The sequence below is a fragment of the Schistocerca serialis genome, chromosome 9, assembly GCF_023864345.2.
Source record: "Schistocerca serialis cubense isolate TAMUIC-IGC-003099 chromosome 9, iqSchSeri2.2, whole genome shotgun sequence".
Taxonomy (NCBI): Eukaryota; Metazoa; Arthropoda; class Insecta; order Orthoptera; family Acrididae; genus Schistocerca; species Schistocerca serialis.
In genome coordinates, this window is record NC_064646.1 from 145,768,624 (window position 1) to 145,890,519 (window position 121,896).

Consider the following 121,896-nt stretch of genomic DNA (forward strand, 5'->3'; position numbering starts at 1 on the left):
GTGTAGTCAACAACGATATGTGTGGGGCTCTATTCCCAGTGAGCGCTGAACTCTTCGTCATATTATTTCAGTTCGTCGTGTCATTTAATGTTCATACATATTCTCAACTAGCTGCTCGTGAATAACTTTAATTTTTAATGTCATTTTGTGTTAAATAGTTCAAATGGTTCAAATGGCTCTGAGCACTATGGGACTTAACTTCTAAAGTCATCAGTCCCCTAGAACTTAGAACTACTTAAATCTAACTAACCTAAGGACATCACTCACATCCATGCCCGAGGCAGGATTCGAACCTGCGACCGTAGCGGTCACGCGGTTCCAGACTGAAGCGCCTAGAACCGCACGGCCACACCGGCCGGCCCCCACCATCTGGTATCAATGCATTACCCTATCATCCATTATATATAATCATTTTCATAGTACACTTGATATTATAGATGAGTAGGACACAAGACAGGACATAGATAATGTCCGTTTGACGTCAACAGTGTGTAACATTTTACTTTTTTTGAATAGGACAATGTTCCTCTCCAATAATTTTTAGATTAGTTACAATAAGCTTACGCTGCAAGAGAATTCGCTAGTATTTTTCAATATGTGGTCTGTTGTCGGTTTGAAGGCCTTCCATAACATCGGCAACGTAGTGCAACTCCACCGAGGGCTGTCTGGAGTAGGGTGGAGATAGCAGTGTGAAAGTTGCGAGCTGTCGAAGACGATCTTCATATTCCTAATGCGATTAGGACATCGTATACTCTTGACGACGTTTAGCACCTGTGCAGTCAGTCACCCAATTTCAGAATTCATTTTGAGTAATCCTGCTAAATTCCCAAAATATTGTCTTTTTATATTGATGAGTAATATGGATAGTCGTCACGTTCATGTGCCGTCTACAACGCAAATTTAATGTTACTATCCTAGGAACTAACCTGTAATACGTTTTGTATTTCATAATCGGAACTATCTGCATTAACCGTCATCAGAGCAATGTCAGGGAACAGAATGCAGCAGTGCCTTGCTACCTACTTGAGGACCTGCTTGAGTCGTGTTCTAAGGAAAGGGTAGTTGCTGGTTCACATTATATTACACTAGCGAGAAGTACCGACTTTTCCTTTTCTCTGCAAACATCCAGAACTAAATTCAGTAACTAAATGCTAAGAATATATTTGCATTGTGCCAACTCAAAGATCAGTAGATATGGATATAGATATAGATTTTTATATTTAAAGCCATTCTCGTTCTGCGTTGGAATAAACATCATTCATTATTTGCTTGTTCTTGTTACGATTGTTATTGTCATTCTCTCACTCGCAAGAGTTTTCGCATTCTTATTTGGTATCGATGCACATGAAGAGTGGCTATGAAAGAAGGGAATACTGAATGTTACGTCATGCAGAATACACTCATTTACTTCGGCTCCTCGTGATCTACGCTACAGGAGAAGTGAGATACATAAAGTTGACAGTGTGAGGACAGACCTGGTAGCACAACTGTGCAACTACACAGTGTTACCAGATAAAATGGTGCTGCGGAATCGAAAGTGTAGTACGGACTTTGCCACAGTAGCAGACAGCTGGTAATTTAGGACCATGACCGTGGATTACACTTTGGTCCGTGCTGGTTAGAGTGCTGCAACTGTAAATGGAAGGCTTTGTTTGATAGTCTTATGCTGATGCTGTCTGAATAAATTATGCCATTGGATACAAAGCGGTTTAGTTTTGAGACCTAACCCACGAGGGGGGAAGGCACAGTGGTCTGCTTCAGGAATTCCAAGCAATAAAACACAAAAAAACAACCCAGGAAGGGAGACATGCATTTGGAATCTGTTCATCGTTACGGGGTCAAACAAGAGGGTAACATTACTGAAACAATGATCGGGCTACTTAGTATATAATAGAGCATACAGATTTCAAGGAGGAAACGTATGAAGACGCAGACTTCCTCGTTATCAATATGTGCGGCATATCTTTCGTGTTAACGAAAGTAAATTCCCGCTTTACCTCTTCTTACGTGTCAAATGAAATGAATGCCATGAGGAATAGAATATTTGTTGACTGCGTCTCTTCTTGCTTCTATCCTTACCAACATATTTCTTCATTCTCGTGGTAATCATGACATTCTATGTGTATGCTGCAAAAGATTGCAAGTGGACAAATTCGACATCGAGGTGCAAAGCGTTGTATTCAATTCGAATAAGCTTCCGGTGTATTTTTACTTCGTTTGTATTTTTAGATGATTATGAACGTTACGGAAAATTATCTCACATTCTTTATGTTGAATGAGAAACATTGAATGATCTTTTTGCTTTCCCTACGTTGAAATGATATAATGTCGGCGTCAACAACCTTCTTCCACGCCGGAAGCTGAAACTTGTATGATTCTGGATTAATGATAATTGAATGTCTCATATGTATACATAGCCCACAAGGCGACGTCAGAAACCATCAGGGGAGAACGCCGCATAAAAACCAAACGTGCGCGCGCGTCTCCACTCTGAAGAACCGTATCGGAGAATCACGGCAAGCATTTCGCTGAAGAGCTGCCTCGTCAGAGAGCCTAGAAATGGCAGCGTCGTAGCAAGTATTTGTCAACACTCTGATAGTGCATTTACTTCCGGGTGTAGGTCGGCGTTACCTGGCTAAATTCACTTGACATTCGTTTTCCACATCGAAGACTCGTACGATATAATCCACTGCAAGATGACACAATTAGAAAGTATATTTAATTTCTGGACTCCAAGAACGGCGTTCTTCACATAAGTAACACCTGTTTGTGTGTGCATTCGGGAGGACGACGGTGCAATCCCGCGCCCGGCCATCCTGATTTAGGTTTTCAGTGATTTCCCTAAATCGCTTCAGGCAAATGCCGGGATGGTTCCTTAGGAAGGGCACGGCCGATTTCCTTCCCCATCCTTCCCTAATCCGAGCTTGTGCTCCGTCTCTAATGACATCGTTGTCGACGGGACGTTAAAACAGTAATCTCCACCTCCTCTGTTCGTGTGTTTAAGGTTGCGTTTTGAGGCTCAGGCAACATCGCAGTGACTATAGCCCGCCTCTGGCAGCCAGTGTGTCGTTAGCTCAGAGGTTCCCTTGTGCGTTGCAGTGCTTGTACTATAAGACATAGCAGTTCGAATCACGGTAGAAGCCGCTGACTACAACCTTTTATTTTCCATTTTAATTAATGGAGTTGCAAACTGCTAGTAAAAATTTCTTATGCGAAATCTGAAGAATGCCTTTAAACATCAATCTTCCTCCGATTTCGACTTAGTAAATTAAGTTAATATCATGGATTTCTGCATTGCAAATTCCAAGGTGCTTCACTGTAAAATAGACCCTGAAAAGATTCAAACCGACTGTCAACGATAAAATTTTAGCTTTGTTCGTCATATAGGTCTAACATGTCAGAAGGTTGTTTATGAAGTGCACATGTTCATTAATATAGTTCCCTTCTTCTAAATTTTTGCAATAGCATTTAACTGTAGACGTTTTCTAACACCGGCGTTAGCAATTCCTTTCCGTTCTCTGAAACCTTCAAAACGACAAATTTTTCTGGTTTAAATCTGATGACCTTAACTATCACTTCCGATCAACAATAAATACTTCATGAACTCCAAATGTGCAGTGTTCCTGCACTGCTACAGAGCATGCATTGCAAGGTATTCACACAGTTTATCGCATAGACTTACCATAAGGAATGAAACAAGAACTGTAATACACTTTACACCACAGACGCTCACTCTGGCTTGACGAAAACATCCAAACATTGACCAAAAGTTGCACAAATAATTGAGTTTGAAAGGAAAAGAAACGAGGTATGAAGCATTTATAAATTCATCGAATGTAGTGAGGTGGTTTCATTTCGTCCCAGTCTATAAAATTAATTTCGGGCCATACTCAGCTCTTGCCGATTAATGTAATATAATACCCGCCTACTAATCAGGGCGTCTGTCTCCGTTGCTTTTGAGCGTGAATGGAAATTGTAGAAATTTTCTGTGGAGCAACATCTAATAATAAAGCGTTTTAAATCATCAAAAGCGATGAGCGGTAGCAGGCGCTTTCGATAAAGAACGGGGGAGTGCAGCGCCGCTGCTGTCGCCACGGCCGCTGCCAGTAGTCAGCAAATGGATCCCGGAGCTTTGCCGCATACGGCGTCCAGAGGAGGACAGTCTGCAGGAAATCTGCCGCAAAATCGTTACTGGATAAAATTTTGATATCGGTGTGTCACAAAGAGAAATAGATTGAATCTGCGCTACCATTACATTCACGTCTTCAGCATTCAGACAGAAGAGGCTATAAAAATATTTTATGCCAGCTGCTCTCGATCCACTGACATTATGAACAGAAACAACGCACGCTACCGCTAGACCACAGGCGTAATCAGCTTAGAGTTTCTCTATCATGGGACAAGTTTTCCTCCAGGAAGTGCCGCAGTCTACAGTGTTGCCAGATTGTGCAGATACCGGACTTAGAGAATTAGCGAGTTGGCCAGTTTTTTTGTCCCATGTCGCGATCGGCGCGGACTTAGCCTCTGAAGCGGCCGGCCGCCGGTCAAGTTTTATGTCAAAGAGTGTACATATAGTCTGCGGCCGCGAGCTCGCCTCCGGATATCCAGCTGAAATACACTGCCGAATAACTGGCACCACGCAGGGAAGCCGTACCGTACACTGCACGCAAACAAGCTCCACACATCCCCCACACAGTGAGATGATCTATGGCCGATCTCCCACTACTGTATAACGATCTTGATTGTTCCAGGAATGTAGCAGCTGCAGCAACTGAGACACATCGCCATCGCTTGTCACGGTAATGATGCATGATACCTATACTAACAAATCCAGCCTTGCATGAGCTATCGCAGCTAGTAAGCCACTACTGCTCTTACTACCCATCCCACTGTCGCAGAGGTTTTTTTCCCACGGCACGAGCCATGGCACTTTTTTCCCTCTGCTCTTCAAATCGCTACCCTCACTCGCGTTTCGGCCACTATCTATCACCTGTTGGACCGTGCTAATGCGTAGCCTTACCCAGACGCACGGACAACATCACAGCCCAGCATCCTGTGATCCACTTACTAGATAACTAACATGTTTACGGAGGTGACAGTAGAACTTTTGGTTTGGTCACCACGTTGGCGCGGGCGTGGAGGGGTCCCATCTCTATTTATTTAGCTCGGCTCCAGTTCACCACCGGCAATGGAGGGTGTAGCTTTGACAATGCCAGCCACTCGTGCTGGCGAAACGTCAGAAAAATCATTACATGAACGTCGGCCAAAGAACCCGAGACAGAAGCCAATAGGCAGTTTGTCGTCCAGTAATTCTTTGATTTAAAAATTACCGCACTTCCAGATGCCAGTGTGGCGGTGCCCATCCTGTTTGTAAATGAAGTCGTTCGAACCAGTCTCCAACTGTGAGAAAAGAAAGTTCTCAAGCATATCGAGATATTTGCTTCCTGTAACAGTGTTCTCTCCATACACATTTTCCCGTGAAACTGCACAAAGTACATTTAATTTTGGAGAGTCCCTCTCATGTTGTACAACTTCATGTGGTTGTTCCGTACCCCATATTCTCACGTTATGACGGTTCACCTTTCCATTTAAATCGGATGTTGCCTCGTAACTAACTAACTGGAGAAAAACTGTCATGCTCTTATCTTAACAGGAACGAAATTACAGAACTCCACACGTTGTTGTTTGTCACCTTCACGAAGAGCTTGCAGCAGCTGAATTGTGTATGGTTTCATGTGTAAAAGTCGACACAACACACGCCAGACGGACATCAGGGGCATGTTGAGCTGTCGAGCTGCACTGCGAACTGATTTCTGTGGACCGCTTGTGAAACTATGGCGGATGTGTTCAACGTCTGTGTCAGACTCTCGGAAAAGGCCCGGCGATTTGCCTTTACATAAACAACCTGTTTCTCGGAATTGTTCATGCCATCGTCTAATGCTCTGTTCTGTAGGAGGATCCACACCTAGCTAGTACGAAAGTCACGCTGAACAGTTATTATTGACCCGCACTGCGCAAAATGTAGAACGCAAAACGCTTTCTGTTGTCCCGACACAATTTTTACCAGAACTGAAATGGGCACACACTGATGCTACCTGGCGGGAACCATGTGAAACTCGAAAGTTTGCTCTTTCCAACAGTATATTGTTCACGCACGTATCTCAAATAACATAATAGTTATGATTGTTTTTAAAATCGGATGATTCTCTGTGATGCACCCTGTATTTCCGGACAAGGCTGCTGCCGTTCTGCAATACAACGGAGATCTGGCGACTACAAGGACAAACTGCTGTACAGACCAGATGGGGGCAAGACAAGCACGCTGCACGAACACGTAGCACCTTAAGTCACGAAACTCACAAGAGGGACATTGTGTCAGCAACGCTGTACTAATTCGTGTGCCATGTGTTTATTGCTCGTGTGAGTTAATGAGCACTGCGCTCTCATTTAAATATATGTGGCCGAAAGAGTCAGCCTACAGGAATTGTGAAACGAACCCTGTCGTCCAGGACCGCGTGCCACAAAGGGCGCAGATTCACCACGAGATGGGGAAACTCACAGGCGTCTATTGTCTATTAATGCCTAAGCGCTGTAGTGTGCGAGTGAGACAGATGAGAACCTATGTCATAGAGAAACCCAGTAGAAGGCGTTTGTGGCCAGGGAGACGTAGCAGTGTTAAATATGGAGGACCTAAGATCGGCCATAAACGGAAACATTTATGAAAACTATTTAATTCTGTAGTAATTGAGGGAATGAAGCCACAATAATTTTAAACTGCCATCCTCCATAAATATTCATGGTGATCCCAATAAAACTTGAATATTGATCGAATCTGTAATAGTTTAGGATATACTGTTAAAGTGAAATTAAAAAGTTTTGTAACAAAGACCTGAATGCTAAAATCTGAACGCTTTGCTCGATCTTAACGATCGACATTTCATATAGAAGCGCATCATTAAAATGACAAATGTTGTAAATATCGACTCAGTAAAAAAAAAAATGGTTCAAATGGCTATGAGCACTATGGGACTCAACATCTTAGGTCACAAGTCCCCTAGAACTTAGAACTACTTAAACCTAACTAACCTAAGGACATCACATACACCCATGCCCGAGGCAGGATTCGAACCTGCGACCGTAGCAGTCCCGCGGTTCCGGACTGCAGCGCCAGAACCGCTAGACCACTGCGGCCGGCTCGACTCAGTAACTATATTTGTTTAAAAGATATAGAAAATTTAAATTATCAGTGTTTTCAGTTAAGCATCTGACCATCATTTCCTCCACACTAAACACATTGAACGATGACAGCATGACACCTTATTGAATCATTAGGTAATAGAATATTTGTTGTAAAGTTTAGTGCGTATTAGTTACTTTTATTCTTTATTTATGTATCAGAAAGCACATTGGTGCAAGACTACTGACCGTGACATTCAAAGTTACGAAAGAAATTGTATTGGTTTTATGTAAAAGAATTTAACAAAGGATATCATTATTACTTTATTTAAAACGTGAAAGTGGTCAAGCTTTGATTATTTAAATATGTTAAAATGTAAAATACTGTAGAATAAGCTGTAGCCAATCAGCTGCACGGCTTCAGTAAAGGGAACTGCACTAGTCACTTGAGCGAGTATGTTCGGCGCGCGGGAAGCGCGGCCGGGGACGGGCAGAGGGACAGTTCGGCTGGAGACACCTAAGGGGACGGATCGGATTGAGACGCGAAAGCGGACAGTCGGTCTTTAGGCAGCTAGGAAGTGAAACGACTTAGAAAATTTCGCGTTTTGTGGTGTCGCGGGACTTAGTCTCTGAGCTGTGAGCAGCTGCGCGCCTGGTGTGAACTCCAACTTTTGGTGTAAATGACGAGGTCTGGTATCGGACTTGTGTTTCGCGATGAGATTGAGAATGATCGAACTGTGTCAAATGGATATTCGCTCGAGTTTAACAGTAACTCTAAATACGACCACTTTCGCTAGTAGTTTGCTTCCTGAATAAACATTATGCTAACCAAATCGCAACTGAGTGGCCTACATCATTTATGGGTCGTTAATTTACTTCCCGATATTATTATTACCGTTATTATATGTTATATTAACTTTGTATTTAGTAAACTTGCCATCAGCCAGACAATTTAACCAAAGGGTCGTAAGTTTCTAATTTAGGGCGTGTAATGCGACACGTACGGTTCAACCCCGAGACGAGTTAGAGCCAAGACATTTCGATTAAGGGGAACCGCATGTGAGCCCGAACATCTTTGGGATGTTAGCTCGCACTCGTTTCTGTTGATATTGTTACTAAAATACCACTGATCACTTTTCCATTTTCTACAACAACGTTACATTTCAAACCAATGCCAATTTAAAAAAAAATAAATACTAATCCTTTTCTTAAAGAAGTTTACTTAAAACCAAAAAAATTAGCAATTCTGCTATGGCTAATTGATATTTTAGATTTTTTTTACTTAGCTGTTCGTAAAAAGTGAAAACCACCTATTATAACGGAGACCAAACATGTACCGAAAAGTACCGGTTATTCAGAACTAAAATACCGGTATCGGTTTTTACCGGTCGGTTTTCCCCATCCCTCGTAACGACACTTAAGCCAGAGGAACTCTAACGCAGCGTTTGTAGAGTTTTGCTCTCGTGTCGTATTCCGTTCCCTCCCGTGCTAACGCTTGTTCCCTGGTACAAGTAGGGTGACCAGACGTCCGGATTAATCCGGACATGTCCTCCTTTTTAGCTCTTTGTCCCGGGTCCGGGCGGATTTTTACAGTGTCCGGCTTTTTCTCGAAGTTGAGCGTAATACAGTTAAATTTAGAATTCGTTCGGCGGCGTCAGGGATTTTCTCTGCCTCGTGATGACTGGGTGTTGTGTGATGTCCTTAGGTTAGTTAGGTTTAAGTAGTTCTAAGTTCTAGGGGACTGGTGATCATAGATGTTAAGTCCCATAGTGCTCAGAGCCATTTGAACCATTTTTAGAATTCGTCCCGTTCTATTGTTCTTTTCTTAAATGCTTCAACTATTGGCACAGCCTTCGTGATAAACACGCACGAAGGCGGTGTTAGTACGTGGTACCAGGGTTGTCGATGTTATCATTGATCTACCTATAAGCGAATGCAAATATCGATTATTTAAAATTTTCGTTTCATATCTTCGCTTTGTATTGGCTAGGCTTCCTGTAGTTCTCGTGTGATTTGTGAGTGTAATTTTTAACCAAGTGAGTTATGTAAAATATTTGGCTGTGCCTAAACGAAAGTGTACATTTTCTGATGTCCTTTCCTGCAAATATCCGGCTTTAAGAAAGGGACACATGAATCTGAAGCGGAATGTAAGCTATGTGGAGCTGGAACGTACGTCTCAGTGGCCAATAAAGGTAAGAAATAACTCGACAGATTAACTGTCATGGTTTTATTTCATTGTTTCATAGGCATTCAATTTATTTGTATTCGGAAGGTTAAAGTGCAGTTTACATGTCGTCAGCTGCTGCTTGAATTGTAGATTTTGGTAGCGGTGCGTCGAATGAAGGGAGGTGAATGATCTTACGTTTTTCACTTTGTAAACAATTCCGTGTTGTTGACATAACAAAACAATGGAGGCCACACTGTCACCACAATCAATGTTTTTAATTTTTTTTATATATTGCTCAGTTAACCACCACCTGACCATCAGTAACAATTAACTACTGGTTCCACCGGTAATTCCCGGCAATCACGTGACTTGTCCAAAGCTGACTGGTGGTATCCTCATCTGCAGTTGACCCGTCTCATGTGTCCTCTTTTGTCTTCCTTTGTCCTCCTTTTTGAAGCTGTTTGTCCTCCTTTTTAAACAACTGCATCTGGTCACCCTAGATCAGGCTCGTCCAAACTGTGCCCCTGGGGCGCTAGCGCCTGCGATCGCCCGCGGCCAGCGCCCCGGGCGAATTCGTGTGTTGTCGCAGTGGCCGAGCCGTACTGCTAAGCTGGCCGTGATGACCGCCCGAACGCCAGCCGATAGATATATTTGTTCGCCCGTTTTCCCTTCGGGCAGAGGACGTCTCAAAAGTGCTTCAACTAGAGGTGATTGACCTACAGTGCCATATCCGCCTGAAGGACCGCTTTCTTATGTGTAACTTCTTAAAACTAAGAACCGTTCATTCCTTGGCGATAAAAATTTAACCAATTCTTTGAGGTTAGCAGTCTCACGGAGTATTGTATCAAGCCTAGACAAAATCGTTTCCTCGAAAAAGAAAAACGTGTAAAATGTTAATTGTCTCCTCTAACAATGTTGACTGTAAGAATAAATTCTATATTAATAAGTTTTCAAACTTTGTCATTTAAAATTATTACGTACAAAACAGCAAACTAAGGATCCGATTTCTAAACTCTGAAAAGAGATACAAAAAATTGTAACACGAAGTATAACAAAAAATACTTACTTGTAACTATTAACAGTAAGAATGAGACTCTATACCCCTTACATAAAATTAATTCTAAAATAGAATATTTTGTTTACGTTAGGTCTGACCGCGGGACAGTCCAGCGCAGAGCAGTGCTGTGCTGTCTCACTCGCTCTGCAGCTCTCTCTCTCTCTCTCTCGCTCCTAGGCCGACACTAGCGACACACGGTCGCGGACGGGGCGCTGAACTACGCCCGCCGGGCGCAATTCTTGGATGAGCCTGCCCTAGATGCAAGCACGTGCTAATGAGTACTGGTTAGTTGTCTGCAAATGCGTGCTCGCTCGTGTCTACTCCCATTTGCGTCGGTGTGAACGAAGCTTTCAAATGACGGCCCTCTTTGCCGCTCACGAATGGAACGCCTTCCGGGAAGGGCATCTTGCCTTCCTCGGCTTCCTAATCGTTTTCGAGTGTCACTCCGCAGGAATTTCTGTCTCCCGGACTGGTTCCGAGCGCCAGCTGACGCACCGATTGTTGTCATCGAATTTCCCGGCGCGTTCGTCCGTGACGCGCATGCGCAGTACGCTGTGAGCGTGAGTTGGCGTCCGAGTCACCTTTCTCCTCTCCCGTCCGCGTTCTATTCTCCAGTCTGCGCTATGGCCCGCCACGCGCTTCACCTGTGCCTGCTGTGCCTCGCAGCCGTGATCTTCGGTCTCTCTTCTGCCGGTAAGCGTCACTTCTCCAGCGACCACTCTTCACACGGTGTTACCACGATATATACCAGTTACCGACAATGCGACTTATTTCTTTCATGTTCAGTTTACACTAAATACACGGTAGCATTAGTAGAGTTGGCATTTGTTATCAACAGTCTTCCTTTGCCAAATGCTGCCCGAGCATTTTTACGCACTATCAAGTGTCGAGCTTTGTGTGATTGTCCTGTGAAGAATACGGCATTTTCTGCATCACAGAACACCTTTCATCATTCTGTATTTATTTTTCAATATGATATACACAGCTGTCAATATACTTAATAGTATCGATTGCAGTACGATTTGCGATAGAGGTGTCTCATTTGCAAGCACACATTTCAAATTCTGTGGCACACATTAGCGATACTACAAGCGAACAATTTTACCGTGTGTCTTTTCGTCGGGGCAGAAACAACTACTACCGACGAAAGAAAATAATATTACTTCGGTTAGATCTACGTTTACGGATATTCGAACGGCTACATTATAAATTTATAATCCAGCAGCCAAATGAAGCAGTGTAGTTGGAAGAACGGCATTTTTCCATCAGACTGTGTACAACTTTCATTTTTGTTATTTTTCGCATCTCCAGTTTCGGGCATTGTCCATTCTCAAATGTAACACACGTGCCTACATCATTGTCACTGATACAAAAATTGCGTGCCATGCATAATTGTGCACGCGGTTTTTAAGTGCGGTTCTAGGCGCTGCAGTCTGGAACCGCGAGACCGCTACGGTCGCAGGTTCGAATCCTGCCTCGGGCATGGATGTGTGTGATGTCCTTAGGTTAGTTAGGTTTAACTAGTTCTAAGTTCTAGGGGACTAATGACCTCAGAATTTGAGTCCCATAGTGCTCAGAGCCATTTGAACCATTTTTGAACACAATGCCCGAAACTGGTAGCGCGAAAAAGTAAAATGTTCCACACTCAGTCAGGTGAAAAAATTTCCTTCTTCAAATTTATTGAGACTTAGAAAATGATTGAAGCAATACAAGTGACAGATTTGAGACGTTCCACATTTTTTTCTTTAATCGGTAATAGTTATGCTGCCATGAAATGGGATTCATTTGATTTCGCAATATCTTCAAATACATATGTCATATTTCCCGCAAAAAGCGGTACTTATTATGTTTCAAAAAACCTTATAACGCCCGTGGACTCTTATTTCATCAAAACATTGTATTCAAGTTTATTTTACGCTTCGACTCCAAAGGTTCAAACTTTTGCGATGATGAATTATGCCTAGTACTTACTGAGATACCAAAACCAACATACACCAAATTATTCAGTGATACACGGTGTACCTTTTTATGACATGAAGTACTGACTAACACTGTTCCGCACTTGAATTGCGCGTTCAAAACTAAAAATTGTATATGTATACTGAAGTCGAAATTGCCGTCTGATTTGTTTTCGATGGGCCCGTAATTTGTTTTACGCGATGCTCCTCATCCAGCCACGCTGCCCCAACACGTCGTTTAGTTACAAAATACCAGTCACCGTCCTACGAAACGACACTGTCATCTTAACCAGAATTTTAAAGTCGCTTAGTACGTTGCAGGAGACATTTGATTTATTTATATATTTGTATACTCCCTTATGTTTCCGTGCTTGTCTTTTGTAAGAGAAGTAGTAATAGCCCTGCCAACCACATACTTCACTCAGTGTGAGATGCTGTGTACAAACGCTTCGCAATGGTGTTAGTAGCATTTTCAGTCGGTGAGCTTTGGAAACAGTACGAGAACTCCTTAACTCTGTGCTGTGGAAGATACTAGTGTAGCTGCCTTTCCACTACCTTCCTCCAACCTGTTGTGACGTTGCTTATGTTTCTGTGCTATATGGATGGCTGTGATGGATAGAATAGTATTTGTGCTGCTAAGAGGAGAGTATGGAATGGCACGTAGGGACACAGTGAAACCCGTTGCTGTGAAACGCATCTGTTAAACTGAGCAAGTGCTCCTTGCCCTTGAGGTATGCATTTTAGTGCCCATGTTTACTAGACGATTTTCTCTTGATAAAAAACTTTGTATAGCCGAAATCGCATAAATTCTTCTTTAGTTTTGACAACCGGTTTCGACAGGTACAACTGTCGTCTTCTAGTCTTCAAAAATTATATGTTACAAAACGTGTTCATTGTGAATTAGAACACGTTTTGAAATAAATAGTTTTTTAAGACCAGACGATGACATTTATATCTGTCGAAACAAGTTGTCACAAATAAAGAAGAATGTATGTAATTTGACTATAGAAAAACTTTACAAAGTAAAATAGATCGCTCCTTCCAATTTCTATCTTGTTTTGGACCACACTACCACCTCCGAAAGTTGCATAATCTACAATCTTAGCAACGACAATGCAGGTACATGTATTCCACTGTCAGACAGAACGATTTTCGGTTATAACTTTCGACTCGGTAGTTTTGGGATCACGGTCCCTTGTCTTAGATTGATACATTTACCATTCCCCATCAGACCCTTAAGCCTGTATCATCTTCACGGAATCGCGCTGTATAAGGGGCTCAGTCGCAAATTCTGTGTGGGTTCTGCTACGGATTGTGTTGGGTCTACCTACCAAGAAAGTCTCAGTCCGCTCACAAATTTTTTTGATATTCTATATGATCGTATTTTCGTTACAAGCGTTGGTGCGGTATTGATTCTTTTCTATACAAAAAAATATTTGAGATTATTAGCTACTACGGATGAGAGAATCAGGTACTGAAGAGGAGGTATGAGATTACAAGAACGAGATTGGCAAGATAGGAGCTGGAAGCTGCGTAGTAAAAACCGATGATAACTGTAGAACGATCGCGGGATGATGATCGCAGTAAGTGTACATTGTGACACGCACGTCACAGCGATCTCCACAAAACAACGTAGGCGTTCTCAGACCTTCGCACTGCAGCTTGAGAGCTTCAAAGTCACTCAAGAGCTACTCTGAGACTACAGTGCAGGTATCCACTGCAGACAGGATTGTGTTCGCTTTCACCGAGCGCGGTCTGCGAAGGCCACAGAGCACACAGCTGCAGCGCTGTTGCATGATTCACAAGAAACGTAGCTGATCGGCATAGTTAAAGCGTGATAAAATCGAGGAAACAGAAACATTATTCAGATTACAATTACCTTTATGCCAACGGTTTAACTACGCTACAAATGGCTTTCATGTTTATGAGTCTTCCATGAAACAGCTTTAAATGCTTGATGATGCAGGTGTTCTTGAATTCATAATGCCATGAAGTCCCTTCTTGGTTTTGTGTCCTGCTTGTACATTATGAAAATTTCATGTTTGATAAAAATTGAGACTAACGTACACCTCGCCGCTTGAAAGAACAAACTGCGATGTGATATTACAGAAGATGACTACACAATTACTAAATACCTTATCACGAAAGAAACTGCGATGAATTCTTGTAGTGACTAGAACAAGCTTGCTCCAGAGAAGTTTTCTCATTTTCTTTAAACACCTACATCTACATTGATACTCCGCAAGGCACCCAACGATGTGTGGCGGAGGGCACTTTAAGTGCCACTGTCATTACCTCCCTTTCCTGTTCCAGTCGCGTATGGTTCGCGGGAAGAACGACTGTTTGAAAGCCTCCGTGCGCGCTCTAATCTCTCTAATTTTACATTCGTGATCTCCTCGGGAGGTATAAGTAGGGGGAAGCAATATATTCGATACCTCATCCAGAAACGCACCCTCTCGAAACCTGGCGAGCAAGCTACACCGCGATGCAGAGCGCCTCTCTTGCAGAGTCTGCCACTTGAGTTTATTAAACATCTCCGTAACGCTATCACGGTTACCAAATAACCCTGTGACGAAACGCGCCGCTCTTCTTTGGATCTTCTCTATCTCCTCCGTCAGACCGATCTGGTACGGATCCCACACTGATGAGCAATACTCAAGTATAGGTCGAACGAGTGTTCTGTAAGCCACCTCCTTTGTTGATGGACTACATTTTCTAAGCACTCTCCCAATGAATCCCAACCTGGTACCCGCCTTACCAACAACTAATCCCACATGATCATTCCACTTCAAATCGTTCCGCACGCATACTCCCAGATATTTTACAGAAGCAACTGCTACCAGTGTTTGTTCCGCTATCATATAATCATACAATAAAGGATCCTTCCTTCTATGTATTCGCAATACATTACACTTGTCTATGTTAAGGGTCAGTTGCCATTCCCTGCACCAAGTGCCTATCCGCTGCAGATCTTCCTGCATTTCGCTACAACTTTCTAATGCTGCAACCTCCCTGTATACTACAGCATCATCCGCGAAAAGCCGCATGGAACTTCCGACACTATTTACTAAGTCACTTATATATATTGTGAAAAGCAACGGTCCCATAACACTCCCCTGTGGCACGCCAGAGCTTACTTTAACGTAACAACGGTAGTATAGTCTGTTTATCAACCCTGTCGTCCATCTAATGAACATTCTGTTTGCTGTACAATGCAGAGCTTGCTGGACAGCTACTGGAGGCTAATCGAAATACTGATTGTTTCTCTGCTTGTTGACTGGTGATGTAGAGTACGGCAGCTACCCTATGGAAATAAATAGCTCTGTTTCGAAATGTGCTGCTTGCTACGTATATTGTTAGTTTAAAAGCAAGACAGTTTCAGAAGAAATATTTGTAAAGTTTATTACAAATCTCATAATGAACTTCGTACAAAAAAAATTTATGTCGCTAAGAGCTCATTCTGTCACAAGTAAAATAAATGCCGTAGAATGGGAACCAACCAGTGTGTAAACAGAGGTGAAAAAAACACTTTGATTTCCATCTCCTCCACTGGTGTTCACGATGGCATCTCGGAGTTATGCAGCCGCAATTCCTTTTATTATGTGAAATATGACAGGCTTCCTCAGGCTGCAATTCATTCATGTTGATACATTACTGATTTCGGAATTCATCGTCCATCATCAGCTATATCTGAGAAACCAATTACACCTATATGACGATTCAATAAAATATGTCCATGAATGGACAGCCGATATCCACTGGTGTCCTACCATATCATTTTACCACGCAGGTAAAACCATTTAAAACACTTAAAAACTTTTGTTTTATTTTGAAACTCAGAAGGAACCTAAATTGTCCATGGAGCACACAAACCAAAAATTCTAGAATGTGGACTCCGAAATCACGAATGTGTGTTGTATCAATACGTAACATTAATTAAGTGGTGCCCGAGAAATCTGTAATCTTTCACATAGTAAAACTGATTCCACTTTATGGTATGTTATTATGATGGAATGGAAAGACAATTTTAGATAAACGATATTTGATTTTCATTGACTTCGTTTCTCCGTGATACATTAAGGGGTATCAAGTCGCTTTCAGACATAGGCTGGACGTAAATCTAGAGCAGTAAACATTGTCTACGACATCACTAGGGCGTGAAAACTGCTTTTTACGTATGGAAAGTAGCTGAAGCCTTATGAAATACCTATGAAAAAATAAGTACATATTTTTAATAGATTATCGCCTCTGCCTGTCTACATTACGAAGTGCGCTAACGCACACTTATGTGATGGTATTCGACACTGAGGTATCCGATTGAGATTTTGGTACTGAAAGATAATTTCATCGTTAGTATTTAGCTGCCGACAGAAGGGGAAAGTGGAGGAGCGAAATTCTAGAGCACCAGAATGCGCGCAAACGTCCGCCTTTAAACCCCTAACATTTACCAAGTATCTCAAGGAGACAGAGCATGTGGCACTAGTTAAGGCATGTTGATAATTTTCACTATTGGATCGTCTAACTACAACTGAATGAAATACAATTTTCGTGCCATACGCGTTCCACCTTTAGTCTTTTCAAGGCATCTTCAGTGGCCTGGAATATCAACATATCGTAATATTACACGCAACTGAGGCCGACAGGACTACAAATGTTGAACAAGTGCCACTTGGTTTTTAGGGTGCTGATTTTAAGTTGTTAGATTATGTGCCAGCAACGGGTTTCACCGTATCCCTACGTGCCATTCCATACTCATCTCTAAGCAGCTACATGAACAACTGATCATAGCTCTTAAGGTAAGCATTTTAGAGTCGATGTTTACTACTGATTCTTGTTTTGGTCCTTACTACCAGCTGGAAAATCCTACCCTACAGTCCAAGCAACAACAGTATCGGTACATATATTCACTATCATAGGTATCAGAACGATTTTTGCTTATAACTTTCGGCACGGTCATTTCGGGAGCAGGATCCCTTACTAAAATTGATATGTTTACTCTTCTCCATCATCCCTGAAATTTCGCAACGTCATGGAATAACCCTGTACGACGGCGAAGTAACACAGAGCCCTCGAACAAAAAACTGTGTCCAATAGCTGGAAAAAAGAACAGTTCATACCAGTCTACCAGGATAGTAAAAGTGATCCGAAAATCTACCGTTCAGTCTTCCTCACGTGTATCCGCTGTAGAATCCTCGAACATCTTCTCATACTCACACACACCAGTTTATTCGCGACACGAGTTGTGTTACGTAAGATTTACATTCTGGGTCGTCAAGTGTAATGAAGTATCTTGAACAGAATGACCTCTTCAAGCTAGGTTCCCAAAACATCGGTCATGTAAAACCCAACTCGTGCTTTTCTCACATGACGTCCAGAAAGCAATAGATCAAGGCAATCAGACAGGTGCAGTATTTCCTGTCTACCGAAAATCACATCTTACACATGTTTGTTTCTATGTTCGTTACTGTAGAATTAGTGCAGACAGTTGCAATAACACTAATAGCGGTAGGTGGTGCAGACAACTGTAAAATTAGTAAAAAAGACGGAAATAACGAAAAGCTATGGCTCTTTTTCTGTCACAGAGAAGAAACATCCGACTGAGAGTGGAAAAAGATGCCATAGGAGAACTACATGTAGAGCTTATAAGTGGCCATCTAAAAGTTCGATCGATAGCTGAATAAACAGAGAGTATGATGGACCCTGTAAAGTTAGCTTGTTATTCAGAGCAAAAGTGATCCGAAAATCTACCGTTCAGTCTTCCTCACGTGCATCTGTTGTAGAATCCTCGAACATACTCTTATCATACACACACACACACACACACACACACACACACACACACACGCACGCGCGCGCGAGTTGTATTACGTATAATTTACATTCTGGGTAGTCAAGTGAAATGAGGTATCTTGAACAGAATGACCTCTTCACGCTAAGTTCCCAAACCATCGGTCATGTAAAAAATGGTTCAAATGGCTCTGAGCACTATGGGACTTAACTGCTGAGGTCATCAGTCCCATAGAACTTACAACTACTTAAACCCAACTAACCTAAGGACAGCACACACATCAATGCCCGAGGCAGGATTCGAACCTGCGAGCGTAGCGGTCTCGCGGTACCAGACTGTAGCGCCTAGAACCGCTCGGCCACCCCGGCCGGCGTTATGTAAAACCTAACTCGTGCTTTTCTCACATGACGTCCAGAAAGCAATGGATCAAGGCAATCAGATCGGTGCAGTATTTCCTGTCTACCAAAAATCACAGGTTTGCTTCTGTGTTCGTTTGTTACTGTAGAATTAGTGCATGCAGTTCCAATAGCACTAATAGCGGTAGGTGATACAGACAACTGTAAAATTAGTAAAAAAGATAGAAATAACGGAAAGCTATGGTTCTTTTTCCGTCACAGTGAAGAAACTCCCGACTGAGAGTGGAAAAAGATGCCATAGGATAACTACATGTAGAGCTTACAGATAGCCATCTAAATGTTCGATCGATAGCTGAATAAACAGAGAGAAGGAGAAAGTAGTATGATGGACACTGTAAAGTTAGCTTGATATTCAGATTACAAAAAAAGTAAAAGAAAATATATTATCATAAAGATTCACGTAAATGCAATTTAATATCGGAGTGATTCACGAAGATGTGCTCATATTTTAATATGTTATTCTACAAGTAAAGCTAAACAAAAAAGTTCATACAAAGATAGGTCTGCAAATTTTTAGTTACGGGGTTACGGCTAGTAAAATATTTTGCTGAAATTTAGCAACTTCACTAATATGAAGCCACCGCAAAACTGTATGAGGTTAAAGTAAAGCGCGATTTCCATTTATTTTATTGTTATTTTTCTGGTGAATCTAATAAAACATCTGCAGTTTTCTTCCAGAACATCCAAAGAAGCAAAGACGTAATTTCGTAAAATTAATTTAACTACTTGGCCCAATTTAATTTTTTAAATTCCAGACAATTGCACAAAGTTTTCAACAGAAGTTGTAGAGAATTTAATTTTGGAAAAATGATAGTAATAACGTTAACTGAAACTGTATCATTGTGTCAGATAATCTGCTTTTATTAATACCATAGCACATGTGAATTCATGTTAAACCGGAACAAAACATAGCTCAGTGTTAAGGAAATTGCAAAGTGCACATACAATTTCAAAATATATTCACAATAAATGTTCAAAAATGTCTACACCGAGTTCAATGTATTTAGCTGCATGCGTATGAACAGATTTTGTTGCTCGTTTCAGTTTCACAGGGATGTTCTTGATTTCGTCTATTGCATTCAGAATGCGAGCAAGTAATGCCTCACGTGTATTGACTTTGTCCTCATAAACTGAATAATAGAGAAAACTAATTCGTTCCAAGGTCAGGAAAGGACTGAAACAACTCACTAACGGTTGACAAAAATGACATAAATGTTTCTACATTCTTAATGAAAAAGTAAACGAATTTACTTGTGTAACAATCTTTGCTCCTCTGGATGTTCTGGAAAACTACTGCAGGTACACGTCTGGGACATATTTTATTAGATTCACCAGATCAATAACAAGAGAATAAATGGAAGTCGTGCTTTACTTTAACCTCAAACAGTTTTGCGATGGCTTCATATAAGCGAAGTTGCTAAATTTCAGGCAAAATCTTTTATTAGCTGTAACTCCGAAAGTTAACATTTGCGGAACTATGTTTACAAGAGCTTTTTTCTTTAGTTTCACTTGTAGAATAACATAACAAAATATTTGCATATCTTTACGAATAACCCTATATAATGGTTCATTTTAGTGATCAAGCAGGCGGACTTAAATGAATAAAAAAATAAAATCCGAAAAGGATTTGACTCAGAACCTCACCAACGCTTGTTAATGAAAGTATAGTCATACTGGATATCAAATGAAATTTGTAACTGGAGCGAGGATTTTTGTAGGAAGGATCCAAATTGTTTTGGACGAAGACTCATCAACCGATGTAGAAGTAACTGCAGCTGTGCCGCAGGGAAAGGTGTTGCGAACATTGCTGTCCATGCTATATATTGATGGCCTGGTGGAAGCTATCAACAGAAACGCCAGACTTTTTTGCAGATGACGCAGTTATCTGTAGTAATATTCTACCGGAAAAAAAGCTACGTCGCATAAAGTCAGATCTTGATAAGGTTTGAAAGCCATGGAGAGCTTGGGAACTTGGATCTTTGGAACTTAATTTAACTCGAAATATTAAAAATCAGATTTTTGAATTTTCTTTTCTTTTAATTAAATTATTAGACATAAATTGAGACAGAGCAGTGTGTTACATACATTAACTCAACACATATGGGGTGGTTTCAAATTGAGCCACTGAGCGTGGAATATCGTTGCTTTTGGTGGTCAGGTAAAGTGTAGTTACTTTCTGCAGATAGGCACAGAGCTGCTTGACAGAGAGCACACTTTCATCTGCTTCTGTGAGGTTCCTTCTTTGTCCTACAGTGCACAAAGTGCCTTGAGGTCCCATGTATTGGTAGATGCTTTGCTCCTGTAGTTTGTTTTTCAACGTTAACAACAGTTTTACGTCTTTTTTTTATAATGGTTCTGATGATGTACTTGGACGCCGTGGACTCTCTGGTTAGTCTAGAAGACTATTTGTTACAGCACCGAGATCACTGTTTTCAGCTAACGCATCATCTCCACTTTCACTGCTACTGTCAGTCTTTGAGTCGGTATCACAAGAAATCTCTTCCAAAAAGGCACGCCAGAATTTTCTCTTCCTCTGTTATGCAAGGGTACATCGTGTGAAACTGGAAATACAGAAACCTGTTACAGTTATTCGTATTGCCCTTTGAGCCTCTGTGATGTCAGAAGGAACCACCACATTAATTACAAAAATTACAAAAATTATGTATATATGTACCTTATCCATGGGCAAAACATGCCATATAGAGACAAATTCAATTACAATTTGAAAATAAAGACAGTCGTGCACAGCATACAAAAATGGCTTCTACGTTTGCTCGTCTAACTTCTAAGACTTGAAACGTAAGAAGAAGTTCAAGCTGCAGCTGCTAGAGGGTAGTACCTCCTGGAGACGTGGAGAGTGGCTACAGGTGTGGCTACTCGGAATATATCGCGAAATGAAAAAAAAAAAATCTAGGTGGCTCAAACGGAACCACATCGTCTGAAAGGGTTAAATATTCAGAAACGTAAAAATGCGTACTTCACATAATGCAAATCATTATGTCCAAGAGTAGGTCACATCTGGATTCAGTCATCTCACAAAATTACATGGGCGAAACAATTTTGTGGGCATATGAAAAGAAATGAAATGTCCCATAGGCTCAGTCATTGGTAAATCACGTTACAGACGTCGATTCATTGGCAGGACTGTAGGAAAGTCGAGTCAGTTCGAAGGTTGATTATAAAGAGATATTGAATGCATGCAAAGAGGAGCAGCAAGAATGGTCGCAGGTTTGTTTTACCTGCGGGATAATGTCACGAAAATGTCGAAATACACGAACTGGCACACCCTTGAAGACAGACGAAACCTATCGCACAAAAACCTCTTACAAAGTTTCAAGAATCAATACGATGTGAGAAACCGAGGAATATACTAAAACTCCCTGCGCATCCCTCCCGTAGATGCCACGGAGATAACATAAGGCTAATTACAGTGCATACAAAAGGATTTAAGGAGTAGTTCTTACCGCGCTCAATAGTCGAGTAGTATAGGAATTGGCTTATTGAAGATACTGGAGCGAACAGAGATGCGGGATTAAAATATTAACACAAAAGAGGAATTAGTTACTTATTTGTTCCATAGATAATATTCACGAAGTCAGTTAATGTTCGCAAAGTGTTAACTGTAAAAATCATTTCTTCAAAACAATAAATTTGTGAGACTGCGTGTTAGTCATTTACAATTTTCTAATAGCCTACTTATTTCTAGTTTAATCAACGATTTGTTGATTACTCACATTCCACTAAGTTAATCAAGTGGGGGGAAAACCAGCAATTTTGGTTCTTCTTTACGATTATCGACATACTCTCTTTCCTTGTGCCGTTGTCCCGCACTTTCGTAAGGTCGGCGTGATTATCTTTTTTTAATTGGCGAGGTTAATTTAAGGGGTGGCCGGATGTCCTTCCTGTCGCCACCCCGGTGGATGAGATGATGATGAAGACAACACAACACGATAACGAGGATGAGAACAACACAACACCCAGTTCCTGAGTGGAGAAAAATCTCCGACCCAGCCGGCAATCGAGCCCGGGCCCCTTTACGCGGCATTCCTTCGCGCTGACCACTCAGCTATCGGGGCGTACGATTATCGACATAATGACAAGGAAAAATCACCAACTTGACCTCATATTTTAAGGAGAAAAAAAAGCACACTTGCAGGACATCGGTCTAAGCAATCGATCTTGCGCGAAAATTTGGGCCATAAGTCTTATACTAAGCAGTACTTCTTAAAGTACAGGTTTTAATCTTCCGCGCGCACAGATTGTCGTTCGCTTCGCCGCACTGCAACCGCCTAATGGCTGAGCCCGAAGGACGGTAAGACGGAACGACGCACAGAGCTCTCCTATTCGCGGGATGTTGAAGGTGAAAGAAGAGCAGAGGGAAGTGGAGACATCCACCAAACGCGTTTTGAAATCTTGTTCGAGAAATATTATTCTTCCCGAAAAGCAGGAAGTAATATGAGTATGTGAGATGTTAGACTTCACATGTACGTTCAATATTATTTTAGTAGTATTCTCACGGTATATACTCCAGCTATGTACAGTATGATAGAGCTGCCCCTACTTAGGGGTTTTGTGCAACGCGCAACGTCTTCAAAACTTTGCGCGAGTTTTTCATATTCTTTCGCTCACTACGCACACACTATTAACCCTACAGAAAAAATGAACAGGAACTTTTTGAAGGAAATTTAATGTTGTTAAATTTTGTACTGGGATATTTTTCGCTGGAGGCCACGGTTTACGAGTTATTCAAGACAAACGCGTCTGGACTCTTATACGTTTTCCTTCAATAATTCGATAACTACGGCTTCTAACGAAAACGTATCCCAGTGCAAAATTTAACTACAGTAAATTTCCTACGCGACGGTCCTGTTCATTTTTCTCTGTAGGACTAAGCACGTCAGGTGGTTTTGAAGTCGTTGGGGGCTGCATAAAAGCCACAGGTAGGTGCAACTGAATCACTTTGTATGCGCTTCTAAGTCAAAATGAGTAAATGATAGCAACTGAATGATTATTAAGTAACGAAGTTAATGATTTTCCTTTTACAATTTAAACAGGCCAGTCACGATGAAGAACTCCGCATCCCTGATGTCTTAACTGATGTCCTACCATCCTCCCCCTTCTTCTTGTCAATGTTTTCCATGAACCTCCTCATTCCTTTCCTTATCAGTCCACCTAATTTTCAACATTCTTCTGTAGTACCGTATCTCAAGTGCTTAGAGTCACTTCCGGTTTCCCACAGTCCATGTTACCAATGTCAAAGTATTATTTCACAAACCTCCTAGTCACTCCAGTGCACCAGGTGTAGAAGTATGAAACCGGAATTTCCCTATAGATGGTGCTAGCTATCAGTGTAAGGGCAGTGAGACCGCGTCTGCAGCGCCATTTGCTTCCTGTAACGGCTGTCGACGAATGTCAACAACCAGTAACCCATGTTCCACACATCGGTATCTGTTTCAAACCCATAAACACGTTGAGTTTTGTGCCTACGAAATACGATTTGCGGACAGAATTGATTTTCTGTTATCATTTGAAGAAAATTGCTGCAGAATCGCATCGAATGCTTGTCGGAGCTTTCGGCAAACATGCTCTTGGGAAAACATAGTGTTCCGCGTGGTTAAAAAAATGCAAAAGTGGTGGTTTTGACGTGAGAAACGCTGTGCGTGGGAAACTACCGAAAAAGTTCCAAGACAACGAATTTCAGGCGTTATTGGATGAAGAGGATACTCAAACTCAACAGGAACTCGCGGAACAATTGAATGTGACCCAGAAAGCCGTTTGTTTTCGGTTGAAAGCTATGGAAAAGGTGCAGACAGTGGGAAAATGGGTTCCGCGTGAACTGAATGAACGACAGCAAACAAATCGAAAGACCTCTTTTGAAATGCTGCTTGCTAGATACAAAAGAAAGTCGTTTCTCCACCGAATAGTGACAGGTGATGAAAAATGGATATATTTTGAGAGTCCTAAGCGTCGTTAATCATAAGTGAATCCAAGCAAACCATCGACATCCACTGCATCATTTTGGAAAGAAGACAATGCTCTGTTTGGTGGGATCAGCAGGGTGTCATTTATTATGAGCTGCTGAAACCTGATGAAACGGTTATCAGTGATCATTACCCACAGCAAATGTTCGATTTAAATCATTACGTGAAAAATGACCGGAATATGGAAAATGGCAAGACAAAATCATAATGCCCCATGATATCGCCCCATCAAAAAATGGTTCAAATGGCTCTGAGCACTATGGGACTTAACATCTGAGGTCATCAGTCCCCTAGAACTTAGAACTACTTAAACCTAACTAACCTAAGGACATCACAAACATCCATGCCTGAGGCAGGATTCGAACCTGCGACCGTAGGAGTCGCGCGGTTCCGGACTGAGCGCCCAGTACCGCGAGACCACCGCGGCCGGCAACGCCCCATCACACAAAGCAAAACGGATCAGGGAAACGATAAAGGCGTTCACTTAAGAAATACAGGGTGGCGCACGAAATGTGTTACCAATTGTTTCTTTCACAGTTTACGACGCACATTAGATATCCTGCTGGTATCTGTACAGCAGTACCCGCAGAGCTTGGAAAAACAAATGAGTTACGAAATGACGTGTAATTCACGATACTGCCGCTAGGAGACTAGTAAGCAACAATGGCTGACAATGGAGGACAGACGACACAGCAACGATCGGCAATTGTGTTACTTTTTCATGAAACGAAAATCCTTGTTGTGACTCAGAAGCGTTTTCGTCAACAGTTTAACACACGATGGGCCCCTTCCAAGAAGACCATCCACATGTTGTACAATAAATTTGTACAGGAAGGAACAGTATTAGAAGCGAAGCGACCTCGGCCTAAGCCTGTTTGTTCGCTGGAGAATACTGAAGCCGCACGAGTTGCTGTACAGAGAAGTCCCGGGAAATCGTGTAGAAAAGCAGCAGTGCGACTGGGAATATCCAGACGCTCCGTTCAACGCATTCTTAAAAGTGACCTCCATATGTACCCATACAAGATGACCTGTGCACAGAAGGTCACTGAAGAACACAAGCAGCAGAGACTACTGTTTGCTCAGTGGGCGGAGGATAGGAAGAAACTCTCAACAACGTTTGGTTTTCAGACGAGGCGCATTTTCATTTAGACGGTGTGGTTGACAAACAAAATGTACGCTTTTGGGCCACTGAAAACCCACAAGTGCTTCATGAACGACAACATTAAGCCCTGAGGATTACAGTGTGGGCAGCAATTTCCAGTCACGGACTTACTGGACCTTTTTTCTGTGAAGAAACTGTGAACAGCGAGCGTTATTTGACCATGCTTCGCAATAGCTTCATTCCACAGCTTCTTACTACTGCCTTGCCCTTCAACACGCAGTGGTTCATGCAAGATGGAGCAAGGCCACATACTGCAAACGAAGTTTTTACACGAGCATTTCGACATGCGGATCATTTCACTTAGGTTTCCAGGTCGCTTCAATGACGGACAAAATTGGCCCCCCAATAGTCCAGACCTCAATACATGTGACTTTTTTCTTTGGGGGTACCTAAAGGAAAAAAATTTCCCGAAACGTCCACGTGATTTAATGGAGCTCAGAAGACTTATTCCTCAAGCTTCCAGTGAAATTACGGAAGACATGTGCCGTAGGATAATCACTAACTTCAGTGTTCGTTTGAAGGAAGTTAGGAAACGAAATGGTGGACATACTGAGCATGTGCTGAGTTAGAACAAATCTCCAAGGACGGCTCTTCATTGTAGTATATGTTCCTTTCAGATTGTATTGACAATAAAGTTTATATTAAAAAACAAAATGGTAACACATTTCGTGCGCCACCCTGTACTAGGGCAAACGGCTTATTCTCCAGACTTGACTTCGTCCGATTATCGTCTGTTTGCACCACTAGGACACGCTCTCGCTGAACAACGCTTCAGTTCGTATGAAAATATACGAAAATGGCAAGCTAACTGGTTCGCTTCAAAAGAAGAACTGTTTTTTTGGTGTGGCATTCATAGCCTCCCAGAGAGGTGAGAGAAATTTATAAATAGCAATGCAGATTATTTTGAATAAAGTACTGTTTTTCAGTTTCAAACAACAGACGTGTAATTATTGTAACCAAATTACGGTTTCATACTTCTCCACCTAGTACAGTACTGCACGCTCGACCATTAGGCGGCTGCAGGAGGGCCGAGCTATTGACAAACATACAGCGCGCGGAAGTTCAAAAGGTGTGCTTCTAGATCGTCGAAGCTCTGTACTGTCAGAATCACGACCCGAATTTTCGAGCAGGGTCGTTTTCTGGATCTGACAACTTGCAAGCGTGCTTTTTTCCTCCTTAAAATTTCAGGACAAGTTGGTGATGTTTCCTCGTGAGTAAATCTGTGTGTCTTGCACTACTCCAAACTGTCTCATCAGACTGACATATGCCCGAATGGGCTGAAAACGACTCTGATTTTACGGGTTAAAAATGTTGATGTGCAAGTCGCTATGCGGTGCGCTTCCACTGCTATCAGAGCAGGACACACGCGGTGCACGTAACTTGAGAGATACTTGAAACGGCGGTGTAGCACGTTCGCGCTTGTTTATCGGCGCTATTGCTGGACAAACCAGTTGGCCTTGGCGGCTCTAAGAGAAGCAAGCGGTGGGTCTCGCGGTACACAACGCTTACTCCGTCATCTCACCTCATAGCGTACACTCTTTTGCTGCCCGAGGGAACTCATCACCTCGGACGTGTGGGCGGGGAATTTCCGAGGGTCACCGCCTGCATGGTGACGCTACAGAGGCCAGCAACGTCATCACACACACACACACACACACACACACACACACACACACACATGCTCGAGCGCGCGTGCCAGAGAGAGAGAGAGAGAGAGAGAGAGAGAGAGAGCCGGCCGGTGTGGCCGAGCGGTTCTAGGCGCTTCAGTCTGGAACCGCGCCACCACTACGGTCGCAGGTTCGAATCCTGCCTCGGGCATGGATGTGTGTGATGTCCTTAGGTTAGCTAGGTTTAAGTAGTTCTAAGTTCTAGGGGACTGATGACCACAAATGTTAAGTCCCATAGTGCTCAGAGCCATTTGAACCATTTTTTAGAGAGAGAGAGCACGCGCGCTCACAAACTAGTTTCCGTAAACTGGGGTGCTCCTTCACAAACAACTAGATTCCGTAAACAGGGGAGAACCGCCAACCGTTAAGCAATTGACAGCAAAGCGGAGTCTGTTGTTACCACTGTGATACAGCACAAAAGGTTTCACCAATGACGCGCAACTGATTTCTGGAACATGCACTTCCGTACTTTCACGAGAGACTAGAACAGGAGCGAGACAGCCAGAAGGCTAGCTGCTGACGGCATCAGGGGGCAGGACTGCAGGTATCCAATGATGGGTACAGTATGAGGTTACGGAGCGTAGTTGAACTGCTTAGTCGACGAGTAACTCACAACAGTACTACGGTGCTAGTGGTATTGCTACAAAACAGCGCAATGCAACGATAAACAAAGCGAGCATTGCATTGTATCTACAACAATTTCCGAAGTTGACATTTCGTCAGAAAGGGGACCAAGGAATTTCGCAGAGTGAGAAAGACGTGCCAGGTGATATATTAGCCTTTCTGCAAGTTGAGTCAGTGGAATATGTGCTGTCATATATTCTACATCTAGATGTAGACTGTCTGGGCAATCTACATGAGGAGCGCAATGTTGAGAATACGTGTTTAGCAAGTATAAATAATACTAAAACAGATGTCGATCGATGCACTTCATCATCTTTGTCGGATAAGGAATAACAGATATCGTCTCTAGTGAAACGCAGTGAAGGACAGTCGTTGTCCAAATAGCGAGTACTAAATATAATTACGCAGCACCGTAAAGGAACAATTATGAATAGATTTCGAAAATGTCCGCAGCAGTATGACCGTGTAATGCACAACAAAAACTATGGATATTCAAGGGAGGACAAGGCGCAACTTTCAGGGATGTTCGATATAATTTAGAGGATGCGCATGACAGAGACCTACTACGTTACGCATATCGAATTGTACACGATAAAGATTACAGTGGCTTGAAGGGAAACAGTTGATGGTTGCACAACTTTAAACGGTGCTGCAGAATTGGAAAATGTAAGATTATGAAATTTCAGACAAAGCGTCAACACACAGCAAACTACGGAATCAGCCCGAAAATTTGTGGATTAGATAAAGAAAGTTATCACTTCGTCTAGTAAGGAATTTGTTTACAACTCTGACCAATCGGTATTTGAAGAAGAAATGGGAACGAAAGAAACCCTGGAAATTAGAGGTACGAAGAGAGCTGAATCAAGATCAACTAACATCAATGCCTTTAACACATCCGCTTTCAATTATTCCGACTGTTAGTCCGCCTCATAAATTGGCTGGAACATTATTTATTGTGCTACGAGTAGTGGGAAATGCTCTGCTCCTATGAATTTCTCTCGTGGGTGTAATCTCGCAATGGCAGTAGGGAATATCTGCGACACAGCAAAGAAGAGGCGGAAAATGGGCGTAACAGAACAACTACTGTGGTATGAGCACTGCTTTTGGCCAATAGCTGGCCAAAATAACTTGCCTTTACTTGATTCCTGGTATACATATAAGAATCATACTCCTGAAAAGTGTACGACATTGCATTTCATACCACCTGGAACCACCAGACAAATTCAGCCTTTACATCTTTGTTTTTTCGGTGACTATAAAACATACACTCCTGGAAATGAAAAAAAGAACACATTGACACCGGTGTGTCAGACCCACCATACTTGCTCCGGACACTGCGAGAGGGCTGTACAAGCAATGATCACACGCACGGCACAGCGGACACACCAGGAACCGCGGTGTTGGCCGTCGAATGGCGCTAGCTGCGCAGCATTTGTGCACCGCCGCCGTCAGTGTCAGCCAGTTTGCCGTGGCATACGGAGCTCCACCGCAGTCTTTAACACTGGTAGCATGCCGCGACAGCGTGGACGTGAACCGTATGTGCAGTTGACGGACTTTGAGCGAGGGCGTATAGTGGGCATGCGGGAGGCCGGGTGGACGTACCGCCGAATTGCTCAACACGTGGGGCGTGAGGTCTCCACAGTACATCGATGTTGTCGCCAGTGGTCGGCGGAAGGTGCACGTGCCCGTCGACCTGGGACCGGACCGCAGCAACGCACGGATGCACGCCAAGACCGTAGGATCCTACGCAGTGCCGTAGGGGACCGCACCGCCACTTCCCAGCAAATTAGGGACACTGTTGCTCCTGGGGTATCGGCGAGGACCATTCGCAACCGTCTCCATGAAGCTGGGCTACGGTCCCGCACACCGTTAGGCCGTCTTCCGCTCACGCCCCAACATCGTGCAGCCCGCCTCCAGTGGTGTCGCGACAGGCGTGAATGGAGGGACGAATGGTGATGTGTCGTCTTCAGCGATGATAGTCGCTTCTGCCTTGGTGCCAATGATGGTCGTATGCGTGTTTGGCGCCGTGCGGGTGAGCGCCACAATCAGGACTGCATACGACCAAGGCACACAGGGCCAACACCCGGCATCATGGTGTGGGGAGCGATTTCCTACACTGGCCGTACACCACTGGTGATCGTCGAGGGGACACTGAATAGTGCACGGTACATCCAAACCGTCATCGAACCCATCGTTCTACCATTCCTAGACCGGCAAGGGAACTTGCTGTTCCAACAGGACAATGCACGTCCGCATGTATCCCGTGCCACCCAATGTGCTCTAGAAGGTGTAAGTCAACTACCCTGGCCAGCAAGATCTCCGGATCTGTCCCCCATTGAGCATGTTTGGGACTGGATGAAGCGTCGTCTCCCGCGGTCTGCACGTCCAGCACGAACGCTGGTCCAACTGAGGCGCCAGGTGGAAATGGCATGGCAAGCCGTTCCACAGGACTACATCCAGCATCTCTACGATCGTCTCCATGGGAGAATAGCAGCCTGCATTGCTGCGAAAGGTGGATATACACTGTACTAGTGCCGACATTGTGCATGCTCTGTTGCCTGTGTCTATGTGCCTGTGGTTCTGTCAGTGTGATCATGTGATGTATCTGACCCCAGGAATGTGTCAATAAAGTTTCCTCTTACTGGGACAATGAATTCACGGTGTTCTTATTTCAATTTCCAGGAGTGTATTATCGCACAATCTGCGACTACGCCTTTAAAGACACCCAGTTTCACGATGAGCTCCACTACAGGCTGTTTCGCATTCGGTTGCACGGCATCACATTCCATTAGTTCTCATCGCCTCGTAACACCAGTATGATTCTATACAGGGTGTTACAAAAAGGTACGGCCAAACTTTCAGGAAACATTCCTCACACACAAAGAAAGAAGATATGTTATGTGGACATGTGTCCGGAAACGCTTACTTTCCATGTTAGAGCTCATTTTATTACTTCTCTTCAAATCACATTAACCATGGAATGGAAACACACAGCAACAGAACGTACCAGCGTGACTTCAAACACTTTGTTACAGGAAATGTTCAAAATGTCCTCCGTTAGCGAGGATACATGCATCCACCCTCCGTCGCATGGAATCCCTGATGCGCTGATGCAGCCCTGGAGAATGGCGTATTGTATCACAGTCGTCCATAGTACGAGCACGAAGAGTCTCTACATTTAGTACCGGGGTTGGGTAGACAAGAGCTTTCAAATGCCCCCATAAATGAAAGTCAAGAGGGTTGAGGTCAGAAGAGCGTGGAGGCCATGGAATTGGTCTACCTCTACCAATCCATCGGTCACCGAACCTGTTGTTGAGAAGCGTGCGAATACTTCGACTGAAATGTGCAGGAGCTCCATCGTGCATGAACCACATGTTGTGTCGTACTTGTAAATGCACATGTTCTAGCAGCACAGGTAGAGTATCCCGTATGTAATCATGATAATGTGCTCCATTGAGCGTAGGTGGGAGAACATACTGACGAAACTAAAATGAACTCTAACATGGAAATTAAGCGTTTCCGGACACATGTCCACATAACATATTTTCTTTATTTGTGTGTGAGGAATGTTTCCTGAAAGTTTGGCCGTACCTTTTTGTAACACCCTATATACATTCTTTAAGAGGGGATACATAGCTGAACGTACTGCACGGTTTGTAACTCCCAGCAAGTTCGCCTTCGATCTTGAAGGTGCGAACCTTTGTGATCATTATACCGCGCCATTTTTCATTAGGTGGTCATGGTGCAAGTTAATAGTTTGTTTGAACATTTCTTGAACGTCTACGATGTCGATTTTATGACGTGTATGACTTACATCCCACAGAAAGTTGATCTCTGCACCTCCAGAACACTCATTTTCTGTCGCCTTTCTGATCCACATGGTGGGTCATTAGCAGTTAATATTTTTCCTGTCATGACTGTTAACACAACACTTTCAAATGAGCCTTACTAAACACACATCACATTCAAAGGGTTCTTTGTTAGGAGCAAGCGAGATAGAGCAGGGACAAGACATTGGATATGTATTGGCATGGAGTGGGTTCTGAATCGTCATCCGAACAAGCAAATATCTTTACCGTGTTACAAACCAAATAATTTTTGTTGAATAACAGTACGGTTTCTTGGAGAAGCTCCTGCTATGATTCGGATGATGTCGACTTTAAGGGAACGATGCTGGTCACTGACTCACTGTCTATTGTTACTGACAGATGCTAAAGCAATACGGAAGCTCCCCAAAGGAATGTTACAGACCCATTACTATTCACGGTATATAGTGTGATCGAAAAGTCGCGCACATCAAAAACTAGTCTCATATATATATATATATATATATATATATATATATATATATATATATATATATGTGTGTGTGTGTGTGTGTATATGTGTGTGTGTTTTTCTTTTAATTTGATAATCTCACATTGCTTATAAGAGATGCTCAAAATGGTTCTGTAATACATGCACAAACTCGTTTACTATATTGAAGGGCACTTTGCGGAGGACGTTGACACTGGTGTTAATGTGCGCTTTGCGTTAATCTTTCGTTCCTCCAGTTTGTGCAGCCTTTCTTAATATACCTTTGCATTAAGATAGCACCACGGGAGACATTAAATCAGTATAACGTGAGGGCCATAGTCCTTAAGACATGACTCGACCACCCAAAAAATTGGCTTAAGAAATGAAGTGTTCCGTTAGGTGGACGACAAGTAGCATCGCCCTGCTGCAACCCAAAATAACTTTTATCTGCCTCAAGGAACGAACTGTGTAATCTGTGTAATGATGTTTTGGTACACAACACTGTTCACTGTAGCCATAGAACATAGAGCACACTATTCGACGACATGATACGGCACATCACACTCCAGTTTCCTGGCAGTGTTTTCATTTAAAAAAAAAAAAAAATTTGGATTTTCATTTGACCAAATTCTTGTGCTTTCACTATTCATAAATCGATTAAGGTGAAACCACGCCTTATCAATGAAACAAACACGGTCCAATTCTGCCATTCCTTGGATGTCAGCAATTGACCAAATGATGTACAGTACGCTAGACGCCCATATTTATCCGACGCCTTCAATTCCTGCGCACTACGAACATTATATGTGCGACATTTTAATTTGTACATCGCTTTTCAGCACTGCCATGCGAAATCTGAGATTGGATTGGGCAGATACTCCTACCAAACTTTTTGAAGGCGAGTGGTGTATCACATGAGGCAGTAAAGCGTCCGTCAAAACGGCCGGCCTCCAGGTTCTCTTCTTGTCTGCAACTGCGCCGCATTCCCGGAAACAGACGACTAATCTCGGTATTTTTAAATTGTTCGGCACTGTGGCATCTGGATATTTCCCAGTAAGTGCAACACCACTAGCGACAAAATCTGTTAACTGGTGAAACCACACTGTTCTTGGAAAAAATGTTTACCAAGAGACGAACTGCGCATACTGCGGACAGAATGAAATAACAATATAAAGCCAGTCGTAGGACGAGCAGATGCTAGGCTGGAGTTCTATAAACTAATTGTAAACAAATGTTACTTATCCACGAATAGAGGTGGTTTAAAAACACTTGTGCAGTTGGTTCTTGAGTAGTGGTTATTAATCTGCGATCCTTGGCAGAGGGGAGCGTTTCGTCGCAGATTCGTTAGTAATCACAAGAGCGTTACGGAGATGTTCATAAATCTCTAGCGGCAGACGCAGAGGCTTTATGCATCACGGAGAAGTTTACTATTACACTACTGGCCATTAAAATTGCTGCACCAAGAAGAAATGCAGATGATAAATGGGTATTCATTGGACACATATGTTGTTGTTGTTTTGTGGTCTTCAGTCCTATTGTACTAGAACTGACTTGTGATTACATTTTCACGCAATTTGGGTGCATAGATCCTGAGAAATCAATACCAAGAACAACCACCTCTGGCCGTAATAATGACCTTGATACGCCAGAGCATTGAGTCAAACAGAGCTTGGATGGCGTGTACAGGTACAGCTGCCCATACAGCTTCAACGCGTTACCACAGTTCATCAAGAGTAGTGACTGGCTTATTGTGACGAGCCAGTTGCTCGGCCACCATTGAGCAGACGTTTTCAATTGGTGAGAGATCTGGAAAATGTACTGGCCAGGGCAGCAGTCGAACATTTTATGTATGCAGAAAGGCCCGTACAGGACCTGCAACATGCGGTCGTGCATTATCCTGCTGAAATGTAGGGTTTCGCAGGGACCGAATGAAGGATAGAGCCACGGGTCGTAACACGTCTGAAATGTGCGTCCACTGTTCAAAGTGCCGACAATGCGAACAAGAGGTGACAGAGATGTGTAACCAATGGCACCACCTACCATTACGCCGGGTGATACGCCAGTATGGCAAGGACGAATACTCGCTTCCAATGTGCGTTCACCGCGATGTCGCCAAACACGGATGCAACCATCATGATACTGTAAACAGAACCAGGATTATTCCGAAAAAATGACGTTTTGCCATTCGTGCACCCAGGTTCGTCGTTGAGTACACCATCGCAGGCGCACCTGTCTGTGACGCAGCGTCAAGGGTAATCGTAGCCATGGTCACCGAGCTGATAGTCCCTGCTGCTGGAAACGTCGTCGAACTGTTCGTGCAGATGTTTGTTGTCTTGCAAACGTCCCCATCTGGTGACTCAGGGATCGAGACGTGGCTGCACGATCCGTTAAAGCCATGTGGATAAGATGCCTGTCATCTCGACTGCTAGTGATACGAGGCCGTTGGGATCCAGCAAGGAATTCCGTATTACTCTACTGAACCCACCGATTCCACATCCCGCTAATAGTCATTGGATCTCGACCAACGCGAGCAGCAGTGTCGTGATACAATAAACCGCAATCGCGATAGGCTACTATTCGACCTTTATCAAAGTCGGGAACGTAATGGTACGCATTTCTCCTCCTTACACGAGGCATTACAACAACGTTCCACCAGGCAACGCCAGTCAACTGCTGCTTATGTATGAGAAATCGGTTGGAAACTTTCCTCATGTTAGCACGTTGTAGGTGTCGCCACCGGCGCCAGCCTTGTGTGAATGCTCTGAAAAGTTAATCATTTGCATATGACAGTGTCTTCTTCCTGTCGGTTAAATTTAGCGTCTGTAGCACGTCATCTTCGTGGTGTAGCAATTTTAATGGCCAGTAGTGTAAAATTCAGAGCACGCACGTTCCAAAAGAAATCAGGCAAAATGCACTCCCACACAGATCTCGCTTGCCGACAGTCGTCCATTCTATATCTGCATCGATGCTCCGTAACCCACGTTATGGTGTGTGGTAAAGGGTACTTTCTGTACCACTATCGCTCCTTTACTTTCCTGTTCCCGTCGCTGCCACACGATTCAATCAGCGGGGTCATCGGTCCCATCGGATTAGGTACTTTGGCGTCTAATAATAAAGTCAACGTTATGCTTTGTCACTTATTGGACTATATCTGCTCCCATCCCGTTCCTAATCCATTACCTGTGGAACGCATTCACAGCGCCATAGCTGCACCTGTTGGCCAAAATTGGAACTAATTTTATTTCAGCGTAATTCAGTTCCGCGCCAACGGATTAGAACATCTACCATGTTTCGCTGCAAAACGATAATTATAGGCCACAGCGGACGTCTGTAAGTAGCTGCACATTTATTTTAACCATTCGGTACAATTAAGTGTCTTTCCGTATAACTACCACCAACTCCTGCACCAAGCATTTCGGTACAAACTTCTAGCATTTTTACTTCTTTGTATTTGTATACAGTGTGATCCACAAGCAGCCTTACGCAGTTTCCGACATTATCCAATAAGTAATTTGTATGCGTTGTGAACAATAATAGTTCTATAACAATCGTTTGTTGTACGCCCGAACTGACATTGACGTTTGAAGATTTATCTCCATCAAGATGATACGCTGTATTACATATGCTACGAACTCTTCGATCCAATAAAAAAGTAGGTGCTACCGCACCATTGGACAGTAAATGAAGGAAATACAGACGTACCAGAAGGGGCCCTCTGCCAAATACCGCAATGTGTCTTGTTGTCGTTGTTGTGGTTTTTAGTCCTGAGACTGGTTTGATGCAGCTCTCCATGCTACTCTATCCTGTGCAAGCTTCTTCATCTCCCAGTACCTACTGCAACCTACATCCTTCTGAATCTGTTTAGTGTATTCATCTCTTGGTCTCCCTCTACGATTTTGACCCTCTACGCTTCCCTCCAACACTAAATTGATGATCCCTTGATGCCTCAGAACATGTCCTACCAAACGATCCCTTCTTCTAGTCAAATTGTGCCACAAACTTCTCCCCAATCCTATTCAATACCTCCTCATTAGTTATATGATCTACCCATCTAATCTTCAACATTCTTCTGTAGCACCGCATTTTGAAAGATTCTATTCTCTTCTTGTCCAAACTAGTTATCGTCCATGTTTCACTTCTATACATGGCTACACTCCATAAAAATACTTTCAGAAACGACTTCCTGACACTTACATCTATACTCGATGTTAACAAATTTCTCTTCTTAGAAACGCTTTCCTTGCCATTGACAGTCTACATTTTATATCCTCTCCACTTCGACCATCATCAGTTATTTTGCTCTCCAAATAGCAAAACTCCTTTACTACTTTAAGTGTCTCATTTCCTAATCTAATTCCCTCAGCATCACCCGACTTAATTCGACTACATTCCATTATCCTCGTTTTGCTTTTGTTGATGTTCATCTTATATCCTCCTTTCAAGACACTGTCCATTCCATTCAACTGCTCTTCCAAGTCCTTTGTTGTCTCTGACAGAATTACAATGTCATCGGTGAACCTCAAAGTTTTTATTTCTTCTCCATGGATTTTAATACCTACTCCGAATTTTTCTTTTGTTTCCTTTACTGCTTGCTCAATATACAGATTGAATAACATCAGGGAGAGGTTACAACCCTGTCTTACTCCCTTCCCAACCACTGCTTCCCTTTCATGTCCCTCGACTCTTATAACTGCCATCTGGTTTTTGTATAAATTATAAATAGCCTTTCGCCCCCTGTTTTTGACCTCTGCCACCTTCAGAATTTGAAAGAGAGTATTCCAGTCAACATTGTCAAAAGCTTTCTCTAAGTCTACAAATGCTAGAAACGTAGATTGGCCTTTCTCAACAGATACTCCTCCGTTGTGGTTGCACCTACGGTACGGCTATCTGTACCGCTGAGGCACGCAAGTCTTGTAGCGTGCTGATTTAGAAAAACAATCAGTCGCCACAGTAAAAGGGTACATCTTTGCTACGATTGGACAGAGAAATCTTATCAGTCCAAGTCTTGTCTTATGGTTCAAGTGGCTCTGAGCACAATGGGACTTAACATCTGTGGTCATCGGTCCCCTAGAACTTAGAACTACTTAAACCTAACTAACCTAAGGACATCACACACATGCATGCTCGAAGCAGGATTCGAACCTGCGACCGTAGTGGTCACGCGGTTCCAGACTGTAGCGCCTAGAACCGCACGGACACACCGGCCGGCTCTTGTCTTATACTGCATGCGGCACAGAGCACCCAGGTGCCTACCAGCTGTCTCAGATAACATGGAAGCGGTCGTGGGTCGTGAGGTGGACAGGAAGCAGAGCTGGACTGGGACGTGGCGCAGCGCCGGTTTCGTAACTCTGTGGCTCTGTGGAGAGGTCCCTGACCGCGTTGCCCGCTGCCTCGAAGTTGCTCTCACCTAGAGTGACCTTGGCGCGTGGTCGCCCTTCTAACCTTCCGTCGTTACCACAATCACACGGTTCTGGATTCGAACTCGCGGATTAAATCGGTTTCACTTGTAGGATGAGGGGGGAGGGGAGGGGAGGGGAGGGGAGCCCTGACAAATAACAATTCGTATCATACCGGGAAAAGAAACGATTTTTTTTTTTTTTGACATCGACATCCATACTCTGCACGACACCTTATAGTGTGTGGCACTGTCATTCCCCTGATTTCCTGTTCCTGTCACGAGTGGTTCGCGGGAAGAAAGATTATGGGTAAGCCTCCCTGTAATCTCGAATTTCTCTAATTTTACCTTCATGGTAGGAAGAAGATATATTAGTTGACTGTTCCACAAAAATACGCACTCATTATTTTAACGGCAAACCGCGCCATGATGGAGAACGGCTCTCTTGTAGCGTCTGCGACTGGACTTCACTGGTCATGTCCGTGATGCCTTCGCGCTTACTAAACGAACCTGCAACGAAATGCTCTTCCCGGCCGGTGTGACCAAGCGGTTCTAGGCGCTTCCGTACGGAAACGCGCGACCACTACGGTCGCAGGTTCGAATCCTACCTCGGGCATGGATGTGTGTGATGTCCGTAGGTTAGTTGCGTTTAAGTAGTTCTAAGTTCTGGGGGACTGATGACCTCAGATTTTAAGCCCCATAGTGCTCAGAGCCATTTGAACCATTTGACATGCTCTTCTTTGGATCTTCTCTACTTCCTTTATTAATCGTATATGAGAGGACGAGGAGGAGGAGAAAAGTGTTTAACGTCCCGTCGACAACGAGGTCATTAGAGACGGAGCACAGACTCGGATTAGGAAAGGAATGGAGAAGGAAATCGACCATTCCGTCTCAAAGGAACCATCCCGACATTTCCTGTAAGTGATTTAGGGAAATCATGAAAACCTAATTGTAGATGATGGGACTCGGATTTGAACCGTCGTCCACTAGAATGCGAGCCCAGTGTGCTAAACACTGCTCTACTTCGCTCGGTAATCCTATCTTGTATACATCCCAGGATGACAAACAATATTCAACAATATTCAACTATATATATATATATATATATATATATATTTATATAGCGAAAGGCTATTTACAACTTGTACAAAAACCAGATGGCAGTTATAAGAGTTGAGGGACATGAAAGGGAAGCTGTGGTTGGGAAGGGAGTAAGACAGGGTTGTAGCCTCTCCCCGATGTTATTCAATCTCTATATTGAGCAAGCAGTAAAGGGAACAAAAGAAAAATTTGGAGTAGGTATTAAAATCCATGGAGAAGAAATAAAAACTTTGAGGTTCGCCGATGACATTGTAATTCTGTCAGAGACAGCAATGGACTTGGAAGGGGAGTTGAACGGAATGGATGGTGTCTTGAAGGGAGGATATAAAATGAACATCAACAAAAGCAAAACGAGGATAATGGAATGTAGTCGAGTTAAGTCGGGTGATGCTGAGGGTATTAGATTAGGAAATGAGACACTTAAAGTAGTAAAGGAGTTTTGCTATTTGGGGAGCAAAATAACTGATGATGGACGAAGCAGAGAGGATATAAAATGTAGACTGGCAGTGGCAAGGAAAGCGTTTCTGAAGAAGAGAAATTTGTTAACATCGAGTATAGATTTAAGTGTCAGGAAGTCATTTCTGAAAGTATTTGTATGGAGTGTAGCCATGTATGGAAGTGAAACATGGACGGTAAATAGTTTGGACAAGAAGAGAATAGAAGCTTTTGAAATGTGGTGCTACAGAAGAATGTTGAAGATTAGATGGGTAGATCACATAACTAATGAGGAAGTATTGAATAGGATTGGGGAGAAGAGAAGTTTGTGGCACAACTTGACCAGAAGAAGGGATCGGTTGGTAGGACATGTTCTGAGGCATCAAGGGATCACCAATTTAGTATTTGAGGGCAGCGTGGAGGGTAAAAATCATAGGGGGAGACCAAGAGATGAATACACTAAGCAGATTCAGAAGGATGTAGGTTGCAGTAGGTACTGGGAGATGAAGAAGCTTGCACAGGATAGAGTAGCATGGAGAGCTGCATCAAACCAGTCTCAGGACTGAAGACCACAACAACAACATATATATATATATATATATATATATATATATATATATATGTGTGTGTGTGTGTGTGTGTGTGTGTGTGTGTGTGTGTGTGTGTGTGTGGTTTCGTGGTTTCTGTTCTGTCGGACATATCCGAAAGAGCAAATACTATTTTGATCCAGCAGCCTCTATAAATTAAGACACATAGAAATTACACGCATTAGCTGCCGTCGGGCATTGGTTTAAATCAATTGGGGGGGGGGGGGGGAGTTGAAAATTTGTGCCAGACTGGGATTCGAACCCAGGTCCCACGCTTACTAGAGAGATGCTCTGACGACTGCGCCATATGTACACAGTGGTCATCGAAAGTGCACGGACTACCCTAGCACGCCTCCCGTGAGACACAAATTCACAGCACATCCACACACTACTAATGCAGAGCCCCTTGCACATTATCCTCATTATTCGTGGCCTTTTGCAGTTTTCCGTAAGAATTCGAGTTTGGTGTGCATTCTCACTGAAGAGATCATTGGCTCTCCTCGCCTTATTATATGTATGTAGTGTCTAGTACAGATCCCAGAGTGACGACTACCTCGTTTGTGGGTAGACTGCACTCCCTGAGGGTTCTTCCAATGAGTCTCAATCTGGTGGCATCTGCCTTTCTTATGAATAGTTTTATCTGGTCTTTTCACTATCAGACGCTCCGTGCTGTAAAGCTACAGATATCGATCCTGTACTTGACGGCTCGCATCTGTCCTTACACTTCTTTGCTACAGCGCAGCGGCATCACTGTCGTGGATGCCCCGTACTTCAAGAAGAGACATACACTATATGATCAAAAGTATCCGGACATATGGCTGAAAATGACTTACAAATTCGTGGCGCCCGCCATCGGTAATGCTGGAATTCAGTATGGTGTTGGCCCACCCTTATCCTTGATGACAGCTTCCACTCTCGCAGGCATACGTTCAAGTAGCTGCTGGAAGGTTTCTTGGGGTATGGCAGCTCATTATTCACGGAGTGCTGCACTGAGGAGAGGTATCGATGTCGCTCGATGAGGCCTGGCACGAAGTCAGCGTTCCAAAACATCCCAAAGGTATTCTACAAGATTCAGGTGAGGACTCTGTGCAGGCCAGTCCATACAGGGATGTTGTTGTGTAACCACTGGTACTCGATAGTGTTGAAAGATGCAATCGTCATCCCCGAATTGCTCTTCAACAGTGGGAAGCAAGAAGGTGCTTAAAACATCAATGTAGGCCTGTGCTGTGACAGTGCCACGCAAAACAACGAGGGGTGCAAGCCCCCTCCATGAAAAACACGACCACACCATAGCACCACCGCCTCCGAATTTTACTGTTGACACTACACACTCTGATAGATGACGTTCACCGGGCATTCACCATACCCATAACCTGCCATCGTATCGCCATATTGTGTACCGTGATTCGTCACTCCACATAACGTTTTCCCACTGTTCAACCATCCAATGTTTAGTCAGTACACCAAGAGAGGCGTCGTTGGCATTTACCGCCGTGATTTGTGGTTTATGAGGAGCCGTTCGACCATGAAATCCAAGTTTTCTCGTCTCACGGCTAGCTGTCTTAGTACATGCAGTGGTTCCTGATGCAATTGGGAATTCCAATGTGATGGTCTGGATAGATGTCTGCCTATTACACACTACGACCCTCTTCAACTGTCGGCGGTCTCTTGTCAGTCAACAGACGAGGTCGGCCTGAACGCTTTTTTTCTGTACGTGCCCCTTCACGTTTCGACTTCTTTATCACATAGAAAACAGTGGACGTAGGGATGTTTAGGAGTGTAGAAATCTCGCGTGCAGATATATGACACAAGTGACACCCAATCAACTGCCCACGTTCCAAGTCCGTGTGTTCCGCGTAGCGCCCCATTTCCTCTCTCACGAAATCTTACGACCATTGAGGTTCCTGATATGGAGTACTTGGCAGTAGGTGGCAGCAAATGCATCTAATATGCAAAACGTATGTTTTTGGGGGTGTCCGGATACTTTTGATCACATAGTGTATTGGCGGCTGGAGATAGTTTGGCGCGAAGGAGTGAGTCAGTCAGGCAGAGCCATCAAGCATATAACGCTTATGAGTGCGAGACGTAAGATCGTTGTCAGAGTAATAATTTTGAAGCTCTGGATTAATTTCGTATCGGGGGAATTGCTATACAGTCATTTCCACAAGAAAGTGTGCGCCGATATTTGTATGAAATAAGACACTATTATAAATAATGTTTACATGAAAATACATGTTATTACTAATTGCTCAATTACCTAACAGCTAATCCAATCGCCGCCATTACTGATTTGAGGTTGACATCTTTTTGGCATGCTTCTCAGGACAGTTTCTGAATATTCTCTTGGTAACGATCTTCACATCGTCCTCATTTTATATGACAGCTGCTCCAAAGTATGTATTGGCTTCCCTTTAAGCTTCATATTAATATACTGCCAAACATTTTCCATCAGATTTCCATCCGGAGACATTGCAGGCCAATCCATCATGGACGCCCCATTGTCTTGTGTCCCCGCTGTACAGAGACGACTGCGATGTGTCCGTTTATTATGCTCTTGAGGCACCCAGTTTACCTCTTTCGCACTAAATAGCTTCTTAACGGACCTCAGAAGGCATTTTTGATAAATATTGCACATTTTTTCAGCATTTAAATTGGTTGTTAAAAAGTGTAATTAGTCAAAACTGCAATAGACAAAAAACATTTAACTCTAACACTGTTTATCTATACACTGTGTAAAAGCTCATTGATTACAGATTCGAGACCACTATCAGAGATGTTGCTGCGGACGTTACATTTAACATTACGACGTACACTTTCTTGTAGAACTGACTGTATAATTAAAACGAGATCTTACATTAATAATTCGGCAATGGTAAACTCATATGAGCTCGTGATAGATAAGTGACTGTAATTGTAGTGTGAATGCGATCAGAATAAATAGCGATATAATACTTGAATTTAAAGCGAAGTAAATGAACTGCTTCGCACAAAACCTCTTCATCATTATTAAATTTTTCGAAGAGAATGTTATAGAACAATGTGGGAGAATATATAGGGTATGCGTCTTAGGCTCACGGTAAGAATTTTAGTTATCGCAGCGAGTACCAGTCCATTACAGGGATGTGGCTACTTATGAATGCCCACTGCAAACTTTTCAGCCAGTCAGATTATAGCGAGTAATAATCAAGTGTAAATCAATAATTAATATGGAATGGCGGTTCACAGTACGCTTACTGCATCCAGTGGTTCTTCTGCAATTGTGTAACCATACAACCATCGGTCCAAATGGTTCAAATGGCGCTAAGCAGTATGGGACTTAACATCTGATGTCATCTGTCCCCTAGACTTTTTTTTTTTTTTTTTTTTTTTTTTTTTTTTTTTTTTAAAAATTCTTTATTCTCAATATTCTTATATCATACAAACAACCCACCACCTTATACAATTAGTGGGTCCTATTTGATACATTTGTATTTTATATTAGTACTACAGCTAACACAATTTGTTACTTTTCTGTTGCTCACACTATGGGCACTTCTGTCTATTTTCCTACATTGTTATATTCTACTTATGCTAAGCTACTTCTACCTGCAGCGTTTACATTTGTGCCAGAATAGTATAAACCTACATTGTTGGCCTTGTTCACCGAGCTAATCCCGGTGAACGTGCCCCTGGCACCAGGCTGGCCGGAGTTTCGATACGCTGCAGTACTATACTAATGGTTTCTATCCTAGCTTATCCTACGTCTACTCTATCTTAACCTAGTGTCAAAGTTGGTGAGTGTCTCAAATCGGTAGTTGGGCGCACCCTACCTCCTAATCCCAGGCATGGCGGATTCCAGCCGTAAAGCGGCTGGCCAAGTCCTCGCCTCGGCGGAACAGGTCAGAATGCGCAGAGTCTAATTTGGGAATAGTTAGGTCTTAATTGTTGTTCCTTAAATAGTCCCTTATCACTTTGAGTGATATTTCGTTAGATAATTTATTCAAGATTGTAAAGTGGTCCTCATGTCTGAGCAGGTGATACGTGTCGTGATTTGGTAATTGCTGACGAAGTTGCGCGGCTACATCGTCGAAGAGGTGGCACTCATACACCACGTGTTCCGGGGTGCCTGGTGTGGCCCCACAGTCACACGCTGGTGTCGCCTGTTTCCCAAACCGGCATAGATCTGCCGGGTAGGGTCCATGACCTGTAAGGAAGTGCAGCAGTCCTCGTGATGGTGTGAAGTGCTTTAGTTGTAACCTTTCCCTAATATTGGGCAGCAGTTCATGTGTTCGCCGACCGGTTTCCTCGTTATCCCATTGTTCTTGCCAAAGTTCTTCCCCCCTTCGTTTGATTTCAATTTTGTTCCCCACGTATACCCCCATCAATTCAACTACTTTGTCCCTGTTTCCCTTTTTTATCCAGTACCATGCTGCCTGTTCCCGGATTTTAATGTCGAGCGGGCAAAGCCCCATCAGTACTGTTAGGGCTCCTCCAGGTGTAGTTCTGTATGCTCCCACTGATCTTAGTAACATGCTCCGCTGCACTCTTCTCACAGCCATGGCAGGCATAACCCTCGTGAGTCTGTGGGCCCAGATTCCTGATCCATATCCTACAATTGAAGTCAATATGCTATTATGATATAATTTGATTAGTTCCGGTGGTAGGTGAAATCGCTTGTGTCCAATTGCAATGAGATGATTTAATGTTTCTAAGGATTTTTGTGTAACGGTATCTATGTGTGATGTATATGTCCACCTCTCATCGACGACTACGCCCAGGTATCGCGCTTCATGGCGTCGAAGAACTGGTGAGCCGTCTATCCTCACAGTTGGATTTCTAACTAGTTGTCCTTTTAAGAGTAGATATGTAGATTTTGTTGGAGAAATCTTCATTTTGGACAGGTGGCACCATGTACTTAGGATTGTTATGGCCCTTTCAATTTTCGGCTCTAAGTCTTCGCGGCTACGGCCACCAACCAGCAGAAGGAGGTCGTCCGCGTAGGCTATGCCCTCTAGCACATCGTCGCTGTTCTGAAGGTTGTCCAAAAGAGGTTCCATATTAACATCCCAAAAGAGTGGCCCCAGGACTGACCCCTGTGGACACCCCTTGGTGATCTTTTTGCTTACTCTTCCGCTAGGGGACGATAGCCAGACCTCCCTATTCTCACAATAGCTCCTGAGACAGCCATATAGCGACGCTGGGCACTCCTTCTCTCGCAATCGAGAGAAGAGCGAGGGCCACCACAGGCTGTCAAAGGCGCCACTGATATCCACCATGATGCCGACCACGTATTTGTACGGGGTAGAGGCGCAGACCTCAGCAGCCAGGGCGATGGCGTCAGACGCCGATCTCCCCGTCCTGAAACCGAATTGTCTGTTACTCACCCTGCACAACACTCGATGTGCTGCCAGTCTGTCTGCCAGCAACCTCTCAAAAAGTTTCCCCAGTGTGTCTAATAGACATATGGGCCTGTAGGATTTGGGTTCTCGTGGATCTTTGTCTCGACTTTTCTTGATTATTACAACTGTAGCCCTTTTCCATATTTGGGGGAATTTCCCGAGCCGCAGACACTCGTTGTACAACTTTGTGAGAGGTGCCACCAATTGGGGAGCCAGGAATTGCACCACCTCTGCGGTGATGCCGTCTGGGCCTGGAGCCTTGCCTCTTTTAAGGGCTTTTATTTGTGTAGCTACTTCTTCCTCGGAGAAGGGATATACCATATTGTTGTTTCGGTATTCCTCTAGATCTTGTCTCCGAATCTGCTGTTGTGCCTCAGAGTCCTCATTTTCGCCATCGTCAGGCAGCAGGACACGGAGGAGGACCTCAGCAGTCTCCTGCCAGGTTTCCGTCATCCTGCCCTGATCCCTGACGGTGGACAACACCATGGGTGACCTGATCTTTTCCCGCACCAACTTATATGGTACACCCCATGGGTCTGTAGCTAATTGCGTTTGTACATATTTTTCCCAACTCTGTAGCCTCACGGCTTTGAGCTCTTGCTGGAAGTGCTCCTTGGCCTCTCTATATCTCAGCAGCCAACGTTGCTTTTCTTCCCAGACGACACTTCGCTGGTAGTACCTCCTGGCCCTCCTGACAGACTGGCGCATCTGTCCCAGCTCGGTTGACCATGGTGACGGAGAGGCCGCTACGGCTCTCCTCCTGGTTGGTACAGCGGCCTTTACCGCCCTTACGACTTCTTTCACCAGCTCCTCTGCGTATCCCTCGACATTTTCGTCACCGTCGGGCAATGTCGGTATTTCACACTCCCTTGCCAGGCGATCCCAGTCAGCTCTGTTGTAGTTTAGCTGTGTCTCCCACCCCATGTCCCAGCGGCATTCTTCGTCTCCCAATGAGAATGTGATGAGATTGTGGTCACTGGTTGTTACCTGGTCCCAGACCATCCAGTTTGTTACTTTGGTGGCGAGATTGGGCGTGACCAATGTAACGTCAATGTTAGTGCCCTCGCCCCCACCTCCTGCGTAGGTGGGCGGGTTTCCTTGCTTATTGGCGACCATTAGCTGTAGCGCCATGATGGTCTCTTCAGCCTTTTCTCCTCGGTCATCTCGTGTGCCGCTGAACCACAGGGGGGACTTGGCATTTATGTCTGCTGTAATAACACATCGACGTCCCCGCAACGCCGTGGTTACTTGTGTAAGCTTGTCAAGGAATTCATCTATTGTCCGGCCGTACTGGAAATACATGTTTATGATGTATAGTACTCCAGCTGGTGTTTGTAGTTCCACGACGTTGCAGTGATCGTCGGAAAACTGGGAGAGAACCGTGGCTCTTAGCGCTTTGTTGATGATCATTATAGCTGCTCTGGGTTCTGCTCCACTGTGAATGACCTGCCAACTTGCTGCCGCAAATGGGATTCGCCCAGCCAGGGAGTATGGTTCCTGCAAACAGAGCACATCCAGACTCCTCTCCTCCACGACTCTGCGGAGTTCCTGCATGACTAATTTGCTGTTATGTGAGTTAATCTGTCCTACGTTTAAATGGGTCTCGTGCATAATATGTTCTTATATGTGATTCGGGCCAGTTCTTGTTCCAGTCGTGCGCTATTCTTCCATTTGTTATGACAGATTGACTGTAAAGTTCATCTAGATCAAATTTCTCATTTCGTCTGTCAAATACTTTTTTGATCAGGTCACGCAGGGCTCCAAAGTCGGTGGGGAGATTCATTGTCTTCAGCTGTATTCTGTCGACAGCCTCCATCACCGAGAAGGTGACGTCTCTGCCGTACTCATGACCGACACGTACCACATGCCTCAGGGCTGTGGTGAGGACCGCCGGCTCCTCCAGGCGTGCTAATTGTAGTGCGTGTTCTAGGTTGGGGTATACCCTTTTGGGATCTACGCCCAAACCTTTTTGTATGCCAGAGTTGGTAGAGGAAAATGTACTGTTTATTATATTGACTTGTATGTCTTGTTTCTCTGGTACGTTCGTCTGTGGTTTTGCCACAGGATGCCCTTTTGGTCGTTCTAGCTCTTTAAGCGACCCTAGTCCCCGTCTTGGGGGAGAGGAAGCACCAATGTAACCACAGGGGTCCGTTTGTACACCAGCATCTTTCGTGTCTACTTTCATGATTCGGATATTGGTAACTCCTTGTAAGAACTCCCTAAATCTGCTGGCCCTTAGTGCATCCCTCGCCCTTTTACTCGGAGACTTTCTCTTAGGCTTCCTGCCGCCTGATATGGACTCAGCCATAATCAGTTCTCGAGATAAGTCTTTGTTCTAATAACCTATATGTGGGGCAATTTCTTCCCGTGGCATTACAGTTCTTTTTTCCTCGTCTTGTACAAGGGATACATATCCCTGTTTTGCCACACGTTTTCCTGGTGTGATCTTCTGCACCACACCTGGAGCAAGCCGGCTTTCGCTCACAGTGTTTGTGAACATGATCGAGGTCTCCACAATTATGACACCGGGGAACTACAAGGTAGTCCCTAACGTTTATCGAGTGGAACCCCATGTAGATTCTGCCCATAGTAGTGAGCTTACGCCACATATTCCCCGAAACTTCAGCTACATGGTGTACAACATCGCGCTCTCTGGGTCCAGTTCTAAATCGTAATTTGAACTCTTTTTTGAAATTGTCCAGACTCATGTTCTCAAAATTTTGTTGATTTATTGTCTCATAGATGTCGTTTTCGTTTATTGCAGTGGGTACGTCGTATAGGATTACTAAGGGATTCCGCTTTTTGGGCGGTTCACACTTGACAACCTTTTTGAGTTTTTCATGTTTTAATATTTTGTCCCTGTCCTCTTCAGTCGCAACATCTACTATAACAACGTTTTTTGTTGCCTTTACCTTGTTTATTTTTATTTTGTCTGCTGCAGGATTTATAGTAGTTGTAAATAATTCCTGTACTTTTTTGATATCCTGGCCTGGCAGGGGTCTTAAGAAGACAGCCGTGTCAGGCTTTTTGGATACCTTTTCAATAGTCTCTTTTGTGGATTGTGCTTTGGTGGCCCCTAGACTTAGAACTACTTTAACGTAACTAATCTAAGGACACCACACACATTCATGCCCGAGGTAGGATTCGAACCTGCGACCGTAGCAGCAGCGCGGTTCCGGACTGAAGCGCCTAGAACCGCTCGGCCACAGCGGCCGGCACCATTGGTCCTTCTCCCTGTTTATGCGCAATACGTTGTGTTTGTACATCTTGAGTCCTATCTGCCAATACCTGCACGAAACGTCGGTCCTTTGCAGATCTTCCTACATTTCGTTACAATTTTTTATCCTTGTGACTTCTCTATGTACAACGGTGTCATCCACGAAAAGCCTCATGAAAGTTCTGTCATTATGCGTTAGCTCATTTGTATAATATATTATGGGCAGTAATGGTCCTATAGCATTCCCTTGTGATACGCCGGAAACTACTTTTAAGTCTGAACATTTCTCTCCATTAAGAATGAGATGCTGCATTCTGTTCGCTAGGAACTGTTGAGTTCAGTCTCACAACTGAACTGATATTCTGTACGCTCGTATTTTGTTCTTTGGCCGGTCGTGCAGAACTGTATCGAAGGCCTTCCGGCAGTTGAGGGACGTGCTATCAATCCTTGGCGCCAGCACCAACTGCTTTCGGAGTCCGTGGACGACTTAACAAATTAGGCCAGCGGAGAACGCCTGCATCATCCACTCAAACTTTCATCATCAGTGGTGTTCCCCCTCCACTCATTTGTGAGTACATACTATAACCGGACGTTCTCTTACAGGGTATGTAGGAAAAGCACCACGAAGCGAAACTAGGCTGTTGCTGTGTTACGCACTCATCCTCGGAAAACTGTTTTGGAGTAATTTAATTTTAGTAACGAGTCGAAGTATCGGCCCAAACTCATCTTCGTAATGCTTTGGTTCTTATAGCAAGCAATGTAAAGTGTCTTTATTGTCTCCTTATTCGGCTTTTATAATGCTGAATAATATCACGGAGCTGCTTCAGTAGCATAATCCCCAACATGTCACCACTTAGTTCATTAAAAACTATCAGTTCTTCAGTTCGTTCTGGCATCATAGCGGATAAAAGAATTCGCATTATGATTGTTGTTTTCTCCACGTAAGTTACACTGCAGGTCTTCTCTTCGAACGTGCTCAATAAACTAGAGAAATGATGTTAGTAGCGAGAAGTCATCAATCATCAGCTATCCGGTTAGTAGCAGTTACCCCAAAATAGACAAAAATTTCCAAATTAATTTTTATCCAAATTCCAATTGGTCCATCAATACAGAGAACGGTATCAATTTTCGTCAGGTGAGTACATTGCGCGTAGTTTGTGTGGTGTCACCGCCAGACACCACACTTGTTAGGTGGTAGCCTTTAAATCGGCCGCAGTCCGTTAGTATACGTCGGACCCGCATGTCGCCACTATCAGTGATTGCAGACCGAGCGCCGCCACACGGCAGGTCTAGTCTAGAGAGAATCCCTAGCACTCGCCCCAGTTGTACAGCTGATGTTGCTAGTGATGGGTCACTGTCTACATACGCTCTCATTTGCAGAGACGACAGTTTAGCATAGCCTTCAGCTACGTCATTTGCTACGACCTAGCAAGGCGCCATATTCAGTTACTATTGATACTGATATTGTGAATCATGTACCTTCAAGAGCGACGTTCATCATTAATGGATTAAAGTTAAGTATCAAACTAATTCCGTCCGCTTTCTGAATTCTAATTCCTTGTCGTGTTCCAGACCTCACGTCAGTATAGTCCTTCCCTCCTCACGCCAGCCTGCGTGAGCTAAAACGCGTGCATTTCGGCCTCCACTAGTAACACGGTGTTGGCACTTCTGCCAACACAACAGTTTGCATCTCGTGGTGTAGTGATTAGCGTCATTGCCTCTAGATCAGAGTCCTCGGTTCGTTTCCTGGCCGGCTCGGTCATTTTATTCGCTCGGGGATTGGGTGTTGGGTGCCGATGTGGCTTCAGATAGAAAGTTCTGTACCAGCTGCCGGTCCATCCCAGATGTTTTCCCCTGGCGAATAATGATATACGATCATTCCTCCATAGCTTTGTAAACTACAGCGAACAACTTTTCATTATCTCTGCAGACGTCTTTCTGTAGCATAATTAAAATAAAATAATTTTGAAAAATTACCATGACTCTATCTCCTGAAACAGATACTTTTCCCTGAAGTCGACTATATGCAATTTCACTATATAAATAAATTTCACTTCACAAAGTTTCAACTGTAGTTGATAAAGCACTATATTGTAATCTAAAGTACAAATGAACAGAATAAGAGGAGTTTATCGTCCCGTCAACAGCGCGTCTATTAGAGATGGAGTAAAAGCTCGGAATGCGAAAGGACGGGTAAGAAAATCGGCCGTGCCCTTTTCAAAGGAACCACCCAGATAATTGCCTGGAGCGATTCAAGGGAATCACGGAAAACCTGACTTTGGGTGGCCGGACGGGATTTGAAGGTCGTTTTCCCGAGTCCAGTGAGGATGTGATTACAGCAGCATCTCAACAGCAAGTCAACGGTTGCTTAACAGTAACTGAACATGAATACAAATCCGTCAGCTCATTTCATTTTTTGGACCTGTTAAATAATAATGTCCAACAAGGGTGCGTTCACGCTGGTTGTACTTCGCTTGGCTACGGCCTCGTTCAGTGTACACTGGACATAAGAAAAACAAACTGGTAGATCAGTTCTTAGGCTTTACAGATATCAGTGGAAGTGTAATGTAGGGAGGGCACACCGAATAAAGTTAGGAAAAAAAGGTTCTTTCGTATGAGTAAACTTCTCTGGTTTACGTCCCTTTACGAAAATGAATATTTTTCTCTTATGGGAGCTTCTGCGTGATAAATCTGCAAATTCCTGCCCACAAAAAATCAAACAAAAAGAATACTAATTTGTTATCGCTACTTTTCATATAGTCAAAAACGGAAACATTTAAACCACTTCAGGTGCTGACTCCTAGCTACCTCAGTATCACGGGAAGCTTCGTACATGCAAGTATGGAATCTGAAACCAGTTACCTGTAATGGCAGAACACTGCTGTTCAATGCTTCTTACGGTTCAAGGGGTCAGAAATATCATTTTTCTTTCTTTTATAGTATTAGTTAATAACTTGAATAAGAAAAGCGTCTGTCTATCTGATACCATTACGATACTGTCCGCTCATCAGTCGTACAAATTCCGAGTCTCTTCGCTATCAGAATAATTTTCTAAATTAAAATAAAGTAATTCAGTTTCCGTTTACACTAGACATTGAGTTACATCTGCAATAGTGTCAATAGTACAACACCCGCTACAATTACTGTTAACTGCAATAATTTACTCTTAACCTTCAGTAAAGTTCGGTAAGAGATATTATAATGATAGAGCACATTGTCATTAACTATGAAACACTGTGATTAGAAGTAACTTGTAGCAAATTTTTTTGCTAGTGAAATCTATTGAAATCATGGATTGAGCTAAATCGCATTAGTTAAAGTGGACTGTGCATTTACTTTACTAATACAACCAATGCAGAGAACTCACTCAGAAAACTCGGCAGCTATCACCACCCTATCAGAATAATACGCTGGAGGAGCAAATGTACGGTGTTATTGTTCCGTTTGTAAAAACAAGTAATTATTATGTTTAGTTCCGGCAAATCTTTTTTAGTCAGCTAGCTTTCCGGATGTCTTTGCTTCTTGTCCAGGGCCAGCGTTGCAGTTTTCTTTGGTGTGTGCTCTCGTGCACTGTGTATTCGATGCAAAGTTTGTATAAAGTTTGCCACGGCATTTCTTCCGCCTCGTCAACCTTCTTCAACATAATAACACGTTCACAGGATAATTCGAACGCGAATTCTTTACAGACGAATGGAAAAACTCGTAGAAGCCGACCTCGTGGAAGATCAGTTTGGATTCCGTAGAAATGTTGGAACACGTGAGGCAATACTGACCCTACGACTTATCTTAGAAAATAGATTAAGGAAAGGTAAACCTACGTTTCTAGCATTTGTAGACTGCGAGAAAGCTTTTGACAATGTTGACTGGAATACTCTCTTTCAAATTCTGAAGGTGGCAGGGGTAAAATACAGGGAGCGAAAGGCTATTTATAATTTGTACAGAAACCAGATGGCAGTTATAAGAGTCGAGGGACATGAAAGGGAAGCAGTGGTTGGGAAGGGAGTGAGACAGGGTTGTAGCCTCTCCCCGATGCTATTCAATCTGTATATTGAGCAAGCAGTGAAGGAAACAAAAGAAAAATTCGGATTAGGTATTAAAATCCATGGAGAAGAAATAAAAACTTTGAGGTTCGCCGATGACATTGTAATTCTGTCAGAGACAGCAAAGGACTTGGAAGAGCAGTTGAACGGAATGGACAGTGCCTTGAAAGGAGGATACAAGATGAACTTCAACAGAGGCAAAACGAGGATAATGGAATATAGTCGAATTAAATCTGGTGATGCTGAGGGAATTAAATTAGGAAATGAGACACTTAAAGTACTAAAGGAGTTTTGCTATTTGGGGAGCAAAAGAACTGATGATTGTCGAAGTAGAGAGGATATAAAATGTAGACTGGCAATGGCAAGGAAAGCGTTTCTGAAGAGGAGAAATTTGTTAACATCGAGTATAGATGTAAGTGTCGGGAAGTCGTTTCTGAAAGTATTTGTATGGAGTGTAGCCATGTATGGAAGTGAAACATGGACGATAAATAGTTTGGACAAGAAGAGAATGGAACCTTTCGAAATGTGGTGCTACAGAAGAATGCTGAAGATTAGATGGGTAGATCACATAAATAATGAGGAGGTATTGAATAGAATTGGGAAGAAGAGGAGTTTGTGGCACAACTTGACAAGAAGAAGGGACCGGTTGGTAGGACATGTTCTGAGGCATCGAGGGATCACAAATTTAGCATTGGATGGCAGCGCAGAGGGTAAAAATCGTAGAGGGAGACCAAGAGATGAATACACTAAGGAGATTCAGACGGATGTAGGTTGCAGTAAGTACTGGGAGATGAAGTAGCTTGCACAGGATAGAGTAGCATGGAGAGCTGCATCAAACCAGTCTAAGGACTGAAGACCACAACAACAACAACAACAACAAAGCGGACTGTGCATGTACTTTCCTAATACATCCACTGCAGAGAACTCCATTCAGAAAACTCGGCAACTGTCAGCACCCTATCAGAATAAAATGCAGGAGGAGCAAATGTACAGTGCTATTTTTCCGTCCGTAAGAACAAGTCATTATTATGTTTGGTTCTGGCAAATCTTTTTTAGACAGCTAGCTTTCCGGATGTCGTTGCTTCTTGTCCAGGGCCAGTGATGCAGTTTCTTTAGTGTGTACTCTCGTGCTCTGTGTGTTTCTTCCGCCTCGTCAACGTTCTACAACATAATAACATGTTCACAGGATAATGCACAATATATACAAATAATTACATATGTAACCATAAAGATTGAGGTACTCTATCTCTTGTACGTAAAGTAGTGCGACACTTTTCCTACGTGAAGCCAATGCATTCCTTTTGGAACGCCACAACTTCTAGTGGAATGCTAGTATAAATGTTGTTCTACGCTATTGTTTGCTATAGCGTTAAAGTAAAGGCACCAGAGAGGCAGGCCTGACTCTGCGCTTTATATTGGAAGCAAGAATGAAGAAAAATGAAGACACGTTCTTAGGATAAATCAAACTAGAAAAAGTGTTCAGTGTAAAATGGTGTAAGATGTTCGAAATTCTGGGATAAATAGGAGTAAGTTACAGTGAAAGGCAGGTAATATACAATGTATACAAGAAACAAGAGGATAAGTAGGAGTAAGTTACAGTGAAAGGCAGGTAATATACAATGTATACAAGAAACAAGAGGAACCTTAACATCTGAGGTCATCAGTCCCCTAGAACTCACAACTACTTAAACCTAACTAACCTAAGGACATCACACACATCCATGCCCGAAGCAGGATTCGAACCTGCGACCGTATCGGTGGCGCGGTTCCAGACTGAAGCGCCTAGAACCGCTCGGCCACACCGGCCGGCACATTGCTATCCTCAGTGAAAGTGAAGAAGAATTACAGGCTGAGTTGAATGGAATGAACAGTATAATGAGTACAGAATATGGACTGGGAGTAAATCGAAGAAAGACGAAAGTAATGAGAAGTAATAGAAATAAGGAGAACGAGAAACTTAACATCAGGTCTGTGATCACGAGGTAGATGAAGTTAAGAAATTCTGCTACTTAGGTAAAAAAATAACCCATGACGGACGGAGCAAGGAGGACATCAAAGGCAGACTCTCACAGGAAGCGAGGGCTTTCCTGGCCAAGAGAATCTACCGGTATTGGCCTTAATACGTGTATGAGGAAGTGATTTCTGCGAATGTACGTTTAGGGTACGGGCATTGTACAGTAGTGGATCGTGGTCTGTAGGAACACTGGAACAGAATAGAAGTGTTTGAGATGTGGTGCTACAGAAGAATGTTGAATATTAGCAGGAACGGTAAGCTAAATAATAAGGAAGTTCTTCTCAGAACGGGGGAGGAAAGGAATACGTGGAAAACACTGACAAGAAGGGACAGTATGATAGCACGTGTGTTAAGACACCAGGGAACAATTTCCATATTAAGAGAGGAAGCTGTAGGTAGTAAAAACTGTAAAGGAAGATAACAATTGGAATAAGTCCAACAAATAACTGCGAATGTAGAGAGCAGATGGGACTCTGAAATGTAAGGCTTCCGCAGGACAGGGATTCGTGGCGGGCCGCACCAAACTAGTCAGAAGACCGATGATGCGAGAAAAAAACAAACAGAAAAGAAAAAAACAGCCTAGCGGTTCAGCCGTCTAAACTGGGAAGATATTTCCGATACGACAGAAGAGTATTCTGTTTCAGACGTTCCTGTACGGCCCTGCAAATGTTGGTGATGAGGGCAGAGAAGGTGTAGTGTCGTGCTTGCGTCGTTGCTAACAATAAGAGTGAAAAGAGAAAGGGTGAGTCCTAGTAGCGGCACTTAGTCAATTTCTCTCGTCCATCAACACAGTCTTCCGATACTAGGTAACACTGTGGATGCACACCAGAACGTATCCTGTGTCCTAAACATCGAGTTTGCTCCAATAAAAGCAGGTCGCCTGCCAGTTAACAGACGCCCAAATCATGATCCACGGGCCTGTCACTACTCTCAACATTACTGGCCAATGCCTGTTTAGTGATCAATGTCCGTACATTCTAATCATGCGGCCTGACACGATCCTGCAGAACACTGATCATTCGCAACAAAATAGGGGCAACTTCGTCGCAACCGTCAAGCTTCAGAATCCGTTGTCGAAACCATGCTGAACGCCTCGGATGTATTCTGGTCGATATCGCCCAAAAGTTTATACAGTGCCACAGTTGCACACACTCGGTTTGCTGCAACGAAAAAGAAAGTGGCGAACTCGTGTTCAAACTGTTGCTGACGTCTCTTGAGGCGCTCAGTGGAAACAAACAAATAGGCATGCGCAAACGTGTCGTGTCTCTGCAGCTGCTACAATGCCGTTGGTTCCTAAAATAACGCGGCATAACTGGTCTGTGTCGATGCTGCTGCACATGCGGCTGCTCGACGACTGACGCCGTCTTACCAGAAACGTCACTTATATAGCTGCCAGTTATCAGAGCAGCTACCGGTCGGGGAGAAATAGCGCGTGCGACGCTAAGTGAAACTAGTAGCGTCGCGCTAGAACGCCCAGTGGGCAATGCAAAGTACCTAGAACGCCGCACATAGTACACTAGTATATCGAAGATATATATCGTAGCAACTGGCAGCAAATGAATATATACATAAAATCAAAGATGGGAGCACAACTCCCTCCACTGCCATGGTTCCCCCCTCTGAGATGTCAGTGTCTGTTGGTGAATCAGTATCTGGATGTGTCGAGATGGGTCATTTGCCATGACCCAATAGGTTTCTTTTTTTTTTTTGCTGTCGTGTAATATTTTTTTTATTTCTCGAGGAAAGGACAGGTACTTTATTTCAGTTTCTATAGTAATGTGTCACATCACCACCAACTTTAATCTTGGCACAATTCAGTGCACCTTTAACCCATAGGAACACTGTAACGTCCTTTCAGATCTTCGGTCTCGGCTAAGACTCAGCAGTAGAGCAATGATATTGTTATTTCTTATGTATCGGTATCGACGTTACAAACAGAACATTGATGAACTGAACTCGCGACTTGTGCGAGATATTTACTTCACCAAATGTCGTAATTAAATCGTTTATAATCGATGGTTTATAAGTTGCTATTTAAATATTAATGATAAGGTCAAATTAGTTCCAGCGACACCAAATTCCACATAGACTGGTTGTAATCTCAACTCTATAATCAGTCGTAACAGTGTTATTAATTCCTAACGTCAAAGAGTTACTGTATAAGGGCCGAGCGCTTCAGTCAAATAATATCGCAGCACGTTACCGTATCTCTATAAATAATATTGTAAAACTTGAACTATAAATGCGTGAATTGACACAATAAGCTGGCTTATTACACAATATTAGTCACTTCCTAACAGAACCGCGAGGAATAAGCTTTCCCAGGTGTTGGGGGGAATTATAAATTATATGCTTCGTAACTATCGTCAAGTTCTATAGTCCATTAGTTATTACGAATGAAATTGTCTATCTGTGTTCAAATGGTTAAAATGGCTCTGAGCACTATGGGACTTAACATCTGTGGTCATCAGTCCCCTAGAACTTAGAACTACTTAAACCTAACTAACCTAAGGACATCACACACATCCATGCTCGAGGCAGGATTCGAACCTGCGACCGTAGCGGTCACGCAGTTCCAGACTGAAGCGCCTAGAACAGCACGGCCACACCGGCCGCCATCTGTGTTCACTTCCTAAATAGTGTTAACTTCAGGTTATCTAATTAAAAGTCACTTCTGTCTAATATATGCAAGTCGTCTATCTGAATTCTAAATAACGTAGTATTTGAAGTCAAAGGATAGTTTCACTGCGTCATAGTAGATCGCAATAATCAATTCTGAAAAAAAAACAATCTAATTGCGCCTACATTTACGAGCATTCAAAAGTATGACCTGCATCGGCTAACTCTCGTAACGTAGTGACACTGGATTGAATTATCCTTAGCCATTACTCACAAATCTCAAAGAGTACTCTCACGGAGTATTCTTTGGGAACGTTGGTTCTACTTCGCCAATTTTAATTATAATGATTTTGCGATTTACTATGATTTTGGATTTTGGGTTTGATTTTACTGGAATCCTACCTTTCTTTCGTATGTTAATAAATTACTAAGTATTAGATTCCTGATTCAATTACTGGTTAATATCCAAATAATACTGTTAACTGGAAATTTGTTTGCTTGTTAATTTTTCATGGAATTTGGAACTTGTTTTGGGGAAATCTTTGGGAATTTTGGAGCTAATTTTTGATTTTCATTTCTCGTCCGAGCTGTGTGACATAGCCTTATGTTACTTTTCTAAGTCGTGTGACCTTGAAGCCGACTTAGCCGCTGAGCGAGGCTGCCGGGCAACACTGGCCCTAGTATTACTAGGCCCGTGTTGCTGGAAAATCAAGATTGCGCAACACTGATAAGGCGCGCTGGCTCTGTGCGCGTGAGTGGGCGCCGGAAGTTCTCACGTCAAGGTGCAGAACTATAGACCTATATCTCTAACGTCAATCAGTTGTAGAATTTTGGAACACGTATTGTGTTCGAGTATAATGACTTTTCTGGAGACTAGAAATCTACTCTGTAGGAATCAGCATGGGTTTCGAAAAAGACGGTCATGTGAAACCCAGTTAGCGCTATTCGTCCACGAGACTCAGAGGGCCATAGATACGGGTTCACAGGTAGATGCCGTGTTTCTTGACTTCCGCAAGGCGTTCGATACAGTTCCCCACAGTCGTTTAATGAACAAAGTAAGAGCATATGGACTATCAGACCAATTGTGTGATTGGATTGAGGAGTTCCTAGATAACAGGACGCAGCATGTCATTCTCAATGGAGAGAAGTCTTCCGAAGTAAGAGTGATTTCAGGTGTGCCGCAGGGGAGTGTCATAGGACCGTTGCTATTCACAATATACATAAATGACCTTGTGGATGGCATCGGAAGTTCACTGAGGCTTTTTGCGGATGATGCTGTGGTGTATCGAGAGGTTGTAACAATGGAAAATTGTACTGAAATGCAGGAGGATCTGCAGTGAATTGACGCATGGTGTAGGGAATGGCAATTGAATCTCAATGTAGACAAGTGTAATGTGCTGCGAATACACAGAAAGATAGATCCTTTATCATTTAGCTACAAAATAGCAGGTCAGCAACTGGAAGCAGTTAACACCATAAATTATCTGGGAGTACGCATTAGGAGTGATTTAAAATGGAATGATCATATAATGTTGATCGTCGGTAAAGCAGATGCCAGACTGAGATTCATTGGAAGAATCCTAAGGAAATGCAATCCGAAAACAAAAGAAGTAGGTTACAGTACGCTTGTTCGCCCACTGCTTGAATACTGCTCAGCAGTGTGGGATCCGTACCAGGTAGGGTTGATAGAAGATATAGAGAAGATCCAACGGAGAGCAGCGCGCTTCGTTACAGGATCATTTAGTAATCGCGAAAGCGTTACGGAGATGATAGCTAAACTCCAGTGGAAGACTCTGCAGGAGAGACGCTCAGTAGCTCGGTACGGGCTTTTGTCAAAGTTTCGAGAACATACCTTCACCGAAGAGTCAAGCAGTATATTGCTCCCTCCTACGTATATCTCGCGAAGAGACCATGAGGATAAAATCAGAGAGATTAGAGCCCACACAGAGACATACCGACAATCCTTCTTTCCACGAACAATACGAGAATGGAATAGAAGGGAGAACCGATAGAGGTACTCAAGGTACCCTCCGCCACACACCGTCAGGTGGCTTGCGGAGTATGGGTGTAGATGTAGATGTAGACAGCACAGACTCTGATTCATTTACTTTACGACGATTCCTTGTCCTAAGAACCAACGGCATTGTAGACGTATAGTAAGATGAACCACGATGTCTGTTATACACTTCACATATCTGAAATGTACGATAAGCAGTAACGTAGACATCTAGCAGTCGTCGTGCAGCCGCACGTGAAAGCAGCATCGACACATACTAGTTATGCAGCGTTATTTTAGGAGGAGAAGGCGTTCGCGCCATACGTTGTGTAAAGCTATTGATAATACATCCTTTACTACGAAGAGCGGAGTAGGTGCGCAAGTTATTCTGAATGGTCCTTCAGTGTTTTGTGGATGCGTACTGAATTTTACATTTACTGATGCTGATGCTAGTGCACATGGTAATGGTTGGGTTTCAGTGGGTCTAGTTGGTGGTGGTAAAGTGCAGACTGTATCAGGGCTGGAGACTTTTAACAGCCGAGAAGTTATTGCTTATCGTACATTTCAGATATGTGAAGTGTATAACAGAGATCGTGGCTCATCTTACTATATGTCTACAATGCCGTTGGTTCTTAGGACGAGGAATCGTCGTTAAGTAAGTGAATCAGAGTCTGTGTCCGTATGGGTGCACTGAATTGTGCCAAGATTAAAGTTTTTGGTGATGTGATACATTACTATAGAAACTGTAATAAAGTACCTGCCCTTTCCTTGAGAAAATAAATACACTTCACATATTATGCTCAGCATAAACGTTCAACAGTAATAGCCACAGCGATCCTTTACGCGTGATGTAATGGTTATTACCACACTAAACTATATGATACTAAAGCGATGACAACAGGTGCAGATCATCTCTAAATTATAACGGATACGTCTTAAGTTGGTCCATTTTCGGAGAGCCACCCGTTGCATCAAAATGTGCAATCTCTTAAGTAACAAATATGAATAGGACCAAACAAGCGGCACCATTGTACGGTCCAGTCACATAAATGTGATCACCTGTAGGAAGGCTGAATAGCCACCTTGTGCCACGCGGAGGTGCAGGAAGAGAGTCGGTAAGATTCTGGAAGTTCCGACTCCAGTACCTGGGTTTCTCGGTTGGGGATCCGTGGTGCGAACAGTCCGACCGAGATGGTTCCACAGATACTCGATGTTAACAAATTTCTCTTCTTCAGAAACACTTTCCTTGCCATTGCCCGTCTACATTTTATATCTTCTCTACCTCGACCATCACCAGCTGTTTTGCTGCTGAAATAGCAAAAGTCGTCTACTACTTTAAGCGTCTCATTTTCTAATCTGACTCCCTCAGCATCACTTGATTTCATTCGACTACATTCCACTATCCTCGTTTTGCTTCTGTTGATGTTCACCTTCTATTCTCCTTTCAAACACGCTGCCCATTCCGTTCAACTGATGTTCCAAGTTCTTTGCTGTCTCCGACAGAATTACAATGTCATCGGCAAACCTCAAAGTTTTTATTTCTTCTCCGTGGACTTTAATTCCCATTCCAAATTTTTCTTTCGTTTCCTTCACTGCTTGCTCAGTATACAGATTGAATACCATTGGGGTTGGCTACAACCGTCTTTCACTCCCTTCTCAACCACTGCTTCCCTTTCATACCCCTCGGCTCAAACAACTCCCATCTGGTTTCTGTACAAGTTGTAAATAGCCTTTTGCTGCCTGTATTTTACCCGTGCTATCCTCAGAATGTCAAAGAGAGGACATCAGTCAACATTCTCAAATGCTTTCTCTAAGTCTGCAAATGCTATAAACCTAGTTTTCGTTTCCTTAACCTATCTTGTATGAGATCGTAGGGGCAGCATTGCCTCGCGTGTTACTGCATTTCTTCCAAACCCAAACTGATCTTCCCCGAGATCGTCTACCACTTTTTCTAGTCTTCTGTAAGTAATTCGTGTTAGTATTTTGCAACCACGACTTATTAAACTGACAGTTCGGCAACTTCCACACCTGTCAGCAACTACTTTCCTTGGAATTGGAATTCTTGTATTGCTGAATATAGATTCTAATCATTAATGAGTGTCTGCAGCTGACTATGGCATACCTGAAGAAACTTGTGTACTCTCTTCTTCGGCGGCTTGAGCCCATTATCCAGGGTAGAGACGGTGTTTCAGGGCACTAGCGTGACGTCTCGTCGAGGTGAATAATTTTGTGTCTGTTGCATTTAGTTAGGCAACGGCCTTGCCGCAGTGGATACAACGGTTCCCGTGAGATCACCGAAGTTAAGCGCTGTCGGGCGTGGTTGGCACTTGGATGGGTGACCATCCAGGCTGCCATGCGCTGCTGCCATTTTTCGGGATGCACTAAGCCTCGTGATGCCAACTGAGGAGCTACTCGACCGAATAGTAGCGGTTTCGGTCAAGAATACCGCCTTACGACCGGGAGAGTGGTGTGCTGATCCCACGCCCCTCCTATCCGCATCCTCCACCGAGGATGACACGGCGGTCGGATGGTACCGGTAGGCCACTTGTGGCCTGACGACGGAGTGCTTTGAGTGCCTTTAGTTCCACATTATGTCGTTCGCATTTAGAGTCCATCACTTCGTTTGTAATCTCCGATAATATCAGTTTCACTACGTGTATCTGTTCGTGTTTGGTTCTGTATCTGTCTTCCAGTGATTAGTGTGTCTATGATGTGTTGCAGGCAAACTGAACGAGACGTTCCGTTGGCGGCAGCTGGACTTCGACTTCCCGTCGGACGCAGAGCGCTCGGCGGCCATGGCGACCAAGCGCTTCCGGCCTTCCGACAACGTACCTGTGGGCGTCGAGGTGTGGGGAGACCGCGTCTTCGTCACGGTGCCGCGCTGGAAGGCCGGCGTTCCCGCCTCGCTCGCCTACGTCCGCAGAGACGGTCAGTGCGTCCACCTGGACGCTCACTGCTTACTACTGCCCCTTTCATAACTAGGGATATTTCAATACCTTCAAAGTATCGATACCTACTGAAAAGAAGTTCTCAATTCGTCATGCATTACTCCTCGTATGAGTGCTACAAAAGTATCGATACTCTTTTTAATTTTTTATGCAAATGAAGTAATGCTGAGTATACGATATTTTACCGGACTGTTTATTTTATGTAGTCCAATGTTGTTGTTGTTGTCTTCAGTCCTGAGACTGGTTTGATGCAGCTCTCCATGCTACTCTATCCTCTGCAAGCTACTTCATCTCCCAGTACTTACTGCAACCTACATCCTTCTGAATCTGCTTAGTGTGTTCATCTCTTGGTCTCCCTCTACGATTTTTACCCTCCACGCTGCCCTCCAATGCTAAATTTGTGATTCCTTGATGCCTCAGAACATGACCTACCAACAAGTCCCTTCTTCTTGTCAAGTTGTGCCACAAACTCCTCTTCTCCCCAATTCTATTCAATACCTCCTTATTAGTTATGTGATCTACCCACCTAATCTTCGGCATTCTTCTGTAGCACAACATTTCGAAAGCTTCTATTCTCTTCTTGTCCAAACTATTTATCGTCCATGTTTCACTTCCATATATGGCTACACTCCATACAAATACTTTCAGAAACGACTTCCTGACACTTAAATCTATACTCGATGTTAACAAATTTCTCTTCTTCAGAAACGCTTTCCTTGCCATTGCCAGGCTGCATTTTATATCCTCTCTACTTTGGCCATCATCAATTATTTTGTACCAAATAGCACAACTCCTTTACTACCTTAATTGTCTCATTTCCTAATCTAATTCCCTCAGCATCACCCAACCTAATTCGACTGCACTCCATTATCCTCGTTTTGCTTTTCTTGGTGTTCATCTTATATCCTCCTTTCAAGACACTGTCCATTCCGTTCAACTGCTCTTCCAAGTCCTTTGCTGACAGAATTACAATGTCATCGGCGAACCTCAAAGGTTTTATTTCTTCTCCATGGATTTTAATACCTACTCCGAATTTTTCTTTTGCTTCCTTTACTGCTTGCTCAATATACAGATTGAATAACATCGGGGAGAGGCTACAACCCTGTCTCACTCCCTTCCCAACCGCTGCTTCCCTTCCATGCCCCTCGACTCTTATAACTGCCATCTGGTTTCTGTACAAATTGTAAATAGCCTTTCGCTCCCTGTATTTTACCCCTGCCACCTTTAGAATTTGAAAGAGAGTATTCCAGTCAACATTGTCAAAATCTTTCTCTAAGTCTACAAATGCTAGAAAAGTAGGTTTACCTTTCCTTAATCTATTTTCTAAGATAAGTCGTTGGGTCAGTATTGCCTCACGTGTTCCAACATTTCTACGGAATCCAAACTGATCTTCCCCGAGGTCGGCTTCTACCAGTTTTTCCATTCGTCTGTAAAGAATTCGCGTTAGTATTTTGCAGCTGTGATTTATTAAACTGATAGTTCGGTAATTTTCACATCTGTCAACACCTGCTTTCTTTGGGATTGCAATTTTTATATTCTTCTTGAAGTCTGAGGGTATTTCGCCTGTCACATACATCTTGCTCACCAGATGGTAGAGTTTTGTCCAATAAAACACATTTAATACTTTAATTTTTTATTAACAATAAACCTTAAATAGAAAAGTGACTTTTTGGAAAGTTTCCAAAAAAAAAACAATTACTGTAAATATTAGAACAAATAAGCCCTCGGTCACAAATTAAGTCAAAATTGACCAGGTTTGTACACTACTATGAGCGTCGTCTTCAGAATCAGACTAACTGTTCTATAACATATTAGGTATATAATACATTAATAAAATTAAAGTTTTACTGACTGGAAAAGGATGCAGTATTTACAAGTCACATATTAAAAAAGATCTAAGCCGGAAAGCTGACGTCATGAATAGTTGTAAGTAAGATGGCGAGCCGCTAAGGGCTGCTCGTACTTGAGTGAACAAGGATTGCAACAAGAGTGAGGTGCCCACGTTAGAAAGTGAGGGCAAGTAAACATGGTGTTGCTACGAGCGCCATCTAGTAGCCGCAGAAGCAACTAGGCTACTGTACATTCAAATTTAGACACATGAAATTGTGATGCAGCTGATTCAGGCATAACGTAAGCACTAATAAATAATAGGATGAAGTTGCATATTTATCTGCTTTAAACAGAGATACATTTTGTAACGTAAGAAAACGTTAGTTATGACATACAAGAAAACAGCAATGATGTAACAGGAAAACAACATTTCGGTAAACTGCATGAGGAAATCTGAATCAAACATCAAGCAATGGCTTTATACACTCGAAAAAGTTTTTATTTCGCAGTTGTAGCTGTTCGTTGAGAATGAGGCCATCGTCACGAGAGAGATGTTTGAAAATCTCCAATTCCTCTAAAACATCTAACCTACGCCCCTTCTTTTCGGTATGCAGAATATTGTTATCGCCTATGGCTTTAGGCACGTGTCCAGTTATTAAGAGATGATCGGAAGGATGAATTTAGGGGACTGGTACTATAAATATTTAGGAAACAGCCTATTTATATTCTGAATCGTATTTGCACCAGTTTTTAAAATAAACATTCACTCGGCATATATGTTGTACAACAGTGACCTTGCTGACAATATTAATAGTAACCGGAGACTTTTTGAAGATGATGTAGTTGTCTGTAATGAAGTGCAGTCTTAAAGAAGCTTCATAAATGTTCAGTCAAAACGGAATGATCACACAGGCACAGTGTAGATAAAGCAGGTAGTAGACTTCAGTTTATTTGTGGAATACTGGGGAAGTGCAATCATTCTTACAAATCAGTCATGTGACCGGTTCTAGAATGTTTCTCAAGTGTGTGAGACCGGTACCAAACAGGACTAACAGGGATACTGAGCGTGTACAGACAAGGGCAGCATGAATTGTCACAGGTTTGTTTGATTCGTGGGAGAGTGTCACGCAGATGCTGAAGAAACTGAACTGGCAGACTGTTGAAGATATACGTAAACTACTCTGAGAAAGCCTAACTACAAAGTTTCGAAAACCGGCTTTAATTTATGACTCTAGGAATATACTCAACCCCCTACATATAACTCACATAGAGATTGTGAGGATAAGATTATATTAACTGCAGCAAGGACAGAGGCATCTAACCAATCATTTTTCATTCTTCGTAAGGGAAGGTACCCCATAGCTAGTGCAATGGGGCGCATCCTCTGTCGTGCACTTCACGGTGGTTTGCAGAGTAAGATGTAGATGTTGCAGCGACGACAACACATTGTTGAAGCGTCACTAGTTTATAAAATCAAACATATTAAAACTACCAATTAGAATAATTCAAGACAATAAAATTAAGACTATACATATTTGTCGAAAGACGACACTTCCCATAACTGCAGGTTGTAATATTGCTACATGAATTGTGCTATGCTGAAATCGGGAGCTAATAGTAGAATAAAAGCGGGTTAAAAGCTGTGAGCTGTCTGGGGAGGTTAATCTTGTATTACTAAGCAACTGTTTCATCAGGTATCTAGTCTAAGTTTACCAAATTCCCAAACAGACTAACATTAATGATAATCTTTTAATAGTCATACCACAACCGGTAATATATATATAAAAAGGAGAATTTAAATAACAAGAAAGAAATCAGTTTATATTTGGAAATTTATTTTTAAGATTGGTCACTGAAATTTCAGCATATTAAATTCTACTCGTAACAAGCTGGTGCCTTATTTAGGATTGTGAAAATCTTACGGAACACATCAAATATGGAGCCAAGATTGGGAGTCTGCATACAACACTGCATTCATAAAACAACACACAAAGAACATTGAAACATATCCAAGAGGAAATTAACGGCTATCAACCGATTCAAATTTTCACCCAAAGAAATTACGTTCGTAGCACAATCCTGTCCGTCATGTAATTACCACACACTGATATACTAAATTCATATTAACTCTTTGTGAAATCTTCCCGAAAAGAATAGCTGAGGGCTACTTTGATGATTACACCACATGCTTCACGTGGTCAACTTGGTTTACACAAAGCGTATAACTCCACAATAATTTTGATAATTAAAATAAATTAGATCGAAAAGCAAATTACAAAAGAAAAACCTCGAACTGGTTATTAACGTCTTACTGTTAACCTGACGGGTCAAACAGTTATATAAGCACGTGGTACTGGTCTCGCAAAGTACACCCCACGTGGGTTGAACATAAATAAAAGTTGCTATATTGAAAATATTGTCAAGACGAGACGTTATAATCACACAAGCATTCGCATTTAAGATTGATCTTAGTTAGAGTTACTGATCAACACGTGGTTCCACTTTACTCACAAAGTAGTAACAAAGCAACAACCGGAAAATACTATGAACTTCACACGAGAATTACACTACGCTGCAATTTAAGATAACCTTAGATATTTTAGAGTTAAACCCGAAATAAAGATGATTAAGTTTTCAGTTAGGCTGAACTTAACAAATCCATTGTCCTATGGACTTAGCAGACACGCGCTTAGCCGGAGATCTTACCACTTCAGACGCTCGCCACCGCCAGACTGCAACTGCCCTACCGCCGAGTGTGCTTCCTGAGGGTGGCTCACAAAGACAAACGGAAGTGGCCAGAGGGGCAGCTTCCTATACCAACATGACAACGGACGGACAGAACCATACTAAGGATAGAAACCTCTTTGCTTTTAGGAAGCGTAGCTACCTGTTCCGACGTTGGTCCTACTGTTCTCTAGCAGACAGGCTTGTCTGCTACCCTCAAGCATGCAACTACAAACACATTTGATCATTCATCCTCTCACACAGAAGGGAAGGGGGATGACAGTATCTTATCATATACAGTATATAACAGAAAGCGGATGTAGGTTCCGTATGAGACTGTGTGAGATGAATTACATATACACTGTGTTTTAAAGTGTAGTAGTGTGACAGATCGTTCTTGTTTACGTGTAAAAGTAACACGTTCCACTACTCAGTCTCCTCCCAGATAGTCAGAAACGCCACAGTAAATTTAGAAGAGGAATTTATTCCATAAATGACAACAGATTTAAGAAATCAAACATGAAAGGAATCCAACAGAGACCTTTCAAGGTTTTCATTGTATTTTCGAGATGTTATTGTCTCAGCGTTTTTCTCTCGTAACTTCAAAATTCAAAATGATAGTTACTCATAGCTACATTTGGAATGAAAATAAATTACTGACAAACTTTAAAAGAACAACCCACAATCTAAAAAAATACGTCTGCACAGATATGACAATTCTGTATCAGAGGATACCATTAGAGAATTATTATTAGGTTTACAGACACCTTTCACTCGCTTTATCAGTCTCAGAGGCACAGCTGACTTTAATTTCTGTCTACAGCAGTTCCGTGGGTACTGGTTTGTTTAAATATTGGGCATACTGCCACAAAAACCTCAGCTTTATAACATTCCTTGCACTATGCCGTGCTGTCATTCATTGTAATAAAATGTGTCCATACTTCAGACGTCGGCAGCGTTTTGACGCAATAAAAGTTAATAAACTTTTGATAAGAAGCACGCACTTCCGAAACACAACAAACAATATGGCCGATGAATAGGCCTGCCGACGAAGGCCAAGCAAACATTCACTCACTCACCCAATCACTCTCTCACTACTGGGATAAGCGCGTAAAACCGATTTGATGAAAGTACTTTTCTTTCGATACTAATAAGTATTGAAACGATTTATTCGAATCGATATCGAAACAAAAGTATCGAATACTTCCTTGTATCGGCAAATCCCTACTTCGTAAGACACTAGACGTGTATGCATAGTAAACATATCAACGTACGGTGGAGATTCAGAAAAGATCAAATAAATATGGATCTAACGGGCAGTAGCAAAAATGACAGTTGCTACTAACTTAAAATCGAAGTTGGGGACCGCTTAGTAGCCGCAATTGTAGAATTCTGCTGCTCTGGAAGCAAGGAGGATGTAAAAAGAGACTATCGTAGACAAAGAGCTCATTCATAGATAAAATAAGTTTACTGGTATCCTACATAGATCTTAAGTTGAGAGAAAAAAATGTCTGAGAAAGTAGGTAACATCATCGGTATGACGTGATCTTACAATAACGCGCAGACAATTAAGTGGACTCGTAAGAAATGAGACAATTATCTAGAGAACCGGTGAGGGCAGAAAAATTTGATCAAAATTAACTAGAAATGGGATCTGGATGATAATAAATAAGTTAAGACAAGAGGTAATGATATCCATGGTACTAGCGGGAACTGTAGAAGGCAAAAAATTGTAGAGGAGGGCGGGGACTCGAATACAGATAACCAATTTGTTGTATCAGTTATTTCTAAAAGCTCGTCTTCCACTTTTTTGATAGAAGTTCTTCATTGTACTTTCTGTCTCTCCAGGGTTATCAGACTATATTAAGGTACCCATCTCTGTCAGTTCCTGTTAACACAGCAAGTCAACAATATTCTCTTTCATTTCTGAAAGACCGTTCTCCTGGAAAGAGTGCGATTTAGCATCACTGCAAACTGCACTAAGAAATACAAATTTACAGTTTAAATTGTGAATATGAAGGACAGTTCCTACAGGAATGGTGGACTCGCTGTGAACTCTCGGGGAAGGGAAGAAGAACACCCATGCAAGATAGCATCTAGTTCTGCAAGTTTCTTTATAATTCACATAGAACTCAAACAATCCACTTATAGTGATCACCTGTCCGCCTACTGCTCAATACTGTCCATTTCATTACACCCTAGTGGTGAATGCACTGTGAACATCGTGCAGCAGTGGCTCCACACCTGAGGTTTCGTTTAATAGTACAGTATTTCTACTACAGTTTCACCGATGATAACAATTCCTTCATCGAATGTTATCATTGATATTCTTCCATCGTGAATTTTAATCTCACTTCTGAACCTCTCTTGCATTTCCATAATTGCTTCTTCCAAGTTCACTTTGTACAGTAAACTATAAAGACTGAATTACTGCCTTAGACTTTTTTTTTCTAATCTGAGTATTTAGCTTTTGGTCTTCCATTCTCATTGTTCCCTATTGGTTCTTAGACATAATGAATATTAACCGTCTTCCCCTGTAGCGTGTATCTATTTTTCTGAGTATTTAAAACATATTTCGCCACTTTAAATTGCCGAACGTTTCTACTAGGTCGACAAATCCAACGGAAAGTTTTGATTGTATCTGAAGGGGTCTTTTTATTACCAATTGTAACATCGGAACAGCCCCTCTGGTGGCTTTCCGTTTCCAAAAGCCAAACTGATCATCATCAACAGAGCCTCTACGATTCTTCCATTCTTCTGCATAAGAAAAATGGAATTGAGTGTATGAGATCGTTGGTCGGGAGTCTCCAACCGGGGAAGTTCGGCCGCTTAGTGCGTCTTATTTCAGTCGACACCACATTGGACGACTTGCACACAGGCGACGAGGATGAAATGTTGATGAGGACAACACAATACCCAGTCCACGAGCGAAGAACATCTCCGACCCGCCCGGGAATCGAACCCAGGCCCGCTTGCATTGGAGGCGAGCACGTCACCTTCTAGCTAAGCAGACAGACTCTTGTGCTTTGCATTCTGGTCACCGACTTTAATGTATCATCTGTTAAGTTCATTGTGGGATTTTTATGACTCTTATCAGCTCTTGCTGTCTTCGAAAAAGTACGGATGATACTCTCCCTAAAGTCCGATGATATTCCTCTAGTAAAAAAAACCGAACGTCTGGAGCCCTCTAAAAGTAGTCTAAGTGTCTACGTGCAAATGTGTCCTTCACTTACAGTGCGTCATTGCTAAAGCACATACAGATGTTCAAAGCGCTTAAGAAGCACCTGACATTCAGTCTCAGATGATTCAAGAACATCTGCATCTGCATCGGTTTCCTCACACCGATGTAAACATGTGGTAAAAAGAAAACATTTCTTTTTGAGATCCAAATATTGCGTTCGAAGATCTAAAATTCCACTGTGCGCTGTGAACATCAGTAAACTCGTTATTATCCAAGAACTGCAATGTATACGGACTCTACACATGTTTTAGTGAATATGAAATATTTGCCTTCACTAGTGTGCAGGTATTATCTAAAATCCGTAAAAAGCTGTAATATATTTATTTGATTCCATTGTAATTTATCCACATAGCCATGGGTACAAGTGACACATAGGTTTCAATATAAAAACAGTACATTCAATTCTACAAGACTTCCCAAGCGTTATGAAGTTAAGTCTGACAGCAGATATCGAATGACCTTAATGGGGGCTAAAATCGTAATACACTGAAGTGACAAAAGTCGTGGGATAGCGGTATGAACGCATATATGTACATGTACAGATGGCGGTAGTATCGTGTACACAATGTATAAAACGGAAATGCATTAACGGAGATGTCATTCGTACTCAGGTGATACATGTGATGTGATTATGGCCGCACGACAGCAATTAACAGACTTTGAACGCGGTATGGTAGTTGGAGCAAGACACATACCATTTCGGAAATCGTTAGAGAATTCAATATTTCGTGATCCATAGTGTCAAGTGTGTGCCGAGAATACCAAATTTCAGGTATTACCTTTCACCATGGACAACGCAGTGGCCGACGGCTCTCACTTAACCACCGAGAGCAGCGGAGTTTGCGTATAGTTGTCAGTGCTAACAGACAAGCAACACTAAGCGAAATAACCACAGGAATCAAAGTGGAATATACGGCGAACGTATCCATTAGGACAATTAGGCCAAATTTGTCTTCAATGGGCTATGGCAGCAGACGACCGGGGTGATTGCCTTTGTTACCATCACGACATCGCCTGCAGCGCCTCTCCTTGGCTCTTGATCATGTCGGTTGGACTCTAAACGACTGTAAGTCCGTGGCCTGGTCAGATGAGTTCCGATTTCGGTTGGTAAGAGCTGATGGTAGGGTTCGATTGTGGCGTAGTCCCAAAGAAGTCATGGACCCAAGTTGCCAACAAGCCAGTGTGCAAGCTCTTGGTGGCTCCATAACGGTGTGGGCTGTGTTTACATGAAATGGAATGGGTCCTCTGCTCAAACTGAACTGATCATTGACTGGAAATGGTTACGTTCGACTTCTTGGAGACCATTTGCATCCATTCTTTCTACTTCGTGTTCGCAAAAAATGATGGAATGTTTATGAATGACAAAGTGCATTGTCATCGGTTTGAAGAATTTTCTGGACAGTTCGGTCGAATGATTTGGCCACCCAGATCGCACGATGTGAATCCCGTCGAACATTTATGAGACATGATCGAGAGGTCCGTTCGTGCACAAAATCCTGCTTCAGAAACACTTTCGCATTCGTTGACGGATGTAGAGGCAGCATGGCTTAATACTTCAGCAGGAGGCTTCCAACCACTTGTTGAGAGCATGAAACCGCGCGACTGCTACGGTCGTAGGTTCGAATCCTGCCTTGGGCATGGATGTGTGTGATGTCCTTAGGTTAGCTTAAGTAGTTCTAAGTTCTAGGGGACTTATGACCTCAGATGTTAAGTCCCATAGTGCTCAGAGCCATTTGAACCATTTCGTTGAGAGCATGTCACATTGAGACGCTGCGCTAAGCTGGGAAAGAGGAGGTCCGACAAAATATTGGAAATAAGAGCGAAAAAATAAGGTGAGAGATATTAGGGAGCATGCGGAAAAGGGCAGAAAGTCGAATTTGGGTTATACACTAAAAAAAAGTAAAGCCTTGTGGCCATGTTGGTTGGGAGACACGGAAGGGCAGGATCAGTCGCCTGATTGGAAAGGTTTTCCTGTCCTTCGCACACAATGGCACCTTTACTTCAGAGTTATGCGTTTGAGTGTGTCTAATGAGTGGTGGCAACTGTAATAGTTGTGTGTAGTGTCTTGTTGTGTTTGTCTTGGATGATAGTGATGAGAGAAGGGAGAGCGTGAAACCCGGTGCCAGCACGTAGTCTGCTCCTCCTCCTGATGAGCATCAAGGTGTCGCCGTGTTTAACTCCACATCTTGCATCTAGCGTTCGGAGCACCATCAACTGCATCACGTACCATCGCTTCATCAGGCACCGCAGAGAGTTTCGGGATTTAATCCAATACACTGGCTCAAAGACCTAAGGGCGCTAGTGCGCTGCTTCCTGGAGTCGGGTAGGCGCGCCGGCCCCGGATCGAATCTGCCTGGCGGATTAACGACGAGGGCCGGTGTGCTGGCCAGCCTGGATGTGGTTTTTAGGCGGTTTTCCACATCCCACTAGTTGAATACTGGGCTGGTCCCCACATCCGGCCTTAGTTACACGACTCGCAGGCATTTGAAAACGTTCGCACTATTTCATGGTTTACACGAGTTGCAGACAGATAGGGTACACTAATTCCGTCCCGGGGGTTTGGGTGGCGACAGGAAGGGCATTCGGCCACCCCTTAAAATTAACCATGCCAAATCTGACCTTAACCATGCCGACCCTGCGAAATAATGCAAGATAAAGGCACAAGGAAAAGCAGAAGACACTGGCTCAAAGTCCAGTGATGAGGAACTATATGCCACCACCCCTCTCCCGTTTGCGGTCAAGGCAAATGGAATGGTGCCATGGCACGTGGCGCAACTAGGAGTTATCCATCCAAGTACTGATCACGCCTCATATTAGTTGACTCCGGTGATCTGACGAGAACCGATATATTCAACGCAGAAAGACCAGTGGCGCTATGCACTTCACGATGGCTTGATGGCTATCGACGCACGTGTACAAATGGCGCAACATCTGGGAAACGTCACTTAGGAGTCCTACACACGACACAAGCAGGCCTCCCTAACGAGCTCGCTACAGTTTTGTTAGCACAAGTGTGCGATTTTGCGCCGAGTGTGACCGTACTAACTGAGATGTTTGTGCGAATGGGCTCAAGGACTGTAGACAGCTGAACTGGCTGCTATGATGTGAAGAAGAGCCTCTGATTGCACGGCATAAGTAGTATTACGAGTGCAGCCATGAGGAACGGCTATGTCTAATCTTCATGACAGCGCGGTTTGGTATTGTTTAACTAGAAAAAATGCGACTAAATTTCTTTTTTGATTATTATGTATATACTGCAGAATATTCAGTATTTGTTCATAATAATGTCCGTGTAAAAATTACTGACAATTGTTGCCCCCTGCTGGATGAAACACATTAGAGAATTTAAATTAAACATTCCAATATGATCAATAGAAATAACTTTTCTCTGCATCAGTACAACAGAAAATCCTACCTGTCACGCTTCCGCAGCAATATAATCGTACTCGGAAAGCTCCATTCGAGGACCCTAAAGTCTACGCAAAACCTACAGAACGTGTTCTGTGAGTCTCTCCAAAACTGATTTTACCAAATCTGTTGTCAAACAAAAAAGTAAATATGAAAAGAACCTGAAAGGAATTTCTCTGCTCTAGATACAAGAGTACGATTAATGTAGAAGTATCTCCTGCAGATATAATCACACCAAACTCTGCCTATTTTGATTTTTTAACGTCTCCGTTAGTAGAAAAGTTATTTGAAGTTTCACTACCAAACGACAAACCGCAAATAGAGCTTCCTGTCAAACAATGTATCTGTTAAAATAGGAGGGACGCTCAGTAAGTAATGCAACACGTTTTATTCTCGGACAGTTTCTGTTCGAAAAATGCGGCATTTGTTGTGGGACATCGTGAAATATTCCCTCTATAGCCCTTATAATTTCGTGAAGTTCCCATAGGTGAGCGGCGCTGCACGTAGCCTTTAAAATGGCCGCCGTATAGGAGGTGCGTTCCAGGCAGAGAGCTGTCACCGAGTTTCTTTAGCGGGAAACCACAGCATCGTAAACACTCATAGGCGCTTGCAGAACGTCTACGGAGATCTGGCAGTGAACAAAAGCACGGTGAGCTGTTGGGCGAGAAGTATCAAAAAGATACTGCAAACCTCTCCGATCTACCACGTGCCGGCTGATAGTACACAGCTGTGACTGGTGCAATGTTGAAAAGTGCGGGCACTCTCTCATTTGAGGTGATTGATGGATCACAAACAAACACCTCGTTGCACAGCTAGAGGTCTCTGTTGGTAGCGCTGACATACTCGTCGACCAATTGGGGTACTCAAAGGTGTGTGAACTTTGGGTTCCTCGTCGCTTAACAGAAGACCATAAAGGGCCACGGAGGATCATCTGAGAGGAATTACTTGCGCGTTACGAGGCTGATGTACTTGCGGAACATCGTCACATGCGATGAAATATGGGTTCATCACTTCGAACCGGAAACAAAACGGCAGTCCGTGCAATGGCGCAACACCTTTCCCCCATAAAAGAAATTTTACCCTCCCCCAGTAAATTCGTGGCGACGATCTTCTGGCCTTCTGGAACTCCGAAGATGTTACTCTGTTCGAAGTCCTTCCTCAAAGTGCAACGATCAGTTCTGAAGTGTATTGTGCTTACATCACGATACTGAAGAAACGACTTCAGCGTGTTCGTCGCCACAAAAATGCAAACCAACTTCTCTTTCCCTGTAACAGTGAAAGATCTCACGCAACTCTGCGCACCGGAGAGGAACTCAGAAAAGTTCATTGGACTGTTCGTCCCCATCCATGCTACAGCCCGGAACTCTCAACTTCCGACGTCCATCTGTTTGACCGAATGAAGGATGTATTCCGTGGGATGCAGTACGTGGATGATGCGGAGGTTATTGATGCAGCCTAACGGTGGCACCGATGTCGACCGGTAGAGTGGTACCATGCGGAAGTACAGGCCCTACCAGTAAGGTAGAGCATGGTCGTCCCGTTGAACGGAGATAATGTTTTGAAGCCGAAAGAGGGGGAATTATCTACATCTACATCCATACTCCGCAAGCCACCTGACTGCTGTGTGGTGGAGGGTACCTTAGTACCTCTATCGGTTCTCCCTTCTATTCCAGTCTCGTATTGTTCGCGGAAAGAAGGATTGTCGGTATGCCTCCGTGTGGGCTCTAGTCTCTCTGATTTTATCCTCATGGTCTCTTCGCGAGATATACGTAGGAGGGAGCAATATACTGTTTGACTCCTCGGTGAAGGTATGTTCTCGAAACTTCAACAAAAGCCTGTACCGAGCTACTGAGAGTCTCTCCTGCAGAGTCTTCCACTGGAGTTTATCTATCATCTCCTTAACGCTTTCGCGATTACTAAATGATCCTGTAACGAAGCGCGCTGCTCTCTGTTGGATCTGCTCTATCTCTTCTATCAACTATATCTGGTACGGATCCCACACCGGTGAGCAGTATTCAAGCAGTGGGCGAACAAGTGTACTGTAACCTACTTTCTTTGTTTTCGGACTGCATTTCCTTAGGATTCTTCCAATGAGTCTCAGTCTGGCATCTGCTTTACCGACGATCAACTTTATATGATCATTCCATTTTAAATCACTCCTAATGCCTACTCCCAGATAGTTTATGGAATTAACTGCTTCCAGTTGCTGACCTGCTATATTGTAGCTAAATGATAAAGGATCTTTCTTTAAATGTATTCGCAGCACATTACACTTGTCTACATTGAGATTCAATTACCATTCCCTGCACCATGCGTCAATTTGTAGCAGATACTCCTCCATTTCAGGACAATTTCCCATTGTTACAACCTCTCGATATACCACAGCATCATCCGCAAAAAACCTCAGCGAACTTCCGATGTTATACACAAGGTCATTTAAATATACTGTGAACAGCAACGGTCCTACGACACTCCCCAGCGGCACACCTGAAGTCACTCTTACTTCGGAAGAATTCTCTCCATTGATAATGACATGCTGCGTTCTGTTATCTAGGAACTCTTCAATACAATCACACAATTGGTCTGATAGTCCATACGCTCTTACTTTGTTCATTAAACGACTGTAGGGAACTGTATCAAACGCCTTGCGGAAGTCAAGAAACGCGGCATCTACCTGGAAACCCGTGTCTATGGCCCTCTGAGTCTCGTGGACGAATAGTACAAGTTGGGTTTCACACGATCGTCTTTTTCGAAACCCATGCTGATTCCTACAGAGTAGATTTCTAGTCTCCAGAAAAGTCATTATACTCGAACATAATACGTGTTACAAAATTCTACAACTGATCGACGTTAGAGATGTAATCAAATATCAGTAATAATACTCAAATTAATATTGTTCGTTCAATATTTTTCCGTAGTAGAAAATGAACATGAACAGTGTGCGAAACGTCGCGCAACTTTATCGCAAGAGGGACATTCAATAAGTTATCCTATTAAATTTTTTTCTGAAAGCTTGTTGGTTTTATTGAGCTTTCCAATACACCATTTTACACAGATTACGCGAAGTAACTTGGCCCCCTTCTTGCAGCGGTGTACCGTAGGTCTCTAGAAGAGTAGCGTTCCAAAATATTGGAAAAGCTCACAGGTCATCCCCGTTTTCAAGAAGGGACGTTGAACAGATGTGCAGAACTGTAGACATATGATGACAAGGAATCCACGACCGGAAATGTACTGTTGGGATGCAAAACAATTTCTAAAATCGGATCACTTTCAAATCTCCTGCTTCACGCTAAGCATACAGGCCGTGAAGAGGGCACAGTTACCAGTCCGTCTTGTACGCATGACATCACATACCATTTTCGTAGAACTGCAGTAACGGCTCAGAGAAACTGGTACATTGCACCTACTGTCGACTTTGAAGATGACTTCCTTCGTCAGGAAAAATAGCACGAGACATGCACTCGAAACACTGCCGATGTCATGGGCTCAGAACGCCCAGGACAGACATCATTGTCTTCGTTGATCCATTATGGATCGTGGGACGACGGCTGGCATGAACTTCTTGATGCAATAATTTATCAACAGCCGTATGATTTGTAGAAGTTTATTTTATTTTATGAACTTCTATGTGCTGCACATAGAAGTTCATAAAATAAAATAAACTTCTACAAATCGTACGGCTGTTGGTAAATTATTGCATCAAAGAGACATCATTGTCTCCGATGTATGCGTATTGTGGAGCGGGAGCTTTGAAAGTCATTCCATTAAGGAACTTATATTCGTATTACATCAAAACGGTACATTTCCGGAAATGAGATACTAACTAAAACTTTATCTACTAAATCCCGCCGGCCGCGGTGACCGAGCGGTTCTAGGCGCTTCAGTCTGGAACCACGCGGCTGCTACGGTCGCAGGTTCGAATTCTGCCTCGGGCATGGATGTGTGTGATGTCCTTAGGTTTAAGTAGTTCTAAGTCTAGGGGACTGATGACCTCCGATGTTAAGTCCCATTGTGCTTAGAGCCATTTGGACCATTTTCTTACTAAATCCCTTCTACAACTGCTAGAAGCCTGTAATAGGAAATGTGGAACTCTTTCTATAAACATACATACATTGATAGACAGTGAATGAAATCTTGTAATGCCTCTTTCTGTTAACTTTTCGATGCACATACAATGATCTGACAAAAGCCATGGGATACCCCCTAATATCGTGACAAACACGGCGTAATGCACATCTTCGACGTGGCATGGACTCAACAAGTCATTGGAAGTTCCCTGCAGAAATTCTGAAACATGCTACCTCAATAACCACCCGTAATTGCGAAAGTTTGTGCACGAACGGACCTCTCGATTATGTCCTGTCAGAGTTTCATGGAATTCCTGTCGGGCGATCTGGGTAGCCCAATCACTCACTCGAAATGTCGGAATGCTCTTCAAACCAATATCAAACAATTGTGGCCCTGTGACATGGTGCATTGTCATCCATAAAAATTCCATAATTGCTTGGGATCATGAAGTCCATGAAATTGGCTGCAAATTTTCTCCAAGTAGTCGAATATAACCATTTCCAATCAAAGATCGGTTCAGTTGGACCAGAGGATCCAGACCACTCCATGTAAACAAGCCCACACCATTAAGGGTCCACCACCGACTTGCACAGTGCCTTGTTGACAACTTGGGTCCATGGCTTCATGGGGTCTGCGCCACACTCGAACCCTACCATCAGCTCTTAGCACTGAAATCAGGACTCATATGACCAGATCACAGTCAGTTGTCTAGGGTCCAACGGATACGGTCACGAGCCCAGGAGGCGAGCTGTAGGCGATTTCGTGCTGTTAACAAAGGCACTCGCATCGGTAGTCTGCTGCCATAACTAGGATTGCCAACCACTCCCAAATATCGGGCCCGTCACTGTTACGACCTTCTTGTCCCGACATCCCGACAAGACACAATTTTGTCCCGATTTTGAAAGATGCTATTACGAGGTTGGCACAAGTACTGAGTAACGCCGTCCGTTAGCGCAACATGTAAATACAAGCTCATTTAGTTTTATTTATGTCAAAAAGTTTATTTTGACAAGGTCATCTCACAGGTGGCGCTGAACGTTGCATACTCCGCATAGACAATGCAAGCACCTTCCACATCTAGAGCCATCATTCCAGAAAATATCAGAATTCTCTAGTAGTACGGGGCTGGAACAATTTAAGTAGCGACAAGCGTAAGAATCCGGCAGTTCTCATTTGAAAAGCGATCTGATAAGACGATTCTTTCTAAACGTAATATGAAAAGCGATTGCAAATTAGTAATGTTTGAACTGTTTACTGCGGGTATATAAGGCGTGAAGTGTGGAGTAACGTATACTTCAATGACTAAAGTGTTATTGTGGGCTGTTTACCGTCTAATGAACTTATCTTATCACAACTTACGAAAATACCTAAGAATGGAAACAGAAAGTGTCTCTTTTCGGATGATTACACGAAATAGTGGCCTTTTGTCAAGAAAGGACTTACGGATCAGGAAGTGCTGTGTGAGATTTGTAGCTGTTTCATCTCCGTAAGTCACGGTGTGGCCTTGCGGTTCTAGGCGCTTCAGTCGGGAACCGCGTGACCGCTACGGTCGCAGGTTTGAATCCTGCCTCGGGCATGGATGTGTGTGATGTCCTTAGGTTAGTTTTAAGTAGTTCTAAGTTCTAGGGGGCTGTTGACCACAGATGTTAAGTCCCATAGTGATCAGAGCCTTTTGAACCATTTTCGAGCAGGCAGGTGTGAGGCATCACATCTCTACGAACAATCATATAAATACACTTGCGGTAGCACTGACATCAAAGCATATTTCTACATTCATGATTAAAGAAGACACCCAGGAAGAACTGCTCCTTTCTGCTGCAGAAGTAACAACAGCTTATAAAGTTGTCAAGCATCATCAGTCTTCCAGTTCTCTTGACTGTGCCGTAAAACTGAATGCCCCAATGTATCCTGACTCAACGTCAGCGCATAACAGCCTACAGCCAGGACCAAAGCTACAGTGATTGTTGAAAATATTCTTGCACCACTTTTCCTGTCAGAATGCATTAAACAATTGAAATAAGTTTCATTTTACGTCATAGCTACCGACGCACCTAACCACAAGACTGAAAAGATGTCTGCTTTAGTTGTTCAATGCTTTACTGAAACTGATGGAATCCAACAGAAGCTGTTGAAGTTTGATTCACTGAATAGAGAAACATCGGAGACAATTACAAAGTTTTGTCTAGACATTTTATGACAACTACAGATTCCAGGAGACAAATGAATCGCTATTTGTGGAGGCAGTATCAAAATCGCCCACCCGGTTTGCCGTGCGGTTTAACGCACGGCTTTCCGGAGTGGGAAGGAGCGCCTGGTCCCTGAAACGAATCCACCCGGCGGACTTTGGTTGAGGTCTGGTGTGCCGGCCAGGCTGTGGATGGTTTTTAGGCGCTTTTCCATCAGCCTCGGTGAATGTGGACTTGTTCCCCTTATTCCGCCTCAGCTACAGTATGTCGGGGGTGACCATCCGGGCCGCCACGCGCTGTTGCCTTTTTTCGGGGTGCACCCAGCCTCGTGATGCCAATTGAGGAGCTACTTGACCGAATAGTAGCGGCTCCGGTCAAAGAAAACCATCATAACGACCGGGAGAGCGGTGTGTTGACCACACGCCCATCCTATCCGCATCCTCAGCTGAGGATGACACGGCGGTCGGATGGCCCCGATGGGCCACTTGTGGCCTGAAGACGGAGTGCTTTTACACTATGTCGGCGATTGCTGCGCAAACAAGTTTTCCACATACGCGTACGCCACCATTACTCTACCACGCAAAAATAGGGGTTACACTCGTCTGGCGTGAGACGTTCCCTAGGAGGGTCCACTGGAGGCCGAACCGCACAATAACCCTTAAAGAGTGGTTCGGTGTGGGGCGCCGAAGGGGTGGACTGCGGTAGTCATCGTGGGGTTGTGGACCACAGCGGCTGCGGCGGGGACGGAGCCTCTCCATCGTTTCTAGGCCCGCGGTTAACATACAATACATACATACAATACAATACCAACATAGGAGGGCTTCATCGAGGTGGCCAGCCGAATATGTTTCACCGAATGGAAGAAGAACTAGGAAAAAATGTAGAAGGTATTGGATGCTCTGCCGATATTCTCCACAATAATATATCAGGCGTTGCTGGAGTCTTAACTGTCGACATTGAAATAATCGTCACGAAAATCTTTAATGAGTTTTCAATATACATGATAAGGTCAGAGAAGCTGAAAGAGTTATCTTTATACGTTGATGTCAGTCATTAAACTCTTCTATCTCACTCAGAAACAAGATGGCTGCCGTTAATGGCCGCAGTTGAGAGAATTGTTAAGCTCTGGATTCTATTAAACAATTTTTTGACGCCTAAGACAGGTCACATTAATTAACTTTAAATTCTTTCAGTAGTTCAATCAGTGAAATTTCCTTCATGTTTCTGCATTCAAACTTGGCTCTGTTCGAAAAAAGATTAAAAGGCGCGGTGAAAAATAAAGTCTCGATAGCTAAAATAAGAAATATATTAATCGACACTCAAAGATGTCTGAATGAAAGGAAAACTGCCTATTTTATAGACTTGCAAATTAAGGAGAATTTGAACAGATTACAGAATAGAAACCCTAACCAAGAAATAATTAATTTGATATCGTAATCTGAGGAACATAAAATGGCTTAATATACCATAGCATTTGTTTACTTAGAGAAATGGGCTATTTGTATTAATAAATGTGAAGTATTTGATTGGGTGAAGCTATCTGAAACCCCAGGTTGAGTGTTGAATGAAAACACTGTTACATACCTGACTAAAAATTGTGTAAATATTTCAGGTGACAATTTTTGTCGTACGTCCCACGTTGATCTCTGCGGTTATTTCACTCAGTGTTGCTTGTCTGTCAGCACTGACAACTTTAGGCGAACTCCGTTGCTCTCGGTCGTTAAGTGAAGGCCGTCGGCCACTGCGATGACCGTGGTGAGAGGTGATGTTTGAACTCTGATGTTTTCGACATACTCGTAACTCTGTGGATCGCAGAATACTGAATTCCCTAACGATTACGGATATTGTATGACCTATGCGTCTAGCTCCAACTACCATTCCGCATTCATAGTCTGTTAATAAATGTCGTGCGGCCATAATCACGTTGTAAACCTTTTGACACGAACCTCCTGAGTAAAAATGACAGCTCTCTCAATGCTCTGCCTTTTATATCTTGTGTACGCGATATTACCTCCATCTGTATATGTGCATATCGCTATCGCATGATTTTCGTTACCTCACTGTATACACATTCAAGGCCGGATTAAGGCGCAAGTGGCGTTATACGCCGCCTAGGGCCGTAGTTGGGAGGGGCGCCAGGGTCATTCAGGTGTAAAATTTAAATACAAGTTGTATCATAATTATTAGCGAAACCCGACACGGCTGAAAGTATACGATGGTAGAAGCTAAAGTTCTCCAGTAAACATGGGTCCGCAAGCGAGCCGTTTGTGAGACAACTTCGAATGTGAGGTTACTGGCCACCACTGAATTATGTATGAATTATTGTCATGGCTAGTACAAATGTTTGAAATTTAAGCTTTACGATTAAGTCCCGGTAGAATTGGGTTCAAATTTCACCAAAAACCTACCCGACAAGAAATAAAATACGACTTAAGCATACTACCTGGTACAATTAACTGTATACTCGTACTTTTTAAAAGAAGTACTCAAAAAATGGTTCAAATGGCTCTAAGCACTATGGGACTTAACATCTGAGTTAGCAGCCCCTAGACTTAGAACTACTTAAACCTAACTAACCTAAGGAGATGACACACATCCATGCCCGAGGCAGGATTTGAACCTGCGACCGTAGCAGCAGCGCGGTTCCGGACTGAAGCGCCTTGAACCGCTCGGCCACAGAGACCGGCGAAGAAGTACACCACATGGTGTCGTCACAATTGGAGGTATCACTGCACAAGTTTCTGCAGTCAGTTACGAATTATTTCAAACACCTTCGGATCATCTCTTAAATCTTCCGCTGCTCCATTTCTTCAACATTATCAACGGGATTGACGTACATGACGCTTCGGAGATGACCCCAGACAGAAATATCCAGATGACTGAGGTCAGGTGATCTTGCAGGCCAAGGTAAAGGCCTTGCTCGACCTGTCCGTCTTCGCGAGCCTTATATCATCGCCAACCGCGGTGGTCGAGCGGTTCTAGGCGCTTCAGTCCGGAGCCACGCGGCTGCTACGGTTGCAGGTTCGAATCCTGCCTCGGGCATGGATGTGTGTGATGTCCTTAGGTTAGATAGGTTTAGGTAGTTCTAAGTCTAGGGGACTGATGACCTCAGATGTTAAGTCCCATAGTGCTTAGAGCCATTTGAACCATTTGAACCTTATATCATCAGCAAAATGTGCATGTGCCCCCTCATACACGCATGTAGCTCAGTCCCCACCGTTGCACGAGGCAAGGTAATCCGTGGACGAAACTTCAGCTGAATTAAGTTAGGACTTAATCGATAAGTTAACATTTCAAATTAGTTCTAAGTTCTAGGCGACTGTTGACCTCAGAAGTTAAGTCGCATAGTGCTCAGAGCCGTTTGAACCATTTGAACTTATTAAACTGATTGTTCGTTATTTTTCACATCTGTCAACACCTGCTTTATTTGGGATTGGAATTATTATATTCTGTCTGAGGGTATTTCGCCTGTCTGATACATCTTGCTCAGCAGATGGTAGAACTTTGTCACGGCTGGCTCTCCGAAGGCTTATATTAGTTCTAATGGAATGTTGTCTACTCCCGGGGCCTTGTTTCGACTTAGGTCTTTTAGTGCTCTGTCAAACTCTTCACGCAGTATCTTATCTCCCATTTCATCTTCGTCTGCGTCCTCTTCCATTTCCATAATACAGTCCTCAAGTACATCACCCCTGTATAGAACCTCTATATACTCCTTCCACAATTCTGCTTCCCCTTCTTTGCTTAGTTATGGAGTTATCTGGGTCTCGTAACCACAAATTGGAAATTATCTCGCAAACTGCTGGTTTCTACCAGGGTTCCGTGCCTCAGTCTGTAAAAACGGAACGCTCATTGGATCGCTTTGTTGTCCACGTCTCTGTCTGTCCGGCTGTTAAGAACCATCTTTTCTCAGGAATGGATAGACGTATCAAGTTGAAATCTGTCACATGTTAAGGTCTACGATCCCTTGACAGCGTAAAAATTTTAAGTTTCTAAGTCAATGCAATCAAAATACATTTATGTCATATTTTGATGTTCGAAAACTCTCGTCGAAACTAAAGGGTGCTTTCAGTGACCTAGAATCATGAAATTTGCAAAGATGCACACTTTCGTACTATAAGAAAAGGAAAAAATCCGAAAATTGCTAATTTTTAATTATATAACACGAACAATTTTTTTGTCTTTTTATCCATCTGTCTGACTCCCCGTCTGTTAAACCCCGTTTTCTCGTGAACGTTTTGGCGTAATAAATTCAGATCTACGTCACTAAGATCTGTGGTTCCTAGCCGGAGTAAAAAAATTGAGCTTGTAAGTCAGCACAATCAAAAGATTCAGCCATTTGTGTCACGTACTTTGATACTGGCAAATTCATATCAAGAATGAGATTTTCACTCTGCAGCGGAGTGTGCGCTGATGTGAAACTTCCTGGCAGATTGAAACTGTGTGCCGGACCGAGACTCGAACTCGGGACCTCTGCCTTTCGCGGACAAGTGCTCTACCAACTGAGCTACCCAAGCACGACTTACGTCCCGTCCTCACAGCTTTACTTCCGCCAGTACCTCGTCTCCTACCTTCCATCCTTTACAGAAGCTCTGCTGCGAACCATGCAGGACCAGCACTCCTGAAAGAAAGGATATCGCAGGGACATGTTTCACATCAGCGCACATTCCACTGCAGAGTGAAAATATTCTGGAAACGTCCCCTAGGCTGTGGCTAAGCCATGTCTCCGCAATATCCTTTCTTTCAGGAGTGCTAGTTCTGCAAGGTTCGCAGAAGAGCTTCTGTAAAGTTTTGAAAGTAGGAGACGAGGTGCTGGCAGAAGTAAAGCTGTGAGTCGTGCTTGGGTACCTCAGTTGGTAGTGCACTTGCCCGCGAAAGGCAAAGATCCCCAGTTTGAGTCTCTGTTCGACACAGTTTTAATCTGCCAGAAAATTCATATCCAAACCGATAGGGTACTTCCCGTAGACGAAGAATCATGCAATTTGGCAAGAAGCAAGGTTTCAGAGTGCAAGCAAAGTAAAAATTATCTGAAAATTGTTAAACTGTAATTAAATCACACGAAAAATCTTTTTGGCCATTAGTACCTTCATTGCATCCATCATCAGTCAAAAACATAATAGACGATTATTGCTGCTTGCAAACATGAACTGTAAATTGTAGTCACGTTTTACTAAGCAAATAAAAATATTTCATTAAATCTTCTATGTCTATGTATATGAACTCATGTCCCCTGCTGACTTCATTTCGTATGTCCGGGTTACACTGCGAAACTACTGTACTGATTTTATACAGTCTTGGAATTCCCGGGGCCGGTATCTTGAAAGTATCTATACAGAAAAAAGGCAAAAATCATTGAGGTTCTCGATCTCAGGTTGGATGAACCCACAGTGCACAACTCCTACTCGCTGTTGGCCAGTTTCTTATTGTAACGATTATAGGTAAATGTCGTGTGAATCATAGCTTGATGCCTATCTTTTTTCGTCTGACCGCGTTTCACTGATGGGAATATCAGCTTGAACTGGTTCTGTCACCAGCACAAACTCAAGCCCAAGTCCACTGTGTGAAAATCACAAGCATTACTATTAAGCTACGGAGGGGAATTATTATATTTAAGATAACAGTAAAATGCTTATGTTTGTATATTATTAGCCAGCAAGGCATTTCCACAAATAAATTGCACTAATTGTTCCCAAGAGAACAAGAGAATACCGGGCGCTTCATCAAATTTGAGTGATATACATAACCCGATATATATATATATATATATATATATATATATATATATATATATATATATATATATATATATGTGTGTGTGTGTGTGTGTGGGGATGAAATGAAGGTGAGTAGGACAACACAACACCCAGTCCCTGAGCGGAGAAAATCTCCGACTCAGCCAGGAATCGAACTCGGGCCCTTAGGATTGACATTTGTCTCGCTAACCACCGGGGACGGACATTTCAGTGATGAAGAATACGCCGTTTAACGGGCACAGAAGCTTGCGCGCCTGAGCGATACAGATAGCCGTACCCTAGGTGCAACCACAACGGAGGGGTATCTGTTGAGAGGCCAGACAAACATGTGGTTCCTGAAGAGGGGCACCAGCCTTTTCAGTAGTTGCAGGGGCAACAGTCTGGATGATTGACTGATCTGGCCTTGTAACACTAACCAAAACAGCCTTGCTGTGCTGGTACTGAGAACGGCTGAAAGCAAGGGGAAACTACAGCCGTAATTTTTCCCGAGGGCATGCAGCTTTACTGTATGGTTAAATGATGATAGCGTCCTCTTGGGTAAAATATTCCGGAGGTAAAATAGTCCCCCATTCTGATCACCAGGCGGGGACTACTCAGGAGAACGTTGTTATCAGGAGAAAGTAAACTGGCGTTCTACGGATCGGAGCGTGGAATGTCAGATCCCTTAATCGGGCAGGTAGGTTAGAAAATTTAAAAAGGGAAATGGATAGGTTAAAATTAGATATAGTGGGAATTAGTGAAGTTCGGTGGCAGGAGGAGCAAGACTTCTGGTCAGGTGAATAAGGTTTATAAATACAAAATCAGATGGGGTAATGCAGAGTAGGTTTAATTATGAATAAAAAGTAGGAATGTGGATAAGGTGTTATGAGAAGCATAGGGGACGCATTATTGTAACTAAGGTAGACATGAAGCCCACATCCACAACAGTAGCACAAGTTTACATGACAACTAGCTCTGCAAATGATGAAGAGATTGAAGAAATGCATTATGAGATAAAAGAAATTATATAGTTAAGGGAGATGAAAAATTAATACTAATAGGATACTGCAATTTGATAGTAGGAAAAGAAAGAGAAGAAAAAATAGTAGGTGAATATGGACCACGGGAAAGGAATGAAAGAGGAAGCCACCTGGTAGAATTTTGCACAGAGCATGATTTAATCATAGCTGACACTTGGTTTGAGTCTCATGAAAGAAGATTCGATACGCGGACGAGATCTCGAGACTCCGGAAGGTTTCAGACTGATTATGTGATGGTAAGACAGAAATTTCAGAACAAGGTTTTAAACTGTAGGACATTTCGAGGGGCAGATGTGGACTTTGTGTACAATTTATTGATTACGAACTGTAGATTAAAACTGAAGAAACTGCAAAATAGTTAAGTATTTAAGGAGACCTGGATAAACTGAAAGAATCTGAGGTTGTAAAGAGTTTCAGAGGAAGCATTAGACAATGATTAACAAGAAGAAGGGAAGGCAATACAATAGAACAAGAATAGATAGCTTTGAGAGATGAAATAGTGAAGGCAGAAGAGGATTAAGTAGGTAAAAAGACGAGGGCTAGTAGAAGACCTTGCGTAACAGAACAAATATTGAATTTAATTGATGAAAGGGCAAAATATAAAAACGCAGTAAATGAAAGAGGCAAAAACGAATACAAACGTCTCAAAAATGAGATCGCCAGGAAGTGCAAAATGGCTAAGCAGGGATGGCTAGAGGACTAATGTAAGGATGTAGAGGCATGTATCACTAGGGGTAAGATAGATACTGCCTACAGGAAAATTATAGAGGCCTTTGGAAAAAGAAAAACACTTGTATGATTATCAAGAGCTCAGATGGAAACCTAAGTCTAAGCAAAGAAGGGGAAGCAGAATTGTGGAAGGAGTATATAGAGGTTCTATACAGGGGTGATGTACTTGAGGACTGTATTATGGAAATGGAAGAGGACGCAGACGAAGATGAAATGGGAGATAAGATGCTGCGTGAAGAGTTTGACAGAGCACTAAAAGACCTAAGTCGAAACAAGGCCCCTGGAGTAGACAACATTCCATTAGAACTAATATAAGCCTTCGGAGAGCCAGCCGTGACAAAGTTCTACCATCTGCTGAGCAAGATGTATCAGACAGGCGAAATACCCTCAGACAGAATATAATAATTCCAATCCCAAAGAAAGCAGGTGTTGACAGATGTGGAAAATAACGAACAATCAGTTTAATAAGTTCAAATGGTTCAAACGGCTCTGAGCACTATGCGACTTAACTTCTGAGGTCAACAGTCGCCTAGAACTTAGAACTAATTTAACCTAACTAACCTAAGGACATCACACACATCCATGCCCGAGGCAGGATTCGAACCTGCGACCGTAGCGGTCTCGCGGTTCCAAAATGTAGCGCCTAGAACCGCACGGCCACTCAGGCCGGCAGTTTAATAAGTCACGCTGCAAAATACTAACACGAATTCATTACAGACGAATGGAAAAACTGGTAGAAGCCGACCTCGGGAAAGATCAGTTTGGATCCCGTAGAAATATTGCAACACGTGACGCAATACTGACCCTACGACTTATCTTAGAGGCTAGATTAAGAAAAGGCAAACCTACGTTCCTAGTATTTATAGACTTAGAGAAAGCTTTTGACAATGTTGACTGGAATACTCTCTTTCAAATTCTGAAGGTGGCAGGGGTAAAATAGAGGAAGCGAAAGGCTATTTACAGTTTCTACAGAAATCAGATGGCAGAGAAAGAGTCGATGAAAGGGAAGCAGTGGTTGGGAAGGGAGTGAGACAGGGTTGTAGCCTATCCCCGATGTTATTAAATCTGTATATTGAGCAAGCAGTGAAGGAAACAAAAGAAACATTCGGAGTAGGAATTAAAATCCTCGGAGAAGAAATAAAAACTTTGAGGTTTGCCGATGACATCGTAATTCTATCAGAGACAACAAAGGACCTGGAAGAGCAGTTGAATGGAATGGACAGTGTCTTGAAAGGAGGATATAAGATGAACATCAACAAAAGCAAAATGAGGATAATGGAATGTAGTCGAATTAAGTCGGGTGATGCTGAGGGAATTAGATTAGGAAATGAGACACTTAAAGTAGTAAAGGAGTTTTGGTATTTGGAGAGCAAAATAGCAGATGATGGTGGAAGTAGAGAGGATATAAAATGTAGACTGGCAATGGCAAGGAAAGCGTTTCTGAAGAAAAGAAATTTGTTAACATCGAGTATAGATTTAAGTGTCAGGAAGTCGTTTCTGAAAGTATTTGTACGGAGTCTAGCCATGTATGGAAGTGAAACATGGACTATAAATAGTTTAGACAAGAAGAGAATAGAAGCTTTCGAAATGTGGTGCTACAGGAGAATGCTGAAGATTAGATGGGTAGATCACATAACTAATGCGGAGGTGTTGAATAGGATTGGGGAGAAGTTTGTGGCACAACTTGACTAGAAAAAGGGATCGGTTGGTAGGACATGTTCTGAGGCATCAAGGTATCACCAATTTAGTACTGGAGGGCAGCGTGGAGGGTAAAAATCGTAGAGGGAGACCAAGAGATGAACACACTAAGCAGATTCAGAAGGATGTAGTTTGTGGTAGGTACTGGGAGATGAAGAAGCTTGCACAGGATAGAGTAGCATGGAGAGCTGCTTCAAATCAGTCTCTGGACAGAAGACCACGACAACAACAAACAGTGCCCGCCGGTGTGGCCGTGCGGTTCTAGGCGCTTCAGTCTGGAACCGCGTGACCGCTACGGTCGCAGGTTCGAATCCTGCTTCGGGCATGGATGTGTGTGATGTCCTTAGGTTAGTTAGGTTTAAGTAGTTCTAAGTTCTAGGGGACTGATGACAACAGATGTTAAGTCCCATAGTGCTCAGAGCCATTTGAACCATTTTTTGAACAACAAACAGTGTATGACAAAGTTAAGTCTTTTCACTGACATAGTGATTCCCCACTTACATTTTAACATAGCCAAGCGATGTATATCGGGCAAGGCAACTAGTGTGACGTCACAAGTTCGTTGTGTGGAAAGGGGGGGAGGGAGTGGGTAGCGTATTTCCCGTGAGGCCCGAAGACCTGGCAGGTGACGCCGACTGTGGTGTTGCAGACCCGACGGACAACCCGAAGCTGCGGCCGTACCCTGACTGGTCGTGGCACGACCTGTCGCTGCTGGAGGGCGCCAACGCGTCCGTCGAGGCGCCGGTCATCGTGTCGCCGTTCCGCGTGCGCGCTGACGAGTGCGGCCGGCTGTGGGTGCTGGACACCGGCATCGCAGACATCCTGGGCGGCGCCGCCACCAGGGTGCTGCGGCCGCCCGCGCTGCTCGTCTTCGACCTCAACACCGACACCTTCATCCGGCAGATCACCTTCCCAAAAGAGGTGAGCACTCCATTCGAAACAGCTACTTGCTGAAACCTGAAACTGGTGTTGCGTTAGATTCGCGGGGAGGTGGTTCGAACCTTGATACCAAATACACTACTGGCCATTAAAATTGCTACACCACGGAGATGACGTGCTACAGACGCGAAATTTAACCGACACGAACAAGATGCTGTGATACGCAAATGATTGGCTTTTCAGAGCATTCACACAAGGTTGGCGCCGGTGGCGACACCTACAACGTGCTCACATGAGGAAAGTTTCCAACCGATTTCTCAAACAGCAGTTGACCGGCGTTGCCTGCTGAAACATTGTTGTGATGCCTCGTGAAGGAGGAGAAATACGTACTATCACGTTTCCGACTTTGATAAAGGTCGGATTGTAGCCTATCGCGATATTGTTGCTCGTGTTGGTCGAGATCCAATGACTGTTACCAGAATATGGACTCGGTGGGCTCAGGAGGGTAATACGGAACGCCGTGCTGGATGCCAACGACCTCGTATCACTAGCAGTCGAGATGACAGGCATTATATCCGCATGGCTGTAACGGATCGTGCAGCCACATCTCGATGCCTCAGTCAACAGATGGGGACGTTTGCAAGACAACACCATCTGCACGAACAGTTCGACGACGTCTGCAGCAGCATGGACTATCAGCTCGGAGACAGTTGCTGCGGTTACGCTTGACGCTGCATCACAGACAGGAGCGCCTACGATGGTGTACTCAACGACGAACCTGATTTCACGAATGGCAAAACGTCATTTTTTCGGATGAATTCAGGTTCTGTTTACAGCATCATGATGGTCGCATCCGTGTTTGGCGACATCGCGGTGAACGCACATTGGAACCGTGTATTCGTCATCGCCATACTGGCGTGTCACCTGGTGTCATGGTATGGGGTGCCGTTGGTTACACGTTTCGGTCACCTCTTGTTCGCATTGACGGCACTTTGAACAGTGGACGTTACATTTCAGATGTGTTACGACACGTGGCTCTACCCTTCATTCCATCCCTGCGAAACCGTACATTTCAGCAGGATAATGCACGACCGCATGTTGCAGGTCCTGTAGGACCTTTCTGGATACAGAAAATGTTCGACTGCTGCCCTGGCCAGCACGTTCTCCAGATCTCTCACCAATTGAAAACGTCTGGTCAATGGTGGCCGAGCAACTGGCTCGTCACAATACGCCAGGAGGACAAGGGTTCAGAAAGTTCAATTGCTTAAAAAAGTGTTCAACTAAAAATGCTTGTGTAAATCGTCTTCCATATTTTGTAATTCGAAATGCCACAATAGTCAGCCTTGTTGTAACAAAAATTAACATTCACAAGGTAACCATTTTCACGTTTTTCACTAATATGGAATATTGCTCATTACAATCACATTGGAATGCAAAAATGTTTAAAATACATAAATTTACAATAAATACAAACTATTTCAATAAATTTCTAAGCTGACTTTTTTTTTAATGAATACGGTTTTAACAGTTGGTATGGGTACATCCTAAGATTTGCCAACGTCTCTTGGTAAAAGTTCTAAATCTATGCATATAATAAGAAATTTCGGACTTTTACCAACCGTGATGGCAAGTCTTAGGTTTCACCACTTAATTATAGGATTTACCAATCACTTTACTTTTACAGTATCGTACATATTCCGGACTCTGTCTAATCGTAAAGTTTTTGCCCTCTACAGCTCTCTGACGCACCACGGCGGTCATGTTTTAACACATTTTCTATCACCCAGTACCTTCTTCTGGTCAGTGTTTTCCACATATTTCTTTCCTCGTCGACTGTGCGGAAACCCCCTCATTTTTACCTTATCAGTCCACTTAATTTTCAGTATCCTTGTCTAACACCACAGCTCAAATGCAGTTTTCTCTTTTCTGCTTTTCCCACAGTCCAAGTTCACTTTTGGAAGTAATGTCAGTTTCTAATGTTCGGATGACGCAACTCGGGTAAAGCATGGTTAGAATGTATGTGCTTGGTCTCTGCTAGCTGCCTTCTGCTCCTGTGAGCGTCACTATCGCCGTTTCAGAGACAGCCACATTAGTCGAGAGTGAAACGTGTAAAACAGAGTTAGAAGCTATTTGTTTGGTGTGCTCATCTTTGCAGGTCGACCTCTTTGTGAAAGTCGCTATCACTGTTTTGCTAACAGTCGCGTTTTGGACGGTGAAACACTGACAGACAGTGACATTCGCAGGACAAAGAGGTCAACCAGGACACACAGTACATTTTATCCCAACTTCACACGTGTAGCATCACCCAAGCATTAAAAATTGGTATAATTCGAAAGCAGATGATCACCTGGCATTTAAGATGTTATAAAAATACGAAGGGTTGGATATCTACATGTTAATATATAAAAATTAAGTTTTCAAAGGAGACGCCGAGTAAATCGAGGCCGGTGCATGGCTGGCATATATAGGGTGTATCAAAACGAATCATCCGATTTAAAAAATCATACCTATTATGTTGCTTGACTTAAGGTGTACGGCTGCAGTATGGGAACAATTTGAAAATCGCGTTTACATATGCCGTGCATCTCAAAGGGGGCATATTCAATACCTATGAAAAGATATGACGCCGCACGGGGTAGGCGTGCGGTCTAGGGCGTCTTGTCACGGTTCGTGCGGCTTGCCTCGTGGGAGGTTCGAGTCCTCCCTCTGGCATCGGTGTGTGTGTGTTGTCCTTCGTGTAAGCCAGTTTAATTTACACTACTGGCCATTCAAATTGCTACACCAAGAAGAAATGCAGATGATAAACGGATATTCATTGGACAAATATATTATACTAGAACTGACGTGTGATTACATTTTCACGCAATTTGAGTGCATAGATCCTGAGAAATCAGTACCCAGAACAACCACCTCTGGCCGTAATAACGGCCTTGATACCCCTGGGCATTGAATCAAACAGAGCTTGGATGGCGTGTACAGGTACAGCTGCCCAGGCAGCTTCAACACGATACCACAGTTCATCAAGAGTAGTGACTGGCGTATTGTAACGAGCATTGGCCAGACGTTTTCAGTTGGTGAGAGATCTGAAGAATGTGCTGGCCAGGGCAGCAGTCGAATATCTTCTGTATCCAGAAAGGCCCGTACAGGACCTGCAACATGCAGTCATGAATTATCCTGCTGGAATGTAGGGTTCCGCAGGAATCGAATGAAGGGTAGAGCCACGGGTCGTAACACATCTGAAATGTAACGTCCACTGTTCAAAGTGCCGTCAATGCGAACAAGAGGTGACCGAAAAATGGTTCAAACGGCTCTGAGCACTATGGGACTTAACTTCTGAGGTCATCAGTCCCCTAGAAATTAGAACGTCGTCGAAATGTTCGTGCAGCTGGTTGCTGTCTTGCAAATCTGTTGACTCAGGGATCGAGACGTGGCTGCACGATCCGTTACAGCCATGCGGATAAGATGCCTGTCATCTCGACAGCTAGTGATACGAAGCCGTTGGGATCCAGCACGGCGTTCCGTATTACCCTCCTGAACCCACCGATTCCATATTCAGCTAACAGTAATTGAATCTCGATCAACGCGAGCAGCAATGTCGCGATACTATAAACCGCAGTCGCGATGGGCTACAATCCGATATTTATCACAGTCGGAAACGTGATGGTACGCATTTCTCCTCCTTACACGAGGCATCACAACAACGTTTCACCAGGCAACGCTGGTCACCTGCTGTTTGTGTATGAGAAATCGGTTGGAAACTTTCCTCATGTCAGCACGTTGTTGTTGTCGCCACCGGCGCCAACCATGTGTGAATGCTCTGAAAAGCTAATCATTTGCATATAACAGCATCTTCTTCCTGTCGGTTAAATTTCGCGTCTGTACCACGTCATCTTTGTGGTGCAGCAATTTTAATGGCCGGTAGTGTAGATTAATTAGTGCGTAAGCCTAGGGGCCGATGACCTCAGCTGTCTGGTCCCATAGTCCTTACCACAAATTTCCAAAATTTTCCAAAAGGTATGACAAGAAACTTTTTAGTTATCTGTTCATCAAAAAACAAAATTCATTGTATGTTTATTAGTTTCAGAAAAATGTAGACGTGCCAAATCACATGATTCTTTTTTATACAACCTGTATTATGCTTTTATTAAGGTTAGCCTAATCGTCACAGCACAGCGTTAAATAACTTTGAGTACACAGACTTTAGCCCGCCCGGCTAGCCGTGCGGTCTAACGCACTGCTTCCCGAGCGGGAAGGCTAGCCACAGAAACAAGATGAATTCAGTCAATCATCTCCATACAGATGATAGTTCCCCTCACCCTTGGTTTTATTTGTGTGGAAAGACCAACCTGTCTATGGTAACAAGAGTGAACTAATTTCAGTAGGTAACATTTCCATTGAGTGCGCTTCATATATTGACCAGAGGGCAGCAGTTAATTTAATTGGGAAGCTGCCTACAGTTTTAGCTGAAAAAGTGTTTCTGGTGTGCGGTTTACATTTATATAAAGTGGCTGGTCTCTTAAGCTTCTAGATTGGAGATTTTAAATCAACTTCTTTACTTTATGCTCCATCTCTTACGTACTTGTTAAAGTTCAAAACAATATTTCCACCAAGGAGATAAACGTTTGTCAAAATTAAGATATTGCCACATAACAACTGACAGATTTCGGCATGGAAGCCAATTTCCAAGTGATACTAAGAAGTAGCAAAATGTATCAGCTGTGATAATCTCGCGAATCTGAATAGAGCACGTCTCTCCGACAAGTATCCATAACCTTTTTTAAAAATTTCGTTTTACTGGTTACAGGCAAAGATTTTTGAACAGATGTAATATAAAATTACATTAGTTAAATCGCCACCCAAATATTGTGTACAGTTATGAGATAATGAGGCTTAAAAAAAGGCATTTGTCAGCCTTCACAAATAGAGTTTAAGGTACACTTAATGAAACTTAATTATATAAATGTAACTGTACAGCTGTGTGGGATGATGAACCAAAAAAGTGCGTTCGTTTGATTACATCACTAGAGTATAAAGAAACAATTACTAATACAAACCTTTTTCATATGTACGGAAAATCGAACGATTTGTAGATAATGTTAACAGGAGTCAAAAAGTTATTATTTTTCATCAAACCAATATTCCCATAGTTATCGCTACTTTTCTGCACCTTGCTCACGACACGACAAAACATCAAACATACAAGTTACAAACATTACATAGAGCTTTCTCCTCTAAACGAAGCTCGTTGGTCACAAAATGCAGGAAAAGTGTCAGTCGTGAACCAAACGAAGTGATCCACTACGTAGTAGGAGAAAGTGTTGTAACTAGTGTAACGTTCTTTTATGAAATGTGAAATGAGAAATTTTACGATTACGTTGAATGAACTCTGAACTGTGGAATGGATACAGAACTCGAATTGTCGTCTTGCGTGTTGTAGCTGCAAGTGATGTGCTTACTCTGTGTTATTGTTAGCAAAACATTACACGAACTGATTGGGCAATGCAACTCCCAACACCAATATCGAAATACAGTCATTACAAAATACATTCAGCCCCTTAGGCAATGAATCATCTGACCCTGTTCAAAACTGATAAGTTTGGTCCCTATGCACATAACAAATAAATTAAGTGGTCTTACATCTAAAGCAGCAACGGAGTAACGCGATATATTCTGGTCTCTCATAAAAAATATGTATATGCTAACTACAGGCTCAGCAGTGTGCATTGCTGGCCATAATACTTGAAATGCACTGCAAGTTCATTTGGCTGATAAACGAGAACATTTAAGAAAATTCAACTTCTTTAAAAAATATATGACTTGGACTGAGAGGCGGTACTGATTATGGTGAATTACTAAAACTCAGTTTTTTAGCAAAATTATATCTAGTTAAGTTTGGCTTTTCAATAACATCTGATAGTTGAAGCTACATTACTCACAACTGATTCATAAACAATGAGATTTAAACAGCAAGTATTATCTAACTTCATTAATCCAACATAAATGCAGATCATGAATTTACACATAGCTGTGTTAACAAATCTTAAAAGCTTCCTGGCAGATTAAAACTGTGTGCCCGACCGAGACCCGAACTCGGGACCTTTGACTTTCGCGGGCAGAAGTAAAGCTGTGAGTACCGTGCGTGAGTCGTGCTTCGGTATCTCAGATAGTAGAGCACTTGCTCGCGAAAGGCAAAGGTCCCGAGTTCGAGTCTCGGTCGGGCACACAGTTTTAATCTGTCAGGAAGTTTCATATCAGCGCACACTCCGCTGCAGAGTGAAAATCTCATTCTGAAATCTTAAAAGCATTACAAAAATGAAATACCTAACTAGTCCTTTTCTCAATACAGTTTACGTACATTCTTATGTTACTCAACAATTGCAAATTATCAGCCAACTCATCTATACTAACGCGCTGGCAGAAACAGAAATCATACTTATTTAATAATTTCTTTTCCTTATTTCCACGAAGACTTCTGCTTCCATGTTCGACAATGTTTACTTTCCTACATTAATCTAAATCTTGGTGGCTTCACACAGCACACCACAGAAACTGCTTACTCCATCGTCTTTCCCTCACAGACAGCTACCTACGACTAAGCGTCAGCGCTCTCTTGCTCCAACAAAACAGTACAGTATCTTTGCTCTGCGGTCGCGCACAGTCAACGATCCGCATTATCGAGCCTATCAGAGACATTCATCGTTAATAGTACGCTAGTTTCATTTTTATTTATTAATATTCTTATCTATTCTGATGCCACGTACGATTGTGTCCCAGTATACTCCTTTCACAGGAACACTTCTCTGACTTTCGCTTCTAGGCAGTCCTGTATTTAAAGTTTAATATATTTTCTTATTTCATTTTAAAATGGTGGCGTTCACTTTTTATGTGCTGCAGTCTTTTTCAGAAATTGCAAAAATTATTACGAAAACTTAAGGTTTTCCCAAATGTGAAAACATGCTCCGAGGTACAACATGATAGTTTATAAAGGAACAAATATGCTATTGAAATTTAAAAGCGTTGCAATCGAGAAAATCTTCTCAATATTGTATTTAATCATTACATTACTATTCTACTGCACACCTATACGCAGTAAGTGAAATCAAATTAAGCAGAAGTGTTAAGAAAAACCAGTTAGAAGTTAAATACATTTCGAAATAGAAGCTATTGGAAACTAAAACCAATTTCCTGTTTCAAGACAGGTAAGATTATTAAGACATTAAAGAAACTCAGTTCGTTTGCAAGTATCACATGTTCCATGATAAAAGAATTTTTTCTATTTCCGAGTACAAGATGCTACACGGCCGACGAAGTATGTCTTAATTATTGACACGTTGTATACGTAGTTCTAAAGACGTATAACATTTTAGTTACCATTAAAATTCTAAAATTCTACACCTGAAGAATTAACAATGTGTTTCAAATACGTAGCTGTAATGTATTATACAGCAGATAAATGTGTAGGACGCGAAATATTTACAAATGCTGTACAAAACAATCTCGTGTCTAACAACAACAGAAATTGTAGAAAACGGCAGAAACTGCTTGCGTCGGTCCCTAGCGTGCATTCATTTATATGATCCTAAAAATCAGTCACTAACGGACCAAACAGCGTCATGTGTTCCTAGGCACAACCCTCTAGATACAACATCCTCCACTACAATTTCTGTTAATTTCACTGTAGGTACGTGGTGAAACATTAGTATCTCGAGAAAAATACTTATTTAGCATTTCTTTCAGTAATTATTTGTTTCTGCTGCCTAGCATTAATGACAGATATTCTTGTGCGTAAGGATACAGATGTAAACAATAAAGAATTTACAATACTGAAAGTAATTATATCCTAAAAGTAAACATATAAAACATACATTCATAACCATAGAACACTGAAATAACTAAATAAGTGACATGTTGATTTATAATGGGGCACAATGTAATGGAACTTGTACTGGTGATCAGTTTACTTTAGGAGTGTCAAATATGAACAGCTACTGAATGGGCAAACTGTCTTCAAGCATCCTCCATTTCTTGATACTACTAAAGAATGACTGATTACAAATTCAAGTTTTGTTGAATTGTGCTCCACTATATGTCGATGTGTCATTTATTTACTTATTTTGGTGTTCTATGATTATGAAAGCGTTTTTTGTATATATATAGTATTACCAAATAATTTCTTTGAGTATAAATTATTTGCTCTGTACTTTTGCACGATTATGCAGAACAATATGTTTGTTAGCAGTGCTAGACAACGGACTAATGACTCGAAACATAGGTCGCAAGAATAATAAGTGAAACAAAACGCAAATAAAAGTATTTTTGTCATTTAATGATAAATAAGAAAAGTGCATCTAACTGTAAAGGTTCCTTTAAAGAGACGAATGAAGTAGCAATACCGGGTAGTTATTATTAAACTGACAGTGTTCCGAGTGCTGCAGTATAGGCTATATACATCGCAGGACATTGAAACGTCGTAGGTATGTTCACTAATCTGTGCGCTCGCAGAGTATGCTGAAAAAATAATCGTCCAACTTTCTGCCACCAGGTGAAAATATGGCGCTGTAAGTAGGCAAATCGTGAAATGTTTATCCTGTTTTGACGTCAGTACGCTGTCTGCCGTTTGACGACGCATGTTGATTGCTTTTGTAAAGTGACTGTTGGTGTAAAGGGTTAAGAAGGTTGATGTTTTCGGTACGAAACGCAGTGGCTGTTGAGAAGAAAGACCGTGCTCTGCAGCCGAAGTCGTTTGTGAGAAAGGCACCAATGGCAGCAATGCATTTCGGCAATATTGCCGACAGAAAAAGTTGCGAAGAGGCCTCAAGTCAATACATGGGCTAAAGAATATGACCAAGAAATTTGAAGAAACGGTTAAACTGGAGGTCCACAGGGGCATGGCAGTTGTTGATGAAGTTGAGGGGACTGATGACCTCAGCAGTTAAGTCCCATAATGCTCAGAGCCATTTGATGACGTTGCTAATAGCTGTAGCCGATCGTGCAGCACACTCTTCAAATTCTACAGCCGGTGCGGGAAGTGTCTCTACCCTGGTCAACAGTTCAAAAGATTATGTGGAGCATTTTATACTGGTATCCATACAAGATTCAGACTGTGCACCAAATGAAGCCCCAAAATAGGGTACAACGTCGTGACTGTGCCCATCGTTTTTTTGGCACGCGTGGAAATGGATGACATGTGACCCAGGAATATTCGTTAAACAGACGAGGCAGAATTTACTCTGCACGGTGCCCTGAATGCACAGAACTGTCGCATATTGGGTTGAACTCCGCCACATGTTGTGCAGGAACATCCTCTGGTGGTGTGGTTTCACAATTTCCTTCATTCTCTGTCCGTTTTTCTTAGAGAGAGCCTCTTAGGTGTGCAGCTACACCTGCACGTTATGAGAAACTCCTTGAGTTGGATGTGATTCCAGCTTTGCTTGAACTCAACTGTGTCCACACCACTATTTTCATGTCGGATGGGGCTACACCACATGCTACTTGCCAGGTGAATGATTTGCTTCTTTAACGACCGCATCATCCTAGACAATTTCGAGATGTGAGGGCATCCAGATCTCCCGACTTAAACCCATATGACTTCTAGTTGTGGGATGATTCTTCAATTTCTCCAGACGAAATAAATCTCGGGTGAACAGCCTGGTTGTTGTTGTTGTGGTGTTCAGTCCAGAGACTGGTTTCATGCAGCTCTCCATGCTACTCTATCCTGTGCAAGATTCTTCGTCTCCCAGTACCTACTGCAATCTACATCCTTCTGAATCTGTTTAGCGCATTCATCTCTTGGTCTCCCTCTGCGATTTTTACCCTCCACGCTGCCCTCCAATACTAAATTGGCGATCCCTTGATGCCCCAGAATATGCCCTACCAGCCGATCCCTTCTTCTAGTCAAATTGTGCCATAAATTTATCTTCTCTCCCATTCTATTCAATACCTCCTCATTACTTATGTGATCTACCCATCTAATCTTCAGCATTCTTCTGTAGCACCACATTTCGAAAGCTTCTATTCTCTTCTTGTCTAAACTATTTATCGTCCATGTTTCACTTCCATACATGGCTACACTCCATACAAATACTTTCAGAAACGACTCCCTACACTTAAATCTACACTCGATGTTAAAAATTTCTCTTCTTCAGAAATGATTTCTGTGGTGTCACCGCCAGACACCACACTTGCTAGGTGGTAGCCTTTAAATCGGCTGCGGTCCGTTAGTATACGTCGGACCCGCGTGTCGGCCACTGTCAGTGATGGCAGACCGAGCGCCGCCACACGGCAGGTCTAGAGAGACTTACTAGCACTCGCCCCAGTTGTACAGCAGACTTTGCTGGCGATGCTACACTGACAAATACGCTCTCATTTGCCGAGACGATAGTTAGCATAGCCTTCAGCTACGTCATTTGCTACGACCTAGCAAGGCGCCATTACCAGTTTATATTGAGATTGTTATTAATGTATCAACAAGAGCGATGTTCTCCAATTATGGATTAAAGTTAAGTATTACATCATCTACGTACTTTATTTGCAATTCTCAAGACATTGTCCTGTTCCAGACCTCACGCCGGTCTGCGTGAGCTTAAACGCGTGCCTTTCGGCTACCTCCGAGTGGCTTGGCTGTCTTGCCAAGTCACAACAATTTCCTTGCCATTGCCAGTCTACATTTTATATCCTCTCTACTTCGACCATCATCAGTTATTTTGCTCCCCAAATAGCAATACTCATTTACTACTTTAAGCGTCTCCTTTCCTAATCTAATTCCCGCAGCATCACCCGATTTAATTCGACCTGATGATGGCAACGTGGTCGATTGCCGAAATATTGTGTCCTATGCACACTCATACAAGCCTGTTCTCCCGAGATTTATTTCGTCAAAGACTCTTTCTGATCTGAAGGATGGTATACGCCGAAATATCTTTCTTATTATACTGTATGCTCTGCGAGCAACTGCCGACCATGCCGTATTACGAATGCAGCATGTTACAATACCGAAAAGATGTAAATTGTGACTATATCCTAATAAACGTGCCAGAACCACCGTTATCATGTGTCTGACCGTTCCTCCCCTTTTCCTGTACCAACATCACATTCTGACGGCCTGCATCGCCACATTTTCACCTGGTGGAAGAAAGTGGAACTATTATTTTTTTTCAGCAAACTCCGCTAGAGCACCGATTGACGAATATGCCTGCGATGTGTCAGCGTCCTGCGATGTATACAGCCTGCACGGCAGCATTCGGAAGACCGCCACTTTCAAAATTATTTTTTTAAAAAGTGGAACTATTCAGGGAGCTAGAGCTACATCTACATTTATACTCCGCAAGCCACCCAACGGTGTGTGGCGGAGGGCACTTTACGTGCCACTGTCATTACCTCCCTTTCCTGTACTAGCCGCGTATGGTTCGCGGGAAGAACGACTGCCGGAAAGTCTCCGTGCGCGATCGAATCTCTCTAATTTTACATTCGTGATCTCCTCGGGAGGTATAAGTAGGGGGAAGCAATATATCCGATACCCCATCCAGAAACACACCCTCTCGAAACCTGGACAGCAAGCTACACCGCGATGCAGAGCGCCTCTCTTGCAGAGTCTGCCACTTGAGTTTGCTAAACATCTCCGTAACGCTATCACGCTTACCAAATAACCCTGTGACGAAACGCGCCGCTCTTCTTTGGGTCTTCTCTACCTCCTCTGTCAACCCGACCTGGTACGGATCCCACACTGATAAACAATATTCAAGTATAGGTCGAACGAGTGTTTTGTAAGCCACGTCCTTTGTTGATAGACTACATTTTCTAAGGACTCTCCCAATGAATCTCAACCTGGCACCCGTCTTGCCAACAATTAATTTTTAAAACGATGTTCAGAGTAACTGATGTTGGATGGGCATCGATACTCTCCAGCATCAAATTTCTGCCGGTCTCTGTGGCCGATCGGTTCTAGGCGCTTCAGTCCGGAACCGCGCTGCTGCTACGGTCGCAGGTTCGAATCCTGCCTCGGGCATGGCTGTGTGTGATGCCCTTGAGCCGTCGGCACACGGACCTTGCTGCCGAACGTCAACGTTGAGCGTGCCAATTTCAACGTGCTGCTGAATGCTCAGGAACGGTGCCACTTGTGCATACAGTACGTGGGCCCCAGCGTTGTATACGGTATCGCGACGCACTCTAGCGGCAGTTGTGGGATGTTTCCAGTTCGTAAATCACACTGTTTTCTTAACGGGCACGCGTAAAATTCCCACGTTAGCTCTATTAAAACGCACATTTCCTGCATCGTCCACGAAAAGGAAAGTACCATGTCCAATAAATAAGGACACAGGCTTATAAAAGTTCCATTACAAAAAGTGCGGTACCAATTTGGTTCTTGGTTATTTCATCATTCCCACATTTTAGTAAAACCCCAAGGTCAGTCTTACATGAGGACTGTTCCTACCCCCAGTTGCAGAATCTTTGCAACATGTGAATTACGAAGCGTAAAAGAAAAAGGAGCAAAATATCTTTATACAAGTAGCGCAAGCTGCCCTGTAGATTAAGCCAATCGAACAAAGTCACCCCTCAAAAAATGGTTTACATAACATCAAATATTATAATATATACTTATATTAAGCTAATAATAAAGTATCAGAACCCAATTGAAACGCGAATGTTAAGAAAGAAAAAAAATACGAAAGCGTCGAGACGCGAACCGCCACCCCCAATCAACACACCAGTAGAGGACCCTAACGCTACTCATTACGCTACACGAACAACATTGGAGCTAATTACAATTATTGTATCTCAACAGTTGCTGAAAACCTTAATCGTAGATATGTTACTAACTGAAATTTAACTATAGGAAGTTGTACCAAGAACAACGCGTTTTGGGTGGATCTTCAGTGTGTCGCTGCCTTCAAACAGCCTACTCTCATAACACGCAAATTACAATACTTTTTTTGCCACGAATATGATGTTTGTCATTATTTTATTGGAACGAATCACACAGTTAACAAAGAGTTTTCCAGTGATTCTCAATTTGCTGGTGCTCAGAAACGGCATTTATGCATATAGGCTTGAAATGAATGCCAATATGGCGCCCCCATAACTCTGTACTGAAGGGAGACGGCGTGCGTGTGACGTTGTTGGCGTTGTGCCATCTCATTGGTCAACGCTCAGACGCACGCTCAGAATATCTGACATGTCAGATATTGCTCTGCACGTTCGGAAAGACTCCCGAACGTGCTATTCCACGCTTTGACGTCAAAAACTCGGCACGCTCAACGCTCAACGTTCGGATGCTCGGTCCGTGTGCCGACGGCTTTAGATTAGTTAGGTTTAAGTAGTTCTAACAAGGGAACCTCCCCATCGCACCCCCCTCAGATTTAGTTATAAGTTGGCACAGTGGATAGGTCTTGAAAAATTGAACATAGATCAATCGAGAAAACAGGAAAAAGTTGTGTGGAACTATGAAAAAAAATAAGCGAAATATACAAACTGATTAGTCCATGTGGAAGATAGGCAACATCAAAGATAATATGAGCTCAGGAGCGCTGTGGTCCCGTGGTTAGCGTGAACAGCAGCGGAACGAGAGGTCCTCGGTTCAAGTCTTCCCTCGAGTGAAAAGTTTCTTTATTTTCGCAGAGTTATGATCTGTCCTTTCGTTCATTGACGTCTCTGTTCACTGTAATAAGTTTAGTGTCTGTGTTTTGCGACCGCACCGCAAAACCGTGCGATTAGTAGACGAAAGGACGTGCCTCTCCAATGGGAACCGAAAACACTTGATCGCAAGGTCACAGGTCAACCGATTCCTCCACAGGAAAACGCGTCTGATATATTCCATACGACACTGGTGACGGCATGTGCGTCACATGACAGCAATATGTTGTCGACCCACCTAACTTGTACACTTGGCGAATGGGTAAAAAGATTCTTCTACCTTGCCCGATTTAGGTTTTCTTGTGGATGTGATAATCACTCCCAAAAAAGTGATGAAAACATAAGAGTTTGTGACATAAACTGCAACAAATGAATGCAACAGTTTCACAGTCGCACAGTCTGTGGTCTGTCGAAACATATTTTTTTAACGTTTTCAAATTTTTGCGTGTGTAGACCGTCAAATCCTGCATATGTCCAAGCAAATCTGAACATGTCCAGGAATTTTAGAGAGCGAAGTTGATTATGTGTGAGTGCCTGAACTTTGACAATTGTCTGAAAATTAAAAATTAAAGTTTTCACTGGAGGGAGGACATGAACCAAGGACCTCTCGTTCCGCAGCTGCTCACGCTAACCACTTTTTTTTTTTAAGTCTCATTTTGTTCGCATTTGTTAGTTGAATCTGCTCGGTGCGAACGTCGTAAGACATCCGTTTAAGTTCTTTGTCGATCGGTTAACTCAGTTTTTTTTATTACATAGCGCAGCTAACCCTCTGACCGAACACGCTGAGATACCGTGCCGGCTATCTAGTTCTGTTCGCTTTTGTTCGTTGCATCCGCTCGGGGCGGACGTCGTAAGACATCCGTTTAAGTTCGTTGTTTAACGATTAACTCAGTTTTTTTTATTACAGAGGGCAGCTAACTCTCTGACCGAACACGCTGAGCTACCGTGCCGGCTTTTTTTCATTTTCTTTTTTTTCCCATTTTGTTCGATTCATTTGTTCGGTGCGGATGTCCCAGGACACCCGTTCAAGTTCAGTGTCGAGCCATTGACTCAATTTTTTTATTACATAGGGCAGCTACCCCTATGACCGAACACGCTGAGCTACCGTGCCGGCTATCCTTGTTGTTGGTTGTCTTCCACATGGACTACTTAGTTTGTATATTTTGCTTATTTTTTTCATAGTTCCACACAACTTCTTCCTGTTTTATCGATTGATCTGTGTTCAGTTTTTCAAGACCTATCCACTGTGCCAACTTATAACTAAATCTGAGGGGGGTGCGATGGGGAGGTTCCCTTGTAAGATCTAGAGGACTGATGACCTCAGATGTTAAGTCCCATAGTGCTAAGCGCCATTTGAAACCAGTTTGAATCACGTTTCTGCCTTCCTTCGGTACGCGGAAGTCTGTGTGGTGGCAGTGGGTACGCACGAGTGACGGCTTTTGTGTGTGCCCGGCAGGTGGTGAAGGAGGACTCGCTGTTCGCGAACGTGGCCGTGGAGGTGGCGCCCGCGCTCTCCGGCGGCTACGACTGCGAGGCGACCTTCGCCTACGCGGCCGACCTGGGAGCCTACGGACTCGTCGTGCACGACTGGGCGCGCCAGAGCACCTGGCGCGTCTCCCACAACTACTTCCACTCCGACCCGCTGGCCGGAGAGTACAGGTGCGCATCGCGGCTCTTGCCGCTTACCGACCACCTCACCTTCTTACTACTCCCTGCCCCACTCGTCCTGTTAGGGTGCCGAGGAAGCTGTTTCCTCGCATAGCCAGACAACAATTCGAGCAAATCTTATTAATGGAGTTTATTACAATATATTAAATTGTCAATACTTAACTTGCGTTTCTACAAAGATGGGCCGCAGGGAAATGGCGACATGAAAATAATCGATGTCCTTCAGGAAAATTAAAGAGACGTTTGGAGAAAAGAGAAGCACTTGCATGAATATCACGAGCTCAGATGGAAACCCAGTTCTAAGCAAAGAAGGGAAAGCAGAAAGGTGTAAGGAGTATACAGAGGGTCTATGCAAGGGCGATGTTCTTGAGGACAATATTATAGAAATGGCAGAGGATGTAGATGAAGATGAAATGATACTGCGTGAAGAGTTTGACAGAGCACTGAAAGGCCTAAGTCAAAACAAGGCCCCGGGAATAGACAACATTCCATTAGAAATAGTGACAGCGTTGGGAGAGCCAGGCCTCACCAAACACTACCATCTAGTGAGGAAGGTGTGTGAGGCAGGTGAAATACCCTCAGACTTCAAGAAGAATATAATAATTCCAATCCCAGAGAAAGCAGTTGTTGAAAGATGTGAAAATTGCCGAACTATTAGTTTAATAAGCCACGGTTGCAAAATACTAACACGAATTCTTTACAGACGATTGGAAAAACTGGTAGAAGCCCACCTTGGGGAAGATCAGTTTAGATTCCGTGGAAATGTTGGAACACGTGAGGCAATCTGAACCTATGACATATCTTAGAAAATAGATTAAGGAAAGGCAAACCTACGTTTCTAGCATTTGTAAACTTTTGACAATGCTGACTGGAATACTCTCTTTCAAATTCTGAATGTGGCGGGGGTAAAATACAGGGAGCGAAAGGTTATTTACAATTTGTACAGAAACTAGATGGCAGTTATAATAGTCGAGGGGCACGAAAGGGAAGCAATCGTTGGGAAGTGATGGAGACAAGGTTGTAGCCTCTCCCCGATGTTATTCAATCTGTATATTGAGCTAGCAGTAAAGGAAACAAAAGAAAAATTCGGAGTGGGTTTTTAAATCCATGGAGAAGAAATAAAAACGTTGAGGTTCGCCGATGACATTGTAAATGTGTCAGAGACAGCAAAGGACTTGGAAGAGCAATTGAACGGAATGGACAGTGTCTTGAAAGGAGGATATAAGATGAACATCAACAAAAGCAAAACGAGGATAATGGAATGTAGTCGAATTAAGTTGGGTGATTCTGAAGGAATTCGATTAGGAAATGAGACACTTAAAGTAGTAAAGGAGTTCTGCTATTTGGGGAGCAAAATAACTGATGATGGTCGAAGTAGGGAGGATATAAAAGGTAGACCGGTAATGGCAAAAAGATAAATTTGTTAACATCGAGTATAGATTTAAGTGTCAGGAAGTCGTTTCTCAAAATATTTGTATGGAATGTAGCCATGAATGGAAGTGAAAAATTGACGATAAGTAGTTTGGACAAGAAGAGAATAGAAGCTTTCGAAATGTGGTGCTACAGAAGAATACTGAAGATTAGATGGGTAGATCACATAAGTAATGAGGAGGTACTGAATAGAATTGGGGAGAAGAAGAGTTTGTGGCACAACTTGACTAGCAGAAGGGATCGGTTGGTAGGACATGTTCTGAGGCATCAAGGGATCACCAATTTAGTACTGGAGGACAGCGTGGAGGGTAAAAATCGTAGAGGGAGACCAAGAGATGAACACACTAAACAGATTCAGAAGGATGTAGGTTGTGGTAGGTACTGGGAGATGAAGAAGCTTGCACAGGATAGAGTGGCATGGAGAGCTGCATCAAACCAGTCTCAGGACTGAAGACCACAACAACAACAACAACAACAACAGCAACAACACCTCCTCTCTCGGGTTCTCTTCACAGTCGAGAATAGGGCGGTTGCACGGAGCGCCACCGTCAGCCCTCCCATTTGTGAACGTGACAGTTTCTCGCAGCTGTTGTTGTAGTGAGACGAAAGTGGAATGCCATGTCACAATTTCAGCGGGGAGTGACGACATTGCTCTCCTCTCCATTTGCGCGCGTACCATACGCTAGGAGATTTGACAGTAATAGATCTTCAAACTTATTTTACATCCGAATAGTTCTTTTCCTGACACGAGTTTCTCATCAGAATTTCACTAAATGCCCTCTAAAGCCGCTAGAACTATGAGACCATTCCCCCTGACTGCAGTCAGATATTAGTTAATACACCTCCTCTCTAACCTTCCATCCCCAACAACAAAATCAGTGCCTAACTAAATTTCAGATTGAAAAAGAACTTTCTTTGAACATTTTTATTTTTGAAATGATGCAAGATAAATGATATGTGATCTGAGGCTTTCCCGGCGAATGTGCTGTATCCAAGGTACTCGTGTGTCCAGCCGGATCCGATCGTCGAAGTTCCACGATATTTCTGCGAATAACCGTTCCGGTGGTGCTGGTGGAATGATCTGTCTGCACTGTGTCCGTGGTATTTATGTCCGCGGAGTCCCGAGCCGTACCCCGGCGCGGACGGCCGGCGCGGCACAGAGTGGAGCGAGGGGTGGGGGTAGCTGCAGCCACGCCCGGTGGTAGACGCAGTTCATCTCCGTCCGCCGTGGCGGAAGGCTCTCGCGTCCGCTCGCGCCGTAGCTCCTTTATATTGTTTAATAATGGTTTCCAGGCCTTGCTAACTTGAAACCCGGTATCCGTGTTGATGAGGTTATCTGTTACTCGAATTTGTATGGTCTCCTTGTAGATACTGTCCCAGTTGTGGCTGTCAGGATTTTTGTCTTTTCGAAATTGTGTGTCCGGTTTCAATGCAGTGTTCTGCTAGGGCCGAATGGCTGGGTTGGCGTAAGCGGGAGTGACGTTCGTGTTCCTTGAATCGCTCCGGCGCAGCTTAATGTAATGCTCAGCACCTTGGTACATAGAGCACACTCGATCTCTGATGAACAGAACTTGCCAACGGAACTCAAACGCCTGGAGACCGTGTTCCGCAAGAATGGGTATGGCAACCACCAAGGCCAAAGGGCCTTCCGACAACAGAAGTGCAGCAAGAACCGAGATGAAGAACAACCCGAAGAAGAGAAGCAAGCTCGGGCCTTTCTGCCGTTTGCTGGCAACGTGTCGTCAAAAATAGGGAGACTGTTAAGGCGACAAAAGATTGACACAGTCTTCCGACCACCAGCAAAGATTCGTGACCTTCTAGGAACGGCAAAAGATGACGTAGGCCTTAAGAAAGCGGGCGTATACAAAATCCCGTGCGGCTGTGGCAAATCCTAGATCGGCCAAACAGTTCGCACGGTCGAGGACCGATTCAAAGAACACGAAAGTCACTCCCGCTTACGCCAACTCAGCCATTCGGCCCTAGCAGAACACCGCATTGAAACCGGACACACAGCGAATTTCGAAAAGACAAAAATCCTGCCCCCCCCCCCCCCCCCCCCCACACAAGTGCCCACTGGGACAGTATCTACAAGGAGGCCATAGAAATTCGAGTAACAGATAACCTCATCAACAGGGATACCGTATTTCAAGTTAGCAAGGCCTGGAAACAATTATTAAACACCATCAAGGAGCTACGGGGCAAGAGGACGCGAGATCCTTCCGCCACGGCGGACGGAGATGAACTGCGCCTACCACCGGGCGTGGCTGCAGCTACCCCCACCCCTGCCACCACGCGGCGCCCCGCCGGCCGCCCGCGCCGGGGTACGACTCGGGACCCCGCGGACATAAATACCACGGGCACAGCGCACACAGATCATTCCATCAGCACCACCTGATGATGGCGGAACGGCTATTCGCCGAAATATCATGGAACTTCGACGATCGGATCGGATCCGGGCCGGCCGAGCGGTTCTAGGCGCTACAAACTGGAACCGCGCGACCGCTACTGTCGCAGGTTCGAATCCTGCCTCGTATATGGATGTGTGTGATGTCCTTAGGTTAGTTAGGTTTAAGTAGTTCTAAGTTCTAGGGGACGGATGACCTCAAAAGTTAAGTCCCATAGTGCTCAGAGCCATTTTTTGATCGGAGCCGGCTGGACACCCGAGAACCTTGGATACGAGATAAATGATATTTAGTATTTGTAGGTATGAACTAATGAGTAGCGGGATATCATTGACGTACGAGCCGAAAAGAGTCTGCGATATTGCTGCTGTGTGACGCTGAAGCGCGAGTGGAGAGGCGGTCTGAGGGTGGCGGTGTCGTTGCAGCGTGCTGGGCACGGAGTTCCAGTGGACGGACGGGCTGTTCGGGCTGGCGCTGTCGGCGCCGGACCTGCGCGGCCACCGCACGCTCTACTTCCACCCCTTCTCCAGCACCAACGAGTTCAGCGTGCCGACGCGCGTCCTGCACGAGCCGGGCGCGGCCCACCTGCACTTCCACGACTTCAAGCTGCTGGGCTCCCGCGGGCCGAGCACCCAGTCCTGCGCCTCCTTCATGGACGAGGAGTCCGGTGTGCTCTTCTACTCTCTGGTGAGCCCTGCCACCTTCACTCCACATTCTACATAAATGATCGTCAGAGTTCGTTGTTTTTTTATCGCTCATCAACCAGTGTCGGCTTATTATTAATTAGTAACGTTCGCAAATTAATCTCTTACGAGCCCCCAACAGACTGGCTGTAGCGAGGGCGCAGTAAGTTGACCGCAGTCCCTTAACATTTGATCGTTAAAAGTCGGCACCATTTCAGACATGTGGTGTCGAATGTCCTCTTTTTTTCCCATTGCTGCCACGTTCAGCTACCCGAAAGATGTAATACCGTAATTGCCTGAGAAGCGACGTGTTGTGTATGTGACCGGGGTAGTAAATGATTAATAACAGTAACTGCAACATGCAATACGAGGTACGACCATCAATGCCTACTAAATACTTTGAATGTCATTTTTCTTCTTCTCTTTGCGCTGTGTTACAAGAGCTTCAATTAATTTAATGATTGTTATTATAAACAAGCATCACATTTGAAGGTGATCGTCCTGTAATTATACACAACTGGCCATTATAATTGCTACACCAAGAAGAAATGCAGATGATAAGCGGGTATTCATTGACAAATACACTCCTGGAAATGGAAAAAAGAACACATCGATACCGGTGTGTCAGACCCACCATACTTGCTCCGGACACTGCGAGAGGGCTGTACAAGCAATGATTACACGCACGGCACAGCGGACACACCAGGAACCGCGGTGTTGGCCGTCGAATGGCGCTAGCTGCGCAGCATTTGTGCACCGCCGCCGTCAGTGTCAGCCAGTTTGCCGTGGCATACGGAGCTCCATCGCAGTCTTTAACACTGGTAGCATGCCGCGACAGCGTGGACGTGAACCGTATGTGCAGTTGACGGACTTTGAGCGAGGGCGTATAGAGGGCATGCGGGAGGCCGGGTGGACGTACCGCCGAATTTCTCAACACGTGGGGCGTGAGGTCTCCACAGTACATCGATGTTGTCGCCAGTGGTCGGCGGAAGGTGCACGTGCCCGTCGACCTGGGACCGGACCGCAGCGACGCACGGATGCACGCCAAGACCGTAGGATCCTACGCAGTGCCGTAGGGGACCGCACCGCCACTTCCCAGCAAATTAGGGACACTGTTGCTCCTGGGGTATCGGCGAAGACAATTCGCAACCGTCTCCATGAAGCTGGGCTACGGTCCCGCACACCGTTAGGCCGTCTTCCGCTCACGCCCCAACATCGTGCAGCCCGCTTCCAGTGGTGTCGCGACAGGCGTGAATGGAGGGACGAATGGAGACGTGTCGTCTTCAGCGATGAGAGTCGCTTCTGCCTTGGTGCCAATGATGGTCGTATGCGTGTTTGGCGCCGTGCAGGTGAGCGCCACAATCAGGACTGCATACGACCGAGGCACACAGGGCCAACACCCGGCATCATGGTGTGGGGAGCGATCTCCTACACTGGCCGTACACCACTGGTGATCGTCGAGGGGACACTGAATAGTGCACGGTACATCCAAACCGTCATCGAACCCATCGTTCTACCATTCCTAGACCGGCAAGGGAACTTGCTGTTCCAACAGGACAATGCACGTCCGCATGTATCACGTGCCACCCAACGTGCTCTAGAAGGTGTAAGTCAACTACCCTGGCCAGCAAGATCTCCGGATCTGTATCCCATTGAGCATGTTTGGGACTGGATGAAGCGTGGTCTCACGCGGTCTGCACGTCCAGCACGAACGCTAGTCCAACTGAGGCGCCAGGTGGAAATGGCATGGCAAGCCGTTCCACAGGACTACATCCAGCATCTCTACGATCGTCTCCATGGGAGAATAGCAGCCTGCATTGCTGCGAAAGGTGGATATACACTGTACTAGTGCCGACATTGTGCATGCCCTGTTGCCTGTGTCTATGTGCCTGTGGTTCTGTCAGTGTGATCATGTGATGTATCTGACCCCAGGAATGTGTCAATAAAGTTTCCCCTTCCTGGGACAATGAATTCACGGTGTTCTTATTTCAATTTCCAGGAGTGTATATTATACTAGAACTGACATGTGATTCCATTTTCACGCAATATGGGTGCATAGATCCTGAGAAATCACTACCCAGAACAACCACCCCTGGCCGTAAGAACAGCCTTGATACGCCTGGGCATTGAGTCAAACAGAGCTTGAATGGCGTGTACAAGTACAGCTGCCCATACAGCTTCAACACGATACCACCGTTCATCAAGGGTAGTGACTGGCGTATTCTGACGAGCCAGTTGCTCGGCCACCATTGACCAGACGTTTTCAGTTGGTGAGAGATCTGGAGAATGTGCTGGCCAGGGCAGCAATCGAACATTTTCTATATCCAGAAAGGTCCGTACAGGACCTGCAACATGCGGTCGTGCATTATCCTCCTGAAATGTAGGGTTTCGCAGGGATCGAATGAAGGGTAGAGCCAAGGGTCGTAACACATCTGAAATGTAACATCCACTGTTCAAAGTGCCGTCAATGCGAACAAGAGGTGAACGAGACGTGTAGTCAATGGCACCCCATACCATCACGCTGGGTGATACGCCAGTATGGCGGTGACGAATACACGCTTCCAATGAGCGTTCACACGGATGCGACCATCATGATGCTGTAAACAGAACCTGGATTCATCAGAAAAAATGACGTTTTGCCATTCGTGCATCCAGGTTCGTCGTTGAGTACACCATCGCAGGCGCTCCTGTCTATGACGCAGCGTCAACGGTAACCGCAGCTATGGTCTCCGAGCTGATAGTCCATGCTGCTGCAAACGTCGTCGAACTGTTCGTGCAGATGGTTGTTGTCTTGCAAACGTCCCCATCTGTTGACTCAGGAATCGAGACGTGGCTGCAAGATCCGTTAGAGCCATGCAGATAAGATGCCTGTCATCTCGACTACTAGTGATACGAGGCCGTTGGGACCCAGCATGGCGTTCCGTATTACCCTCCTGAACCCACCGATTCCATATTCTGCTAACAGTCATTGGATCTAGACCAACGCGAGCAGCAATGTCGCGATACGATAAACCACAATCGCGATAGGCTACAATCCGACCTTTATCAAAGTCGGAAACGTTATGGTACACATTTCTCCTCCTTACACGAGGCATCACAACAACGTTTCACCAGGCAACGCCGGTCAACTGCTGTTTGTGTATGAGAAATCGGTTGGAAACTTCCCTCGTGTCAGCACGTTGTAGGTGTCGCCAAACTTGTGTGAATGCTCTGAAAAGCTAATCATTTGTATATCACAGCATCTTCTTCCTGTCGGTTAAATTTCTCGTCTATAGTACGTCATCTTTGTGGTCTAGCAATTTTAATGGCCAGTAGTGTATATCAGAGTGTATACGCCCCGGGAAATCCCGGAAAAGCTCTGATATTTTTTCGTTCGGGAGAAATCCAGGAAAAAGTCGGATTTTTTTAGAATTCCGTGAATTTTTCATTGTTTTATTTTCCAGTTGCATTTTTGTAGTCTTTACTGGTAAGAACTGATACTCCAGCAAAGAATTGTACTTTAGCCCGCTGTTTTAGAATAATACTGAAGCATTAAACCATAAACAAGAGAATTACACCAAAATAAAACTTTACTTGCTAAGAAAATGCACCCTTTGCAGCAACAATACGTAGTGGACACACAAGCATCTGCTGACAGCAAAATGTGTCAAACACCTCGTAACATCAAAATGCTTCTGATGCGTCTTTTCTCTTGGGCTGCATTTCGAAGAGCGTAACGTTACAACTGTTTACATTTTTAATAGATCGCGGGAAAATACTGCGAATGGTGCTTGGAGAAGCGTTGCTTTCAAAGTAAATTTCTTTTTACGCGAGATGAATTGTTTCGTGGGAGAATGTGCGATTAATTTCTTAAATCACGGAACGTTAGACCCTCATTCAAAACTTAACCAGGAGGACCAGCCACTTAGAAAAATTTCAGGCCCAGAAGACCAGCCATTTACGCCATTATTTAAAATGTTACTGGCACATTCGCGTTTGATGTATTTTAAAGGGTGACACATGCTAAAAAGACCAAGTTTCAAGGTTAATTTTTCACATTTTTTGTAGTTATAGATACAAATTGTGCAATAACGATGGAAAAAAGTATAATTATCCTTTAAAAAGTGCGAAGTGACATTTTGAGCAATTTCGCACGTAACTGACTTTTCTATGGAAAAGTCGAAGTGCTGTACGGAACATGACTGCATTCAGCCAGGTACCCCATGAAATGTTCGGTGCACTGCAGTGAAATTTATAATCGTGCTTGTCAGAAATATTCGGCTGCTGCAATTTAACCTGTGCTCCTAGGATGCCGTCTGACCACACCCTCGGAGAAAAATTAAATGATAAAACTGACGGTCAATATTATATGTAAAAGCTTAGCTTTCCTTGTAGCTGTACTGTATGTACATTAATTTAAACCATTAACTTTCTTGTTTGTGTGTTCGCGCTACTGAACAGTGATGTTGCTATTGGCTGACTACATCACGTGTTGTATACTCTGAATATCCGCTGTCATTGGATGGCGAGATCACGTGATATGAGTTATGGTGGGCTGACAAATGTGATTTAGAGAAATCACAGAAAATCTAAATCAGGATTGCTGGACTCGGGTTTGACCCGTCTTCCTCCCGAATGCGAGTCCACTGTGCTAACCGTTGCGCCACCTCGCTCAGTATGGACAGTATTATGTGCAGTACTCGTGGATAGTAATGGCTGACGTTTTCTGCGGCCAATGTTGGAGACAGAAATATGTAAAAGCTTAACGATGCTGGCAGAATACAAGGGAAGTCATTTGTACATCGTGGATTATAGTTGACTGTTACGTGTGACGGGATCTAGCGAAATCTATCTTGGAACAATAAATAACCACTTTATTTATGTCAATTGCATTTCAACATTATCAAAGAGATTTTTGTATGAACCATGTTCCTGTTAAGCCGTCCGCATCAAAAAAGACAAAAATTATTGGTAGCTATAACTTGTAAGCAACAGTCAACAGTGCCGGCCGGAGTGGCCGTGCGGTTCTAGGCGCTGCAGTCTGGAACCGAGCGACCGCTACGGTCGCAGGTTCGAATCCTGCCTCGGGCATGGATGTGTGTGATGTCCTTAGGTTAGTTAGGTTTAATTAGTTATAAGTTCTAGGCGACTGATGACCTCTGAAGTTAAATCGCATAGTGCTCAGAGCCAGCCAGCCAACAGTCAACAGTACAAAATCGAATGTGTATTCAGTATTATTATTATCATCTTGAACATTAGTTAAAGTATATTTTACGATGCAAAGTGTGAAGAGCTAATATCACCAGAACAGGACAGTGGAACAGCATACAGAAGACACCTGTAGACCCATATGGGTCAGCAAAGAAAGAGCACTTGTCACTTGTCCACCTGCCGCCTCTCCACCCCCCCTCCCTCCCCCCAAGGCGAATATCTAGTACAGAGATTTCATTCACACAGGGTGTCCAAGGAAGATTGGTCTGTATTCAGGGATCTGACAGAAGCGATTATTCAAAGTAAAAAGGTCTTTCATACCTGGGCTCTGAATTGCATACCTTAAGAGCTATGACTACTTGTTCATTTTCGCTACTGTGAAACACATCTCCTGTATTGAGCAAGTGCTCATAGCTTTTAAGGTCTGCATTTAGAGCCCATGTTTACTAGATTTTTTTGCTTCAAACGATCGTCCGTGTCTTATCTGTGAATATTGTCCATTGCTACTGGGTTAAGTGGATAACTATCAATACTCTACAATATAATAAGTTCTATACCGGTACCTATATAATTAGTTCTTATGCCTTGATATGTTTCTAAACTGGACTACTCATTTGTACAAAAATCGCAATTTTAGATACAGGGTGTTTGAAAAAGAACTCCCCAGTTTTAAGTATAAATTTAATGGGGAAATTAATGAAAAATTACATCAAAGAGTACATATCATGAAACAGAATTCCTTCAAGTTTTGTTTAATGTTAGTAGACGTCAACGTGGGATCCATTTGTTGCCCTACACACATCGAGACAATATTCCACTTCTCGCCACGTATTTACCAACATTTCAGGTGTAACTGTCACAACGATTCTTTTTTAATCTTTTTTTTAAAAAAATTATATCATCATCACTTCTGTGTAGAAAGTCAACAGCAAACTCATACCCTTCAATTTGAGTAGGTTTTATTTCATGTAACAGTTGCAATTTGTAGGCGTGCAACTTTAAGTATTTTACGCACAACATCATACACACCACATTTAGGCACTACTAATTGTAGACTACGTCTGGCCAATGACTTCTCTGGGCTCCGAACACACGAAACACGGATCTGTTCAGCAACATCTTCAGGCGTTCTCTGTCTACCTGGTGGTTTTGCTTTAAAACACTACCGGTTTTAGGCAATGACGGATAGTTTTTACTGTATGTGTTTCACCACCGTACTGAAGTCTAAAATTACGTTGCACTGTTATAACTGACACAGTTTTCGCAAGCCGAATAACACACTGCGCTTTCTGTTACGGATTACACATTGTTGCTGAGTTGCTCTGCACTGCATTGCATGCACGTCTGGGCTGAAATGAGGGAACAGAGAAAAAAAAAACAGCACTGGTGACGTCTCGAGGTCAAGCAGGCCTGCCAACTGTAGGGGAGCCAAACTTGGAGAGTTGATGATTCAAACACCACAAACTAGAATAGTGTACGTCACTTTGTACAGATTCTAGGACAATCAAAATTTGGGAGTTCTTTTTCAAACACTCTGTATATATGTGCAAACTGAAGCGATAAATGAAAATTTGTATCAAGATCAGGATTCGAACCCAGGACTGTTGCTCACGAGGCGAATGAGCTAACCACTAAGCCATCCTGGCACAGCAGCTTTGCACAACTGCACATTCTACCCTATCACGCCTCCCTCTTCAACCCAAATTCCCATTTACGGCTCGGACCGCTTGATAATCCCCCCAGAAGCGACCCGAACAGCATTGCGGAGGCTCTCGAACTGTATTGGAACAGCATCTCGGCATCGAACAAAACGAGGAATCCTGCCAGAAACCCAGAACAAGTGCTTTAATCAAATGAAACTACGTGGTTTAAGAGAACTTTTCAAGTTTAAAACATCTGTAATCTATAAATGCAGAGAGAAGCTGCGAATGTTTGAGACTTAACAAGGTCTCTGCAACAATACAAAAGGGTTATTCTGAAAGTAAATGACCGCCGGTCGACCACTGGCCTTGGTGCTCATCTGCTTCAGTTCGGCGGTAGGTACGATTCAGTACGGTTGATTATTGCTCAACTGTGTGACTTGAAAATGTGTGAGTAAACTGACGATCCCGCCAAGTGTAAGGTGCGAAGTGTTATTCGCTTTTTAAACGCGCAGATATTTCGACCCATCGCAATATATATTTCGGAACTTTAATAGTGGAAGAAGATCGCTCGGGCCGGCCCTCAGTGATGACGCACACAGTGCAAGGATTGAAACCAAAATCCAAGAACATAGGCGTGCACGCCTGACCTCTGCTGCCAGATTCTTCAACGCCATTAGAACAAGCGTGAATGGTATTCAGTGGAGTCATCTTCGTTCACGATAATGCACGTCCTCATGCAGCGGGAGTGACACGAGACTTGCTTCAGCCGTTTCAGTGGGAAATATTTCTACATCCTCCAGTCAGTCCACACATAGCCCCAAGAGTTTACCACTTATTCCCCAAGCTGAAAGATTTTTTTAAGTGGACAACGCTACGGAAGTGATGATGAACTTAAAGAAGGCGTTAATAGGTGGGTCAACAACTTGGCGAAAATGTAGTATGCAGAAGGCTTAGGAAAGCTATTAAAACAAGTACAACAAGTGCCTAAATTTGAATGATGACTATAAAAAGTGGTTTGGGAATCTTACTATATGTATAATATAGTTTGTTGTCCGCCCCCGGTAGCTGAGTGATGCCGGCACGGTAGCTCAGCGTGTTCAGTCAGAGGGTTTAGCTACCCTCTATAATAAAAAAACTGAGTGAACGGTTAAACGAACAACTTCAACAGGTGTCATGAGACGTCCGCCACGATCATATACAACGAACAAAATAGAACAAAATGAGATAAAAAAAAGTGGTCAGCGCGACAGGATGTCAATCCTGAGGGCCCGGGTTCGATTCCCGGCTGCGACGAAGATTTTCTCCGCTCAGGGACTGGGTTCTGTGTCGTCCTAATCATCATCATTTCATCCCCATCATCGCGCAAGTCGCCGAAGTGGCGTCAAATTGAAAGACTTGCACCCGGCGAACGGTCTACCCAACGGGAGGCCCTAGTCACACGACATTTTTATATAGTTTGTTTAATTATATCAAATAAAAGTTTCTCTGGGAAAAAAACGTTCTTTATTTTCCGAATGACGATGATGATGTTTGGTTTGTGGGGCACTCAACAGCGTGGTCATCAGCGCCTGTACAAGTCCCAATTTTATTCGATCCAATTTTTGTACACAGTCCAATCTAACCACTGTCACGAATGGTGATGAAGAAATGATGAGGACAACACAAACACCCAGTCCCCGGGCAGAGAAAATTCCGGACCCAGCTAGGAATCGAACTCGGGACCCCTTGATACAGAGGCAGCAACGCTACCCACTAGACATTCCGAGTGACCCTCGCAGTTTCATTTGATCAAAACGCCTATGCCTGGGTTCCAGGCAGGATCTCCCGTTTCCTTCGATGCTGAGGTGCTTGTTCAGTTAAGTTGGAGGGCCTTTGCAATGCTGTACAAGTTTTGGGGGTATACCAAGTGGGCTAAGGTGTTAATGGGAATTAGGGTTGAGGAGGGAGGGCTAGGGCAGTCCATGCAATTGTGCAAAGCCACTGTGCCAGTGTGTTCGAAACCCAGTCATAGCACAAACTTACTTTCGTCGCTTCAGGCAGCATACATGCGTCAAATATGTTTCACTTTAGAAAAGGTCTCTGGAATACTATAGTTTCACTTGACTGTTTGGGTCTTGCCCCCATCTGGGAAAGTTTCTTCAGACGGCCACAACACACAGCTCATAAACTTCCACCTCGTTTATTTATCCCCAGTTGATGTATGAGCTCGAGTTGTTCGCCGTACAGGGTAGGAAACAAAATAACACACTTCTTCAAGGATCAGTAAAATTAACGTGCCGACCTTGTGACGCAGGTGAATAAGAACGCAGTGGGCTGTTGGAACTCGAAGCTGCATCCGGAGACCTACACGCCGGAGACGCAGGGCATGGTGGGCCAGGACAACGTGACCATGGTGTTCCCCAACGACATGAAGGTGGACGCCAACGGTACCCTGTGGGTGCTGACCGACCGCATGCCGCTCTTCCTGTACTCGGAGCTGGACCCGGTCGAGGTGAACTTCCGCGTACTGTCGGCGCCGGTGGAGGCGGCCGTGGCGGGCACCGCCTGCTCCGCCGCCACGCCGCCCCCGCCGTCTGCCGCCCCCGCGCCCGCCCCCGCACTCTGGGCGCCGCTGGCGGCCGTCGCGACGCTGCTCGCAACCTCGGTCGCCGCTGCCGCGTGAGCGCCTGCGCCGGCGTCGCGGTGCCCCGGCAGCCGCTGAGGTCGAAACCGCAGTGGCAGCTTCCGTCGTCCGCTCAAAAGAACATTTTTCTAATCGCGAAGCACAGACTGTCTTTCCAAAACCCGAATCATATGTCAGCACGGAAACTCTTCCCCAGTGTTTTAAGTGATTGCATCCCGCCTGAAACTCAGTTTTACTTTACTTCTGCTATTGTACAGTTTCGGCTTTGGAGCATTTTTAAGTATCCTGATAAAAAGAACCGATAAGAATGTAGGGTCTCAAAAATTATTTAAAATTTAAACACAGTGACAAACAAGATCATAAAATATGCCACGATTAATAAAAACGTACTGGACATTTGAAGAATGGAAACGGATAACTTTCCAAGTGTAAAACCTGACATTTGTCACAACGAAAAGTCCATGTGTCTAAGTCCATGTGTCTCTGTTTGTACATAACAGGTTTGTATCCAAAAAATTGAGGAGGTATCCTGGTAACACAGAATTATGCTGCTCGCCGCATCACCGCAGAAAAGAGACAAATTAGGAAATAAATACTTTACTAACAACGTTCTATGTTTCATACCAGGGAACTGACTGGTTCTGAGGGCTAATAAGAAAGTCTTTACATGTTAATTCTTGCAAAGAAGAAAATAACCACCAACCAATGTTAATAATGGTATTTCTTTACAGAAATGGCGCCGTAACAGGTTTCTAACTGACACGTTCATCTTGAGACAGCTGTTCGCGTTTACATTAGATTTGTTGTTGATTAGTTAGTTACATGTTCCATAGATCATTTGAGCGATTCTCTTATCGAAATGATGTGGAACGAGTCAGTTTACAAGATATGTATTCAAGTAAACTTCATTAGTGTTACCTTTAATGAACACATTACTATTTTTAGTCCCACTTACAGGAAATACACTTAATTTCTTTTTCACTGGATACGAGTTTTTAAGTAGAAACTCGTCAGTGGAATGGAGGAGTGTCCAAAAGCAATGATTTTAAATTAGTTTTAAAATTTGCTTTCCTCAACTCCTGTCTGAGGTCTGACAGCTTCAATAATGGGTAACAAAGGTTATTCTTTCCTCTAGTGGTGTAAGTATGGACGTCACTGTTCTTGTCAAATTGTGATAGATTATTTATGACGAGTTTCATTAGCGAATATATGTATTGTGGCGGCGCATTTAAAATGCCCAGCACCTTGAAGAGGTACCTACATGACGTCTGTGGGAGAACGCCGCTCGCTTTTGTGCAATTCATACTTTCTTTCTTAGTGATGAGTTATCCCAGAAAATTATTCCGTAAGACATTACTGAGTGGAAATATGCAAAATATGTCAGAAGCTTCGTAAGCTTGTTTCCAAGACTAGCAGTTACACTAAGAGCAAAGGTAGCTATACTTAGTTGTTTGATATACTCAGTAATATAGTTCTTCCATTTTAAGTTTCCAGCACTACGTACATCGAAAAATTTGGAGCATTCTACCCTACTTACTGACTCCTGCTCATGTTGCTCATGTGCTACATCAATTATTGGCATGACTCTATTTGTTGTACAGAACTGGATAGTGTGTGTGTGTGTGTGTGTGTGTGTGTGTGTGTGTGTATGTGTGTGTGTTTTTTTTTTTTTTTCTTTTTTCAAAATTTAGGGAGGGTCTATTTTCAAAGAACCGTTTAATAATTCTTTGGAAAATATCATTTACCAACTCTTCTGCTGCTTTCGCTCTTATGGGATTTATTATAACATTAGTATCATCTGCAAAAAGTACTAATTTTACTTATTGAATGTTAAGTCGAAGGTCATTCACATATTTAACGAATAGGAGTGGCCCCAAAAGTGAATCCTGTGGGACGCCCTTTGTGATTTTTCCCAGTCACTAAAATTTTCTACCTTTGCGACATTGTCTGAGTTATTCAGTACAAGCTTTTGCATTCTTTTCAAATATGATTCAAAGGAGCTGTGCGTAAGACCACCAGTTCCATAAAACTTGAGTTTTTCTAAGAGCAACATGATTTATACCATCAAACACCTTGGAAAGATTGCAAATATTACCAAGTGATGATGTATTTTATTTAAGAGTTGTACTCTATGATGAGTGAATGCATAAACAGCATTCTTAATCAAGCAACCCTTTTGGTACCCAAACTGTGACACACTAAGTACATTGTTTCCACACCAGTAAAGAAACTCGGAGGTCATTGTTTAAGTCTGTCTTGTCATTTTTCTTATGAAGTGGTTTAACAATTGGATATTTTAACGTGTCTGGAAAAATTCCTTGTGCTGGTGATACATTGCATATGCTGCTATGGAAATTACTTACTAGTCGTTAGGAAAAACGGGTCAAGAACTAATGTAAACCACAATCAAAATAATATAAATGTGAAGATCCGTTTGTAAATGAACCCGTCGGTTCGAAATCGGTAGCGGTGCTATTTGTGTAAATAAATATTACAATTAACGGTAGCTTGTTTTTGTTTTCTTCTTTGCAAAAATCAACTTGTATTTTCTACGTAGCCACCATCTAAAAAATGTCGGTATTCGACAAAGCAGCAGGAAAAAGTTTTTGTTCCAAGTATTATTAATACTGAGGCACCACACTTCATTAGTGATAATACAAATGCAGAAATACAGCATTAAGTTTGTAACAAGTCGAGCTGTAGTCAAGAAAAACCACTTCTCATATCTTTTCGAGTTTGTAACTCCAGAGGGAAGGACAAATTGGCATAAAGATCGTGTACTTTCTACTGACGCATGTCTGAGAGACTTCCTCGATGTTTCAGCATGGGGATCAAGTCTAGGAAAATGCAACAGAGTACCGGGAACACAACAGAACTGAAAACACGTTTTTGAAAAAAATTGACAGTTTGAACGCTTTCCATTGCCACTCTTCATTTGTAGACAATACATTTATCAAAAATCAGCCATGGCACATCGCACCATACTAGGTTCTCTTTTATCATTCCTCCGCCAGTCGGGGTGAGTGAGGGCTGGCAGGGGTAAATTATTGCTCTCCAGTGACAGCAGTAAATA

General features: G+C 43.4%; 1 protein-coding gene and 1 pseudogene across 1 annotated transcript; both read left to right on the forward strand.

The window, feature by feature from the left end:
* Positions 1–10,945: 10,945 nt before the first annotated feature.
* LOC126418860 (protein yellow-like) lies at positions 10,946–119,430 on the forward strand. The gene is made up of 6 exons (XM_050085852.1): positions 10,946–11,093; positions 61,796–62,002; positions 89,325–89,596; positions 104,640–104,842; positions 109,110–109,371; positions 118,494–119,430. Exons 1-6 carry the CDS (start codon positions 11,024–11,026, stop codon positions 118,860–118,862), a joined length of 1,383 nt encoding a protein of 460 aa, XP_049941809.1. The 5' UTR covers positions 10,946–11,023; the 3' UTR covers positions 118,863–119,430.
* On the forward strand, positions 61,324–61,441 carry LOC126420141 (5S ribosomal RNA; annotated as a pseudogene).
* Positions 119,431–121,896: the final 2,466 nt, after the last annotated feature.

Excerpts from the sequence above, each read along its gene's own strand:
- LOC126418860 (XM_050085852.1), top strand. The coding sequence starts at position 11,024 with ATGGCCCGCCACGCGCTTCACCTGTGCCTGCTGTGCCTCGCAGCCGTG. Across the intron at positions 11,094-61,795 it reads CTTCGGTCTCTCTTCTGCCG|GCAAACTGAACGAGACGTTC; the intron begins GTAAGCGTCACT and ends GATGTGTTGCAG. Across the intron at positions 104,843-109,109 it reads CCGCTGGCCGGAGAGTACAG|CGTGCTGGGCACGGAGTTCC; the intron begins GTGCGCATCGCG and ends GTGTCGTTGCAG.